This window comes from Rhinolophus sinicus, linkage group LG01, assembly GCF_036562045.2.
Source record: "Rhinolophus sinicus isolate RSC01 linkage group LG01, ASM3656204v1, whole genome shotgun sequence".
Lineage (NCBI taxonomy): Eukaryota > Metazoa > Chordata > Mammalia > Chiroptera > Rhinolophidae > Rhinolophus > Rhinolophus sinicus.
The window spans coordinates 109074082-109188767 of NC_133751.1; the positions used below are offsets into that span (position 1 = coordinate 109074082).

The 114686-nt window shown below is 48.9% G+C and overlaps 1 protein-coding gene across 30 annotated transcripts; it reads right to left on the reverse strand.

Moving 5' to 3' along the window:
* Positions 1 to 18349: 18349 nt before the first annotated feature.
* Positions 18350 to 70195, reverse strand: BIN1 (bridging integrator 1). 30 transcript variants are annotated; one of them, XM_019717960.2, is made up of 20 exons: positions 69816 to 70097; positions 44404 to 44484; positions 40024 to 40078; positions 39694 to 39788; positions 39385 to 39480; positions 38204 to 38311; positions 37295 to 37387; positions 33377 to 33462; positions 33151 to 33226; positions 31720 to 31802; positions 30222 to 30275; positions 28558 to 28705; positions 27099 to 27227; positions 23980 to 24087; positions 23436 to 23459; positions 22440 to 22547; positions 21572 to 21661; positions 21221 to 21331; positions 20797 to 20898; positions 18350 to 18999 (listed from the first exon to the last, which is right to left on the reverse strand). In XM_019717960.2, exons 1-20 carry the CDS (start codon positions 69897 to 69899, stop codon positions 18892 to 18894), a joined length of 1839 nt encoding a protein of 612 aa, XP_019573519.2. In that variant the 5' UTR covers positions 69900 to 70097; the 3' UTR covers positions 18350 to 18891. The 30 variants fall into 30 exon arrangements, with proteins under 30 accessions (XP_019573519.2, XP_019573520.2, XP_074190439.1 ...); XM_019717961.2 differs by having other exon boundaries at positions 30231 to 30275; positions 69816 to 70041; XM_074334338.1 differs by having other exon boundaries at positions 24016 to 24087; positions 69816 to 70041.
* Between the last annotated feature and the right edge of the window lie 44491 nt (positions 70196 to 114686).

Consider the following 114686-nt stretch of genomic DNA (forward strand, 5'->3'; position numbering starts at 1 on the left):
TAACCCTAACCCTAACCCTAAACCTAACCCTAACCCTAACCCTAACCCTAACCCTAACCCTAACCAACCCCTTACCCAAACCCTAACTCTAACCCTAACCCTAAAACTAACCCTAACCTAACCCTAACAGTGACCATGCCCTAGAAACTGACCCTGATCCTTACTCTAACGCTAACCCTAAAACCTAACCCTAACACTAACCCTAACCCTAACCCTAACGCTAACCCTAACCCTAACCCTAAACCTAACGTAACCCTAACCCAAAACCTAACCCTAATCGTAACCCTAACCCTAAAACTAACCCTAACCTAAACCTAACCCAAACCCTAACCCTAACCCTAAACCTAACCCTAACTCTGACCATAATATTAACACTAAACCTAAACTTAATCCTAACCCTAACCCTAAACCTAAACTAAACACTAACCACAAACGTAACGCTAATCCGAACCCTAATTAACACTAAACCTTACCCTAAACCTAACCCTAAGTCTAACACTAACTAAACCCTAACACTAATTCTAACCCTAACACTAAACCTAACCCTGAAACCTAACCATAATCCTAACCCTATTCTTAATTCTAACCCTAAAACCTAACCCTAATCCTAACCCTAAACTTAACCCTAACCCTAAACCTAAACCTATCGCTAACACTAACCCTAAATACTAACCCTAAACCTACCCCTAAACCTAACCCTAACAGTAAACCCTAAACCTAACCCTAACCCTAACCCTAACTAACCTTGACACTAACACTAAACCTAACCCTAAACCTATTCTACCACTAACACTAACCCTACCCCTAACCCTATCCCTCACCCTAACCATAAACCTAACCATAACACTAACTCTAAACCCTAAACCCTAAACCTATCCCTAACCTAACCCTAACCCTAAACCCTAACCGTAACCCTAACCTAAAGCTAACCCTAACCCTAACATTAACCGTAAATCCTGCCCTAACCCTAAACCTAACCTTAACATTAACCCTAACCCCTAACACTAACCCAAATCCTAACCCTAAACCTAACCCTAAACCTAACACTAACCCTAATACCTAAACCTCACCCTAACACTAAACCCTAAACCTAACCCTAACCCTAACATAACCATAACCCTAATCCTAACCCTAAGTAACCCTAACCCTAAACCTAACCTTAACCTTAACCCTAAACTTAAACCTAACCCTAACCCTAACCCCAACATTAACCCAACCCTAACCCTAAACCTAACCCTAACCCTAACCCTAAAACCTAACCCTAAACATAACCCTAACACTTAACCCTAAACCTAACCGTAACACTAGCCCTAACTTAACGTAAACTAACCTAATCCTAATCCTAACCCTAACACTAACGCTGAACCTAACCCTAACCCTAATCATAACCCTAACCCTAACATAACCCTAACCCTAAACCTAACACTAAACCTAACCCTAAACCTAAACCTAAACCGTAACTCTAAACTCTAACCCTAAATCTAACCATAACCCTAACCCTAACCTGAACCTAACCCTAACCGTAACCGCAACCTTAACCCTATCCTGATTCCAACCCTAAACCTATCCCTGAAACTAACCTGGTAACAACCGTAACCCTTACCATAACTCTAAAACTATCCTGGTTCTAACTCTTTCCCTAACCCTAACCCTATACTGATTCCATACCTAATCCAAACCCTAATCTTATCATGGTTCCAACCCTAACACTAACCTTAACCCTAACCCTATACTGGTTCCAAACTTAACCCCAAACCTAACCATAATTTTAACACTTTCCTGGTTCCAAACCTAACCTTCAACCTAACCCTAAATTTCTCCTACTTAACCCTAACCCTAACCCTAACCCTGTCTTGGTTCCAACCCTAAACCTAACAACAACCCTATCCTGGTTCCAACCCTATCCCTAACCCTATACTGGTTCCAACCCTAAACCTAACCGAAATCCTATATTGTTTCAAACCTTAACCATAAGCATAACCCTCCCTTTGTTCCAACCCTCACACTGACCGGCTGCTTTTTCCTACCCTAAATCTAAACATAACGCTATCCTGGTTCCAACCGTAACCCTGAACCTGAACCTATCCTTGTTCGAACCGTACCCATAACACTAACCCTAACCGTTAACACTAACCCTACCTAATGCTAATCCTAACTAACGCAAACACTAACCGTAACCCTAACACTAACACTACCCCTACACCTACCCCTACCACTAACCCTAACACTAACCCTAACGTTAACCCTAACTCTAAACCCTAAACCCTAACCCTAACCTTAACCCTAACCTTAAACCCTCACCCAAACCCTAACCCGAACCTAAAGCTAATTCTAACCCTAACGCTAACCATAAATCCTCACCCTAACCCTAACCCTAACCCTAACATTAACCATAACCCCTAACATTAAACCTAACCCTAACCCTAAACCTAACCCTAAACCCTAACCCTAACCCTAAATTTAACCCATCCTAACCCTAACCCTAACCATAACTCTGACCCCTAACCCTAACCCTAAATCCTAACCCTAACTCTAAAATTAACACTAACCCTAATCCTGAAACCTAACATTAACCTCACCATAACCCTTAAACCTAACCATAACCCTAACACTAAAACCTAACTCTAACCCTAAACCTAAGCCTAAAACTAAACCCTAACCCTAACACAAACCTTAACCCTATCCTGGTACAAACACTAACCCTAACCCTAACCATAACCCTAAATTTAAACCTAACCCTAACCCTAACCCTAACCAAACCCTACATCCTAAACCTAACCCAAAAATTAACCCTAACCCTAACCCTAAAACCTAACCCAAAACCTAACCCTAACCCTTCACCCTAACACTAAACCTACCCTGGTTCCAACACAAACCTAACCCTATCATGCTTCCAATCCTAAACAATCCAGAAACCTATCTTTGGGTTCCAACCCTAACCCAAAACCGTAAACCTATCCTTCCAACATTAACCCAAACCATATCTAATTCTAACACTAAACCTATCTGGTTGCAACCCTAACCTTATTCCTAACCCTGACCCTAACCTATAACCCTAACCCTAATGCTAACCCTAATCCCTAACCCTAACATTAACACTAAACGTAACCTAACCTGAACACTAAACCCTAAACCTAAACACTAACCATAACACTAAACCTAAACCTAACCTAAACCTAACCCTAAACCCTAAACCTAACCCTAACCCTAACCTAAATCTAACCCAAACCATAACGCTAACCGTAAATCCTAACCGTAACCCTAACCCTAACACTAACTAACCCTAAAGCAAACTCTAAACCTAACCCTAAAGCTAACCCTACCCTAATACTAACACTAACCCTAACATTAACCCTAAGCCCTAACACTAACCCTAACCCTAAACCTAAACCCTAAACCTAACCCTAACCTTAACCCAATCCTAAACCTAACCCTAACCCTAAACCCTACCCTAAACTTAACCCCTAACCCTAACCCTAACCCTAACCCTAACCTAAACCTAACCCTAACGCTAACCCTAACCCTAAACCTAACCTTAATCCTAACCTAACCGAACCCTAACCCTAACCCAAACCCTAACCCTAAACCTATACCCTAACCGTAACCCTAAGCCTAACAGTAACCCTAAACCTAAGCCTACCCTTAAACGCTAACCCTAAACCTAAACCTAACCCCTATCCCTAAACCTAACCCTAACCCAAAATCCTAAAACTAAACCTAAACCTAACCCTAACCCTAACCCTAAAACCTAACCCTAAACATAACCCTAACCTTTAACCCTAACCCTAACCATAACACTAATCTTAACCTAACCTAAGCCTAACCAAAACCTAACCCTAACCCAAAACCTAACCCAACTCTAACCCTAACCAAAACCCTAACCCTAAACCTGAGGCTAAACCTAACCCTAAAACCTACCCTACACATAAAACTAACCGTAACCGTAAACCCTAACTATTACCTTAACCTAAACCATAACCATAACCCTACCCTGGTACCAGCACTAACCCTAACCCTAACCCTAACCCTAACCTAAGGCTAAATCTAACCCAAACACTAAACCTAACCGTAACGCTAACCCTAAACCTAACCCTACCCGAACCCTAAACCTAACCTAACCCTAACCCTCACCCTAAACGTAACCAAATCCATAATTTCACCCTAACCCTAAGACTAACCCTAACCATAACCCTAACCGAAACCCTAACCCTATCCCTAATCCTAACCTAACCCTAACCTAACACTAACCCTAAACCAAAATTATATCTAAACCTAACCCAAACCCTAAACCTACCCCTAACCCTAACCCAACAGTAAACCCTAACCTGAACCTTAACCCTAACCGTAACCATAACCATAACCCTAACCCTAACCCTAAATAACCCTAACCCTAACCAAAGGCTAAATCTAACCTGAACCCTAAATTTAACCGTAACCCTAACCCTAAACCTAACTCTACCCGAACCCTAAACCTCACCTAACTCTAACACTCTGCCTAAACGTAACCCTAACCGAAACCCTAACCCTAAATAACCCTAACCCCAACCGTAAACCTACCCTAACCCTAACCCTAACCCTACCCCCAACCATATCCCTAACCCGAACCCTAACCCTAATCCTAACCTAACCCTAACAATAACCCTAATAAAACACTGATCCTAACCCAATCCCTAACCTAACCCTATCCTTAAACTCTAAACCTAACCCTAAACTAACGCTAAACCTAAACCCTACCCGAACCCGAACCCGAACCCTAACCCAAAGCCTAACACTAACCTGACCCTAACCCTAACACTAAACCTCACCCTAACTTAATTCTAAACCTAACCCAAACCATAACACTAAATCCTAACCCTTATCCTAAACCCAACACTATCTTGGTTCCAAAACTAACCATAATAAAACCCCAAACTCTATGCTGGTTCCAGCCGTAATCATAACCCTAAACCTAACCCTATCCCTAACCCTAACCCTACTTCTAACCCTATCCCTAATCCTAAAGCTAACCCTAATCCTAACCTAACCCTAAACCTAACCCTAACACTAACACTAAACCCTAACCCTAACTCTAACCTAACCCTAATGTTAAAACCTAACGCTCACCTAAACCTAACCCTAAACCCTAAACCTAACCCTCACCGTAACCCTAAACCTAAACCTAAACCTAACCCTAACCCTAACCCTAACCCTAACCCTAACGCAAACCCTAACCCAAACCCTAACACTAACTTCACCATAACCCTAACCCTAAACCTAACCCTAACCTAATACTAAACATATCCCTAACTCTAACCCTAACACTAAATCCTAACACTAACTCTAACCCCAAACCTATCTTGATTTCAACACTAAACATAATTCCAACACAAACTCTATGCTGGTTCCAACTCTAACCATAACCCTAAACCTAACCCTATCCTGGTTCCAGCCCGAAGCCTAAAACTAATCCTATCCAGGTTTGAAACCTAAAACTAACCTTAACCCTAACCCTATACTTGTTCCATCCCTAAACCAAACCCGACCCCTAACCGCTAACCCTAACCCCATCCCCTAACCCTAACCCTATCTTGGTGCGAACACTAAACATAATTCCAACACAAACTCTATGCTGGTTCCAACCCTAACAATAACCCAAAATCCTAACACGAATCCTAACCCTAAACCTAATCCTAAAGCCTAACCCTAAACCTAACCCTAACACTTAACCCTAACCCTAAACCTAACCCTAAACCTAACCCTAAACCTAACCTTACCTAACCCTAACCCTAACCCTATCCCTAAACCGAACACTAACCCTAACCCTAAACCTAAACGTAATCCATAACTCTAAATTCTAACCGTAACCATTACCCTAACCATAACCCTAAACTGACCCTAACCCTAAACCTAATCCTAAATCCTAACCCTATACCTAACCCTAACACTAACACTAACCTAACCCTAAAACTAACCCTATCCCTAACCCTAACTAACCCTAATCCTAAACCTAACCCTAACCCTAACCCAAAACTTAACCAAACAACTAACCTTAACCCTAACCAAACCCTAACCCTAACCGTAACCTGAAGCCTATCCTGGTTCCAACCCTAAACCTAACCCTAAAACTAACCTGGTAACAACCGTAACCCTTACCCTAACCCTAAACCTATCCTGGTTCTAACCCTTACCCTAACCCTATACTGCTTCCAACCCTAATCCAAACCCTAATCTTATCATGGTTCCAAACCTAAAACTAACCCTATCTTGGTTCCATCACTAACCCTAATTCTATCCCTATCCTTGTTCCAACCCTAACCCTAAACATAACCCTAACCCTATTCTGGTTCCAAACCTAACCCTAAACCTAACCATAATTTTAACACTATCCTGGTTCCAATCCTAACCTTCACCCTAACCCTAAACTTATCCTATTTGCAACCCTAACCCTAACCCTAATCCTATCTTGGTTCCAACCCTAAACCTAACAACAACCCTATCCTGGTTCCAACCCTAACACTAACCCTAACCCTATCCTGTTTCATACCTTAACCGTAACCATAACCCTACCCTGGTTCCAACCCTAACCCTAACCCTAAACTTATCCTTGTTCGAACCCTACCCCTAATACTAACCCTATCCGTTAAACCTAACCATAACCCTAACGCTAACCATAACTAACGCTAACACTAACCCTAACCCTAACCCTACAATAACCCAAACCCTAACCCTACCCCTAACCCTCTCCCTAACCCTAACTCTAACCCTAAACCTAACCCTAAACCATAACCCTACTTTTAACCCTAAACCTAACCTAACCCTAACCTTAAACCCTCACCCTAACCCTAACCATAACCTAACCGTAAAACTAACGTTAACCCTAACTGTAAACCATAAACCTAACCCTAACCCTGACCCTAATCCTAGCTAACCTTACCCGAAAACTAACACTAAACCCTAACTCTAACCCTAAACTAACGTTAACTCTACAACTAACCATAAACCAAACCCTAACCCTAAACCTAACCCTACCCTAACTAACCCTAACCCTAACCATACCCTAACCCTCTCCCTAACCCTAACTCTAACCCTAAACCTAACCCTAAACCATAACCCTATTTTTAACCCTAACCCTAACCTAACCCTAACCTTAAACCCTAACCCTAACCCTAACCGTAACCTAACCCTAAACCTAACGTTAACTCTAACTGTAAACCATAAACCTAACCCTAACCCTAACCATAATCCTAAACCTAACCCTAATCCTAACTCTAAATCCTAACCCTAACCCTAACCATAACCCTAAACTCTAACCCTAACCCTAACCCAAACTCTAACCCAAAATCTAGCACTTATCTGACCCTAACCCTAAACCAAAATCTAACCCTACCTAATCCTAAACCTAACCTTAACCCTAACACTAAATCCTAACCCTAACCCTAACCACAACCCTATCTTGGTTCCAACCCTAACCATAACCCTAAACCTAACCCTCTCCTGGTTCCAGACCAAAGCCTAAAACTAATGCTACCCAGGTTCGAAACCTAAAACTAACCCTAACCCTAACCCTATATTTGTACCATCCCTAAACCTAACTCTACTCCTAACCCCTAACCCTAACCCTAAAGCTAACCCTATCTTGTTTCAACACTAAACATAATTCCAACCCAAACTCTATGCTGGTTCCAATCCTAACCCTAACACTAAGTCCTAACCCTAACCCTATCCTGTTTCAAACCCTAACCCTAACCATAACCCTCCCCTGGTTCCAACCCTAACACTGACCGGATCCTGGTTCCTACCCTAACATTAAACATAACACTATCCTGGTTCTAACCCTATCCCTAACCCTAACCATAACCCTAAAACCTAACCCTACCCTAACCCTAAAACCCCTAACCCTAACCCTAACCCTAAACCTAACCCTACCCCAAACCTAACCCTAACACTGAACACTAACACTAACCCTAACCCTAACCCAAACCCTAACCCTAACCCTAACCTAACCCTAACACTAACCCTAACTCTAACCCTAAACCTAACCCTAACCCTAACCCTAACCCTAAAACTAACCCTACACCTAACCCTAACCCTAACCCTAACACTAACCCTAACACTAACCCTAACCCTAAACCTAAACCCTAACACTAAACCCTAACCCTAACCCTAACCCTAACCCTAACCATAACCATAACCCTAACCCTAACCCTAACCATAACCTAACAATAAACCAATCCAAAACTCTAGCCCTAACCCTAACCCTAACCCTAACCTAAACCTAAACCTAACCCTAACCCTAACCCTAACCATAACCCTAAACCTAACCCTAACCCTAACTTAACCCTAACACTAACCCTAACCCTAATCCTAACCCTATCCCTAACCCTAACCCTAAACCCTAACCCTAACCCTAACCATAACCCTAACTCTAACCCTAACCCTAACCCAAACTCTAACCCAAAATCTAGCACTTATCTGACCCTAACCCTAAACCAAAATCTAACCCTACCTAATCCTAAACCTAACCTTAACCCTAACACTAAATCCTAACCCTAACCCTAACCACAACCCTATCTTGGTTCCAACCCTAACCATAACCCTAAACCTAACCCTCTCCTGGTTCCAGACCAAAGCCTAAAACTAATGCTACCCAGGTTCGAAACCTAAAACTAACCCTAACCCTAACCCTATATTTGTACCATCCCTAAACCTAACTCTACTCCTAACCCCTAACCCTAACCCTAAAGCTAACCCTATCTTGTTTTAACACTAAACATAATTCCAACCCAAACTCTATGCTGGTTCCAATCCTAACCCTAACACTAAGTCCTAACCCTAACCCTATCCTGTTTCAAACCCTAACCCTAACCATAACCCTCCCCTGGTTCCAACCCTAACACTGACCGGATCCTGGTTCCTACCCTAACATTAAACATAACACTATCCTGGTTCTAACCCTATCCCTAACCCTAACCATAACCCTAAAACCTAACCCTACCCTAACCCTAAAACTAACACTAACCCCTAACCCTAACCCTAACCCTAAACCTAACCCTACCCTAAAACAAACACTAACACTGAACACTAACACTAACCCTAACCCTAACCCTAAACCTAAACCAACCCTAACCCTAACCTTAACCCAACACTAACCCTAACTCTAACCCTAAACCTAACCCTAACCCTACACCCTAACCCTAAAACTAACCCTACACTAACCCTAACACTAACCCCCAACACTAACCTTAACACTAACCCTAACCCTAAACCTAAACCCTAACACTAACCCTAACCTTAACCCAACACTAACCCTAACTCTAACCCTAACCATAACCATAACTATAACCCTAACCCTAACCTAACCCTAACCCTAACCCTAAACCATAACCCTATCCCTACCCTAACCCTAACCTAACCATAAAACTAACCTTAACCCTAACCCTAAAACTATCCTTGTTCGAACCCTAACCCTAACCCTTATCCTTATTCCAACCATAACCTAACCTTAACACTATCCTAGTTCCAACACTACCTAGTTCCAAAACTACCCATAACCCTGACCCTATCCTGGTTCCAACACTAACCGTAATCCTAAAACTTTCCTGGTTCCAACACTAACCCTAAACCTATCCTGGTTCCAACCATAACAATAAAACTACTCAGTTCCAAAACTAACCTTAACCTTAACTCTATCCTGGTTCCAAGCCTAACCCTATCTCTAACCCTATCCTCGTTCCAACCATAAACTTAACCATAACCCTGTCCTGGTCCAAATCCTAACCGTGACCCTAACCCAAACCCTATGCTAGTTCCAACTGTAACCCTAACCATAACCCTATCCTAGATCCAACCCTAACCTTAACCATAACCCTAACCCTATCCTGGTTCCATCCCGAACCTAACCCTAAAACTATCCTGGTAACAACCGTAAACCTTACCCTAACCCTTACCCTATCCTGGTTCTAACCCTTACCCTAACCCTAACCCTATACTGCTTCCAACCTTAACCCAAACCCTAATCCTATCATGGATCAAACCCTAACACTAACCCTAACTTGGTTCCAACCGAACCCTAATTCTATCCCTATCCTTGTTCCAACCCTAACCCTAATATTAACCCTAACTTTAACAATTTACTGGTTCCAAACCTAACCTTCACCCTAACCCTAAACTTATCCTGGTCCCAACCCTAAAACTAACTCTAATCCTATCCTGGTTCCAACCCTAAACCTAACAACAACCTTATCTTGGTTCCAACCCTATCCCTAACACTATCCTGGTTCCAACCCTAACCCTAACCATAACCCTATCCTGGTTCCAACACTTACCCTAACCCTATCCTTGTTCCAACGTTAACCGTAAACCTATCCTGGTTCCAACCCTAACCCTAACCCTAACCTGGATCCAAACCTAACCCTAACCGAAACCCCATCCTGGTTCCAACCATAACCCTAACCATAAACTGGTTCGACACTAACTCTAACCCTATTGGTTTGAACCCTAAACTTAACCCAAACCCTATCCATGTTCACACCCTAAACCTAACCCTAACCCTATCCTGTTTCAAACCCTAACACTAACCCTAAAACTATCCTTGTAACAAACCTAACCCTTACCCAAACCCTAACCCTAACCCTAATTCTGACCCTATCCTGGTACCAAACCTAACCCTAACCCTAATCCAAACCCTAACCTAAACCTAACCTAACCCTAACCCTAACCCTAAACCTAACCCTAACCCTAACCCTAACCTAAACCTAACCCTAACCCTAACCCTAACACTAACCCTAACCCTAACCCTAAACCCTAACCCTAAACCTAACCCTAACCCTAACCCTAACCTAACCCTAACCCTAACCCTAACCCTAACCCTAACCCTAACCCTAACCCTAACCTAACCCTAACCCTAACCCTAACCCTAACCCTAACCCTAACCCTAACCCTAACCCTACCCTAAACCTAACCCTAACCCTAACCCTAACCCTAACCCTAACCCTAACCCTAACCCTAACCCTAACCCTAACCCTAACCTAACCCTAACCCTAACCCTAACCCTAACCCTAACCCTAACCTAACCCTAACCCTAACCCTAACCCTAACCCTAACCCTAACCCTAACCCTAACCCTAACCCTAACCCTAACCCTAACCTAACCCTAACCCTAACCCTAACCCTAACCCTAACCCTAACCCTAACCTAACCTAACCCTAACCCTAACCCTAACCTAACCCTAACCTAACCTAACCCTAACCCTAACCCTAACCCTAACCCTAACACTAACCCTAACCCTAACCCTAACCCTAACAATAACCCTAACGCAAACCTAACCCTAACCCTAACCATAACCCTAACCCTAACCCTAAACCTAACCCTAACCCTAACCTTAACCTAACCCTAACCCTAACCCTATCCATTACCCTAATCCTAACACTGTCATGGTTCCAACCCTAACCCTATCCTTGTTCCAACCCTAACCCTAACCTTAACCAACTATCCTAGTTCCAAAATTAAACCTAACCTTAACCCTATCATGGTTCCAACCCTAATCCTCAGCCTAACCCTATACTGGTTCGAACTATAAAAATAACCCTATTCAGGTTCCAACATGAACCTTAACCCTAAACCTATCCTGTTTCCAACACTAACCCTAACTCTAACCCTATCCTGGTTCCAACTATAACTTTAACCCTATACTCATTCAAACCATAAACTTAACCATAACCCTATACTGCTTACAACCCTAACCCTAACCCAAACCCTATGCTCGTTCCAACCGTAAACCTAACCATAACGCTTTCCTGGTTCCAACTCTAACCCAAACAATAACCTTTACCCTATCCTGATTGCAATCCTACACATAATCCTAACCCTATCCTGGTACCAACACTGACCCTAAACCTAACCCTAACACTAACACTAAACCCTAACCCTAACCCTAACAATAACCATAACCCTAACTCTAAACCTAACCCAAACACTAACCATAACATAACCATAACCTAACCCTAACCCTAACCCTAAACCCTTACCCTAACCCTAACCCTAAACCCTAACCCTAACCCTAACCCTATCCTGTTTCAAAGCCTAACCCTAACCATAACCCTCCCCTGGTTCCAACCCTAACACTGACCGGATCCTGGTTCCTACCCTAACATTAAACATAACACTATCCTGGTTCCAACCCTAACTAAACCGTAACCCTATCCTTTGGGTTCCAAACCTAACCCAGCCGTAACTCTATCCTTCCAACCTTAACCCGAACCTTAACTAACCCTAACCCTAAACCTATCTGGTTGCAACCCTAACCCTAGCCCTGACCCTATCCTGGTTCCAACCTTAAACCTAAAAATAACCATATCCTGGTTCCAACCCTAACCTTAACCCTAACCATAACTTGGTTCCAACCCTAACCCTAAAGCTAACCCTATCGTGGTTCCAATCCTAACCCTAATCTTAACCCTCTCATGTACCAACAATAACCTTAACCATATCCTGGTTTCAACACTAAACATAATCCTATCCTGGTTCCAAACTTAACCCTAATCCTAACCCTATCTTGGTTCCAAACCTAACCCAAAAAGAACCCTAACCTGGTTCCAACCCTAACCCTAACCCTTACCCTATCCTGGTACCAACAATAACTCTAACCCTATCCTCGTTCCAACCATAAACTTAACCATAAACAGAAACTCATAGACACAGATAATAGTTTAGTGGTTGCCAGAGGGTAAGGGGGGTGGGGGGTGGGGGGTGGGAGATGAGGGTAAGGGAGATCGAATATATGGTGATGGAAGGAGAACTGACTCTGGGTGATGAACACACAATGGGATTTATAGATGATGTAATACAGAATTGTACACCTGAAATCTATGTAATTTTACTAACAATTTTCACCCCAATAAATTTAATAAAATAACATTAAAAAAAAAAAGAGAAACAGAAACTCATAGACACAGACAATAGTTTAGTGGTTACCAGAGGGTAAGGGGGGTGGGGGTGGAGGGTGGGGGGTGGGAGATGAGGGTAAGGGGGATCAAATATATGGTGATGGAAGGAGAACTGACTTTGGGTGATGAACACACAATGGGATTTATAGATGATGTAATACAGAAGTGTACACCTGAAATCTATGTAATTTTACTAACAATTGTCACCCCCAATAAATTTAATAAAATAAAATTTTTAAAAAAAATCGTTTTCTTCCTATTACATAAAAACCAAATTCCCTGACCAAAGATGATAATCTGTCAGCATGGAATGCACCCAAACCACATTGCCGCCAGCCTGAAGACATTTCCCAGAGAGGAAATTCTGGAATATACTGAGCAACTACAGTCTTTGTGAGAATAAGGACACATACATACAACACACTATTTTGAAAGATAAACGTTCACTTGAATGAATTGTTAGCTCAAAAAATTAGGGACTCACGTCTTAAAATGCAATCCCTGCCTTAGGATCATGGTCTCTCAAAAAGTTCTTGTAAACAAAATACAGAACGATTACTAGATCGCAGGACAATGAAGGGAGGTCAGACTGGGGAAACCACCATTTCCAATGGGAATATCTGAGGAAGTGTGAGTCTGTGGTGGTGAGACTCAGGGTTCTGCAGGTAGCTGACTCTGGAATGTAGCCATTTTGTTATAACCTCCTTACTTAAACATTATGGAGAAGCTGGGTTCGAGGACTCTAAGTGGATTGTTGGAGATCCCACAAGGGGCTCTGAGTAGCGTCAGGACCTGTTCTCCTGTTCTTTTGTCTGTCCACCATCCTGGGTGCCAGGCTTTGCCCCCATCAAGACACGGGCTGAAACAGAAGTCTGCCATGGCAGACTCAGAGCCTACAGAGGACTGACAAGTCTTAGCCGTTGGGTCAAATCTAACCAGGTAAAATAGAGCCAGGAGAAACACCAGTCTGCCTTTGAGTTTTTAAAAACTACAGTACAAAACAGGCAAAATAATGAAACAGGTAACTGGGTTGGAATGATGGAATCATGACTCATTTCTCCCTCATTCTGCCTCTGCAGTAAGGGACTCAGCAGAGTGTAATGGAGCACAGCACTCAGCACCTGGCCTGGACCCTGACCTGGTCGCACAGGCGGAGTCAGAAGAACAGGCAGCTCAGTCCCTCATGTGTAGCTCGACAAGTGCCACGACAGACAGATGAACAGATAAGGGTGAGCTCAGAGCAGGTGGCCAACCACTGGGACCAGGCACTCGGGTCCTAAACAGAGTGAGCACCAGCAGATGTGGGAAAGGTGCATCTCTGAGGGGAACTTGGCCACAGCGAGGCAGAGGGAAGTCAGACAGAGGGAAGAGGGGGTGTGGCTCAGCGATGCGGCTGGGACAGTAAACTCGAGCCACAGAGTGGAGGAAAATTGAGTAAAAACGATGGTCAGGGGCCAAATCCTGAAGGGTCTGGGTAAGGGATTTGGACTTGTGTGGGAAATGGGAACTACTAGGGAGTTTAAACACTAGAGTAATGTGATTAGAAATGAGATTCTGAAGAACAACCCTGGCAGCCATGGTACATGCCAGGGATGGACTAGAGAGAGATGCCACAGAGGAAACAAGACCCACCAGGACATTATCACATTTGTGCAGGAGGAACTTGTGCAGGAGGAACTTGTGCAAGACCTGAACTAGGAAGGAGAGGGAGGGAGGGAGGGAGAGAGAGAGACCATTCAGAATTCTTTAAGAGGCCAATGAAAGGACTTGTGACAAACACGGGAGCATAGAGCAATTAGGAACAGAAACCCCCACAAATATGATGGACTTAGGTTTTTCACACATACACACAAAAATATCAGAAGACGGCAGTCAGGTTGGAATGAATATGACTCTGCAATGATGTCCCTCTACCTTACTACTCTGCCATCCTCAGTGAGTGGCTTTATCCTCATAGTATGTAGCTTCAGGGTCACAAGATGGTGGCTGCACCTCCAGCTCTCATTCCAGGCAGGGAAGGAGGCAGTGGACTTGCTCTTAAGAAGGCTTTGGCTTTTTATTTAGGAAGTGATTCCCTCCCTCATCTCATTGGCTAATACTGTGTCATAAAGCCACCCAAAGCTGAAAGAAAGGCTGAATAACTTTAGTGGAATTCATTGGTACCTTGAACAAAATCAGAGTTCAGTTAGGGAGGAGGAACAGATGAATATTAGGTGGGAACCTAGTAGCATCGAGTGCATGCCCCAGGTTTGACAAGCCCAGCTTAGAGGCACATGAAGTTTGAGGTGCCATGGGCATCTGGGGAAGTTGGGTAGTTACATACACCCACCTGAAGCTTGGGTGAGAACACCAACCTGAACCCATAGATTTCAGGTCACCAGCTCATCATGAGGGATGACCTTCCAGCACTTCCCCAGCCCATTCCATGACTCCACTGTATAGGAACTATGTGTCCTCTAGACCTACCAAAATAAAAATGGGGTGTTGTAGCATGCGTCCAGAAGAAAGAGAATCCTATTGTATTAGCTCTGGGGTGGTTTCTGTGTATAACTTTGGCCTACCATGAGCTTATCACCTCGTTGGGGGAAGAGCTGCCTCTTTCCTGGTCACCCCCGGCAGTTCACACAGGGCAGGGTGCTTCTGGGATGTGAGCTAAATACTTGAGGTTGACAGGTTGGGGTACATGGCCCCTGCCCATTCTGGGATTCTAAGCCTTTCTTTTAGCAAGCCGGGACATCCTCTTTGCTCCTGGGTGTTGACTTTGGTTGCCTGGGAGAAGAGAAATGTCTTCTCCCTTTCTCCCACCAGCCTTTGGGGTCCTCACCTGTAATCAGGGACTGTCAGGAAGGCAGCTTCCATGCTCAGTTTTTAATTATCCTTCTACGTTATACTGAGAAGGACCTTCCTTGGTGATTTGCTCTTCCATATAAGGAGAGCCAGGCCTGGACGTTTTTGTCAGCTTCCATGTCCTCAGGGATGCCCACAGCAACCTCTCCCAGAGAGCCCTGGGGACCCAACAGCAGGCCAACCACGGCTGTCTGGCCCGTCCTTCCCACTAAGTGGTTCTGAAGAAGTTAACTCTCTCTGAAGAAGGTATTTCACAGCCCCTTGGCAGTCAGTGCTGCGAAACCTCTCCTTCCTCCCTCCTCTTGATGTTGGCGGTCAGGACACCCTCTGGACCCTCATTCTCTCTTCACTACAAGCTCTCCTCAGGTGGCTTCAACACTTCCCTGGCCTGTCTCCACCTCGATGCCCCTCAGCCTCAACCCGTCTGCTGTGCTCTAGGCTCCCCAGCAGGAGCTGGAACCCCACAGTCCTCTCCAACCCCGCCGACTTCTTGGCCAGACTTGCCTTCTCTACCTGAGATGGGACTTCCCCTCCTGGGAAACCCCATTCACTCTAATAGCTCAGCAGACACCTCCTCCCATGTGAAGCCAGGGTAGTGGCTCTTTTTGTCTCTAGAACATTGAACACAGCACCATGACAGTCCCTGCTGAGGTCTTAACTGTTCTTGTCTGCCTTCCCCCAAACTGTGAGCACGTTAGTGGTACTAAACACATTTTAATCTCTTTCATCTCAGTGCCTATCTGGGAAATGGTGGGTGAGTGGATGTTCAGGAGACTGAATTTATACAGACATGGTGGTGTCCCCTGCCTGGCCACACGTCTCCAAATGGCTGAGGAAAGCTACACTACCTATCCTGTTACCAGTGGTGGGACAGCTTCTGGGACATGCAGGTGGTGAGGGGCAGGGAGGTCAGATGGATATTTCTCCTTGAACATGGATTACGTTCCCTGGTCACACACAGATCTTCTTGAAGTCAGCCCTAGATGGACTGGATGGAGTACGTACACTCACAGACCTACTTGTAGTCTCTACCTGGTCCTGATTGGAGCTATTAGAATCCATCCCCTCTTCTCCTTGGAAGCCATACCCCAATTTTTGTTCAGGTTTCTACCCTCCCCGACCCAGCCCAGCCCCACCTCCAGCTCTAGATCTTGTGTTGAGCCAGTTCAGAGGTCCCACCCCTGGCCACAGCAACTGCTTCAGCACTGGGGACCTTATTCAGTTCAGGCCAGTGAGGCCAAGATTTGCCGGGGTCTTTGGGGAAGGAAATTCCCTGCCCCTCTGTGGAAGTCTGCTCTGCACCATGCAGTGTGCAGACGTCAAACCCGGGACCATTAGGGACCCAACTCAAAGACAAAGCCAACACCCATAGGGCAGTGGGCGTAAGAGCATGGTGCAGGGGCTGGGCTGCAGCCTGAGTGGCCACCCACCTGGACAGCAAGGATGCCCAATCAAGGTTTGCAAATGAAACCAATATTCGGTCACATGCCTGCACAGAACCTGGTGCTTGGGGGTAGGTGGAGCTAGGGTGTGAACACCTAACTTCCCAGAGGCAGAGCTGAGGGTCCCCAGGCCTGTGGGACCAAGAGAAGCAATGCTTCTGTTACCAAATCCAATGAAGGACGAGGAGCAAGAGGCCAGCCACAGGCTGGACAGCGTCCGAGGTGCTGTGGAGGGTCTTGGGAGCTGGCAGGAGGAGAACAGAGCGTTCCCTGACAGGGGATGGGGACTACTGAGACATGCTGGCCACTGTGCAGACTATGGCCTTGGGCACAGAAATGGAGAGGCCGTAAGTACTGACAAGGTGCTGCCAGACTGAATGAATTCTCTTGGATGGACAACTTGGTCGCGTCTCAACTCCCAGGCCCTCAGCACAACTCAGGCTTTAGGCTGGCTGCTTACTCACTTTGAGCAGGGTTACTGTGCCCAGCCACCCTGCCTCTGGGTGCTGTCCCAGCAGGGCCGGTTCCCACCTCCTGCAGGGAGTTCCCTACAAGCCCCAGCCTGTGACACTTGATGTTGGGAAGGGAGGCAAGTGGCACAAAGAGGGAGAAGCTGGGCAGCTTCCTGGCACACTCTCAGGTCTTCCTCATGTGTCTGGGCCAATTGCTCAAGTTCAGACCCATCCCACCACTCACCTGCAAGCCACCAAATCTCCTTGGGCCTCAGTTTCCTCAGTGACATGGAGTCCTGGCACCTGACCCCCAAGTTCTCACACATATTAAATCATGTCACTTAGAGCAGCACCTAACGGACTTCTTGGCATAGAGCTGGCTCTTCAAGCCCCTTGTCTTACCTTGCTATCCCCATCATCTGCAACCCAACCAACCACCGGTAAAAAATGTCAGAGGATGAGCTGAAGCCCTGTTGGCTCTGGGCCCAGCTTATCTCAAAAGTAAGTGGTGGTCATGCAGCTGATGAGGGCACTGCCAAGCATCGAGCCTCTTGCCCTCTTGCCCAGCAGCACTTGCTGGGGCAGAGGTCCTGCAGGGGTGGACTGTCCTGGTAGAAAAGCCACAGATAATCAGTTACAATGCACAGCAGACAGGAATGGAGGGAGAAAAATAAATGAACACACAATTTCTGAGAGCTTTTGTCAGCTTTTTTGTTTCATTTTGTTTTAAACACTAAGATTTATTTTCAAACAGCACACAGACGGTCTGCGGGGCAGGGCCAGGCCAGATGGTTATCTGGGTCCAAGATGTATGGAGAGATTGGACCCCACCCACAGCAGCTGCCAGGAAAGGATGACCCTTGCCCACATGGCACAACCGAAGCTTCAGGCAAGCACGGTGGCTCTGCAGCCCCCAGGTCCCGCCCTGCAGCCAGGCACACAAGCGGCAGCAGACACCCAGAGGGTGTGGGCAGGGATGGGGGCAGCTAGGAACTCAACTAGGGGACACAGCAGCTTCAGGAACATAGGTGATTCCACCAGACTTGCCCAAACCAGGCTCTTTGGAAAACAACCGAATCTGTGGGAGAACACCTCTTGGCTTAGGTCTCTCCTCTCAATTTCCCTTTGCTTTCCAAAAGTTTAAAAACGAAAACAGAAAAAAAAAAACACACATTTTTCAGGAAAAGGTGTTCTTCACATGCCCGGAAAGCTGCACCAGCCTCTGCTCTCACTGAACCCTCTCAGTGAAGTTCTCGGGGAAGACACCCCGGCATTTCTCCAGCTCCTTGTGCTGGTTCCAGTCACTCTCCTTCACGCCCATGAGCCAGCCTTCATCCTAGGGGGAGGGGGGGGAGCACCCAGGTAGAATAGAGACGGGGAAGGAGGGCACTTGGACTCTACTAGGTATGCACCTCACTGGGGATCTGCTGAGAGGATGTTCCTTCCTCTGCCTATTCATCTCCTCTAGCCTGTCACACTCCCTCAAAGAACACCCTCCAGGTAGCATTCCCTGCTAATCTCCCCAGACCCAAACCCAACTGCCCCAGGAGCTACCTGCCCTTCAGCAGGTGGTGGATTTAACTCTTTGTCATTTGGCCAGTCCTCTTCACTCTGGAAAAGCAGTTTGACTGCTGCACCTGGTCTGTATGTGCCTGAACAACTCTCTCAATCCCAGCCTAAGAGTGCCCACAGAGGACACATCACTGAAGAGGATATCACCTGTCCTTCCAGACTTCGACAAACTATTCCAGAAAGTTCTGCTGAGCGTTGACCAGTCAAAAGCTTGTAGAGTGACTTGAGGCTGCCCCACCAAGCCCTCCAACTCAAGCTGCATCTTTGCCCTAATCCTGACCCCTCCCAGGAATCATGACAACCTCCCCGGCCCCAGATTGTGACCTCGAGCCTGCAGGAGCCATACACCTGGCCTAGAGCTGAGGCCTTCGCTGCCCTTGCAGCTGAGCTAAGCCTGGGACCCACCTAGGTTTTTGTTGTTTCATTCTGCATCCTTACCTGCCTTGTCACAGACCCTTCATATGTCCTATACTAAGCCACTTCAACCCACCCCAGATGACTCCCGCTATGGGCTGGGGGCCAGGATTCTGCTTCTGAAAACCCCACCCAGCCCAGGGCTGGCCCCTAGGGAAATCAGTGGAGCTATGAAGGTCTAAGAGAATCAGCTGACTCGGCACCAGGCCCAGGAAATCCTTGTTATTCCAACCTGCCAGCTCAGTGTGACCTCAGGAAGTAACTGGTGCCCTCACTCCCAGCCCAGGACCCCCACCCATGTTGGCCTCACCCTAAACCCAGCCCTCCTCCTACCCTCAGCCACCCTGACAAACCCCATGATGTGTTAAGTAAATGGGTCAGAGTCGGACCAGGACTCCTATGTACTGTGGCATCACTCGGACACCAGCATGGGCACCCCCACCTCACAAAGGCTCACTCGATCTCCACAGTGAAATTCCTGCTGAGGGGTCACAGCTACCTGCATAGAGCGGCCTGTCCCAACCTAGAAGATGCATCCTGCACCAGCCCCAGGCCCGAGGGGGCCACTCTGAGGAGATTAATGAACAAGGAGAAGCCATAGCAGGAGAAGATTCTGGGAGCATCTGGGGTGAGAAACAGCCGGAGCTCAGGGGTCCTGCGGAAGACCACACACTGTCCCTGTGGGTCCTGTGTGGACAGGTGCAGGGACAGCCTGGAAGGGGCACCTTAGTGGCAGTGAGCAGAGCAGGAGGGTTCATGGAGGGGTGGTCAGGGACCCCCTCCTGGGAGGAGGGATACTTCGGGGCAGGGAAGGGAGAAATGGAGAAACATACACAAATGAGAGAAAGGCAGACAGAGCTGAGGAAAGGAGGAAGCTGAAAGAAGGAAGCACATGGAGTTCAAGGAAGAAAGAGAGGGAAGAGAGAGGAGACAGAGACAGGGAGACAGCAACAGAGGAGGGGAGGATGTGACAACAGGGGAAAATGGCTGAAGAAAAGAGAGAGGGAAAGGACAGAACTAAGGGAGGAAGGGAGGAGAGCAATGGATGAGGAGAGAAAAGGACAGAAAGGAGGAACAGGGGAGAAGCCAGGCTGGTTCCCAGTGGGTAGGCTCCACACAGCTGCCGTGGTGCAAACCTGGGCCTCACCTGCTCCTCAGGGTTCTGGAAGGGGATCACCAGCACCACGTCCCCAGCCTTGAGCTGCAGCTCGTCTGTGTCGGTGGCCGTGTAGTCATGCTGGGCCTGCACCTGCAGAGGGTGGGGAGAGCTCGACACCCCTTCCCTCAAAGTCCCTTTGTCCCACCTGCAACCCTGTAAAGTGTGCCTGGCCTCAGGGTGGTTTTGGTGTGATGTGGCAACATGATGACCAGGAGCGCATGGAAGCAGCAGGAAAAGGCCTAGACACTGCCTTGCCCGACAAGTAGCAGGGAATGTAGGGGCAGGCCGACTCTGGACCAACCACGCAGCCACTGGGGCTCAGCGTGCACACCTGTAAAGGGGGTGATCCCACACCCAGGGCACCATTGGGCGGTGGCAGTTAGAGGTGGTGGGATCAGTAGCCTGGGCTCACCTTGAACATGAACCCTGGGGGCAGGTCCAAGCGTGCAGCCCCACTGCTGCCCTCCACAGTGCCGTTCACAGCTGCTGAGAAGGTCTCCACCACAACGGCAGGCAGAGAGCTCTGGGAGGGAGCACAGGTCAGTATAAGAAGGAGGTGGGCCCAGGAGGGCAGAGGGTACAAGCAGGGGAAGTGGGTGTATGAGCCTGATGCCAGCCCAGCCCGCCTCCATCTCCTCAATAGGAACTGCGACCTGGACAGAGCAAGGACAACAGGCAAGACATGGGGCTGGGAGCCGCAGGCAGACAGATGGACAGACAGACAGCAGGGAGGGAAGAGAGGGGCCTGGTCCCTGGGTCTTACAGAGGCTGCTTCACTTGCTGCCGTCTCCCCAGGCTCCAGGGCTCCAGCCGCAGGTTGGGTCCCACCTGCCACCTCCGAGGCGTCAGTTGGCTGCAACATAAATGCCGGCATGGGGTCAGACACAGGGTGGGGGCGATGCCACCAGGACAAGCAAAGGGGCCACACAGGGCAGCACCGAGTGGATCCCTAGAGGAGGGGTGAGGTCCTGGGTATGGGGAGTGGCTCGAAAAGGTACTGGCAGCTACAAGGATGCCGAGTGGCATGCAGTGAAAAACCCAGCACAGGCCCCTGGGCGCCACTGCTGACCCTCTCACAGGTTCACTCCTCAGTTTCCCTGAACCCACCCGGCCAGCCTGCCCCTCACAGGTTGCTCCCGGAAGAGGACAAAGCACAGGCTGGGCACCGAGATGGGACCCTGAGCAAGATACAGTGGATGCTACCTGGCTATAGTCAGGCTGCCCTAGGGCCACACTGACACTCAGCCAGTTCCGAGCTCTGGGAACAGTCCCTCAACCTTCCTAGCTCCCCTTTCCTCTGTAAGAGGAGGAAATGTCTAGTGTAAGGTAAAGATTAAACGAGAAAATTCTGGAAAGTTCCCACCATAAACCCATTTCTCCCTCTCACTGTGGAAGGCCTAAGCTAAGAGGATGGGGCAGGGATGGTGAGGGGGAGATGGGCTGCTCTGACCCCAGCCACCCCTAGCACAACTGGTAAGCCCCATCCTGGGGCTTCCTGGCTCATGGCCGCAGCCTCAGCCTCAGGCATACAGTGGCCTTGTCCATCCTGTCCATACCCTCCTCTGGGCTCTTCCTCCATGCCATGTACCCATATATGGGGGACAATGGGGAGCTGGCAGGTGGGCACTTACTTGGGCAGGCCCCAGCTCAGCCATCTGGCTGGGCCAGGCCACAGCAAAGGTGCCCTCAGCAGCACTGGGCTCCCTGGAAAGTAAGCTGCCCGCTGGACTCTCTGTGGACTGGTGACAGCCACCAGGGAGGACAGGGTGGGAGGGCAGGAGGCGAGGGGGAGAAGGTGTTGAGCAGGGCACGAGACAGAAGAAGACAGGCATGAGCCGCCAGTGTTGGCAGAGGGGAGACTGGTGCCTGCGGCAAGCAGCCTGGCCAGAGCCCAGTGGAGAACACACACAGACCCCGAATGGACACCTATTCCCACCTCGTCGCTCCTGTCACCACCAAGCTGTGTGTGCCACACACAGCTCAGCACCCATTGAAATCCACTTGTCAAAACGGTTCTGCCCACTCTCAGGCCTCCCCCAGAGTGAAACACTGTGGAGCTTTCCGGGCTCCCAGGACTTTCACACATGTCCCTGCTCCTACAGGAACTGTCACCAGTTATTGGGCAAGTCCCATGCCCTCCCTGAAGCTCCATACCCCAGCTACTAAGTTATGATGACAACTTCTCGGCCTCAGCAGGCCCTGCTCATATAACGGTACTTGGCCTCAGCTTGCCTTTCCTTACCCTCCTCCTGTCCCCACAGTCCCCTGATGCCACTGTGCAGCCCCTGCAAACAGGAAGCTCCTCAAAGGCAAGGACCCTCGACTCCTGCCCGTAGGCCAGAGCCTAGCATGAGGACACTATGTCCATCCTGGGGGACCAGCTGGTCACTGTCTAGGGCCACTCACAGACCCTGACAACTAGGCCATACTGAGGAGGACTCCCTTCTCAGGCTAAACCAAGGAGCTCTTTCCCACAGGGCCTGGCCAGGGGCACGGTGCCCCCACAGAAGGGAAGCAGCTGTGGTCAGCCACTGAGCATGTGAGCATGGCCGGGTGCATACCTAAGTGCAGAACCAGGGGGGCGGGCCCAGGACCCCAGGGACAGGCACAGAGCAAACATGGCTTACCTCCCAGAAGTCCCATGGGACTGGCTGAGCGCAGCAGAGGGAGAAGGACAGAGTTAGCACAGAAGTTAGAGACGGGGCAGGCAAGCAGTCCCCAGTGAACCCCACCCCATGCCCACCTAGGGTCCTTGAGCCCAGAAGGCACAGGGCAGCCCAGGTCCAGACTCTAATGTCCCTGAGGGGTGAGTCATAGACACCTCTCAGGGGCTGCAACCCCAGGCTAGGAAGTACCCAAATACAGGGCTGCTGCCAGGTGAGGGGCAGGGGCCTGGGATAGACTGTACATGGCTAGGTGAGTATCCAGCTGACCCTCCTCCTGAGGATCCTCTCACCAGCCTCTGTTTGCTCTCTTCCTTTCCCCCATGGTCAGGACCAGAGGAGGTTACAAGAGCTGGGGGCCAGAGTGTGAATGGGAGGAGAGCCTGGTGACCCCAGGACCCCCAAAGGCCCTGGCCTACATGGGCTCATACGGCTAGTGGGCAGACAAGAACCCAAGGCCCAGTGGCCTGGAGGCCAGTGGGCCCATGGGTGGTAGACTCTGACCAACCTGACCAGTGGGCGTGGGCACCTTCACGGGGCTCACCGCAGGCGGGAGGGGGTCAAAATCCAGGTCCAGCAGACTGGCCTGCTCCGAGAAAGGCCCTGGGGCCTCAAACTTGGCAGCAGAGGCAAAGGAGGAAGGCAGTTAGTGACAGGCAGGGGGCACTTGACACAGGCACACATAGCAGGTGCTCACACTCAGGGACACGTGCACCTCACACACAAAGCAGTGCCACCCACGCCAGACACCTGAGCACGTACTCCCACCCACACAGGGCTAGCACCTGCCTCAGTCATCGGCAACAGGCCAACTACCAGCCAGAGCAACGCAAAGCCCCAGAATCTCTTGTCTGTCTCCATCCTACAGGCTGGCACAGGCCTCCAGGTGACCGTACTTCTTTCAGCTCCCTGCACCACAAACTCCAAGACCCTGCCACAACCCCTAGAAGCAGCACAGGCCACAGACTGAGCTGGACAAGACCACACTGGTCCACATGACCCAGAGGGCTCCTAGGACAGGCACTGGCTTCCCCTCACTACCCGATACAGACAGGTCATCCTGTGGTGACACCCATCCACCAGCCAGCTCCAGGGAGCGAGAACAGGGCTAAGCCAGCCACATTGCCTAGGAGCCCAATCGAAAAGGTGAGGTCCCCAATACCTGTGGCACCTGTGTTCAAACTAAGATCTTACCCCAGCCACCTCCGAGATTCCCATTCAGTGGGTCTGGGTGCAGCTCAGGAACGTGCACGTGACAGGCACAGCCCGAAGCAACTGGGACATGGTGGCCCCACTCACATTGGGAGAGTCAACCCCACAGCAAGCTGGCCTCACAATCGTGGGAGAAAGGGTATTTCCCAGAGCCACCTACAGAGAGCCAGCTCAGCACCAGCGGGTACCGAGAGGACATGCTGCCCTCCTGGGAGGAGGGGCTTGCTCAACTGTGGCCTCCATCTGGTATGTGGAGTCTCCCTTTGGGGACCAAGGAGGACTTTGCCCAGGTCCAAGAGAAGAGGGAGCTGGCTCAGCCCAGGTCCTCCTCCCCCACTGTCACCCAGTACTGAGAGGGCCATAATGTCCCGAAGCCCAGGCCAGCCCAGCTCCACTTGCTCTTGATGGGCACTCAGCAATTACAACAAGTGCCCTCCAGCCTTCATCCCCCCAAGGCCCTCCATCAAGGACCCGAGACCTCGGAGAGTGGGGAGGGGCTCCCCAGAGGGGGCTTGCATAGCTGAGGTGAGACCTACCAGGAGAGACCCAAGACTCTCAGTCCTGAGAACACTTGATGCCAGCTGTCCTACAGCTTAGGAGACAAAGCATCTATGTGGGGCCAAGCTACAGAGCTCAAAGAGCCCAGGCCACATGGACTCACTCCCTGGACAGGAGCCCTGGTCCCCAAGCCCCTACCCCAGACTCACCCTATCCACTAACTTTTCTTGAGGTCAAGCCCTGTCCAATGAGCCTGGGGGAGAAGTCAGTGTTCTGTCAGTGACAATTCTGCTGTCTCTAGGGGAACACATGCCTAGGCACCCTAGGTGCACAGCCTCTAGGAGCCCTCCCACCCGCTGGCTGGTAGCCTCTCTCCCCCAAGTAGCTCCATCACCCTCCCTTTCTCAGAAGTCAGCCAGGCCCAGACAGCTGCCCCTTTATGCTCCAAGGGGACACAGTCATCAGGCCAAAAGGCTGACCATGTAGTCCGTAGCCCCTCTTCCAGCAGGTAGCCTCCCCACCACGCAGGCTTGGGGCTGTCCTGGGCACAGCGATGAAGGCTACTCACCACAGCCCTGCAGAGCAGCCCTGTCAGCACAGCTTCGGGAAGACGACCGGCCCACCCTAGCCCCAGGTCCCAGCACCCAAAGTGAACACTCTCCACTCCTGTCAGGCAGAGACCTGGTTTCCTTCAGTGGGCAGGGAAGAGGGCAGCAAAGGAAGCATGCGGTGAGCATGTAGACGGACAGCTCAAGGAGGGCGGTCTCGCTGCAGGGCAGGCCCACAGGCTCCTGCCCTGCTCCACGGGCATAGCCCCTTCGCAGAAGGTGACAGAAAACTGAAGGGCGTGCAGGTAAGTGCGGGCACCAGCCCCTGGTCAGGGCTCACTAGCACTCGGGTCCCTCAGACTACAAGCATCCCAGGGCCACGCTGTCCTGGAGGTCTCACCACCCATCTCCCCAGTGCTCCAGGAGTGCCCCGGGCCAGCCTCAGCCACCTCTGCACACAGGCTCCCATGCTTCCTGGGCCCCCGAGGCAGGGCATCACCCCTCACACACCTAGTACTCTGTGCTGACCCAAAGTCCTCCCGTGGGTCCTTCTTAGCAGGGACCACTGTCCTCACCTCCCAACCATCTCTCCCTCTACACTCACACCTTCTGGCCCTGCCCCTTCCATCCAGGCCCCAGCTTGTGCTAAGGAGTCAGAGCCCAGAACACCCCTGGTGGGGCAACCCTATATCTGCACCCCAACACCGGCTCACCCCGGCCTGGGATTAGCCACCCCAACAAGAGGCCAAACCCTCTGTGTAAAGGGCCTGGCCAGGAGGCTTAGAAACCAGGCTTGGAGCACTCAGCACACTGTGGCCTCTGCGAGTTGATCTAACAGTGTCGGCCCATTTCAGTGCCACTAGTGACCTTCCTTGCTTGGCCATCCTTTGTCCCTCTGTGAATGGGCATTCCATGTCTTCTTAGGGCATTTATGAACACACTGAACTCCAGAAGTTCCTAAGCCCGTCTCTTGGCCCTCCTGGCATACACACAAGCCACTATCTCTGCTTGTAGCCACCTGGAAAATGTCACCTGCTCCAGGAAGCCTTCCCTGACTGGCCCAGGTCCTCCATGCTCCCTGCCCCTTTTGGCCATACCATCCATGCAAACGTGAGGCTGTTGCTAAGCTGACTATCTCCACTAGAACCATTAGCCTATGTCCCTGTGTCTGGCCACATTACATGATCAGAGACGGATGAGGGATGACGGATGAAGGGATGAACCGATGAGTGAGAGGAAGGCTCAGGGCCAATCTCTCCAGTCAGATTCCCGACTCTTGAGGCAGAGGCACAGGGCGTGGGATGGAGGGAAAGGCATGCCCCAAGAGAGCAAGAGGAGGAGAGAGTTGGGCCGCGTGGCCGCGGCTGACCTGGGAGGGGGTGGTCACGCTGATCTCAGGGACAAACGTGTCATCAAACAGGCTGAGGATCTGTTCCTGCTTGATCTCCTTGGATGGGGTGTGTTTGGGAGGCGGAGGGACTGGTGGGCCTTTCCGGAGCTGTGGGTCGGCAGCGGGTGAGGGGCCACACAGGGAGGCACAGTGGAGCGTGGGGGTTGGGGGAGACAGAGACAAAGCCACGTTAGTCACACCGCAGGCCATCGCCCCACCCAGGCAACTGAGGAAGATGAAGCAAAAAGAGTCACTGCTCCCCAAGACACAGACAGCAGAACCATGGCCACCCCTGGAAGGGGACCAAGGCAGGAGCTCCAGAAATGCTGTGCAGAGAGAAGGAAAAAAAGAGAGGGGAGAGAGGGGGAGGGAAAGAGGTGAGAGAACAGAACAGAAGAGGAAAGAAGGGGACGGCCATAAGAGGGCTCACCGCGTGGTGAGAGGCTGAGGACAGCCAGCACCCAGCCTCCTCTCCGGCCCCCACTCCCCTGCACACCCAGGCCTCGTCACATCCCCCTGGAGGGACAGTCACCTGTGGAGGCCAGCACAGAGCCAGAGCCCAGGAGGCCGAGGGAAGATGGCCGCACACCTGCACACTTGGGTGGACCTCAGGCAAGTCACACAACCACTCCGAAGCCTGCATTTCCTCATTTGTCAAGCTGGGGTGATAAAAGCATCTGCCTCATGGGGTTGTTGTGAGGAGTCAATGAATAAACATATGGGAAGTGCTGACACAGTATCCGGCCCAGAGTAAGTGTGGGCTCTTGTCACTGTTCTTAACATCTTTGTCCTAATCAGCTGACAAACAGGGTGATGGCCTAAAACCAACAGAGTTGCTGCCAGGAGCAGGAAGGCCAGGGCAGCCTAACAAGGCTCGCTCAGGGCTGACGAGGACCGCGCCTCTTCCCCGCTCCCAGCTCCTGGGGATGCTGCAGAAACCCAGAGAAACCTGGTAGGGCTGAGGCCATGCTTCTCTAGGAGGGGCCAGCCTGGAAACCCTGAGCCCATCCCCTTTCCTGCCTCACACTCCCCTCACTGAGCCCTGGCTCTGGCTGTCCCTCTAAGAGTCCTGCATGAGAGGGAAGGTGAAGACAGGGGCTGAGGGCCCAAGCCTGTGTCTCAGTTGCAAAGGAAGATGGACGAAGTCAAGCCACCCAAAAGCCAGGGGGGAAAGAAAGGGAGGGCGCTGCAACAGGAAAGGGAGACACTTCAGGAGGAAAAGACAGTTACAGATGCCCCTGAAAGGGGCCAGGGCCACTGAGGAGAGACTGGGCCGTGCAGGATATGAGGGAGACTGACATCCAGGCTCGGTCCCCACTGGGCAAAGCCTCTGGCTCCAGGCTTGTCTAGGTCTGGGCAGGAGACATGGGGAGTGACAGCAAAGCAGAAAGAAGAGCAAGAAGGGGTGGGGGACAGGCCACCGAGATACAGTGCCTACCTGAGATGGGGACTTGGGGAGGGCAGCCCCAGGGGTGGCAGCGCTGGCCAGCTCGGGTTCATGGTTGACTCTGATCTCAGGCGTGGCAGCAGGGGAGCCGTCTGGTGGAGGTGAAGGGCTCTTGTTCCCTTTTGCAGGGGTGTTGTCACTGTGGAGGCAATACAGGAGGGAGCAGTGGAGGGAGGTCCAGGCATCTGGGAAAATGTGTACTCACAGGTGTGCGTGTGACAGGTGTGTGCATGTGTACACACCTAGGAGTCCATGTGTGACATGTGTGCACACGCACATGAGCATGTAGATCAGTGTATGAAACTAAGAAGTACCGCGTGTTCACATATTAGGTTGGTGCAAAAGTAACTGCGGTTTAAAAGGTTAAAAAAAACTGCAAAAACTGCAATTACTTTTGCACAAACCTAATACATTCACTGTGAAAATGGGATGCGTGCCCATGTGCATGAGAACGGGTGGAAACGAGACCACACATGCTGGCAGCAGGGGCCTGTCTTGGAGACAGTGACAGCACAGGGGGCATCTCTGAGCTAGAGGCCTGCGGTCCCCAGGGGAAGGGGAAGGCCCCCAAGAGCCACAGGCCTGCGTCGGTCTGGCCCTGGCAAAAGGCCCAGAGCTCCCCAGCAGGAGAAAGCCAGACGCCACGTGGCAGCCCCGCCTCAGCCTGAACACCAAAGGCCTCTTGGCTGCCGCTACCTGTACACCCACTCACATGCAAACGCCAAGCCCAGCCCCCGCCACACACACATACCACCCCCATCTGTAAGGTGCCATCACTGTCTCCAAGCCTTAGCTCCCACAGGCCCTTCCACAAACACATGGGAGTAGCTGGGGATGAAGGGTGAGGTCTCTAAGCCAGACAGTTCAGTACCGAACACCAGCAAAGGTATGCGTAAATCTCCACTGGGGTGCAAAGGGGTCAGAAAACAAACGCCTATATTTGTACTCACATAAAGAAACTGTAGGACAGCTAACCAAGATTGCCCACCAGCCATAGGTGGCTGTTTACATTTATACTTAAATAAAATTAAAAATTCAACTCCTCAGTCACACTGGCCAAATTCAAAGTGCTGGCGGCCACATGAGGCCAGTGGCCACTGTGTTGGGCAGGGTAGGTCTAGGATACAAAAGAAACTGGTAGCCACATCCCCTAGGGGAGGTAAGTCTAAATGGTGGACCAGACATGTGAGAGGCATTACTGGTACCTTCTTATCTTTATTGAAATTGTGTTTCATGGGATGTATTTGCCTCCTTAAAGAATATATATAAACGTAGTATACACACACGCATCATTTTAAAACCAACACCATGCTGCAGCAGCCCTCCCCAAGCCTCCCCAGGTCTCCTTTCTGGCGACATTCTCCACCTGTTACTGCTCCTAACCCAGCCACAGCCAGTGGGCACTCAGTGGTACAGAGAAGAAGGTGCCAACTGATCTCAGGCTGTCTGCCCACCACTCCCATCCAACAACCTACCTGCCCTGTCCTGCAGCACGCACACGACACAGTGCAGCCCTGCTCTGCCCTACCAGGCAGCACTACACACAGGAAGGTGAGTTAGGGGTTAGTGGCACCCTCAGAGCAGGGCACTAGACACATGCACAGGGGCCACCAGCCAGGGTGCTGGCCTTGACAACCCCACAATGCAGCACTCACTGCTGGTACCTGTTCTTCTTTCTGCGCAGCCGGGAGAACAGTTTAGTTTTCTTTCTGTAGGGATGGATGGGACGTGGAGGCCTTCATTTGGGGGAAATGCTGGATGTGGGGCTGGCCTGTCCACTTCCCTCATCAGCAACCCCTAACAAAATGGTGGGCCAAGGGGATAAAGCCTCCCCTAACACCGAGGGGCCTTGAAGAGGGCCTGACCCTGCCCTCGGGCCCCATCTAGGCCCCCGCTGCTCTTGCCATGCTACCAGGTGCCTTGGGGTGGTGCTGACAAAACTAGCAAAAGAGGCGACTGCCCCAAACAGGGCCTGGCGAGCTGCAGGGGAGACCGCTGGCATCACCCTGCCTGTGGTCCTCAGGAGCTCCAGGGGCCCAGAGTGCCAGGAAGGAGCGGGGTCATCTGGCCAGTATGGGTTCCTGGGAGGAGGCAGCCAGGATGCCGAATGGGCCACTTTGGTCTAAAGGAGGCTCACAAGCCTCCATGTCCCTCCCTATCCCATCAGACCAGCCCCTTTCCCACTGAATGTCCTTCTGAGCAACCTGCACTGCCCAGGACAGCCACCACTTGCCCTCTGCACATCCATCTTGGACGCTCCCACCATTACCTCCAGGCCAGGCAGAGCAGCACAAGGGGAGGCCGGGCCTCCCTGCAGTGACCTGGAAAATCATCTTTTGGCCTTTATTCTACCCCTGCTGCTCCTCAGCCCAGGGCACCCTGTTGGCCCCTCAGGGTCACACATATTTTATTTTCAGGGGAGAAGAGGGGCAATAATATTCATTGAATACCTTCTTAGTCCTAGGTAATAGCCCAATCACCCCAAGAAGCAGGTACAATCACCCCATTTTATAGACAAGGAAAGTGAGGATCCAGTGGTCTCCACATTGTGCTGCGATGGCCAGAAAGGAAGGGAAACCCCAGAATCACCATTGTTTCCCATGAACCACAGCCAGAGGGCAAGACCTTTCCCCTCCTCCCTCCTGCTTTCCCCTAAGGAAACAGGAATCTCCTGGGAGTGAGGCAGGAGGGGCCAGTGCTGGGCTGAGGGCAGGAACAAGGACACCCTTGGGTGTGTAGAATGCCGCCACCCTGAGACTTGGGCTTCCTGGGAGCAGGAGAGGAAAAAGGTGGTGCCACCCCCTGCTCTAAAAGGACTGCTCACTTTCCAGAAGGCTCCATGCCTGTGAATCACTTAGCTCCCCTCGCCCCGCAAAGCTGGGCAGGCACCCTGGCCACTCCTGCCCCACAGATGAAGAAGTGAGGCCCAGGTTCAGGGGCTGTGCAGACCGTGAGGGGTACCCGCTGACCTGGCAGCAAACAGGGGAGTAGGGGTGCCTTCACCGGCTCCTCTGAGCACAGGAAGGCCAAACCCATGAGACCATGAGAACGAGCTCGTCCCAGCCTTGCATGAGTCAGCAGGCAGCAGCAGCCCACCTCAGACCACACTTCCCACACCCACCCGCAGCCTAGAGAGCGGTGGGCATCACACACCTGGGCTGGGCCTTGACCGTGAATGTGTTGCTCCCGTGCTGCTTCTCCAGACTGACTAGCACGTCGTTCAGATTCTGGTTGAGCTGCAGACAGGACAGCAAGCAGATAGGGGCGCCTCTGGGGCCACCAAACAGCCATTCTCCCCATAACATCCCTGCTTCTCCCCTACTCTAACCCCTTCCCTGCACCTTTGCCCCCTACTAGAGACTAGCTCTTCTGTCACCGTGAGTAGTAGCTGGGAACCAGCTCACCAAACCCAGAAAAACCGAGGGGAATATGGAAGAAATGAGCTGTACTGATAACAACAGTTACTGTTTCTGAAAACCATCTTCTCTTTTCTTTCTATTTGTAGGGATTTCCTAAAATGCCACGTAGAACATGCACTGTTTTTAAACTTTTTTTTAACTGTTTCTGCACTAACTGTTGATTCTAATTGTTAAGATCATTTGGCCAAGATTCTTTCAGCCACACTACAACTCCAGAGAACTCACCAAAAGCACAGGCAAGAGAAGAGGGTTTGTCCCATTCTCATTACTGAGAATATTTCCCTCTTTGTTCTGGCTACCAGGAAACTCAGAGATGAATTTTCCTCCTACTTTACATGTTTTCTTCCCCAAATCATCTTTCTGTCTGTTTTTAATTTTTTCCTAAGTTGTCTCAAGTCTTTGAAGGAAAGAAGGAAAAGAAGGAAGGAAAGGGATGGCCTAAAAAGGCAGGAAATCATACTCAGGGCGGTGACTCAGGAGAGGCTCCAAGCTTGCTTTTTTTCCTCCTGCCCTGGGCCTGGAACCCACTACCATCACTTCACTCCTCTGGGCCAAAGAGACAGAGTCAGACCCACCCACTTCACAGAGAGAAGAAGCTGCCAATACTAGGTTTCTCCAACTCAGCTTTGCAGTTTAACTGTCAGTTACATTAAAATGAAAATGATATAACATAGGAACTTAAGCTAATCAAACGCTTTCTTACACCAGATTCTGGCAGATAAAGCAGATCTGTTTCAACGTCTTATAACATATGAAAGAACATTAAAAATTGAGAAAATTCTAGCAATTTACTTATTATTTGCCTAAAAATTGGGAAGCCATCACCATTTTCTGACACTGAGCTCCCTGGACCAAAGTTGCCTGAGAATATGTTCATAGTTTGAGGGGGGCTGTCTCTGTCCAGGCAAGAGGAGTAGACTTGGAGCAGGAAGGTGGCCAGGGCTGAACAGCCTCCCCAGCACACGCGACAGTTCCCACTGGGCAGAACACTCTGGATGGGGAGCTCCTGGAGAGCACGGGCTAGAGAGGGGAAACACTGCGGTTGTCAATGTGTGCAAAACCTCAGCAGGCAAGAGGGAGCTCGGCCCACTGGTTCCATGCCTCTACCCTGGCCCTGGGCAGGGTGGAGCGTGCCCCAAGGCCCACAGGAGTCTGCAGGGCCTACCTTGCTCATCTCCTTGTGGAAGTTCTCCTCCAGACCTGCAATGCTCTGAAATGTATTGACGTAGAAACCTACACGGCTGCAGGAGGGAGGGAAGATGGGCAAAATGAACGCACAGGTCAAGGGGGAACACACACTGACACACATCTGCCTCAGCAGAGACACAGCCCTGCAAGGGCACACATGGCAGCCGTGCAGCCTGGGGAGGAGGCCAAGGCCCGGCCCTCACCTGTTCCATAGGGATGGCAGCTCCTCCTGCAGGTCCACGTTCATCTCCTCAAACACCTTCTGGGCTTTGATGAGCTCCTCCTCGGCCTGAGGGGACGGCTAGTCACTCCATCTGCTGGACTTCTGTCCCAGCCAGCCCAGGCCAGGTCAGGCCCACCCTCCACGACCTGCACCCCAACCTCCCACCAACACGGAGGTAGAACTGGATGTGAATGCTGGGCAGACTCCCCTGAAGTCCCTTGGGCCCTGACTAGGAGGCCACCTACAATTCAGGCTCAGGCCCCCAGGGGCTGCTCCAGGAAAGGGATGACTGCGCTTCTAAGGCAAAGGGAGAACCCCTCTCTCTGGCCCAGGTGGGCCAGGAGGGAGGTAAGGGATGTGTAGGGCGCAAAGGGGCAGACGTGGGGCCAGAGCTGAGGAGGCACAGAAAGGGCAGAGGCAGACCCGGACCCAGCCAAGTGGGGACGTGTCCACTTACACGTGAACCCCTCTCAGGCTAGGTGTCAGCCTACTGCTCAGCTCTCTGGACCTTGCTGTCCCCCTGAGTATTCCTTCCCCCTCTCAAGGCCACCTTCTATTCAGGTTCAGCCAGCAGCCTGCATTTCACCTCAGCAGAGTCTTTCCTACCCCACTCTCCTCTATCACCTGTTCACACCAGATACAGGGCCAGGCCAGGAGAGGAGGGGGCTGGGCAGCTGGCCAGGGTGCCTAAGCCACTCCAAGGCCTGCCTCCCCAGGGCAAGGTCCTCACCCTCCATCTGCTTCCATCCACCAGGTGGTGGCGCTAAGACCCCATCGCAGGGCCAGGAACTTAAGGAAATACAGTGCAGGTGCCCCAGTCTGAAGGCAGAGGGCCAGTAGAGGGTAGGGGTGAGTCACAAGACCCCAGGCCAAGAAGGGGCTCTGCTAGCTCATTCTGGAGGGTGCTGCTGGAAACAGTGACTCAGGAGGGTGACTTAGATTCAGGGTCTGAGTCACAGTCCAGGAATGTGGCAGGCCCCACCTAGGAGAAAAATTCCTGCCAGCACCCTCAAATTCCCAGGCCTCTGGCAAAGGCGGCCAGTGGGGCTAAATGCCAAATTGCCACAAAGCACAAGATTTCTGCAAGCCCACCAGGTTGTCCCATCCAGCGTCAGGCACCAGGATCTGCCCTGTCTCCATTGTGCCCAGAACTGAGCCTGGTGACATGGGAGTGGGGCTGGAAGGAGGGGCCACTATCACTCCTGACTATAGTTACCTTCAGGTTCTTGGAACCTAAGTGAACATGAGCTCCTTGCCTAACTTTTAAAAACCTAATTTAAAAATTAAAGATACTTGGTTGGCCGGATGGCTCAGTTGGTTAGAGCGTGAGCTCTCAACAACAGGGTTGTCAGTTTGATTCCCGCATGGGATGGTGGGCTGCGCCCCCTACAAGTAAAGACTGAAAACGGCGACTGGACTTGGAGCTGAACTGCACCCTCCACAACTAGACTGAAGGACAACAACTGATGGGTCCTGGAAAAACACACTGGTCCCCAACAAAAACTTTTTTTAAAAAATTAAAGATACAATAGGGGAATCTAAACACACATGGCTCGGCTGCTCCTGGGTGGATCAGGTCTGCTGTGCCCTCCAGGCCATGGCCCAGACCAGGCCTGCCTTACTCTTCTGGGCACCCCTGTGCCTCCCTGAGAGCTACTGACGACGGTCTGTAAAATCCACGAGTGATGCCCACACGTCTAGCCACGAGTGCCTCGCACTGTGATGCATGCCTCCCACCCCACTACCAAGAGTTGGACTCAAGTTACATGTCCCCCAGGAACCATCTTGCCACCCCAGCTCCTGTACCTGCACAGACTGACTCTCCATAGGGTTCAGCCTCCACCCCACAATGCTGGTCCTAACTGCCTGATAAACAATTGTGACAATGACAGTAATGATGGCAGCATCTCGTCATTGTACGCCAAGCCCTGTCCCCAAGTCCTAGGAATACTGCAAAGAACAGGGTGCCTCCGTTTTAGAGTTCCTGAAGGTTGGGCCTGAGTCTGTTATTCCCTCTGGGTCACATTCTCATATCCTGGACCTTTCAGAAGCACTGGGGTGGCAGCAAGTGTGGGAGAGCGGCACACGTGGTGGAGGCCTTTAGCCCCAGGACTCTGCTAACATTGACAGACGGGCATGCACAGCATACCCAAAATCAGCCCACTCACCATGCAGCAGGGCACCAGGGTCCCGCAGACAAGTTTTGGGAGACTACAGCAAGTGTGAAGAACAGCTCAAAACTAGTGCTGGGGCACCTTGAGCCGGTCAGCTCAAGAGAGCACAGCCCACAAGGTTGTATCGTCTCCCCAAAGTCAAGTCAGCTAGCAGGGCAGCTCCAAGCCCCAAGTGCCCAGTTCACAGTCAGCCAGCTGCTCATGGGAACCCTGAGGCTCCCCCATTTCCAGCCAGGCATAAGGCAGGGTGGGGGCAGGAGGAGGATACGCACAAGTAAAAACTGGATCCAAATGGAAAAGCCAATTTGGCCAAAAGTTGAAACATCTGCAGTCCAACATCCAAAGATGAGATTACTTGCTTTAGCCTCCTGTTGCTCCCCAAGGATCCCCAACCACACCCATCCCACGAGCCCCAAAGTAGCTACAACATCACCCTAGGCCCCACAGTCTCCCAACAAAAAGTCACCTGGCCTCCTACACATATACTTTTTGACCAAATCCATTTCAGAAAAATTATGCAGAACGCTGGCTTTGGGTCAGTGGCCTCCTTTTCCCTCCAGCAGGAAAGGCCCATCGCAGCCCCTCGCTCCTCCTGTACCTCCTGTGGCAGAGGAGAACAGGCCGATCAAAGACCCCCAGGCCACAGCCCCCAGACCCTGGGGAACCAGGGTCACTTTGCCCTCTGAATCCAGCCCACAGCTTTGGCCTAAAAGAAATCAGGCAGCGAATCAGGTAAGAAAGTGGCCCTGAGCCCATGCTGAGCCTGGAGCGCTCCACATCACAGGCACTCACACATGTGGGTGGAGGTGATGAAATCAGAAGGTGGCCCAGAGAGAAACCCCACCTCCTGGGTGGGCCTGTCATCTGCCCCCAGCCCAGAACCATGAAGGACGCTGGAATCGTGCCAGTTTCATTGGTTAGAAAACCACAGGCCACCTCTCCCAATGCATTGCATCCCATGGCCCCAGCCACACTGGGTCCATTCCGAGAGCAGAGGACTGAGAAGAGTGAAGTTCTGTCAGGGGAGTCGTATTCTTCAGGAGTTTTGAACCAAGAAGCCCTCTGGGACCACTGTGGTGCAGAGTGCCCCAATAAAACTCCCAAACAGCCAACCCCAAGTCTCAGTGTCCCAGCCAGACTGAAGAGCTCTCCCAGGGTCTCCCCAGGGGCATCATGGGGCCCATAGGTCGCTAGGGTTCAATGAGCCTGGTCAGCTGTGGCCTGACCACCCACAGAGAGCCCCAGACCAGGGCCTTGAGTCAGGTGAGTCCCAACGTAGCCACTAAGCAGCTCTGGGACGCACGGCAGGAGATTTGCCCCTCTGCAAATTTGTCTCCTCAGTAAATTCAGGATCACCACATAGTTCTTATGAGGCTTGAAGGACAACACATGACAGTTCTAGGGCTCCTTAGTGACATCACATCCCTCCTTGCAGGAGCTCTCCCAGAAGACAAATGGCTCCAAGGCTTTCCTGGGCTCCTGGAGGCTAGGATTTCAGGGACTCTCAGGACACCAGAGACCCTGGTGCTGAGCAACAGACCCAGGTGCATCCCAGTCAACCAAAGCCCCCAGCTTCTATCCCTTCCTATGTTTGACCTGGCACAGACATTTGAAACCAGCACTGCCTCCCCACCCAGGGCAGCTGGGCTGACAGGTGCCCAGTGCCAGAACAGGACAGCAGACGAGAAGGCATCAGCACGTGCAGGGTTAGAAGCCAGTGTCACCTGATTTCGCAGCAGGTTAGTTTGAGCTACCAGATGAGCCTGCAGTTTGCCTTGACACCACTGGGGGGCGGCTTTCTCAAGCAGCGAGACAGGCTGGGTGTAGGGAAGTCAAAGGGAAGGAGAGTGGAGAAACAGGAGGGAGACGGGGAGAGAAACAGAGACATAGATATTAAACACCAAGTCCAAACGTCCCGAACGCGGTGACAGACAAGCTGGCCGCCCCTCCAGGGGGCCAGACCCCCATAGCAGGCTGCGAGCATTAAGGAAGCCCCAAGCGAACGGGGCACAGAAAGGGTGAACTCCAACTGTAAAGCAAAATGTGAGAATTGTTAGCAGGGGCAGAGGGGCTCAGCAAGCAGGGTCCTGCCCTGAGGTGGGGTGGGTGGATTCATCCTTGGGGCTATATGGAGAGTGTGGCCAGCCCAAGTCCTGTGCTCCCCCACTCCTCACCCCTCAACCCCCATGCCCACCCCAACCCTACCCGGCTAATCCCAGTGGAGACAGGGGCACATTGGATTCGGTGATGGAATCCCACTTAGCACAGCAGGCCGGCAGGGCCTTGCCAGTGAGACCCAAGTCTGCCCTTATTCTGGAAGGTGGCCTCAGAGTGAGTGGGGAGGCCAGGGGCCAGGGCAGGCACCATGAAACGGACCGGAGCTGGGCCCTCACCCACAGGATCAAAAGGACCTTCCACTCATTCGTCCTGGGCCCAGCCCCGTCCCCAGTCTAGCTCTGGGACCTGGTAGTAGTCACAGGTAGGAACCCATCCCTAAGGGGGGGTCAAGGTTTCCCAACCCCAGAGGAGCGTTGAGAGCCAGGGTGCAAGGGGCAGGTGAGTCCCAGGGTCCTGGGCACCCCCTCCCTGCTTTATCTTCCTGAACACTGCGCTGGCCACTCTCCAGCCCTTACCTTGGCAATTTTGGCGTCATCCTTCTTTTTGGCCGTTTGGAGTGACTCATAATGGTGCCGGGCACTGTCGTAGTCCACCAGCTTCCGGCCTCGCTTGGCGATGCGTGACTAGGGAACAGATGGAAGAGGAGGGAGCTGAATGGGCCTGGCACAGGGCCTGCTGCGATGCTGACCCAGCTGGGCCCAGAGAAACTGGGCCGTGGACACAGGACCCAGATGAAGCCAGAGGGCCCACACAGTAGGCCAGCTCAAAAAGTGTGTCTAACACATGCTTGAGACACTGTTGCTCAAAAATTTCTGGTGGCAGACCTCTCTCCTTCAGAGCAGTCTATGCCCTCTGTGGTCCTTTCTTATATATACAGAGGTCAAACCACTTCCTTGCAATATTAACCTATTTGTCAGTACCCAGCAGCCACTACTTTGTTAGATGAGCCTCTTCCATGACCAGGCCCTCAGATCATTGAAGATGCCTCCTGGGCCCCAGGTTTCTCTTCTCCAGGGCCATCACCATCAACCTCCCTTCCTCACTCCCCACAAGACACTTTTGGGAGCCTGAGACATCTGCATTGGATGGCCCAGGGGGCCAGCATGGAGTGTAACCCTCAGTGGACCAGGTCCAGCATGATGGTCACTACCTGGGCCCCTCTTCATCCATGGCCGAAGCACCTAGGTCCCACTGGCCTTGGTGGAGACCCTGGCACACTGACAACTTACAGCACATACCCAGGCCCAGCAGAGGCAGATGGCGTTTTGAACATGCGCAATCACACAAAGACATCCAGATAAGGGGTGACACACAACGCTACACATTCCCTTCCAAGTACACACAGGGCACTTTTAGGCACATGCCCAGGCTGGACATCCCCTTGTACAGTCCTACAGACTCCACAGTGGCATGGCCACATACACGTACATGCACCATAGGGTCCCTTCCCATAGCCTGGAGACCTAGAGGTACAGGGCCCGCAGGTCCCGGCTCAGAAAGGCCCAGGTCTGGGGGCGGGCACGCCAGCTCAGCAGGAGCAGCCCTGGAAGGATGAAGTACCCAGCAAAGGGGATGCCTGTTTTCAGGACAGAGTCACCTGAGTGCCTGAGCCAGCCCTAGACTGCCCTCACCCCAGTCCTTCTCTACCTCTCCAGCTCCTCTGAATAGGCTGCCAGCTCGACAGAGAGCCTCTCACCTTGATGTCAGGGAACTGGCCCAGGTATGTGTCCATGGTCAGCAGCGCCTGGTCCACTAGCTTCTGGTGGTAATCCATCCAGAGGAGGTCATTGTTCTGAAGGAGGCAAGGGCACGTGAGGGCACCACCAGGGCCTCCAGCCACCCCAGCCCTAGCTCTCGCCTCTCCGGAACCTGGGGGCCAGCTCTTGCCCCATCACTTCATGTCTTGGTGGCTTCTCAGAACCTCAGTTTCTTCATCTGTACAATGGGCTGGGGGCTGAGGCCAGTAGAGCCCTGTGGGAGGGCTGGGCCTCCTGGCATGGCTCACCTCAGCAATCTTGTTTGCTTCATCCCTGCCAGGCCAGTCAGGTTCATACACCTCCTGCAGACACTCATTCAGCTTCTTAGAGGCCTCATGCATAGCTGTAGGGCAGAAGGGCCATGCTGCAAGCAGGGCCATGGGGGCCTAGGACAGGGGGTTCCCAAAAGCCCAAGACGTATATGGTCCTCCACAACAGCCCTTGCCCGTCCCCCATACACCCTGCTGCCCTTCCCAGTTCTTTACCCGTTGGCTCCACACGGGGAAGGCCTCTCCCGGGGAAGGCCCTTTCCTGTGTCCCATGAAGTCCGGCCCACCCAGGCCAGGTCTGCCTCTTACCTTTGACAGAGGCCAGGTAGGTCCGGAGATCCTTCTGCAGACGGGTGCCCTCATTCTGCAAAGAGAAAGACAAGGACAAGGTGAGGGCCTGGGGGCACACCCCATCCCTGAGCCTCTCCTTCCTGCACTCCCTCACTGACAAACGGAGGCCTTCCTGATAGCCACCATGGGTCAGCTGTCCTCATCAGAGCACTGGGAGAGCTAGAGCCCTGTGCCCAAATGGACATTCATAGAGTTTATCAGCACCTGTCTCTTCCAGGCACTATTCTCAGCCCTGTAAGGAAGACAGGAAGACAGAATCCCCTCTGCCCTGCACAAGACACTGCGGGCATGCCTGAATGACACACACACAGCACAGCATATGTGTATGATGGGACCGGCCTGCCCTCAGACAACCAAGGACCAGGTGACTAAGGAGCACAGAAACATGGGCTGGGGTGGGGGTAGGGGATTCAGTAACCACCTGGTACCTTGCTCCAAAAGCTTAGGTGGTGCCCGAGACCAGCGGGCTCCCACTGTACCATGCCAGGGGCAGGGGCGGCCCTGTGGGGAAAAGGTAGGGGAAGGGCCTAGACAGGGTACAGAGAAGTGTGGAGATCATGTCCAGGTCTCTCAGGACACAGGCCCAGCTGAGGGGGGATGGAGGATATAAGAGGAAAAGGTTGATGAGGGAGAGTGGGCCAGGTAGTGAAGCCCCATCATGCTGGCCCTGACCCGCTGGGAATCACGCTTCCAAACCCAGCTTCTATTCCTGCCAAGCCTCCAGTGCCTGTCTACACTGCACCCCAAGGAAGGGGTTGCCCACAGGGTGGGGTGCTGCACTTGCCCAAGCATCAGGCCGTACCAGGGCCCCTTGTGCCTCCCAAACAAGGCCACAGTATGAACAGGCATGCGGGGCACAGATGTACAAGGGGCCACCAAGAGTCTGCCACCCTCAAGCCAACCACAGCTAGGCCCCTAAGCCAGCTTCACAGTCAGTCCCCAGAGCCAGACACAGCCCTCCCCCATCGAGCTGCCTCCTGCAGGGCAGCACCCAGACCGGCCAGCACAGAATGGGTGTGTTCACTTCCAAGCTAGCTCCCTTGGCCCCCCAAACGGGGTGTCTGAGAAACAACTCTCTGAGCTTCCCGGGGCTCCAACACTCTTGCAGAGCAACTAAGGGGAGGATAAAGTTCTGGACCCACTGCCCCCTTGGCCTGCTCTCTGGGATCTGGACTAGGGAGTCTGGAAGGGCACCACAGCCTTCCCAGGACCAACACCTAGAGCTGCTTGATGGAGAGGCGGCTTGGTCAGGTGCTCCCCACCACCCCTGACATCAGCTCCCATTGGTGGCCTGAAGACCGAGCCCCCATCTTCCCAGTGGGTCTAAGGGGCAGGAGCGTCCCCTCCTGCATGGATCCCCTCTGGCTCCAGCTGACTCTTGCCCCTCTGTAGTCAATGTCAAAGGATCTTCACTCAGTAGCCCTGGAGCAGAGCTCTGGGTGGGCCCTGGGGACAAGAAGGAATCAGACCTGACGTACCTCAGTAACAGATAAACCGCAACCATGAGTCCTGGGGTACAGGCTATAGGTGGCCCCTCGGAGGAAGAGTTCGGCCTACCTGGAGGACCCTGGATGGCTTCAGGAGGGCCCGAGCTGGGTTTGCAGTACTCAGGGGGAGAGGGCATACAAGAGGGTCCCCCCAGGATTTCTCAGTGCAGGGACAGGAAGGCAAGGGTGCTGTGACTAGTGCTGAGTGGGCCCCCCAGGGGCTGTGAGAGGAGGTGACAACAAGGTGACCCATACCTTTTCCTCCATAAGAAAGGGTAGGAATTTGCTTCCTTGAAGACCATATTCCCTGCTTAGTTTATCAGCACCTGCCTGACTAGTGCTGGGCCCACTGTGCTTGGTGCTCACAGGGAGATCATCAGCTTCCAGGATTCTCGTACTCAACCTTCACCACACCTTTTCCAGGTCCCAAAATCCCTGCAGGTGGCAAGGCCAAGCCCACTTCAGCTCCCAGAACTCACTCCCTCCAAAACAGTGACCCTCACACCTTTCTAAATCCTAATACCCACCCCCCAGGGTCCAGTTACCCCCACACACCAATCAAATCCAGAATGCCTGGCTACCTTAACCCTCAAGGGAGGGTTACCCCAAGCTTTGAATGAGACCTCAAATTCACCTCCTCCTGCTACCACCTTTGGCCCCTGAATAGCTGGCTATCTCACCCAACCTGAAGGTTAAGTTACTACTCCATGTGCATAACCAGGGAGCCCCCAGATAGCAACCAACACAGCACTGGCCTCACCGCCTGGCCCCTCTGCCCAAGCATCAGTGAGGGACTCCTTACCAAGAGCCAGGGGCCCAGAGGGGATGACTCTGAGGGACAAATGAGGAGAGAAACACTCTGGTCACACCTGTAGGGCCAGACCACAGGAAACCTGAGCTCCCAGATCTGCACTTTCCTCACCTTCTACCAAACAGATCAGCCTGCTCTGGGGTGGCCCCATCACCCCCACTCCAGGCTGTAACTCAGGAGCTGCTGTAATATTTCCCTGCAGCCCAGCCAGTTGCCCTCAGGACTGGGGCTCAACTCCAGAGTGGGAACCCAAGAGTAGACAGCTCTGAATTTAAACCCTCAAACACCCACACCAGCTGTGTGGCCTTGGAAGAGTTGCTTAATCTCTCTGAGCCTCAAGTGCTTCACCTGGAAAATAAAGAGAATATTAGCATCCACCTCAGGGATGCCAGGCTTGTGTCTGTGAAACACACAGCAGTACCTGGTCCACAGCAGGGACTCTAGTACCCACGGCCCCTGAAAGACTTCCAGAGCAGCACCCCACAACTAAGGAAACCAGTTCAGTAAGAGACGTGCCCCAGGGGCTTACAGGAGAAGAATCAGAAGAAAGGTTTCAGGTTTCTTGTTCAAGCCTCCATTTCACAGGTGAGAAAACTGAGGCCCAAGGAGCAGAGACTCACCCAGGGCGACAGAGGCAGTAGATGCGTCTGTCATGGTGCCTACCTGGGCCTTGAAACACCTCCCACTATTGGTCTGGGGGACAAGACAGGATCCATAGGGGTGTCTATCCCTGCCATGGGAGGCTCTGGACTAAGCTCCTGAAGGTGGATGTGGCCCTGGAGGCTTTCCCAGCAGGCTCCCCGGCCCTCTCCCCGCAGGCTCCCCGGCCCTCCCCCAGCAGGCTCCGTAGCCCTTGGCAGTAGGCTGTCAGAGTTCTCCATAAAAGGCCCCTTCCCTGGGTTCCATTCCAGCGTGGAGATGGTGGTGCTGCCTTCAGTGCTTTCAGAGGCCACAGACATGGACAAGGAGTAGAGAGAGACCTGGTCCCTCCCAGCCTCCAGTCTGAGCCCATCTGCCCCTTTCCTAGCGGAGCTTAGACTCTGCCCTCACTTGCGATGCCCATTCCCATTCCTGTGGCCTCTTCTGGCGCCCTTCTCCATCTGTCACTCACTGGGGCAGGACTGCAGAAGCCCTAGAGCCACCGCCCAGCTCTCCTTCCCTTCCTACTACCTTGGCCCTCCCCAGGGAGGGTGGAATCACCAGGGTCCTCTCACCCCCCTCCTTCTGTTGTCCTCAGACACAGCCATAGCATCTGGCTTATTCTAGATTTAGCAGATCTCTTTGGGGGAATGGTTTCAGGGACAACCCAGTCAGGTTATTAGAGCCCTTCAATCAAGAAGTCCTCCCTTGTATCTGACCACTGCCCCCAGGCTGCCAACATGATTAAGCCCCTCTTGTCAGTGGCCACTAGCCTATAAAGGGACTTGGTAAGAATGCCCTTAAAGTTCCTTGCAATCCTTGGAACCAGATAAGTATGGGTCTGAATCTACTCTAAACACTTGGATGGTCTTGGACGAAATACCCAACTTTTATGAGCCTCGGTTGCTCCATCTATAGAAAGGGAACAATGATACAGGGAAATATCTACAAGCCATGTACAAATGGCTTGGCCTAAGCCACGCATACAAATGGCCACACAGCCAGGCGTAGCCGATGCTCAGCAGGTACCCGAATCAAGTCTGCTCTGCTCCCACATCAAATTCAGCAGTTGCCGCTCTCCTCACAAGAAGCTTCTATAGCTCCCACTTGCTTTGACATTCAAGGTTTTCCAGACTCTGACCACAATGTATTGCCTGCTCCCCCACCAACCTTTCTATGTCTCATCAAAGACCTAAAGTATCCCCCTGCCCCTCGTCTCCCATGCTCCCTGCTCAGTGCCAGTGCCCCTTCCTCTAGGAAGTCTTCTGTGACCTTGCCAGCCCACACTGATCCCCTTCTCCAAGCTCCCCTACTCCACAAATTCAGTTTTTGACATTTTCACCTGGCAGCCACTGTTCCATTTTCACAAGCTCCCTAAGGCCAAGGGCCACCCACACTCACCAGCTGCTTGTTGAAATTCTGGACACACTGTTCAAACTGCTCATCCTTTGTTTCATCTGCCTTCCCCAGTTTCTGGAGGACCTGCAGAGGCAGATGGAGAAAGGAAGAGTGTTACCTTGAGAAAGAGACTGGCCAAACCAAGAATACCCAGTCACCAGTACTACAGATCCCTCCCCCACCTCAGGCAGAGTCTTGGAGGCCCACCAATATCAACAGTCCAGGGTGCTTGGACCATCAGGTCTCACAGCTGCTATGATCCCCAAGGGCAGGACTGCGTTCATCAGGTCTTGAGGCCTCCCCACGCTCTGTTCTCCCCAATAACTCCTGGGCCCTAAGGCTCATGAATCCCAGAGGGAGGAGTAGAGCAGGCCCTGAGCTGGGAGGGCACTGAGCGGTGGCCAAGGATCAGGCTCTTTGTGTCACTAGGAGTCAGCTCCCAATCTGACTCCATTTTCAGATGTGACCCACTCTAGCCACCGTTCCCTTCTCCACAGCCCAACAAGCCATGCTGGGCCCACCCCTGGTGTGCACAGGAGCACACACAGGACACAGAGGCTCACAGGCATACCCACATGACCTGCTCCCAACAGGAAATCTCAGAAACTGACTCTGCCCTCTCTGCTGAGTCCCAGCTGCCCCTTTTGAGCTGTGTTGGGGAGAGGAGGTGGAGGGCAGAGGTGGAGATGGGTGAGTAAAGGGACGGAGGGAGGGCAGGAGGGAAGGAGAGAGGAAGGGAGGGAGGGGAAAAGAGGGAGAGAGAGAGACAGACAGACAGACACCCCCAAGGACAGTAGAAGAGACTAAGAGGAAGCCCTGACCAGAAGGGCTGGCCCACCAGGTTTTCCCAGAGTTCCCTATGATGGGGGGTGGGGGGTGATGGGGATTGAGAGAGGGGAACCAAATAAAGAGGTGAGGGATGAGGGCAATGGGAGAGAGCACAGAAAGGGAAAGACGAGATGGGGGTGCAGAAAGGGGATGCTGAGGCAGAGATGGGGTAGGGTGTGCAGGGAGAGAGGGAGGCAGAGACAAAGATGGAGAAGAGATTGCCATCTACAGCCCTGGGCAGACACCTCTATTAAGCAGCAGAAAGGACAACACTGAGATTGTTCAGCAGCGACAGTGGCCACAACCCAACAAGCACGAGAAGGATACAGGTGGCAGGCAGTGGGTGTGGCAGGTGGAGGAGAAAAGGCTGGTACAGGGCGAGGCTGAGTACCCTATGGGGCTGGGCCACACAGGATTGGGGGGCCAGTCCAGCAGCTGTCAGAGACCAGCAGCTCATCATCCCACTCCCTCAACTATGTCTTCCCTTCAAAGACCTTGAAGTGGGCCACACTGCCTGGAATGCCAGCTCCACCCATCCAGGACCCAGGCTCAGGTCCCAGACTGAGGGCTGCCCAGTTCTAGAATACAGTCCAGACCCTTCCTGCTGCTGACTGTCCTGGGAGAGCCTGTGCTGCCCTGCTGCTCCTTCTCCTGCTGGCCCAGGGGCCACAGCAGGCCAGTCAGTTCTCAGGTCCCTCTCTTATCATATAGTACATCTGGCCATCTCAACAAGCGCCTGTTCTATACCTCGTCCCAGACAGCTCCGCTGGACCAGCAGAGATCAACCAGATACATGTCCAGCCCCAAGAGAGAGGGAGCCACTTGGGCCTATGGGAGCCCAGGGGAGATTCCATCTAACCTGGGCAATCGAGGATTTCCTGGGTGAAGCAGCAGCTCAGATGGAGCAAGAACTTGTAGCAAAGGCAAGGAGACCAGAAAGGTGAGGTTCATTACTAGGGGATTTTGAATCACTCAGGGCAACTAGAGGCCGCAGAGGATGGTGAGGAAGGATAAGAGTGGCAGGAGGAGCAGGGGTTGGCACTGGGGACTGGTCTACCAACGAGTCTATGCTACATGGTCAGGACAGTCTACTGGGCAAGTGCAGTTGGCTACCAAATGCTGACACTAGGTAAGAGGAGGAAAGCAAAACAAACAGCCACACCCATGGACTCCCTATTTCCTGTGGCAGCTACCTGCAGCTGGTCTCAGGGACCCAGGGTGGCTGTGGAGGTACCTGAGCTTGCATAGGAGACTCACCCCTATCAGACACCCACCACACAGCCCCACCACCTCCAAAAAGAGAAATGGATCCCTGTGTAGGAAAGAATGTCCAGAAGTTAGCAGGGCCACCGAATAGGCCAGAGGCCCTCAGGGAGCAGCATCAGAGCCGGGCCATTCTTCAAGCCTGGAAAACCAGGGAAGGGGCTCTGTCCACCCGCCGCCTCGCCTTCTCCCCAAGGAGATACTCCATCGACAAAGATCAGGACCTGCTTCAGGGCTACGACTGTGTACACAGACATGCACACCCAGCCCCAATTCCCAGATACAGCCGTGTGTGCGCCACCCAGACAGCCAAGGCCACGGGGGGAAAGGCCAGATACAGCCGTGTGTGCGCCACCCAGACAGCCAAGGCCACGGGGGGAAAGGCCAGATACAGCCGTGTGTGTGCCACCCAGACAGCCAAGGCCACCGGGGGGAAAGGCCAGATACAGCCGTGTGTGTGCCACCCAGACAGCCAAGCCACCGGGGGGAAAGGCCAGATACAGCTGTGTGTGTGCCACCCAGACAGCCAAGGCCACGGGGGGAAAGGCCAGATACAGCCGTGTGTGTGCCACCCAGACAGCCAAGGCCACTGGGGGGAAAGGCCAGATACAGCTGTGTGTGTGCCACCCAGACAGCCAAGGCCACAGGGGGGAAAGGCCAGATACAGTGAGATCTGCCAGGCAGTGAGAAGCCCGCTGAGGAAAGGGACTCTTACTGTCTCTATCAGCCTCAAGTGTCTCACCTAGAAAATAAAGAGAATGTTAGCACCCACCTGAAGGCTCATGTCTGTAAAGATGTCTCTGTACCAGGCCCACAGCACATACTCAAGTAACAGGACGCCCCCAGAAGGGGGCCTTCACAGCAGAGCAGCCTTCACACAAGTGTGGGCCCGGCCTGACACCAACCAACCCTCACGCCTGGTCCAGACAGGTGGCATTTCCAGATGCTAGGCAAGTCACGTGCATACTCACTGTTCATATGTGCATGGGCATACATGTGCACACAGCAAACTCCTATTCATCCTTCAAAACCTTCCTCAGCCAATGCCTCCTTTGTGAAGCTTCCCCTGCCCTCTCCCTCTCACACACCACCCTGTACCACTTAGGGCCTGGGAACTATTCTCCTCATTGCTCTGTGATGGTGCCTGAGAGTCTGCCTTTGGCCCTGCCCCAGCCACGTGAGCAGCCTGAGGTCAGGGACAGTGTCCAGCCCTATGTCACCAGCTCTTACACAGGGCTGGACACAGGGTGGACATACAATATGTTCTTGGTGGCTGCTGGCTAATCTGAGCCATGGGCTTTGAGGGCAGTCATGACTTTGAACAAAACATCCCATCTCTCAGCCTCAGTCTTCTCTCTTATGCAAAATGGAAGTGTGACACAGACACTCCTGTGTCACACTTGTCATGTACTTATCAAATATGTCTCCCTTTGCAATAAACAAAGGGAGGCTTTTTGATGATGGGACAGAGGACAGGCACACAGGTCCCCCACACATGGTACTAACCCAGAAGGCAGCAGTGGGGATGAGTTCAGCAGCCAAGTGCCAGCAGTCCAGGAAGACTTACCAGTGTCACTGTGGTTCCTCTCACCACATTCTCAGCTCAGCCAGATACGAGTGGAGCTGAAGCGCCTCAGAAGTGATAACCCGGGCCAGGCCAGTTCAGAGAGAGGAGCTGGTGGCAGGAGGAAACCTCCTTCTGACAATTCCCACAGTCCAGGCTCTCTGACCCTGGGCTGTGAATCAACCAGGCCAGCGGCCCCACCCTGGGGGCAGGAGGGAGGCTCACCAGACCCGAATGAGTGACTCTTGATGTCTGCGCTCAGTAGGGGCTTCCTGTGGCCAGGGTGCTATGGAGGAGAGGTGCTGCTTCCCCAGCCTTGCAGCTGTGACCTTTCTCACACCCCAGAGCCTGCAGTTGGCCCACTCCCCACTGGTACAGGCATCCTGCTCTCTCCTCTGCTCCTCCCGGTTAGCACACAACCTGAGGACAGGCAGGCCCTCAACACACAGGTGCTTCTGCACAGCTGTGCTGCCCAGTGACCAAACCCGCAGAGGCAGAAGGGCCCTTGAGGCCAGTCTTGTTTGAACTAAGAGCAGTTTATCACTCACTGTGCAGCCAACATGGCACTTTACAGACACCAAGCACTCCCTCCTTACAGGTAAGTGTCTTCACCTTCATGTAGCCAATGGCAGGTGAGCATAGATAAACCAGGACACAGAGCCTAAGGACTTATAGTCAGGAGTCAGCGCTGAACCACTCTGCTGCACCCAAACTCCCAAACTGGAAGCCAGGCACCTGGTAGACCTCACTGGCCCACAGCACTCACAACACGGTGTCATGGGCCTGTCTGCAGGCTTACCCGCTGCACTGACGCCCGGTGGTCCTGCTTGGACTCAAAGCTGAGCCCCGAACCCCAGGGCCCTCCCGTCCTGGGGCCTTTGACTTCCACAGAGTGGCTACACCCCCTGCACTGGTGGAGACACACCCACATCTGAATGGCATGGCACAGGGTAGGGATAAGTACTTTCTAGAACCTAAGGCTGCGGAGGGCAGAGCCCAGGGGCCCAAGAGGGCAGCTTGAGGCAGGAAGGGCTCACATTCTCAGTCAGCCCCACTTCCAGGCTCTGGGCCAGGCAGGAAAGCTGGGCACCCCCAGAGGCCATGGCACCTGTCACAGCTGCTACAGGAGGAGCCATCTCACACAGCCATCCACCCCTCACCCAGAGTGTCCCCAGAATCCCAACCTACACCTACACACACACTCATATACATGGGGGCGGGTCTCATCCAGCTCCCACCAAGGGACCCACCGCCCAGCTGCTGAAACCCCATCAGGCCCTCACCTTCCTCATCTCCTCTTGGCACCGGCCTGGCTGCCTGGCTGCCGCCTCAGTCAGCCTTTGTCGCAGAGTGAGCCATACCCAGGTAGTGGGCGGTGCCACCTCACTTCTTCCTCCCAGCAGAGCTTGTGGTCAGGGGACCACAGCAACAGGATGCACGTCTCCGAACCCTCAGACAGAGGCTCCCAGAGGCAGTGCAGACAGACACACAGATGGGCAGGCAGGTGGAAGGCCAGGGTTTCCCAAAGATCACTCAGCACCCACAGCTGGGTCCTGTTCTGAGGGTGACACCCCAAGGGGGAAAAGTGAGGTGGGGCCACTGGAATTGGGCCAAAGGTGGTCAGCACTGTCCTCCCCGAGGCAGACATGGCAGGATGGAACCTTCTGCCCACTGACCCCTGGGTTTCTGGCTCCCCCCACCCCCTGGACATGCCCCCTGTGAGTGTCTCTGGTCATGTCGTCCGCCCTCCCTCCCACACACACTGGGATGGCCATGCTGGAGAGGATGCTGAGAGCTGGCCTAGGGCTCCTCCACACTGAGGCTGCAGGGGCCACTCCGGCCTGTCAGGGACTCAACACTGGAGTGGCAAAAGTGAGCGTGGGAGATCGCACAGAGATGATGGGCTCCTCCCACAGGCACCCAGCACAATGCATACCTTCCTTGGTCCCTTCCTGTAAGTGGGTATGTGGCGTTCTCATTTAATGAGAGGAGGCCAAGGCACAGAGGCTTGAGGTGACCTGTGGGCTCGCCAGGACTGGATCCAGGTCTCCTGTCTCTTGGGTCCTTTCACTGGGTGCCTCTCCTGGGCTGTGTCTCTTGACCCTGGGCTGGTGACTGCATGAAAGGGGCAGCTTCATCTTCTCATCCAGCCCAGGAAACTCTGCTTCTCCCTCCTCCAGAGAGCCCAGTGAACTCACTAAGGAGGAATCAGGCAACTCTGCCTTCAGAGCGGCCATGCTTACCCCCACGTATCTCCTAGTGATGAGTTTGGCCTAGTCAGCCCCAAAGCTGCTGTTGCACCCCTGGTTTGGGAGGGGACCATGGAGAGAGGGGTTAGAAAGATGGGCCTCCCTGGGAGGGTGTCAGGACCATGGGCCCCTTGGTCTGGCTCTTGCCCAGCTGAAGGCAGAAGCAGCCCAGGCTCCTACTCGGTAGCAGAGCCTAGGGTCTAGGAAAGCAAGTCCAGAACTCATGGCCAACAGGCCCTGGCCAAGAAAACTCCTCAGCCTCCTATAGCACCACGAGGCTTTGCCGTACAACTTTCCAAAGGCTACATGACTTTTTAAGAAAAAGAAATACTGAAACACTGGCTTTGGGCAAGAGCCTAGAACAGCATTCCATGCCTAGGAGGCTAGAATGCTCTCAGCAGTCAGGCCTCCCCAGCAGCGCCCGTATGCACACGCACAGGTCCCACACCCATGTAGCGCGGCACCCAGCACTTGTGTGTTCACATGCTGGTGCTCACCACCTATCTATGCACACACTCACACACATGGCCTGACAGGGCTGCCCACGGCACTTCAGCACCTCCGGGCATGACAGAAAGGTGGCAGAAACCATGAGGAGGCCACAGATCCAGACAAGAAGCAGAGCAGAGGTCAGGAGAAACTGTGGGAGGAGAACCAGGATGAGGCAGGGGAGCTGGAAAGAACATTGGAGAAAGGGAAACCAACAGTGGCCCAGGCAGGAGGGCCCCCCCCCCCGGGTGATCACTCTGGGGCACGTGCGTGTGTGTGCATACATGCAGGGCTGCCCAGAGACACAGGCTGGGCCTAGGCCCCAGGCCCCTCCCCTGTCCCTCTGCCCCCAGCCCTTTCCCTAGGCTGGCTCTGGGATGGGCTGTCTGCCATCTGCTTTCCTCCCAGGGCAAATACTGCGAGCTCAGCTCACACTCAGGAGGGAACCCCTAACTGTCAGATTCCAGCTCTTAGCCACATACCTGCCCAGCCCGGCCCAGTGAGTAACCGAAGGACACCAGCAGTGGGCACTGAACCCACCGCTCCTGCTGAGCTCCACTGAGATCACACAGCAAAGGACCCCAGATAGCCTGGTCCAGGGACCAACCTTGAGGGAGGCCCACCACCCTCGATATCCTTACAAGTGGGCTCATATCACCAGGGCAACCTGAGGTGGTGACTGTTGGTCCCATTTTACAGATGAAGAAACAGAGGCTTAGAGAAGTCAGTTGGCTGATGAATGGCAGAGTCAGGACGCCAAACCTGATGGATTCCAAAGCCCAAACTTAACTTGTGATTCTCAAACGGGGGGGTTCACAGACACCTGAAAGTAACAGGCAGTATTACTAGGGTTTACTGAAAAAGATTCATATTCCACTGCATCCCAAAGATTTAACAGGTAAGAAACAACACTTTTGTGACATAACCAACACAAATAGTGTAGCAGAATGCAAAGTCAGCAAAGATTTTTGCGATGAAATGTGAAAGTAGAAAAATATTTCCAGGTTCCTACTGGCCAACTGAAGCTGGGCTACGCCCACCCCAAACTCCAGGGCCTTCCCCCGACACAGCAATATAAGGACTTTTTCTAAGTCCTTGTGTCCTAGAAGTCGCTGTCCCCAGACACCAGTCCAAAAAGACTCATCATACTTTTCTGTGGGCCCCTGGTCAGAACGGCTGACTGAATGAGGAAGCCAACTGGCCTTTCTTGGGAGACTGTACCTCTAAAATTATCTCCTTCCTCTTTTAGGTTTAGAAAGTGACTTTCTCTTTCCTTTATGAAATACTGGCGAGAATAAAAGGTAATGTTTGGTTTTCCTTTTTACATCCTTAACTGAACACATAAAAACTTGGCTAGCCCCACAACAATGCCTTGGAATGCGACTGGTTGGTCAAACACCAAAATGCAACAATGCCCTCCTAGCTCAGGCCCTTTCCACGGTGACCCCCTCCCAGGGCTGGCAGCCTAACCCCACCCCTGAGAAAGATGGAGGGATGGGGGGTCTCCTCCTCATCATCATCTGTCTGTCTGTCTCTGCAGGTGGGAGCGGAGGCTCCCACCCAGGCAGGCAGTTCCGAGGCAACTCTAAGCTGGAAGTCTCCCTCCCCCTTCCCAGTGTGCCGCAAATTCTATCCTGTTCTGCAGATAAGCCTGTGTCCAGCAACCAGGTAGGGCCACCCAGACCACAGAAGAAGCTAGGGTGGGCTGGGGAGACTGGACCAGCCCAGAACAGAGCACAGGAAAGCACAGCAGCAAGCAGCATAGGGAAGATGTTGGGGTGCTTGGAGGGGCCAGGCTGGGTTGGCGGGGTGAGGTGGAGGCCGTGAAACAGCAGCAGCCTCTCATGCGAAGGCATCGAAAAGCCTTGGAAGTGTCCTCCAAAATCCTGTGAGGGCATGGAGGTGCTCCACAAAGGAGGAAACAGGCTCCAAGTGCCTGATCTCAGGGCTAAATACGTGAGGAGTTGGAATGCGAACACTGCCATTGGCTCCCAAGCCTGACAGTTCTAACAGCCATGGCGCCACCTTCCACAGGGGCGCAGGGGGTCCGCCAAGAGGAGGCACAAGCTAAAGTAGCACAGGAGCCCCATGGGAGGGCTAGAGGGCCCAGGCTGGGTGCCCCTCCCCTCACAGACCCCCCCCCCCCCACACACACACACACACACACCAGGCTGAGCCCTTTCCTAGTCTCACTAGTCTCACAGAACCAGGTTGTGGGGGGAGGGGCGGGAGGAGGGCTTCTGGATGGGCCAAGACTAACCAGACCAAGACTGGCCCCCCTTCCATAACCAAGCACCATGTAACTATACAGAACCCCTGCCCCCACAACTAGCCCTCCGCCCCACCCAGTCACACTCCAGTGGAAGAAAGGACTGTTCACCAAGGCTGCTTCCTCCTTGGTGGTCCCTACTTGACTTTCACCTCACAGCTCAGACCCGATGGCCCTTCCACAGTGAGGGGCCACTCTAAACATGGGGCATTGGCCCCCTGGACTGTGAGGGCTGGGCTCGGCTTGGATGCCCTCCCTGAGCCTGTCTAGATCTACTCTGCAGAAATCAAAGCAAGGTCCCTACCTTGGAGGGAGAGGCACGTGGTGCTCTAAGCCTATGAACAAAAACCCTGCAGGGCACCGAGCAGGTGGGGCAGGGGGAGCTGCTCTTAGGGAGGACTCCGGAAGTGCCATCTAAGAACTGATGAAGGAGGGCATGACAGGTAGAGGGCACGGCAAGTGCAAAGGCCTGGGACGGCAAGAGCAAGGCCAGTGTGTCTGAAGAGAGGGTCGTGGGTGAAAAACAGGGGCTCTATGAAAGTGCCCTCATAGGGTGATTTTATCATAAATTCCTAACTGGGCAGGTCATGGTAGGAAGTCATACCCCAGGCCTATGACTTCTTTAGTGAAAGGTTTTAAGCAAGCCCTGTCCATTGTTCTTGTGTATCTATGTTAACACAACTTTGAAGTGCCAGAAGTAATGCCCCTCGAAGGGGGCATTAACCCTCAAGAGAGCACATAATCTCATTAACTATCCTGTAATCCAACCCCCGCCTTGCTCTCTCCTATCTTTACATAACCTTCCTTACTGTCCCTCTTTAATATCAAGTGCATAAAAGAAGCTGCAAAACTGTTATTCTCGGGAGTATTTGAGATCTAGCTCCTGGGTGTATGGAATCAGTTTGGCTCAAATAAACTCTTACAAAAATTCTCTACAGGTTTGGACATTTCTCAGGTCAACACTTTGAAACTCCAGCATGGAATGTGAAACCATAGAGAGTTGTTTGGACTGGCAGTTTTAATAGATCTTGGGCTGCTGTGTGGGGACAGACTGCAGAGCAGGGTGGCACAGAACTGGTTTAGAAGGTGACTGCAATAGCCCAGGTGAGAGGCAACGGTGGCTGGGGCAAGGACAGGAAATGGTGAGAACTGGTCAAATAAGGGGTGACAAAGAGAAGTGAAGGGGACTCCAGGGTCAGAGCCATGAGAAGGAAGGAGCTGTCATCATATGAGATAGGGACACCTGGGCATCATGGTGAACTTGAGGTACCCAGAGATGTCAGGGAAAGAGGAAGGGACACACTGGCCAGGGACACTAGGGTAGCCAAGAGAGAGCCCACCATGGGACTCTGGTGAGCCTACCATTCCCCATTCCCCACCCACCTGCCCCTCAGTCACACCCACTCCAGTGACCAGCTCAGGGCGGTGAGCAGAGTGTCTGGTCTGGACAGCTGCGAAGAGAAGGGGAGGAGGAGTGGAAGGGGAGCACTTCCTGCTCTGGACCCCTGTTGGTGGCAGAGGCTCTGGGCAGAGGTGCAGGGGGCAGGCCCAGGTTGTACAACCTTGTTAGGGAACTCTACCTTTCTGAGCCCTGAGCCTCATCAGTAAAACAGAGCCAATACCTCCTTCATCAAAGGTGATGAGCGGTTGTCTAGGTAAGAGGGCCCAGAACAGAGAAGTGGCTGGTTTCCTTTCTGCCTCATTACCCTATCTTGACCTGAGACTCCTCCCACCCAAGCCAGAAAGCTCTGCAACCTTTCCCACCTAGTCCCCACCCTGCTCCACACCCCTACCCTGGTCCCACCCCCAACCCACATGTCTCTCCTGGTGCCTGGTGCCCACTCCCCAGCACACCTGTTCCCCATGACTCATTCAGGCTTACACAGGACATTTCTCTTGGATAGCAAACACCAGCCCACCCACCTCCCTCTCCTGGCCTAACCTCCCCTCATCAGCCTCCTCAACCCTCAGCTCTGCAGGGACCATGCAAGCCCCACCCACACCCTGGCCCCTTTGATAAAAGGGTAAAATGCTAAGGGTCCCATGGAAACCAGACAGCAGCAGAAAGTACTGGCCTCTTCTGACCAGCAGCATCCACATGGGCAGCCAGATGGGCCTTAGTATTCGGCATTCCAGAGCCCAGCCTAGATGCAGCCCTCTCTCTGGAAAGGTTTAGAGGGGCCTGCAGCCAGGGCCACCCAATGGCCTTTGTGTCGTGCTGGGTGTGGCTTGAGGAGAACAGGCTATGTCCTCACCCTCAGCCTAGCCCTCCACACCACCTGTTCAGAGATGTCAGCACAACCACCCCCAGAGCCAGCATCCACCCACCTATCCCCTCCATGCAAGTGTGAGTGCTATTCTCAGCCCAGGCTCCTGGACGCTGGCCATCAACAGAGGGGTGGAATCTGCCCCCAGCCTACCCACCTCCTCTCATCACCTGCTTCCCGAGTTCAGTGGGTGAACAGCCTGTGTGGAGGAGCAGCAGAGCCTGGGCCCAAACCACAGCAGAGCATCGGGCAGGGGGAGAGGAGGCTGGAGGTCTTGCCTGCACCCACCTGCCTCGCTGGGGCCAAGTAAAGGTCTCACTGGAGGAGGACCACGGAAACCCCCAGTCTGCAGTATGCTGGCCTTTCATGTCACCTCCCCCAGGCAGCCTTCCCTGACCCCACCCCAGGCACAGGGACTCACTTGTCCCTCCAGATGCCCTCAGCCCTTTGCATATGTTTGTTCTTGTCTGAGAAGCTAGACCTAAATGTGCAACCAGGTTGTTCATTCATTTTACCAATTGGAATCCTCCATTTCCATGTCTATACAATTGGAACTATTAAATAGTACCCCAAGCACATAAGATACACGGTATTTTTTCAAACACATGATTGCTATTATTGTGGTTATTGTTATTTTTGTTATTCAACGAAGTCAATGCCCAGAGTCAGCTTTAAACAGCTCCTACCCACCCAAGCACGCACCACACACGACAAGGGCTGTTCCTCACACCAGTCCCAGGCCCTCCTCTGTCCAGCATCTGAGCTAATGTCTTCTGGCCTCAGCCCTGTACTGTCCACAAGTTCCTGGTACCTATCAGAGCACCAAAGGAATTCCCCCACATTTTGTGGGGGACAATCAAGAGGGGGGGACTCGCTGGTTGTGGGGTGGCTCTTCTCCCAGCCCAGGGCCAGCTCCACTGCATTTCACTAGAGTCCAAGCTGGAAGAGAGCAGAAGGGACTGGAAGCAGAGAGGGTGTTTGATTAACCTACAGGTCAAGGGTAAAGGCTGGTGGGGAGTGAAGCAAGAGGGGACCAAGAACAGACTAGGGGAGTCATGTGGCTGCCCCAGCCCAAAAGACAGAATGAACGCTCAGCAGGCAGGAGGGACATTTCCGGGCTTCCTCCTGCTAACCCTGCACCCCACTATTCTTGTTCTGGGGATGGGGAGTAAGAGTAATAGGGGGCACAAGGCGGCTGCTGAAGCGGAGGACAGCGCTCCCCCACCCCAGCAGACGCAGGAGCTCAGCTCAGTGGGTCAGAGCAGGGCTTCCTAGAATGGGCCTGCAGACCTCCCTAGCTCAGGAGTCAACGCAGAGGCTGCCAGAAATCTTACAAACACCTGCTGGGGAGGGGCTCATGCCTACTGCCCCTTCCTCCCCCGGGGCCCTCTTTACCGGGAGAAACAGTTCAACGGTGAGAGGACGTTGAACAGCCACACAGAGTTACCAATCCCTTTTTTAAAAAAAGACAAAATCAGGGGAATGAGCCAAAGGAGGAGTGCAGGAAAGAGCAGAGTGGGGCCGGGACTGGGGGTGAGCCCCAGGTCCTAGAGGTCAGCTCCTAGCCATCACACGCAGCTCTGGACACTTCTGCATCATCTAAAAGCTAGAAGGAATTCCTGCTGCCTACAGGGAGAGAGGGTTAGGATGGGAGTGCTGAAATGGTGAGAAATGCAGGGAGACCATGTTGTCACCTGGCCCTTGGCCTCCACAAGGCCTTGTCTGGGTAAATCCCCTCCCCTGAGACCTCAGGCCTGGACCTTGACTCCTCCACTGCTGGTGGGCGAAAGCAGCCGAGGCTTGGGCAGGATGACCCAACAGGACACACACACAGAGCATGGGTACAGCTGAACACCCCACATGTCCCTAAGGTATCTCAGTCACCCCCCACCCCACAGTACAGCTGGGCTAATGAGCTGCCACCCCAAACTTACGTCCTCAGGTGTGAAATGCAGATACTGTCCTCCCACTTGAACCTCAAAAACACGAAAACGGAGGCTCAGAGGAAATATGTAAGTTGCCCAAGTTCAAGGATTGAGAGGAGCATGGCTGGGATTTGAGCCTGGGTCTTCCACCTTGCCACACTTCATAAGGTGCTTTGCAAAACCTTTCCCATCCCTTATGCACAATTTCATTCACTTGGCATTAAGTGCCTACTATGTGCAGTGCCAAGGTCACAGCCTCTACCCTCAAATGCTCAGGGTGCTGGAGAGAGATGGTCACTGCACTTTATGGAGGAGCAAAGCACAGTGAGAGGTTAAGCACTGGTCCAAGGCCCAAGGCCCGGGTGGAGGGAGGAGGAAGGGGTTTTGGCTTTGGGCCTCCTGGTATGCTGAGAGCTCCATTGCCCAGGCCTCTCCCTCCACCCGCTGCTCAGAAGCGGCACTGCACTTGCTGCACAATGTAGGGGGCAGCCTCCCTGGTCTCCTGGGGCACACAGCAGACAGGGTGACCTGCGATTGCAGTGCCACAAAGTTGCAATGCAGGCATCAGATTCTGTTCTGCTGTGGGCCATGGGTTTCCCATAGTGCTGATGCAGCCCCCCACCACCACCACCACGAGGTCCTGAAGCCCCACATCCCCGTCAGGTCCGCTCTCGAGTGCCCAGGCCAGCAGGGGAGGGTGGACCACAGGATGGGCCCCCACCCAGCCCACCAGATTCAGAGCATCACTGCCCACAACATCCTGATGGACGTAGGGCCCCGGCTGAGGCCTCCTCTAGGGCCACAGTTCATCCGGCCCGGAGGGTGGGACTTGGGGAAGGTAGTGACATTCCATCTCCGCCAGGCCTGTTTCCAGAACAGACTGCTCCACTGAGTGCTCAGTGACAAGGGCAGGGAAGACACCAATGAACTTCTGGCTTAGTTTAAATTTCAGGAAAACAACAATATTTGGGTCCTGTCCCAGGTTCAGCAAATGCATCCAATTAATTGTAGATTCTTTTTCTTGATTTAGATCAAGGTTCAGCTTGTACTCCTGGCCATTAACTGGTATTGCGTCTCCCTGGCCGCAACACTCTCCCCCCAATTCTTTCTTTGTGGGAGGTAGGAGCTGTGATATCTGTGCCTAGCTCTCCCTCTAACTGGAGGCTCCCTCGGGAGTGTGGAGTAAGGCCAGGTCTGTCCAAATCTGACCCTGACCCTGTCGGGTCCCTTGATTCCTAAGGGTACCTAGGTTCTAGGCTCTCTCTGACTCCCTCATGGAGTCATTTGGGGATTGTGGGTGAAACAGGGGCCACATACTAAACCTGAGCAACTCAGGGGAGGTCCGCACGGCAGGCCCTACAAACTCAGAGACCAAAATTAACCACACAGGACGGTCTGAACATACAAATTCCTAACTGAAAGCCATCCTGGTGGTAGTCACATCCTTGGCCTGTAGCTTCCTTGATAAGGTCAATCTTTACATTAAATGAGCCTGCCTATTGTCTTTTGGGATCTAAGATAACAGGCCCTTGGAATGTCAGAGTACTCCCTTTTCCAAAACCCACAAGGCACAACCCAGCATACTAGAGCAGGAAACTGCAGAATCCCTTGTTGTTGTTCTGGTCCCTTGATTACTATCTCTGTGCTGTAAAATGCTATTAACTATCCTGTACCCACCCATATAAAAGAAGTACCTGTCTCTCCAATTTACTTTTTATCCAATCTCAGAGATTTCCCCGCTTTGCTTTCTCCTATCCCCTTAAGCTACCACCAATGGATTTCATGTAACCCTCCTGCTTTGACTCTAATGTATAAGTTGCAAAATCACCATTTTGTAGAGCATTTTCTAAATCCATTGAGATTTTGCTTCTCGGCAACTGTCATCAATTTGGCTCTAATAAACTCTTAAAAACTTTCCCTTAGGCTGGCTGTTTGTATCATCAACAGGAACTCCCACACACCGAAGGGACAGCTCTTCAGGTTTACCGTCTCTGGTTTGCCAGCTCCCTGCAGTAACCAAGGGCCCCAAGGAGTGCGTGCCTGGGCGCGCGCACACACACATATCTGCCCCACAAGGCAGCCCCCAACTACTGATTTTCATTTGAAAACTCTTAGGCACTCACATTTACACATGAATTGTCATTATCACCCTCTCACTATCTGGATTCAGCAATGGGGTGGCAGCACCCAGGAAAGGCCAACGTGGGGCCAAGTCTGATGACTGGGAGGGTGGGAATCCCGGGGATTCCCCGAGCCTCAGTGTTCTCATCTGCCAAAGGGAACCGTAATCCAGTCCTGCCTACCTCCCAGGTCACAGAGAAACAAATGAAAAATGGTGGGTGTGAGGGTTCTTAGTAAATTATAGAATGCCGTAGAGATACTAAGATTGTCCTCCCCTCCTGAACCTTCTAGACCTGACTGGACTCAGCAGGAACTCAGCTTTGCCATTGCCATATACAAGAGGCCTGGAGTTCACCATGTCTCACCGTGTAGCTCTTTTGCTACACATCAGGCTTCTTGAATGAATGAATGATGGGAGACCCCTCACCTCTGTACCCAGCTCCCTGTCCCTCATCTGGCCCCTCAAACCACAATCCCCCCTGGAACCACTTGCCCTCCCCTACCCTCAGTCAGGCTCTGGCTCAGGGGGCTCTGACTTCCCACCTCAGGGAAGTGACACCACCACCTCCCAGTTTAGCTTTCTCAGCCTATACAGGAAAAAAGGGAAAATGCATTGCAGTTCAATTTCAAGAATCCTGTCATAAGCAAAGACAAAGGGCTCAAACACAAAAGCCGGAATGGTACATGCAGGAGGGCTCTCAGGGGCTTCCCCAAGATGCCCCCCACCCTGAGATCAGGAACTGACAACATTCACTTCTTCCTGGACCCTCTCCACAAGCCCATGGGGCAGGAACTCCTGTTCCCATCTACAGAGGAGGAAATGAGGCCCTAAACAGGACAATCATCAGTGGGACCACACTCCTTTCTCCCTCTGTTTGGGTCTGTCTTCCTCCCACACCATCTCTTAATTGTCTTCTCCCCTTTCCTTCATTCAACCTCTCCTTCCCCAACTGCAGTGCTCCAGGGTCCAGGGTTAGTACCTCATCCACCGGCACCCGTCAGCGTATCTGGTCCCAAGATGGTTATCAATGGGCTGGAGGACATGTTCTGAGAGAATTCATGCCATCTCAGAGCAGAAAAATCAGGGAGGCACAGTAGGCGGGTTGGGGGGAGCTAGAGTGCCCTAGAGGGGTCTCTCCCAGCCCAGGTCTCCCTGCACCAAGTCTGTCCCTAGTGCCTAATGGCCAGCCAAGGCTTGCCCAGGGCTCAGGCATGTTGGCCATAGTCCTGGGGAGAGGCTGAGCTGAGTAAAGGATCCAAAGAAAGTAGCAGCAGCTGTTGGAAAAGGGGCCAGGCAGACAAAGGTTCTGTCACAATCCGCCTTCCAGCTCCACAGCCTCTGTGAAGCTCCTCAAGCCACAGGTCTGAGTGGAAACCCCAACACCCTCAGCAGCCAGCCACTGCTCCTGGAGCCTCCATCCACACATTACCACTATCGAGCCCACTCCCCACCCGGCAGTCTGTGCTTAGAGTCAGGGATCTCCACCAGCTGGCACGACCAGGACTTTCCTCGTCTGAGAAGTGCCCCCAGCTCTGACCCAGGAGCCAAGGGACCCCCACCGGCCACCTGGTCAATGGCCTGGCCTGAAAGGGCAGAGCACACAGGGGTGTCTTGAAGAGAGGTGAACCGATCCACTGATGGCCCCTGTCGGCTGTGAAGCTCTCCAAGCCTAGTACTGTCACCCCCTGCCCCATGTCACCTTAGGGCCCCCAAACAGACAGGGGAGCAGGTATGCACATAATGGGGTGGAGGGAGGTACAGGATGTTGTATACCAGCCTTTCCAGCAAGGTTAGGGCACAGGTGTCATCCAGCTCCTGTGACCCCAGCCCCGAAGGGGTGGACTCTAGGATGGCAGCCCTGCCCCAGACCCCCTTGGGCCTTCCTGGACACATTGCACTCTAACCTGTCTGAGGTCGAGGTCATTCCCTCAGGGGACTCAGGACTCACCCCTCACTCCGTCTCCTGTTCCTCAGAAAGCTAGGGGCTCCCGAGGCCCAGAACAGTGAGACAGTGGGTCCTCACTGAGCCCAGACTGGGAGACAAATGGCTCAGGCCACACCTGAGGAAGAAAGGCTGGGGCAAATGGGGGCCTGGGGGCAGAGCCTGCTCATCCCTCTCGGCCCTCCAGGGCCTGATCGCCCTCAGCTGTCTTTTCAGATTCAGTCTCATCCTACCTCACCCCTCTCACACACACATTCTAGCCACCCTAAACAGGCTTCCAGAAATACCCCTCCCCACCCCACAACCTGACTCCTTTGCCCTTCAAACACAGCTCAGGGTCCACCTTCTTTGAGGAGCATTCCCTGTCTGCCCAAGATGGGTGGGAAGCTCCTCAGTGTCCCAGTGTCCTTACCTGAATCCCCACCCCCCTCCTCGGTTCAGTGCCATGCTGGGCACTGTATATAGGGCTGGGAGCTCCTTGAAGGCAGAGGCAAGTTCTTCTCTTCTTAGCCCTCTCAGGACATCAATGTGGGCAGGCCATAAACGAGAGAAGGACGACAGTGATAAACAAGGTCATCACAGCTACTGGGAGATAATTCGGTGTAAGAAGATGAGGCATCTAAAACAATGAGCCAGTGGAGATGTCCCTACAAAGGTGCCCTGGGGGCTCCAGGATAGAGGCCTGCAGGGACCCAGAAGGCCTGGGAGTCTAGCCCCGTCCCACAGTGACTGTTCCTCCCTCCAGTCCTGTGGTGTAGCTGCTGCTTGCAGCCACCCACTCACTCGCAGCCACCAGTGGGGTTCAGCCCCAGATACTGCTGCAGCGGCCTCGCACTGCAGAGGTGGAGATGTCTGCAGCTCGCTGGACTTCCCTGGGGCGAGAACAGCAGCAGGGACCCAGCGCATTGCCCGGGCGTGGGCACAGCATGGAGGCACCAATGAGACCACTGCCCCACCACCAGCTCCAAACCTCACCCTCAACCCATGCTTTGGCCCTGCTCCCACTCCATGTACGGTGGCCCTGGGATCTGGGTCAGGAACTGAGGTGTAAGGTGAAGTCCTGGAAGCAGAGGGAAGAGGCCCAGCAAAGAGCAGAAATAGGAGTGAGAGCAGCAGCTCACCAACCCTAACAGTGAAGCCTCAGGTCCAGCCAATCACATGGACCAGGGGTCAGGGATCCCCAGCACCTCTGTCACCTACAAACTTTCTCAGGTTGGAAGAGGACCCCTGCAGAGGGTCCAGGCCAAGCCCTCTTTGGCATCTAGCCTAAAGCCAGGAAGGGCTTCCCAGTAGGGCCCCGGCCCATTCCTGGGAACCCCCGTTTTGGGCCCAAGCGCTACAGCCCCTGGCTCAGGCATACAGCACCACAGCCCTGAGCTGGTCTGCGGTGGGAAACGGTGCTATGAACTGATGCTTGGGTCCCTCAGGATGGCCACTGGTGGGGTGGGATGTGCTCCCTCTGTCTGACTCCAAGACCTGAGGTCTCACCGCTGTCCCCTGCTTTTTGAAGGCCTGAAATCTTGCAGCTGCAGCTCCCAATGCCTCCCACCATGCACCGTGAAACCAGTGAGCCTCCCAGGCCTCTGCCAGTCATCCGCCTGTCTGCCTGCTGCCTGGAGAATCCACGCACCTGTACAAGTATGCACCAAGCACTTGTGTACCCAGCTGGGGACACCACAGTGACTACAGGAGGCAGGACCCACCCTCATGGGGCAAATATTCTAGGGGGCTTGCCCCAGGCCACCATGGGCGGGCCTCCAACCTGGACCCAGGAGGGCTGCCTCCCCATCCACGTGGTCAGTCCACAGGGCTGGGCACCAAGCTCCCAGAGTAGTGAGTCCCAGACTTTTAGATTCCATATCTAGAAAAATCTTCCCAGGGGGTGGGTGGGTGTGTGTGTGTGTGTGTGTGTGTGTGTGTGTGTGTATTCAGCAGCAGGACTATTTCCTCCTCAAGAACATTAAAAAACAACTAGTATTACCATCATTTCATGAAAGAAACGTTGCAACAACATAAACCAAAGTAGACAGAAAATAACCTCAGAATAAAGGGTATTCCTTTATATTAAATAAACCGGATGCAGCTTTTATATTTGGGAAAACACTCATACATATACCACATGGCCTCATTTGCATGCAGAAACACGTGTCCTAGACTTGCATGAAGAAACCCCAGGCCATCCCCTGGCCCCAGAGCCCACTATACATCCCAAAAGGAGAGAGGCCACATCCCAAAGTGTAAGCCTAGAAGCCTGCTAGGGTTCTTGGGGAGACCAGAGCCCCAGATCTCATTTAACGGGGGAGGGAGAGGTCTGGGGACCAAAACCTGTCAAATGAGCTCCTTGATGCATAGCCCTTCCTCAGGAAGGCTATGCTGGAGATCCACATCTTCTTTGCATGTCCCTCAGCACCATAATGGTGGCAACACAGACAGGTTAACCCGTAGGCAAGTCACACCACTGCTCTGAGCCTCAGTTTCTTCATCTGCTGACTGAATCCTAACAACCTCACCGTTGCAGTGACAATGAGAATTTTTACCAAGCACCTGGCACTCAGCAGCTATGCAATAAACCACAGTTATTATTACAAAGTTAATATTTGACAGGGGGAAGCCCTAGGGCAGGATGAACCTGCCTTTCTCTTCCAAGTCTCTAGTCTGACCCCTTTCAGCCTTGGCACGGAGCCAGCGTTCCTGCCCAGTCCAGAAAACCATATGGACTCTGAGGGGGTAACAGGCACCCCAGATACCAGCCAGTTCCCGTGAGGCGTGACCCTTCCACAGACAAGAACAGCTACTTTAGGGAACCACGAACCCTGCCCTTTGCTCGTGTCCATTTCACCTGTACAACATCCTCTGTGGCACACACCTACTTCAGGTGAGGAAACTGAGACTCACAGAGGTTAAAGTGACTTTCCTGGGTGATGATTCACAGGAAGGATCCAAAGCCAGGGCGCCAGAGCCTGCGTGGTTTGCCCACACTGCAGTGTTGCTTGGTGTGAACATCTCAGAAGCGCCCCTCACTCCCACCCCCACCCTGCCCCTGCGGGGCTGGGCCATCTTTGCTGCCTTCCTCCTCTTCAGCAGCCCTCCCCCTTCTCCATCCTATATCCTGAGCAAGAGCCCCTGCCCTCCCAAGTTGCCCAAACCTGCCCTCTCTCAGCACCCTGATGAGTGGTTTTAACATTGGTATCCTTTTCTTTGCACTTTTAATCCCAAAAAGAGACTTGCCAAAGAGGCAGCTTTAGAAAAACACAATATAGCAGGGTGACATCCCACAGGAAGCCTTCCTCTCTGGGTGCTCTGTGACCTACAGGTCAGAAGCCTGTGCCCACCCAATCCCCTGCACGCACATTTATACCCACACCGGGGTCCCTGGCATCTGCACTGGGGTGTTCAGGAATGGCTAAGTCCATTATCAGATTCCACCGAGGAGAAGCTAAAGGCCACCCCCCACCTCACTGCCCTTGTAACTACCTGCTAACACACCTGTTTGTTTCTTTTGTCTCTCCAGCTAGAATGTCAGCTCCATGAGGGTGGGGCTCGGTTTTATTCAGCCTGTACCCATCCCTGGAACAGTGCTCACCACCTAGGGGGTGCTCAATATTTGTTTCATGAATAAATGAATGAATAAGCATCATCATCATTTTGCTGATAGCCAAAGTGGAACCCAGAGAGGGGAAACAAACCCACAGAGTTTATGTGCAGGCAGGTCAAGATCATCCAGGAACTGTCTGATTCCCTCGCCCACTGCGGGCTGCCCCCCACACACACACATGCACTCACACACGTACGTACACATATACATACACCACCTGGGACTGGGGCAACATCATAAGCCCTGATCAGCCAAGGGCTCAGGAGGGATTAGCTGTCTATAAAGACCCGTAATGACCACTCTGGGGAGAGGGGCTGCACAGGGAGCACAGGCTGCACTGTGGCTCACTCTCACTGCTCTGCCCACAGAGCTGGCATTTAATGGGCACTTGCTATGTACTGGGCACTTGTCCAAGGCTTGACTCCACAATAAACATGTGAAGAGGAACCATTATTTTGCCCATTTTATACATAAAGAAACTGGGCTCAGGAAGGTCCTGTAACTTGCCCAGGGTCCTGACTAGCAGGCAACACAGAACCACCCACCTGCCAAGCCCGTGCACACACTCTGTCTTCTCCTTGGTTGACACAGAGACCTAACACCAAGTGTAGGACGAGGGATTCTGCAACCTTGTGGAAAAAGAACCGTGTGAGTCCTGGGCTTGGATTAAGGCAGAAGAGAGGGACAGAGGCATTCTCCTCATGTTATCCAACTCACACAGTGTGGAAAGGACAAGCTGGGCTGAGATGGCCTCGTCCATGTGCCAGAGAGTGAAGGTAATAAAGGGTCTCAATGGGGTCATCAGTGAGAAAGGCAGAAGAGTTAAGCCTCGGCTTCTCTGAGAACCCAACGGGGTACACAGACTCCCCTGCATTCAAGATTTGATCAAATCTGGCCCAAATCTACTGCCTGCCCCCCTTCCCCACACACCATTCCCACACACCATGCCACTTGTCTTCAGGTGATCTGGCAACCTTGCTGTCCTCACTCTCGGGCCCCAAGGTGGCCTGTACCTGTCCCTCCTAGAACACCTTTCCACACCCCATGCAGCCCAGTGTACTAACCTCCTCTGTGAGCCCGAGCCACACGGCCTTTGCCTTGCTTTAAGCTCTGCCAGGAGCCAGCAGACTCTGCTCAGTGGCGACGCAGCTCATCCCAGCTCTCAGCCCGCAGGGCTCACTCGGGCTCAGGGAAGGCTGGGCGCCTGGCTTCCAATCTTCCCAGGCCCGCATTCCTCAACCAAATGTCCACTAAGCCCCTATAAACACCCCACCCAGAGATGATGTCCAGCTCAGGATCCTTCTGTCCAGCAGGCGAGGTGGACCATGTACATCAATAACTGGAGCTCAGGGAGCTGATCTGAGTGAGACTGGAGAAGTGCAGAAAAGCCTGTGCAAGCTCAGAGGAAAGAGACACAGACAGAGGTGGGGGAGGGAGGGACGGATGGAAACCCGCCCCCTCCCCCCCCCCCCAGATGAGCAGGAAGAGTCCTCAGACACTCAAGGACCCGGAAATGGACATCTAGGGGAAAGAAATGGAGAATATGGGTAGAGGGGAGTAACTTTGGACTGCGGCCTGGGCAAGGGGAGGTCGGAGGATGCCAGGGCTTTGGAGACCCTCCTGCAGACCTGCTGGGCTCCTGATCCCAGGGCCTGCTGTTGAGGCTGCCTGCCGTGAGGAGAAGGATGGGTTGTAAAGGCGTGACTCCTACTGAGGCCAAAAGGGATGGTGCGTGAGGAGCTCCTGACCACAGATGAGCATGGTGCCACTCTGGCCATGTGTCAGGGTTCTATAAATAACTGCCATTGCACCTTCCTTCTAGTGAGCAACTGCCCTGACAAGCTGGGGCTGTGCTGTCCACTGAGGGGGACAGAGAGTGCATATTCCCACCCCTGCTCGGGCCTTCTTCCTGTGCTCACCATGGGCCCAGGCCCCCAGCACAAGAGCAGCCTCCTTCAGGCAAGCTCTCCGAGGACTTTTAGGTGGTGGACTTCAGAGGGGAGCAGGCAAAATTCCAACCCCCGCCCCAGCTGTCCCTTCTCCCCAACCATCCCCTCCCCCAAGGGGCCCAGCCTGACAACCTCTAATCCTCTGTCATCTGACCCAGCTCCACTCTAAATTAGCTCTGCCCAGCCACCCTACTGAGGCCCAAAAATGGACAGTGTCATTTATACAGGGTCTTAGAAGCCAAATACAATTGTGAGATGACATCATGGTGCCCGGAGCCTGAGCTCCAGACATGCCCTCTGCACCCCAGGCACTCTGTGTGCTGGGAGATGAGCAGAGATGGTATCATGGTAGCAGACCCTGGTGACCCTTCCCATATTTTTTCAAGTCCTCCCCATACCAGGCCCAGAGGCCATAGGACCCTACAACCATAACACGCCAGCCAGAGCCATGTGCACCCTGCTCCCCACTACCCATGGGCTCAGCCCAGGATCGAGCACAGGACACATGTCCAGGCAGGATCTGCTGAAAAAGGGAAGGCAAAGGAGCAACAGCACAAACCAGCTCACCCACAGTCCAGTATAAGGGCTCCCAAGCCAAGCCCTTGTTTGTTCATGAACAGTCACTCGGTAGTTATGGGGACCAGACATATGCTCCCTCCCTCAGGGAGCACCCAGAGCAGTGATGGAGGCAGGCAGGTCAATGAGTTTGCCAACCAGGGCCCATGGAGAGACACACTGAGCTGGGAACAGGACGACTGGCTCCACAGGCACCAGAGGGCAAGCTTTCCTTGACCACACTATTGCCCTCTGAGTCCTGGCAGACTGAACTACTGCTTAGCTCAGGAACTGCCGTCCTGTGGTAACTGGACAGCATTGGAAGTGCCACATTACTCACTGATTTGACCTGGGGCAGGAGCGAGGGTGCCTATGAGACCACTGACAGTGGTCCTGACACCACCAGAAGGTGCTGTGATGCAGCCAGGTCAAGGCACCCAAGCTGTGACACAGACTCTGAGCTGCAGGAGGAAAAGAGGAGAGGTTCCTGTGGGTTGAGGCATCAGACTTCCTGGGAGGGAGTACTCAGCTGGGCCAACAAGGGAAGGGAAAGAAGGAAGGCTCCTAAGCAATGCTGCACCAGTAACACTAAGCTGCTCCAGGCCCATGAAGCCCAGGCTCAGGTAGGGTGAGCCCTGGTGCCGGGCCAACATCCACAGCTGACCAGCTGTCAGCCAACTGCCTATGGCCACAGAACAGGGGCTGAAGAAGGAGGGGTGGCAGCTCAGTGAGGTCAGTGATGACATACTGCCAATTACATGGAGGGGACACAGCCCAGGTCTATTGCCCCCAGACTTACTGAAAGATGCTGCTGTAATGACAAGGCAACCAGGGCAAAGAGAACTCAGCAAGAGCAAAGGGGAGTCAGGGAGAAGGAGGACCTCATTGGAGTGGGGGCAAGGAACTGGTCTCAGCTAATCCTTGGCTTCCCATTCATCTTCCTGGCCCCTTAGGAACAGGAAGCAGGCTTAGGCCCCAAACTGCTGGCTCCAGGCACCTAGATGGATTACCCAGTCACAGGAGGTGGGGGTAGGGCAGCAGCATCTCCCCGCCCCCACCAACCTGGAAGACTGAAGCCTTCCCAGCACCCGCTGGCTATCTATGGGGCTCTAATCCGTCCTCCAGCCCTGGAGGAAAGTGAGGACAGCTGAAGCAGGCCAGAGCTGCAGCTTGGCTGAAGGCCGTTACCTTCATGCACAGCCACCCACTTCCTCAACCCAGGACAACAAGGATGAGCAGCAGGACTGAGGGAGGTACAGGGAAGCTCTAGACGATGCACCCCTTCCGTCACATGACTGCATCCCTAGGGATCCTGCAGGTCCCAGCTGCAAAAGTCATTGTTTATAAACAGCCACAAGCCTAGCAGGGGAGGTCCAGGCCGGTGGTCCCCAGGGTCTCACTGGGCATGGACAGGGTGCAGAACCCGCGGTGGGGAATTAGGGACTGGGGACCACTCCAGCAGCACAAATTCTGTAATCTCAGATTTCAGAATCCGAGCGGGCAGAGGAAGTGGCGTCAGCAGCTGGTGTGATCCAATGCAATAAACCAGAGGTGGCTTGGGATAGAAGGCCGAGCGCGCGGACCCCCACCCTCAGTCCTGCATTTCCTGAACAGTCTGGACGCCACGGGAAACCGGGCTCCATCCCCCGCCCGCGGCCAGCTGCTCCCGGAGCTAGGGCTCAGGTTTCCCGCAGTGCCTTCCACGCTCCTGCGGCCCTCCGCCCCTCCACCCGGTCGACTGCCCACCGCGGCGTTGGTCACCACCCCTCCCGCGCCGCCGGAAACACGAAGCCCCCGAGGGGTACGCAGCCCTCCGCTCCCCGGAGCTTTCAGGCCGGGGGCGCCCCTCGGGAAAGGAAACCCAATCCTCCGGCTGCCCGCGGGGACAGTAGGGGTGAGGCGAGAGGAAGGAGGGCACGGCGGGCGCTGGCGGCTCCCAGAGGCCTGCAGCGGGCGCGCCGGTTCCCGGGCAGAGAGGCAGCCTCGGGATTCCCTAAGCACGGTGGCCTCCGGGAAAAGGGGCAGGCCCGTCCTCATGCGCCGCCCGCATGCAGGGCCCGCGGAGGCCTGGACGGCCCACTTCGTCCCAATTCTCCCGGCCCTTGGCCTCCAGGGTGGGGTTAGCTGTAGTCGTACGGCGAAGATAAAAACTGGCCCCGGGGGAGGGGGGTGCAGCTGCGCCCTCTCCGGCCCCGCCGCGGGGTTTGGGGGGAACACATGACACGGACTGCAGAGGACGCCCAGAGCTCCGGGGGGCGCGGCGCATGGACCCCCAAAGGCCCTCCACAACAGTAGTCCGAAGGTAACAGCGCCAGGCACCGGGTGAGGTTCAGTTCCGGGGGCGGGATGGGGGCAGGTGTCCGGGACGACACGGCTGCCGGGTCTCCGGCTCGCTCACCTTTTCCTGGGCGCGGGTGAGCTTCTTCTGCACGTTGCTGGCGATCTTCCCCGCCGTCACCCCCTTGCTACCCATCTCTGCCATCGTGCCTTGGGCCTCTCCGGTGGCTGGCGCCCAGCTCCCTGCCCCAGCCCCGGCCGCCCCCGGGTCCGGCTCCACGCCGCGCACTAGATACGCTAGCCGACTGGCGGAGGCGGAGCGTGCGCGGGGCGAGCAAGCGAGAGAGCAACGCCAGCACCGAGGGAGGGACGGACGCAGGGAGAAGGAGGGGGAGGGGAGGGGCCGGGCCTGCGGGTCAGGCTAGACACTGCGCTTTAAAGACCGTCTCTGGCTTAGGAACCTCTCGGTGCGCCGGGAGGAAGCGGCGCTCACACGTGCAACGGGCTTGGGTGAGCCGGCCTCCGGAGACGCTTTAGTGATCCCGCCCCGGGGCGGGGACTAATTCAACAGTCTTGGGTCCCGCACCGCCGCGGGCCCGGTTCTCCTCCGGAGTAGTCACCTCCTGCAGCCCAAGGTCGGAGGCCAGATGGAGAAGAAGGGTGCTTTCGAAAAGCAGAGATAACGTGCGGCGATTGGCGCGCCGACGTGGAATCCGAGAGCCCCTGTCCTTCCAAAGCTGCTCTGGCCCTGCGCTCGAAGCTCTGCCACCTCCCGGCTTGCAAACTCACGGGTCTTCACCTGGGTTCTCCTGGCGCCTCCGGGACATGTTCACATCTCTGTCCCTGGAGCCTAGTCCCATGCCAACCAGGCGCTGATAATTATTCAGTCTTCCAGTTTGCTGATAATTATTATAACAACCTAATATAACTGAGCGCTCACTGTGTACTTGCACCCTGCTAGGTGCCTCCTGGATAGGCATTATCGCATTCGGTCTCCATGACAGCCCTATGAGGTAGGTGCTATTACTAAAATGTATTTTAATAGAATTATTGTATTAATTATTCCATTAATAATAATATAATTATTATTTTCATCTCACAAATGAGGCTCAGAGAGGCCTGGAACCAGATCTCTGACTACATCTCAGGCTCTCAACCACTATACCCTGGGTGTCTCCTCTTGCTTGCTGGGAAAAAAAATGATTAATGATCATTATTCAAAGAGAAGAGAAGGTTACTGCTAACCAGCTTTGCCAACAGACCAATAACACTTATTCAACATGAATAAATATATATTGAGTTTACTAATTCCACCTACACCCCTCCTGCAAATCATGTCAGAGCTGTGAAGGATGCCAGAGCTCTTTGCTGCCCTGGAAGGTTTCTCAGGGACTATGGGCTGCGTTGAATGGAGAGAAGAGTCTTGGAGTCTCTGCTGGGAGTGAGACCTAGACATGTCCAGTGCATGGACAGGAGCCAGGGCAGAGGTCCCTGGGAGCAGGAAGGGATATGGCAGACCATAAGCTAAGCCTCCTATACAAATAGAGAAACAGACCTAGGAATAAGAGGTTCAGCCTGGGTTCCACAGCCAGTTCTCTCTTCCATTTGCCTGGTAGGCCCCCTGCGCTCTCTCTAGCTACTCCTGCTTCTTCCCATTACTACTCAACACCAATAGGTGAGGATCTTAAACAGCCCTCCCTCCTGGCCTGTTATTCCTATTTTGCTGAAAGACTGAGACTTTGCTGAAGGTCACAACGGATAAGCTGAGATCCGGACCCAGACCCTCCTGCACTAAAGCCCTCAAGTGATACACTGAAGTGCTTCCCAGAAAAAGCACCAAGCACTGCATGAATGGGAAGCATTTTGTCAAAATTATGATTATAAACTCATGCCTAATTCGTGAGTTACAAAAACAAAACCTAAATAGTGCAACCTGAGTTTTAAGGCAGGTTTCTCCCAAAAGCTCAACACACTTTTACCACGTAGTCTCTCTCCTCCTCATTTTATATTTGTCATTTTTCTAACCATTCTCTAAGAGCAATTTCTTCCATCACTCCTCTGAGGAAAGGAGGAAATGAACAGAAGTCAAATCCTATTACAGTCAGTCCCTGGAAACAGTGGGAAAGTCTGCTGCGCTGGACTTTGATATTTCTAAATATCACTTGACAAAAAAATTGGAAACAACTTAAGTGGTTATCAGCAGGAGAGGGTCAGCTAGATGGCACAGCAACCAGAGGGGCTATTAGGGGATCATTTTAAACAACATTACAGAGCTTGTGTAGCAATGAGAAAATATTGCTTATAGTATAATTATAAATGAAAAGGAAAAGATAGGAAATTGTGCATGCACTATTCTTGCAACCACATAAAAATAAATATAAATGCTCATGACCAAACACTTGAATGAACCAGACACAAAAGAAATAGATATGCTAAGGTCAAGGCACTGTGGCTGATTTTTTCCCCTTAATTTCCTCAATATTCTGTAATATTCTATATTGCCTTCATAAAAAAGCACAAACAGCTCTACCTTTAAATAAAGTAATTCTTTATTTGATCTCTAGATTGGAAAGACTTCTAAGCACAAAAGCATTGGGGAGATATGAAATAAAAAATTCTAGTTTGGTGATACATAAAAATTAAAAATTTTTAAACCTCAAAAAATTACCATGAACACATAGGATAAAAGTTTGGAAGGAAATGCTCCCAAATGTCAATACAAGTCCAAGGGATAGGAATGTAGGAGATTTTTACTTTCTTCTTCTTTTTCTTTTTGTTAATTTTATTAGTTTCAGGTGCACAAGACAAAGCAATACTTAGACATTTATCATTTATATCTCTTACACTGTGTGAACCCCCCTCCCCCCATCCACTATCCCTCTGACATCGCACAGAGCCATTACATTTCCACTGTCTCTATTCCTAATTTACTTTCTTCTTGATGATTTTCTATAGTGTCTGATTTTTTTTTTAACCATGGTAGCCCTTTGTTTTTACTACCAGAGGGGGAAAAAGCTACTTCTATTCTGAAAAAAATTTTTGACATAAAAAAATTGAAGTGTAAGAAACTAGGAAAATATTTTTTGAAAATAAAATAGAACTCTTACAATTCATAAGAAAAACATTAAGATCCCACTGTATAAATGGGTAGATAACACAAATGGACGATTCACAAAATTGGAGATTCAACAGGCTTTAAAAGTTCCGTTTTACCAGAAAAAAAAAGTTCATTAAATCAATGAGATACCATTCCTGACCCCAGTTTCATCAAATCAGCAAATCATTTTTTAAATTATGTTACTTAAAACCAGAGAAACAGACATTCTCACATACTACTTCTGAGAGTGTAACTGATACAAAATTTCTGGAAAAGAATCTTGCAGTATGTATCAAGAATCATCAAAATATCCATATTGTTCAACCCTAGAATCTCAAGTCTAAGAAATAATTCAAAATTTTAGCAAAGCTTTAATCACACAGTTTGTGCATCACATTCATTATAATTTTTACAAAACTGAAAATGTGTGAGCTATTTACTATTGCTGTTATTATTCTTGTTTGCTCACTCCCTGTCTGCAAACATTTCTGAGCACCTACTGCATACCAGCCCTGTGCTCACTCTGCAGAAACAGCGGTGGGTGCAATGAAGCCCTTTCCAAAGGGGTACCTTCCCATATGGGGAGGGGATGGGAGGCCTGGGAGGGGTTGGAGCCTCTTTGAAGAAGCAATGTTGAAGATGGGAAGTCAGCATTGACAGGAGAACAAGGAGGGAGCCTGGTACCTAGGAAAGCCCTCAAATGTTGAGGCAGGAAGAAACTGGCCTGCCTTTCCTTGTGCCCCTTCAGCACCCTAGCCTCCCAGCATTGCACCGCTCCTGTTCTTGGCAGTAAGACCCCCACCCCCAGATGTCTACAAAAAGCCAACTACCACCCGGTGGTTAACTGAACCACATTAGAGCCACACAGATGTTTAATAATGCTTGTGAAGTTTTCTTGTTATGGGAAGTGCCTATAATGCATTGTTAACAACACAGGACATTAAATTGCTTAATAGTATAGGGCCAACTGCAGTCAAAATGTGGTTGGTGTCTCTGGGTGGAAGAATTCAGCATGAGGTGTTTTTTTCTTTTTTTTCTTTTCCAAATTTGTTCGTTTTGTAATCAGAAATGAATGCTATTAAAAATACAAATATTTTTACTGAAACAAGGAAACTGTCCCCTGAGATTGCTTGGGCTGCCACAATGTGGCAGAGTGGAAGGAGGAAGCACAGAGGCCAGGCGTGTACTGTGCCTCCCGCCCACTTGTGCCTCCGGACTGTGAGATCGGAAGGGAGTTTTCAAACCGTGCAGAACACAGACAAGCGAAGGGCAGTCCTCCTTTCCCTTGAAGAGTAAAGAGCACCTATGTTTTCATTCTGTCATTCAAGAATTGAATAAGAGGTTCTAAGCCAGCACGATGACTATCATCGTCACCATCATCGTCATCGTCGTCATCATTCTGTCTTACAGAGCAAGGTTTTTTCGTTTATACTCTTTTGACTGACAGAACAATCCTGTGTTTGACCGCAGTAGGACTTTTTGCCATTCTATCATAGGTGGAGACTTGGAGAACCAACCAGAAGGCACACGCTGAGATCGCTTAGCACCTAGCGTAACACTTCTCACCTGCGTCCTGGGCTCGGGGGCGTCATCTCTGAGAGAGACAGGGAGGATCCAGGAGAATCCACAGGCAGAACCAGAAGCATTATTTCAGGGCAACATATGTGTGATATGGTGCCCAGGAAGGGCCCTCTGACTCAAATTATTCTCATTCCCGCTGGCATGTAAAATGCCACTATGATATTGTGAGAGGGGTAGAGAGGCCAGGAGTCAGAAGTCAGCTCCTCCATTTACCACTTTTCCATCCTTGGCTACATTAGTTAAATTGTTCAAGCCTCATCTGTAATATGGGGGGTGGGAGTGTAAAATATACTCTAGATTATTGCAGACACAAAAATATATACCATATTTCCCCAAAAATAAGACTGCATCTTATATTAATTTTCAGAAAACATTTCTTTATTTCACACGAGTGCATTAAGTATGTCCATTATAATACACGACGTATTGAATTATGAAGATTCACATTAGACACAGCCACGTCCCTTTGTAATCAAGTGCACATGTTATTTGTGTGTTGTGTCTGGACTCCGATTGGTCATTCGCCAATAAGTCTCGAGTTCATCTGTTTACATAGGTATTTACCTCTCATGCAAAGTTCCCGCTTGGGTATTTACAAATACTTAATTATAATTTATATTATTATTTATTTTAGTATTAATGTCAATAGTATTATTTATTTATATTTAATTATATATTAATATTATTATTTTATAATTCAATACGTCCGTTGTGTGTTGCAACGGACGTACTAAATGCACCCGTCTAGCTAACAGAGTTAACTGGGTCTTATTTTGGGGGTAGGGCTTATATGACAAGCATCCTGAAAAATCATGCTAGGGCTTATTTTCTGGTTAGTTCTTATTTTTGAGGAAATATGGTATAAAGCCCTGGAATATTTGAAGTGACTCTAAATCGGGACTGTATAGTGGATGACAGATACTATAAGTTTGATCTGCTCAGCTAATTGCCCTGCTTTCTTTAGGAATTTCTTCCCTGTTTGGTGTGGTTTGAATCAACGTTGTCCCTTGCGCATGATGTGCACATATCACAGGGGAGCCATTCACTGCAGCCATAACAATTGGCTCAAAGATGAGCACATGACCCAAGCGAAGCCTTAATAAGGGCCGTCCTTGGGCTTGCAGGGATGTGTGCTTGTAGGATACAGGAGTTCCTCTTCCCACTAGAGTTGCTAATATGGAAAGATGTGAGTCTAGGGTCTCCAGAGGCCAGCTTGCCCACCATGTGAAAGATCCTGCCAAGAAGATGAAGTCACCAAGAGTTGAGAGTTGAAGAGATAGGGACAGAAAGAGAAATAGAGACAGAGAGACAGACATAATAATATTGTTTGGGAACTTGTTCCAGTCATGCCTAAATCTTTCCCAGTCCCTACTTCCAACTATCCAGCTACGTGAACCAATACATTTTCTCTTCTTTTTTTTTTTGGCTAAAACCAATTTGAGGTTACTTGCAATCAAAAGGCTCATGACTAATATAGTTATCATAAAATGTCCTTCTCAGAGACAACCCTGATGGAGCCCTAATGCTACCCCTAATGGGATCTTCATGTTAGGATTTGTCTCAAGCATCTCTACCTAGTCCATCTAAATTAATATAGACTGTACAAACTTGGACAGTTTTGAGTGCAAAGGGGTAAAAATAGTTACAACCGGAGAATAGGCGTAAACCATGACTGTCCTCGGCAAATCGGATCATTTGAGCACCTAGGTTGAGGTTAAGAGTAAAGGTGAGAAAGGAGACTAAGGTCACACAGTTCACAGTCTGTGTTCAAGCTGGTGCTGACCTCTGCACCTGTTTATTCTCCTGGGCCTGTCCAGCTGTCCTTACTGGATCCTTGCAGAGATGGCAGGGTGATGTTCCAGAGGACCTTCTGCAAGGAGACACGTCCCCAGACTTCACCTCCTGGTTTCCGAACATGCTGACCCAGATGTTTACCTCTAGTCTAAACATCCAGTTTAGATCCAGTTTAATCATGCCCTGTGGGAGTGGACTAAGGAATAGGCCATTACAGGGTCACCAACTAGCTCCAGGATGTTTCTAAGGCTTCCAACAAAAACCAGTTATCTCCTTTTGCCACCAGCAAACAAAGTCTCTCCAAGAGAAAAAAAAAAAAATTAAGATGATTGACTTTCTTTGGTAACCTGTGTGTAGTCTCCGGTGTGGCTGAAATGTAGGGGACTGAGAAGATGACAACATAGGCCTCAAACCAGAAGGCTGTTGTTATGAATCATGTGATCATGGGTCCATCACTGCCTTCTCCTTTTATTTCTTTTGGAAATTAATAACCACAATTATACCTTTTTATTTCTCAGTAGATTTACAGTAAAGTGAAAGATTGAACAATATAGTGTTAGTAAGAGAGAAGATTCAGGTAATATGGTCATATTTTATTCAAACTTAATTGTGTACGTGCTTTATTCCAATTTTATTTCACTTCAGAAAACCTATCTGAAAGTCATAGATGTAATAGAACTACAAGAATATTTATTTCTGCATGTCTAGCATTTGTGTACACGTGCGCGCGCGCGCACACACACACACACACACACACAAAACCTTTGAATGAATTAAAGTGCATCTGTATGACAGACACCATGTAGGTAATAAAATGAATGTGCCTGCTCCTTTTAAATGGAGCAGTACCACCAGGCAAGGCTGTTGTTGGAAATTATAGGTAGCTCAGGTAGTCCCTGGACCAGGTCTAGTGGCCTGGGGAGATGGTAGTTATTATTATGTTTCTGAAGTTCAGGAACTGGTTTGTGGCCTCTTTGCTGGTGTGACACAGTAGGCTGACCTTTGTCAGCATCACAGAGATGCAGAAAAGCAAACTGCCCAGCACTCCGTCAATACATCACTGCTGAGTTCCTTTAAAAGTGAGATTCTAGCTACTGGATATGCTCGCTGGAGACTTATTATAATCATCTTGATGAAAAAAGTGATTTACTAAACAAAGTGGAATGACAAGATTACACATGCATGTTTTTAAGTCTTTCTAAAGTTTCATTTGTTTATAAACAAATTAACAAGCTATGGGAATACTAAGAGGACTGGTGTGTTCCTTTGAAATTGGCCTTCACTGACACGTTACCAGGTGCCCTTTGGGGAAGCCATTCCAAGGGTGTGGAGCAAAAGCCTTACCAAAAGCCTGAGACATATCTGATACTATCCTTAGAGCACAGTTTTATGTACAATGATGTTTCTCACAGCAAATAAAATAGTGAAAAGCTAGAAACAGCCCAAATGTCCAAGCATGGGTTGGTTAAATACGTTAATTTCTAAATTTTGGTGTATCTACCTTTGAATATTAAGCTACCCTTAAAAGTTGATAAATGGGACTTCTTCAAAATTTAAAAAGTCTGCCCTTCAAAAGATACCATTATGAAAATAAAGACTAATTCATTCAGATAAGAACTACTCATAATACTTATATCTAACAAAGGACTTATATCCAGAATATATAAAAATTTGTTGTAACTTAATAACAAGAAGACAACCTATTTGAAAAAAAATGATTTGAATAGATGAATCTTCACCAAAGAAGATGGCAATAGTGCATGAGAAGATGCTAAACTTCATTAGCCTTTAGCTAAATGCAAATTAAAACCACAATGAGCTAACACTATACACTTCCCCAAAATGGCTAAAATAAAAAAGACTGACGTCAAATGTTAGTGAGGATGTGGAGCAACTGGAACTCTTATCCTTATACCAGATTCCTCTTCCTTTCCTCATGACGATTTTTTTTTTCTCTTTATCTTTTCCTCCTACATCTTCTACTCAAGTTCATCATATATACCTGAAGTCTAATTGTGGGCCCCGCTGAGGGTTTCACCCCCTGAGCGTCCTTGTGGCTGCAGGCAAACACCAGGACTGAGAAGAGCTGCCCAACTCAGATAGTCCCCAAAGACATACTGGCATTTTGAGTGTGTCCTTCCTGAAGACAGGCCTACACATGCCCAGTTCTCCTCCTCTCTTTTCTTCACCTAGCTACCTGACCACCTCTCCTCAGTCTTCAGATCCACTCACGTCACCTCCTCAGAGAAACTTCTTCCACCCACCTCACTCGGACAGGGCCAAGTAGCCCTCCTGTGTACTCCTGGAATCCTGTGCTTGCCTTTCTCATATACCCAACACCAGCAGCCCCCCAAAGTTACTATGTAATGGGAGTAGAAGGCACTCTGGGACCTAATTTCTAAGTGACAGTGAGGGTGCATCTACTGGCCTGGTCATGACTGGATTTGGCAGAGGAGGTTATGCTCCTTTGGGGAGAAAGAATACTTTCTTGCTCAGACTCCAACTTAAGAAATGATAACCCCTACACAGAACTGTGGTTGCCGTTGTGTGGACATGATGCTCAGTTTGAGAACCACAACCTCCAGCTGAAGCTCCTGGGTGGCAGGCAGTGGGTCTGGGTGACTCCCATACCCTCCATGAGGCCAAGCACAGATCAGGCACTCAGCAAATTATGCTGGATGTTGCCACTGAACTTGACTCTGGGTGTGTCCACCCAAGATCAGGGAAGGTGCTCAGGACCCAAGAGTGGGAAACCTGCCTGGAGCTGGTGTCTCATAAGTGGGCAAACTGCATTCAACTTCACCTGCCTTTTTGTCTTTTCACACATATTCCACCCTTGTCACCTCTCTCTCTTACATTTGCTGCAATAAGCATGGGTATGATGGTATGATTTTGTAAGTCATTGGTCATGCTTAATGCACTAATTTCCAGACGACCTGTATTACTTCTAAAGCCAGCTGCTACCCCTCGCGCTCCCCAACCTAGTTCCTGGACCACAGGAGCTAGTGAGAGCACAGGAACAGCTGAGCATGGCTGGTGGACCTTTGAGTGTCGGGTGCAACAGGGCAGACAGAGATCCACATTCACAGAGTGCAGGTGGCCAGCGTCACTCTTGCAATGAAATCATGCTTCTCGCATTTTGTAATTTACAGGGTAGGACACAGAACATAATAATAGTTTTTGTTCCTTCTAAGTAAACATCTGACAATGTCCAATTCAATGGGTTCTGCCCCCAAAACACAACAATTCTTCCTTAACTGAAAAAATGAATGCAAATCTGTGCACTTGTAGGCAGTGGCTCAGACCTCAGTCCACAGTCCCGGAGGTGCAAGAAGTAACTGTACTCTTTTCTCTCAAACCCTCACTTCACTGGCAGGTCACAGCGGCCTTTGGCTCCCACTCCTTCACAGGCTCTGGTCCTCACATCTGTCTTCTGGCCACTTTCGTCCACCACAGCACACTCTTCTCTCTTTCTCTCCACTCGGGGTCCATGCATCACCCACACAATGTGTCACAGGTCTGTTCCAGGGCAGAGGAGACACATCCCACATCCTTCACGACTGGGTTTTGAGACATCCAACTTTGGTGGCCTCTCGGGCCGGTGGACAGACATAAGGAATCATTTTGCTTCTCCATGTTGGGGCCATGGGCGTAACCTTCTGAGGCTTCCTTAGGCCCTCCACCCACACAGGACACAGGATGGCAGTTTCTCCTGCCTTCTGTACGATGACTGTACTCTGCTGTCAGATTCTCCCAAACTGGCTGAGGTTTCTCTCCCTCTCTCTAGCCCTGGGGATTGGTCCCAGTGGCAGGGCCACAGCCTCTCTCAAGAACCTAGAAATGTCTACATTTTCCACGTCTCTAATGCTCCACAGTCCCACCAATTCTGATCTGATAAGAGGAAGCCTTGCTCTAGATTAACCCCAGGTTAGTCTACTGGCTTAGTAAACACATCCACGCTTTCAAAGTCAAAAGTCAAGAATTTGATCCACTCCTTGAGGCAATGAAAGTAGAGAGTTCATCTGTTTGAATCAGGAAGGGTAGGGGTAACAGAAAATGCCAAGGGGAGAAGCCATGGTTAAAATTCCAAATATCATCCTGTGTATATCACATACAGAGTTTACATACCTTATGCAAACTCCACTGTAAACATGAAGCAAGGAGGTATTTTGTACTGTCTAACAAGGCCCCAGCACAGCCAGACTGTTAGAGCAGAAACAGAGGCTGCTGAAAGGATTCTGCCGGCCAGGCAATGAAAGCCAGCATCAGTGTGCACTGGGCCCTAAGCTGGCCAGCCTTGGACACTGGGGACATCCAGGGGAGAATGCAGCAGGTCCCTGGCCACAGGAGCCCTCATTCTAGAAAGAGACAGACAATACTGAATGAACTACCCATAGTAGATGATCACCTGTACCATAATAAAGTGTTTCCTGTTGCCAAAACTTCTACAAATGGGAGAGAAACCTGAACAATGATAGGCATTTTGAATTGACTTTGAATGACAGACATGCAAATGTAGACACCTTTGGAGGAAAGCAACTGCCTCATACATATAGCTGTGGGACCTATGCCTAAGACCTTTCTTTTTTTTAACATTTTTTTATTAGTTTCAGGTGTACAAAACAATGTAATAGTTAGACATTTATCATTTATATCCCTCACACAGTGGTAACTCCCCTCCCCCACCTACTACCCCTCTGACATCACATACAGCCATTAAATTTCCACTGTCTCTATTCCTTATGCTGTACTCTGCTTCTTGTAACTACATATATATATGTAATGGCAGTTGACAATCATTATTGTTCAGCTTCAGCTTCAGGTGTACAGTGCAGTGATCAGGCATCTACATCATCTCTGAGGTGGTCTCCCTAATGAGACAAGTATCCATCGGATACCTACAAAATCTTTACAACATTATTGATTACATTCCGCAAATTGACTTTCGTATCCCCGTGGCCATCTTGTGGTTACTGACTGTTTTCTAATCCCCTCACCTTCCCCCTTATCCCCTCCCCCCATCTAGCAACCCTCAGTTTTTCCTCTATGTCTCTGAGACTATTTGTGATTAGTTCATTCATTTATTCTTTTCTTTAGATTCCACATGTAAGTGAGATCATATGGTATTTGTCTTTCTCTGTCTGACTTATTTCACTTAGGTCCATTCATATTGTTGCAAATGGTAAGATTTCATTCTTCTTTATGGCTGTGTAATACTCCATTGTATAAATGTACCATAGTTTCTTAATCCAGTCGTCTACCGATGGGCATATCGATTGTTTCCATGTCTTGGCTATTGTGTATAGTGCTGCAATAAACATAGGGGTGCATAAATTTTTTCGAATTGGAGTTTTGGATTTCTCTGGATAGATACCTAGGAGTGGAATTGCTGGCTCATAAAGTAGTTCCATTTTCAGACTTTTGAGATACCTCCATACTGTTTTCCCTAATGGCAGCACCAATCTGCAATCCCACCAACAGTGCACAGGGATTCCCTTTTGTCCACATCCTCCCCAGTACTTGTTGTTTGTTGATTTATTGATGATAGCCACTGTGAATGGGGTGAGGTGGTATCTCATTGTGGTTTTTATTTGCATTTCTCTGATGGTTAGTGAGGTTGAGCGTTCTTCTAAGACCTTTCTCAACTGCAGCTGCAGCTCCCTAGTGGGTGGGAAGGTCCCTGCAGGAATCTCCTGACATACCCATTTGAAAAGCCTGACCCTCATGCAAGTCATCTGCAGAAATAAGACATTCCCCAGCAGTGGGACAGCTCTTGGTCCACCAGCTTAGAGAATGCTGTGCTGTAGCCCAGGGCTGGGCCCACCCTGCCCAGGGGTCCCGTTTGGCAGCCAGAAGGATGTATGTTCCAGGAATTCCTGGAGGGGCCTGGCTTGGTCCCTGAAACCATTATAGCTGTGTTGTTTCTACACAGCCCTGGTTAACTCTGCTCCCCAAGACTGCTTCCCGCTGAACCTTCTTCCCTGTGCCCATAGTCTGCCCTCCTTCAGGCTTCCTGCCCTTCCCCTCCAACCTGCCCTCCCCACTGTTATTTTGACCACGCCACACTCCTGCCTTTCACTGCCTCCCAGATTTTAGAACAAATCCCAAATACCTTAGATTAATACACAGTACCCTGGTGGTCCAGCTCCCACCTTCCTCTGTAATTTCCTCTCCCTGCACTCCCAGGCTCAACCCAGGCCCAACCCTTCCTGCAAGCCTTCCACTCTGGGCCTGGGCACAAGCCATTCCTTCTGCCTGACTAGTATTCCCTTCTTCGCCTAACTGCTTCTAGCTCATCTTTCTAGACCCCGTCCGAATCCCTGCCCTCCAGGAAGCCTCCCCAGGTCTTCCAGCTGAAACCCCACAGCACTTGCTCTACATTATTATCTGTCCCTCCAAGGAGAGGGCCCCACTGTATTCATTACTGCATCCTCCATGCCCAACAACATCTGATGCACACTGTCTCAAATGCTTGGGAGAAAGAGAGCAAGGAATGTTATATTACTTGTCCTTTTTTTACTAGATGGAGCCCTCATCTGCAGCAAGCACTACTGACTTCATCAGTCCCTCAAACACACAGTGTCTACACAAAACCGGACATAATCCCAGCCCTCACCACCACCTGCCTCCGTGATTTTCATATTGGGGTTGTGGGCCCCAGAGGTGCACAAGATGTATGGGGTATGCAAGGAGGTCCATACACTTTATTGTAATTTTCTTTTTGCTGAAGGAGTCTTTATTTTGCCACCATCATTCTTTATTTTTAATTTTGAAATAATGGCAAATTCACAGGAAGTTGCAAGGTAATGTGGAGAGATCCTGTACCCTCCACTCAGTTTTTCCCCATGGTAACATCTTGCATAACTACAATACAATACCAAATCAGGAATTTTATATTGGTACAATATATATATATATCACTCCTTGTCATTTTATCACACATGTAGATTCGTATTAACTACCACCATGGTCAAGATATAGAACTACTGCAGTCTCACAAAGACCTCCCTGCTACTACTACTTCATAGTGACATCATCCCACCCCTCACCATCCTTCGATCCTGGCAACAATGAACCTGTTCATTTATATAATTCTGTCATTTCAAGAATGTCATATACATGGAATCGTAGAGTATGTGATGTTTTGAGATTGGTTTTTTCCCTCAGTATAATGCCCTTGAAATCCACCCCAGCTGGTGCATCAATCAATAGTTCATTCCTTGGTATTACTGAGCAGTAGTCCATGGCAAGATGGATGTCCCACACTTCACTTAACCATTCACCTATTCAGGAGTATTTTGGTTGACTCTAGTTTTTGACTATTACAAATAAAGCTGCTATGAGCAATAGTATACACTTTTTTTGTGAACATAAGTTTTGATTTCTCTGGAATAAATACCTTGAAGTATAAATGCCAGGTAATGTGATAAGTACATGTTTTGTTTTTTAAGAACCTGTAAAACTGTTCTCCAGAGTGTCTGTACCATTTTACATTCCCACCAGCAAAGAATGAGAGACCCAGGCTTTCTGCATCCTTGCCAGCATTTGATGTTGTCATTATTTTTCATTTCAGCCTTTCTGATAGGTGTATAGTTGTATCTCATTATGGTCTTCATTTGCACTTCCGTAATGGCTACTGATGTTGAACATCTTTCCTGTGCTTATCTGCCATCTGTATATCCTCTTCAGTGAGATATCTCTTCATATCTTCTACCTATTTTGTAATTGGATTGCTTTGTTTTCATTGTTGAATTTCGAGAGCTCTTTATATATTGCAGATAATACTCCTTTGTTGGAAATGTGGTTTGCAAATATTTCCTCACAGTCTGTAGCTTGTCTTTTCACCCATTTAATAGGGTCTTTTGCAGTGCAAAGTCTTTTCAATTTGAAGTCCAGTTTATTCATTTTTTTCTTTTAGGGATTTCACTTTTGGGGCATATCTTTTCATCAAACCCTATGTCCCGAAGATTTTTCCCTATTTGCCTGTTATTTTTCTAAAAGTTTCAAAAAAGATCAGCTGGCCATAGTTGTGTGGGTTTATTTTGGGGTTCTCTATTTTGTTCCTGTGATATGCATGTTTATTCCTTTGCCAATACCACATAATCTTAATAACACTAGCTTTATAATAAGTCTTAAAAACAAAGTGGTTCCTCCCACTCTATTCTTTTTCAAAATTGTTTTAGCTATTATTATATAATAAATAATTTGACTGATGTTTGTCCCTGGTTCCTGGAAGAGAGATGAAATCCTTGAAATTTCCTGAGTAATAGGAGTATCTGCTATTCATGAGCTCCCGGATTTCACCTGAGTTTATGGTAAGTGATGAAATGACTCAGGATGAGGGCTGGTCACCAGAAAGACCAACCATGTGATTAGAAATTTGGGACTTTGAGCCACATGTTATCGGCCCGTCATCTGACCTCAGAGGAATCTGGGGGTGAGGGTGGGGAGGACTAAAGATTGAGTTCAATCACATGGCCAATGAAACTCCCATAAAAATTGTGGACACTGATGCCCAGTGGAGCTTCCTGGTTGGGGAGCACATCGATGTGCCGAAGGGTGGTATGCCGAGTGGTATGCCCGAGTCCACGGGAAGAGGGCACAGAAGCTCCCAATTCCTTCCCAGTCCTTGTCCTATACGTCTCTTCACTTGGCTCTTTTCATGCTTTATACTAAAACTGTAATCGTTAGTATAGAATTTTCCTAAATTCTGTGAGTTATTCTAGTGAATCACCAAACATGAGGAGGTCATGGGAACCCCCAGATTTGTAGCCAGTTGGTCAGAAGTGCAAGTGTCCTGGGATCCCACTTGCAGCTGGTATCTGAAGTAAAAGTAGTCTTATAGGGGACCGTGACCTTTAATTTGTGGGGTCTGTGCTAACTCCAGGTGGTTAGTGTCAGAATTGTACTGCCAGAATAGTTGGGGTAGAAATGAAATAGCTACCTTAGTTCCTTTGCCTTTCATATAAATTTTAGGGTAATCTTGTTTATGTCTATAAAATGTTTTGCTAGAATTTTGATAGGATTATATTGTATATAAATTTGGAAAGAACCGATACCTTTTCCTTGCTGAGCCTTCTAACCCATGAACACTATGTGTCTTTCCATTTATTTGGATCTTCCTTTGCTTTCTTTCATCAGGATTTTCTACGTAGAAAATGACTTCACTTGCAAATAGGGTTAGTTGTTTTATTTCTACCTTCCTCATCTTCACTTTCCTTTTCTTGACTTACTGCTCTGGCTAGATCTTCCAGTACTATGTTGAACAGCAGTGATAAGAGTGGACGTTGTAGCCTTGTTTCCAGTGTTAGAGGGAAAGCATTCAATCTTTCACCATTAAGCATGATGTTAGCTGTAGGTTATTTTAGATGTTCTTTACCAAACTGAGGAGGTTTCCTCTATTCCTAGTGTTCTGAGACTTTTTATCATGAAGGTCTCAGAATTTTGCCAAATGGTTTTTTCTGCATCGATTGATGTGATCATATATTTTTTCTTATTTAGACTGTTAATATGGATTACCTTGATTGATTTTTGAATATTGAATCAGCCCTGTTTCCCTGGAATAAATCCCACTTGGTCATGGTGTATAATTATTTTTATACATTGCTGAATTGTATTTGCTGATATTTTTGTTAAGAATTTTTGCATCTCCATTCATGCCACATATGATAATCTAAACATCTAACATGAGTATATTCTGAATCAATCATTCAGGGATGTATTTTCTTGCAAGTTAAATCAATGAACACTGGTTTAAACACATGAGTTTATTTTTCTTATGTAATAAGAAGCCTGGAGAAATGCAGTCTATGGCAGCTGTAGCTTTTCAAGGAGGTCATTAAGGACAGTTTCCTTCCATTTCCTACTCTGTTACTTTAGTAATAATTTATGGGATGTTTATCTTCACAGCTGCAAGATGGCTGTTGCACCTCCAGTTTTAGTCAGGGAGAAAGGGAGGGACAAAGAGTAAAGGACTGAAGCTACATGCTTTCCAAGTATATCCTTTGTACCAAATTTATCCAGAAGCCTCATCCACTGAATGACTTACGCCTTCATCTCATTGGCCAGTCCTGGGTCACATGACATGCTTAGCAACAAGGGAATTTGGGAAAGTGAGTATTACAGCATGCACAGTGCTCTGATCAGGGTGCTGGTAGAACAGAACCATCAGTATCATCACCTTGATAGAAGGCAACTACCAATGTCGTCACTCTGGATTATCTACATGACCACTTTATGACAGTGCTATCAGCCACATCAGGGTGGAATTTATGTTCCCATTTAGGATTATACAGGCACCAAGTAAATTACTCTGTCCCATGGTAAATATAAAAGAACAGGCAGATTTTATATGTCAATATTGGCATCAAGCCAAGAGATGGCCACATAACTTCATTATGCCATATAAAAAATTTATACCATCTTTTTAGCAGGAAATATAGACAGAATGTTAGCATTAGAAAATAGTTTGACAATAGTTTGGATAGAGAAAGTGGTTGGAAAATTGAGTCTCCTCATGACATTGAGTTCTATGGACATGCTGCACCTGAAAATTAAAGCAGCTGCAAGAGCTGGCATCCAGCTGGTCACCCTGCAAAGTATGATTTATTTTTAGTAAAACAGTATCCTTCATCACATTAAATTTGTGTTGTTATTTTGATTTTATTGTTGTTGTTTTTTTCTAACTTTTCCTATTGGAAAATTTCAAACATAAAGAAAAATGGAAAGAATAAGACAACAAACACTCAAGCAACCATCACCTCAGTGTAACACTTGAGAATACTTTGCCACATATTATATATGTGGCAAAAATTCTAAATAAATATAATATGTATTATATTTTGTATTACATATAATGCATTATATAAGTCCGTTGCAGATATCATGACACTTCACTCCTAGAGACTTCATTCCTCTGAGAATAAGGAATTCTCATAAATTTCACTATCTAAGACACTTAACAATAATGTCTAATATCATTTAATATCCAATCCATATTAAACTAGATTTAATTTTACCAGTTGTTACAAAGCCATATTTGTAGTGTGGGGTTTTTGGGGAACAGGATTCAATTAAGGTTGACACACTGCATTCATTGCTGGGATATTTTCATCCATTTTGAACAGTCCCCCCCATCCCCCACATTTTTAGGGGGTGTGATATTGCTTGTTTGAATAAACAAGGTCAGTTGTCTTATAGAATGTCCCATATTCTAAATTGTGTTTCCTTGGGGTTTGGTTTGACTTGTTCCTCTGGGCTTACTATAAACTGGAAGCTAAGCCTCACTGCACTCTGGCAAGCTCACTTGACTGTGATGGATGCTGTGTACTTCATACTCCATCACTACAGGCAGTACCCAATATTAGCTGCCATTATTAGTGATATTCAGTTTGGTCATGTGGCTAAGGTGGTGACACTCTGTTCTTTCCAACATTTTTATCTTGGAAGGTATGTTTTTATTTTGCAATTAGCAGATGAGCTGCAGTAAGGTTGTTTGGCACCATGCAAGTATTATGAACATTAGCATATTATACTATCAACTAATGGGTTTAGCATCCACTGATGATCCATTCCCAAATCAATTACTTCATTGGGGATTGCAAAATGGCTGTTTTCTAATTCTAACTATATTTCATATATATTTCCTGCTTATTCATCTATATTTCCTGCTAAAAAGATAGTATAAATTCTTTCCCTTTATTTCCAGAATAAGGAATTGGTGTAGTAGTCATTGATGGTGGTAAACAAGGTGGGTTTTTCCTCTTTCTCTTTAAACATTGTTATGGACTCACAGGTTTTTATTTAGTCAATGCCTTCAATCAATTCAGTTCTTATTCTTTTTAATACTCAAGTTGTCCCAAAATTGGCCAGTGGAAGCCACTTCCATCTGGTTCCTTGTCCTTTTGATATGACCTTATTAGTCTTTCAAGGTGTATTACACGGTTCTCCAAAGAAACAGAACCAATAAGATATATATATTATATATATATAATTTATTTTAAGAATTTGGTTTACACAATTGTTGGGGATGAGCAAGTTTGAAATCTATAGGGGAGCCCACAGGATTTTTATGTTTCTGTCAGGCAGAATGCCTTCTGCTTCAGGAAACCTCAGTTTTTGCTCGTAAAGCCTTCAGCTGATAGATGAGGGTCACCCAAATTATCAAGGGTAAACTCTTTAGTTAAAATCAACTGATTAGATATATTAACCACATCTATAAGATACATTCATAGCAACACCTAGATTAGTGTTTGACCAAACAACTAGGCACCATAGCCTCTCCAAGTTGACACATAAAATTTACCATCACAAAAGACTTTCTTTTTTTATTACTTTCAGGTGTACAAAACAATATAATAGATATTTACAAAAGGCTTTCTTGATTGGCATAAGATATTCCTAACTTACCTTGTATTTTCTCTTGCCATCCCTGGAATTAGACATTTTTCCTTGAGTTTTAATTTCTTTCAGTGGAAAATGGAATTAGAAAACAAAATCTGGGTGCTAGGTGTGCTCATTGCTTCTGAAATAGGATTGCTCCTGGGCTCTTTCATTGGACAGAGCTAGAAAATTCACATTTAAAAACAGTATGCATTCTTATTGATAGTTTCAATTAAAATTTAATATTATAGAGCTTCCCCCCTTTAGTTTCTTTGATTTTATATTTTATCTGTTTTCTCTTAAACTGAAAATCTTGGTTTCAATTAGTATGTATACTTACTTACTTTCTCCTGCAGCATGCATCAAATAATATTTAAATTGCACTACTAAGATTACTCGAAGGACTAAAACTACTGAATGAAGTCTAAGATTTATTTTCAATTCTTTTTTATTAGAAGTATAGGTGTGCTTAACAAAGAAAAGAACAAAATCAAACAAACAAACAAAAAAGTAAAGATGTATCTTCCAGTCAAGATGGCAGAATAGGTAGATGCTATGCTTGCCTCTTCCCATGACCACATCAAAATTACAACTAAATTATAGAACACCATCATTGACAATCACCTGAAGACTAGCTGAACAGAAGTCCTATAACTAAGAATATAAAGAGGAAGCCCCAATAAGACTCATAGGAGGGACGGAGACATGCACAGGCAGGTCCCACACCCACAGTGTGGCAATTATGAAGAGGGAAGGATATCTCCACTGCGGAGGTCCCCACTGAAGAGCAAGGGGTCCCAGTCCAACCCTGGACTTCCCAGCCTGGGCACCAGTCCTCAAAGAGGAGTCCCCATAACATTTGACTATGAAAAGCATCAGGGATTGCATCCAAGTGAGACAAAGTGCTGCTGGAGTCCTAGGTGTTCCTCTTAAGGGGCCGCAAATGGACTTGCTCACTCACAGACTCACTTGCTCTGGGCTCTACCATAGGGGTGATCACTTAAAGAGTGCCAGGGACAGCTGGAGAGGAATTGAACTGACTTCATGGTAAGGGCTGAATGGGGAGAGATTGGGACAGCTCTCTCCAGGGACAGTACTGACAGGCATCATTACTCCTTTGTTAACCCTCCCCCAATCCAGTTGGGAGGTGCAGGCATCCACCAAATCTGAGTCTCCATTAACCTAGCTAACACCATTCATTCCACCCTGGTGATTCTCTGAGACCCCGCTCACCCAACTTATGTCCCTGCCCGACCTGCTTCCAGCAGCTTTTTTGCACAAGTGGCCTGCTTCGGCTTGCACTGCAGACTTTCCTAAAAATCTCTCAAAGGTCCTCAAACCCCAAACAAGCAGCAACTGACCCCAGCATGCCCTGTACCACTTGCTAAGCAGCCCCAAGTCCAGCACAAGTGACAACCTGTCTCAACTTGTCTTATAACTCCTGTCAGGTGCACCCAAGCCTGATATAAACTGAGGCGAATGTAGGCCTGGAACATAGCTTCAACCTAAGAGGCCATCAACCAGCACAAGAGGCAGCTAGCCTCAGCCCACAATGTGGTGCCCACAAAAGGGTCCCAACCTGACACTAGTGCCAGCCAGCCTTGGTTTGCAAGATTACCTTTCTCACATGCCTCCAAGCCCAGCATAAGCAACAACCAACTACAGATTGCTTTGTATTATAGTTCCCACCAGACATCTCCAAGCTGGGCACAAGTAGCCGATGATCTGGGCCTGCACCAGAGCCTCTCCCAAGAGCCTCCAGCACCAACACACCTGGTGGCCAGTTTCAGATGATACCAGAGCACCACCCAACCAGCTCCACAAATGACATACCCAAAGGGAAAACTCAAAGGTCACCAGAGCCCTACTAAAGCAATTCCCATTCATTAGGGTCAGCATCTGCACAACAGCTTGTCTGCTGTAGTCACAGCCAGTCCTCACAGCCAGTCAGCCTGAGGGTCAATCCCACCCACTGATGTGCCAACAGCAATCAAGGCTCACCTATAACAGAAGGGCACATACAACCTACACAAGGGACATCCCTGGAGCAACTGGCTCAGGTGACCAGGGAGCCTGCACCACTGGGCCCCACAGGAGATCTACTACATGAGGCCATTCTGCCAAGACTGGGAGATGTAGCAGATCTGCCTAATATATAGAAACAAACACAGGGATTCAGTCAAAATGAAGACACAAAGAAATAGGTCCCAAATTAAAGAACAGGACAAAACTCCAAAGAAAGGATTAAGTGAGGGGTCCGGAAAAATGGCGGCGTGAGGTGAGCCTCTATAAAGCTCCCCTGGAATTTAAAAAGAATCGAACAACAAAAACTCCACAAAGGACTCCCTGCACAGCAGACAGGCAAGACGAAGAGGCCCACTACCAACTGAAATCACGTACAGGTGGGAGATTCGCGCGACTTGGGGGAGGAGGAAAGGGAGAAGTGCGCGGAGATGGAGACACGCGGGCTCAGGATGCAGACCTAGCTCAGTGCGCCGAGCTCGCTGCTTCCCGGAACTACCGCAGCTGCGGGAGAGGGAAGAACTCGGACTGCTAGGGCTCCGCCTGGGCTCCACAGGGCTGAGGGGACAGCATATACCACGGCTGAACCCAACGCTCACGGCAGAGACCTCGGAGAAAAGACTGAGGGAAAAAGGCTGAAAACGGTGGTTTAAGCCCTCACTGCCGAGCAGAGAACGGAGCCTTAGGCACTGAGACTAGCCGCCCCCTCCCTCCCCTCCCAGAGCTCGCCCCGCCCCCACCTGCCCGGTGCTAGAAGCGAAACAGTAGCAGTGTCAGATCAAAACAACAGAAAATTTGCTGTTTTGAGAACTGTGGGCCGCAGACACAAATTCACAGCCCAACTAGTTCCCGCAAAGGGGAAGGAGCCGTGGAAACAGGACCGGCTGTGGTGGTCGCCGCCATTGCTCTGGGCCACCTCTCACCACTTACCTCGACCCTGACCCCACCTATCTGGGCGGATCCCTGCAGGAGTAAACAGAACTGCTGAAACATACGGGCTCTGAATCAGGAGCTAGAAGAGCTTTGGAACATCAAAAGCTCTCCCCATACCCACCGGGACACTGCGCCCTGTGACCTAGACGAACTATTAACAGAGGAGAAGCCCGTCTCCCAGGGAATCCCCCCATTGTGTGAGAAGCAGGAATAGTGCAGAGAAAACAGCACTACCGTGTGGGACAAGAAAAATAAATTGCAGTTGGAGAAATAATAAGACATTCTACCAACAAGTACTGGAAAACAAAAGAAAGACCTCTTCCTATCAACCTGTTGCAGAAGTCACTCCTGTAGATGTCTAGGAAGAGAAATAGTAAACCAGTAATCGCCATGAATAACCAAGGCAACAAGATAGCTCAGAAAGAAAGTGAAAAATCTCCAGAGAAGGCACTTAAAGATACAGAAATATGTGACTTAAATGACAGAGAATTCAAGATTGCAGTTCTGAAAATACTCAACGAGATGCAAGAAAACACAGATAGGCAGTTAAATGAACTCAGAAACTCAATCAAAGAACAGCATGAGCATTTTATGAAAGAGATTGAAATTTTAAAAAAGAACCAAATAGAATTTCTGGAGATTAAGAACTCAATAGAAGAAATTAAGAATGAAATAACCAGCTTAGGTAGTAGAGTTGACCAGATGGAGGAAAGAATCAGTGACATCGAAGATAGAAACCTGGAAATGACACAGATAGAAGAAGAAAGAGACTTGAGACTTAAAAGAAATGAAAGAACTCTACAAGAACTTTCTGACTCCATCAGAAAGAGCAATATAAGAATAATGGGCATACCAGAAGGAGAAGAAAGAGAGAAGGAACAGAGAATATATTCAAACAAATTGTCGATGAGAACTTCCCAAATTTGTGGACAGAACTGGACCCTCGAATCCAAGAAGCAAATAGAACACCTAGTTACCTCAATCCCAACAGGCCTTCTCCAAGGCACATTGTATTGAAGCTGTCTAAAATCAACGACAAAGAAAGAATCCTCAAGGCAGCCAGGGAAAAGAAGACGGTAACTTACAAAGGAAAGCCCATTAGATTATCATCAGATTTTTCAGCAGAAACTCTACAAGCCAGGAGGAGTGGAACCAAATATTCAAACTATTGAAAGAGAGAAATCATGAGCCAAGAATAATATATCCAGCAAAGATATCCTTTAGATATGAAGGAGGAATAAAGACCTTTCCAGACATACAGAAGCTGAGGGAATTTTCTAATACACGACCTGCACTACAAGAAATACTAAAGGAGGCTATTCGACCACCATCAACAGGGACAATTTGTGGCAACCAAAACTCAAAAAGGGGAGAGTAAAGGCCTGAACCGGAATATGGGAATGGAGAAAGTAAGCGTGCTGAAGAAAATGGAATACTCTAAATATCAAACTTTCTTTTACATAAATTTAAGGGTAGCCACTCAAAATAAATCCAGAATTGAAATATATACTGAAATAAAAGAAGAAACAGAGGGAAACATCATAGGATACCACCACACAGAAATAATGGACAACAACAAAAAGGCAAAGAAACAATGGAGACACAGCCTTACCAGAAAACTAAAGATAGAATGACAGGAAATCCTCACATATCAATAATCACCCTAAATGTAAATGGACTGAACTCACCAATAAAAAGGCACAGAGTAGCAGATTGGATCAAAAACTAAACCCAACCATATGCTGTCTCCAAGAGACACATCCCAGCTACAAGGACAAGCATAGACTCAAAGTGAAAGGGTGGAAATTGACACTCCAAGCAAATGGTACCCAGAGAAAATCAGGTGTAGCCATAATGATATCAGATGAAACAGACTTCAAGGTGAAAAAGATAACAAGAGACAAAGATGGACATTTCATAATGGTGAAGGGACTGTACAACAAGAAGACATAACAGTCATCAATATTTATGCCCCCAATCAGGGAGCACCGAAATACACCAAGCAACTACTAACAGAACTAAAGGGAGAAATTGACCAAAACACAATTATACTAGGGGACTTAAATACATCATTGACAGCTATGGATAGATCATCCAAACAGAAAATAAATAACGAAATAGTAGCCCTAAATGACACATTAGATGAAATGGACATAATTGACATTTATAGAGCACTTCATCCTAAAACATCAGACTATACATTCTTTTCTAGTGTACATGGAACATTCTCAAGGATAGACCATATATTGGGACATAAAATCAGTCTCAACAAATTTAAGAAGATTGAAATCATACCATGCATATTCTCTGATCACAAGGCTTTGAAATTGGATATCAACTGTAAAAAGAAAGCGGGGAAAAAACACAAATACATGGAGATTAAACAACATACTTTTAAAGAAGGACTGGGTCAAAGAAGAAATTAGGGGAGAGATCAAAAGATACATAGAAACAAATGACAATGAAAATACATACTACCAAAATTTTTGGGATGCAGCGAAAGCAGTTTTAAGAGGGAAATTTATCTCATTACAGGCCTATCTCAAGAAACAAGGAAACTCCCAAATAAATAACCTCATGTTACACCTTAAAGAACTAGAAAAAGAAGAACAAGTAAAACCCAAGGTCAGCAGAAGAAAGGAAATAACAAAAATTAGAGCAGAACTAAATGAAATAGAGAAGAAAAAGACAATAGAAAAAATTAATGTGACAAAGAGCTGGTTCTTTGAGAAGATTAACAAAATTGACAAACCCTTGGCTAGACTTACTAAGATAAAAAGAGAGAAGACACTGATTAACAAAATCAGAAACGTAAAAGGGGAAGTTATCACGGACACCACAGAAATACAAAGGATCATCCAAGAATACTATGAAGGACTATATGCCACCAAATTCAACAACCTAGAAGAAATGGACAAGTTCTTAGAAACATATAGCCTTCCAAGGCTGAACCATGAAGAACTGGAAAATCTAAACAGACCGATCACCAGTAACGAAATTGAATCAGTCATCCAAAACCTTCCCAAAAGCAAAAGTCCGGGACCAGATGGCTTCACTAGTGAATTCTACCAAACCTTCAAAGAGGATCTAATACCAATTCTGCACAAACTCTTCCAAAAATTGAAGAAGAGACAGTACTCCCTAACTCATTTTATGAGGCCAACATTACCCTGATACCAAAACCTGGTAAGGACAGCACAAAAAAGAAAACTACAGACCAATATCTCTGATGAATACCGATGCAAAAATCCTAAATAAAATTCTAGCAAATCGAATACAACAATGCATTAAAAAGATTATTCATCACGACCAAGTGGGGTTCATCCCAGGGCACAAGGATGGTTCAACATACAAATCCATCAATGTGATACATCACATAAACAAAATAAAGGACAAAAATCATATGATTATATCAATTGATGCAGAAAAGCATTTGACAAGATACAACATCCATTTATGATTAAAACACTTAATAAAATGGGTATAGAAGGAAAATACCTTAACATAATAAAGGCCATATATGACAAGCCCTCTGCTAATCTCATAATTAATGGAGAAAACTGAAGCCCTTTGCTCTACATTCAGGAACACGACAGGGATGTCCCCTATCACCTCTGCTTTTCAACATAGTGTTGGAAGTCCTTGCCAGAGCAATCAGGCAAGAGAAAGAAATAAAAGGCATCCAAATTGGGAATGAAGAAGTTAAATTATCACTCTGCAGATGACATGATGCTATATATAGAAAACCCTAAAGACTCCACCAAAAAGCTATTAGAAACAATCAACGAATACAGTAAAGTTGCTGGCTACAAAATCAACGCACAAAAGCCCATTGCCTTCCTATATACTAACAATGAAATCTCTGAAATAGAAATACAAAAAACAATTCCTTTTGCAATTGCAGCAAAAAGAATAAAATACCTAGGAATAAACTTAACCAAGGATGTGAAAGACCTATATGCTGAAAACTATAAGACATTTTTGAAAGAAATTGAAGAAGACACAAAGAAATGGAAAGACATTCCGTGCTCATGGATTGGAAGAATCAACATAGTTAAAATGGCCATATTACCCAAAGCAATATACAGATTCAATGCAATCCCCATCAAAATCCCAATGGCATATTTTAAAGAAATAGAACAAAAATCATCAGATTTGTTTGGAACCACAAAAGACCCCAATAGCCAAAGCAATCTTAAGAAAAAGAACAATAATGGAGGTATCACACTTCCTGACTTTGGCTTGTACTACAGGGCTACAATAATCAAAACAGCATGGTATTGGCAGAAAAACAGACACATAGACCAATGGAATAGAATTGAGAACCCAGAAATAAAACCACATAAATATGGACAGATAATTTTTGACAAAGAAGCTAAAACATACAATGGAGCAAAGACAGCCTCTTCAATAAATGGTGCTGGGAGAATTGGATAGCCACGTGCAAAAGAATGAAACTGGACTGCTATTTGTCACCATGTACCAAAGTTAATTCAAAATGGATCAAAGACTTAAGCATAAGACCTGACACAATAAACTGCATAGAAGAAAACATAGGTACTAAACTTATGGACCTTGGGTTCAAAGAGCATTTTATGAACTTGACTCCAAAGGCAATGGAAGTAAAAGCTAAAATAAACGAATGGGACTATATGAAACTTAAAAGCTTCTGCACAGCAAAAGAAACCATTGACAAAATAAAGAGGCCACCAACTGAATGGGAGAAGATTTTTGCAAACAGTGCCTCCGATAAGGGGCTAGTATCCAGAATATACAAGGAACTCATGCAACTCAACAACAAAAAAACAAACAACCCAATTGAAAAATGGGCAGAGGACTTGAAGAGACATTTCTCCAAAGAGGACATACAAATGGCAAATAGACATATGAAAAAATGCTCAACATCACTAATCATCAGAGAAATGCAAATCAAAACCACAATGAGATATCACCTCACCCCAGTCAGAATGGCTATCATCAACAAGACAAATAGTAACAAATGTTGGAGAGGCTGTGGAGAAAAAGGAACCCTCATACACTGTTGGTGGGAATGCAGACTGGTGCAGCCGTATGGAAGGCAGTGTGGAGGTTCCTCAAAGAATTACGAATAGAATTGCCATATGACCCAGCAATCCCTCTCCTGGGTATCTACCCAAAAATCTGAAAACATTTAGAGATAAAGACACGTGCTCCAATGTTCATTGCAGCTTTGTTTACGGTGGCCAAGACATGGAAACAACCAAAATGTCCTTCGATAGATGAATGGATAAAGAAGTTGTGGTATATATACACAATGGAATACTATTTGGCAGTGAGAAAAGATGATATAGGAACATTTGTGACAACATGGATGGATCTTGAGAGAGTAATGCTGAGCGAAACAAGTCAGACAGAAAAAGCAGAGAACCATGTGATTTCACTGATATGTGGTATATAAACCAAAAGCAACAAAAGAACAAGACAAACAAATGAGAAACAGAAACTCATAGACACGGACAATAGTTTAGTGGTTGCCAGAGGGTAAGGGGGTTGGGGGGTGGGGGGTGGGAGATGAGGGTAAGGGGGATCAAATATATGGTGATGGAAGGAGAACTGACTCTGGATGAACACACAATGGGATTTATAGATGATGTAATACAGAATTGTACACCTGAAATCTATGTAATTTTACTAACAATTGTCACCCCAATAAATTTAATTTAAAAAAAAGATAAATTAAGATCTGTTAGTAAATATATTTTGTATTTTATTAGAAAAGCATATGCTTCTGAAGGTTGCAAAATATGTTCCTGAATTTTCCAATGGAAATGCTAGTCACTTGCTTTTAGTTATCCGTAAAAATTAAGATTCTAAAGGTTATGGATTCAATTAATATAAAAGAAAACAACGTATATTTTCAAGAAAAGTATAAGGTCTGGAAATATACATTTTTAAAGGAACTGAAAGAAAGTAGTTGGCCCTAAGGATGATTATTTCTGAATGAATGGGACCAGACAAACTAAGAGGAACTGGGAAAGTTGTAGAAGGTTTGTGAAAAATCTTGAGAGAATTTTATGTGTAGTTAAGCTAAATATGATTAACTAAATAAATTTGAATATCAAAAGTAAGCTAGTAGAACTAAGTTTTCTGTCTCTACTTAGTAGGACAAATTTCTTGAACTATTAGTCTGCTGCTAATATATTTTTTAAAGTTTTCTGCCTAAAAAACAAAAATTATGTGTCATCAGAAATATTCTGTTTTATATTGTGTTAATCAGGTCCTTAGTTACTGAAGAAAACTAAATCTCCACAACAGTAAGAACTAGGTTTTACTAATAATTATGTAAACTTCTGTATTTTGGGACCACTGGGGTTCATGTGCCCTCCTTGGTGTCAGATATGGGCCAGGAGGGTTGGCCTGCTGTTTTCCCTGACCTAACAGGATGTTACAGTAATTCTGACACATTGTTGTATATTGATGAAAAGACTCAGATCTCAGAGAAGGCCAGGAAATTTGTTTAAATGTCTTTAACCACTGAGACAGGGAAAATGAGGAACGAAAGGAACAGTAAGACCAGAGATGAGGCTAGACTTTTGGCTGCAGTTTCAGACAGACTAGGGCTGAAACCTCCTCAGGCCCATCCTGGCAACCCCAGAAGAAAAACACCAGGTAAAGAAGACTACTTTGGATGTGGAAACCCAGACCACTGGAGTCAGGAGTGTCCTAGTTCTCCAAAGCAACTGTACCCCCTGTGCAAACTGAAAAGGCGCTGGAGGAAGGATTGTCCCATTCTAAATGGAGCAGGGCCAACTCTTTCCCCACAAATTGCTGTAATTGACTGATGGGCCTGATGTTCCCAGTGGCTCCCAAGAAGAAAGAGGCTGTTATCACAGGGGTGGGACTGCAGGTGACTCTTGACATGGTAGGTAAGTCTGTTAATTGCCTGATTGATATGGGAGCCATTTGTTCTGTCTTGACCATTCACTCTGGACCTATTTCCTCTGAAAGCTTCTCAGTTATGGGAATAAATAGAGCCCCTAGATTTGGGCTCATACTCAGCCTTCCTTACCTTTGTTCTATATCTTAGAGGAAATGTAAACCGAGCAAATCAGACTTAAAAAGAACTCTGGAAAAGTTTTGTCCGGAGACCTGTAAGTCCTGGCTCTAATGCTTCCCATTGCTTTGGATTCTGACCTCAATTCTGTTATTTCCGATGTTGTTAACTTGGGAGAGGTGCAGCAGCACTTAGGAAATAAGGGGGACCAGCACCTCCCCCAGGCCAACCCCTCTACACATTGTAGCCCTGGAAAGCCAGAGGACCAAGTACTGTCAGAAGCCTGGAGGGGGAGGGTTCCCTGACAGACAAGTTAGCTTCTAAATGGAAGGGACCCTTTGCAGTTTTCCCGAGCCCCCCAACTGTTGTCGACCTTCAGAGAGTAAGTGGCTGGTTCCACTTCCCTTGAATCAAACCTGTTTCACTGAAGTCTCCACAGGATGCCTCCAGAAGGAAGACTGTCACTCCTTTTCCTATGAGCCAATTGAAGACCTGAAGCTCCTCTTCAAACAGACCTTCCAAGGCTGATGATAAGTACTGATGACTACTGGAGCTGCTCATTATTGCCTTTATGTTGGACCTTATTTTGGGTCTAGTTTTTCTCTCTTCTTGTGCCCCACCTGGGATGCCCATTATATGCTGTTTCTTTCATCACCATAATTTTAGTCCTTTTCACTCTCCTCTTCCCCAGGCTCCTCTAGGGAGAACAAGCTGATGTAATTGGTAGGGCCACTAGCCTCTCTGAGTATTAAATATGCCATAAACAGCCCCCTCCCTGCTCTAACAGATGCCCATAGGCAGGGACGATGCCCGCTTTCAGCAGGGAGCAGTCAAGAAGAGTTACCAACCCCAACCCTTGCAACCACACTCATTTTATAGAAATGAAGTGAGTAAAAGACAGGGGGGTATTGAAGCAGGGACCAGTTGGGAACCCATAGTACAAGCCTCGCAATGTCCCCAGCCTCACCTTTCCTTTACCTACCTATAGCTTAACAATAATAGATCATCCCCCTGTAGCTTAAGCTCAGAATGTCCCCTGTCCCAGTTTCCTGTTTTAGAAAATTACCCTGAAATTTATGATTAACACCCTTAGGCTTACTGATCACGATCTCCATGTCTAGCATTCTTTCCAGGCTACTCGCATCAATTTTCTTGATCTGCTGATGCCACCAACCAGAGGAAAGGCAACCAGATGTTGCCAGTGGAAAGGCTCCCTGTAGACCCCCAGAACCATCACCTAGCCTCTGGATGAATGCCCAGATTTTCCTTTAAATGCCCTAAGCTGGTTTGAGAATGTTAAGGCAGTTTTTGAAGGTGTTACCCTGCTGCCTTCTCAGATCACTGGTGCTCTGACAATAAAGACTGGTATTCTATAGCCCAACTCCTGCATCTGTCTATTGGCTGAGCAGTGCAGGCAGCATGTGCCCCGAACTCAGTTGCCCTCCAATTTCATCACCTCCAAAACACACTCACATCTATGGCAGTATCTGAGGTTGGCACTTCTCTTTCCTTCACAACTATTCCTCAGGTACTCCACCTCTCCAAATATATCCACCAGGACATCTGTCTCCATCCCATCCAGGTGCCATGACCCCCGTACCTTGTAACTGTACTTTTATAAAGGTGACACTATATCTTCTATTTCCAGATTTAAACTTCTAGTGTAATTCGATTTAACAGTGTAGCTTAGCTTGGGACTTTTTGGAAAACGTTTTTTTTTTCTTTGCTCTCTTCTTCTTCCACCAAACCTTAATAACTCTGTTTACTGTACATTTGCTATGCATACTATCAGTCTCAATGGTTCTGTTTACTTCAGTCTGTATGCATACCTGGCTCAATGACTTGAAAGAAGTTTTCACATCTGCATAAGATCCACTCCTAACCCTGAAACAAACCAGCCTCTGGGAATTGCCTGACTAACTTCTGCTTTCCTTTGTTCTGCCTCTCTTACAAGTCTATGAAATATTTTGGCAGTATCAAGGGTGGGAAGGCAGTCTTTGTGACAAGGAATGACAAGGAGTCCACTGTCTTCCCTTAATGCTGGCATTTTGGAATCAACCTGCTTTTCTTTCAAAAAAAAAAATGAGAAATACCCAAAACTCATAGACACGGACAACAGTTTAGTGGTTATAAGAGGGTAAGGGGTGAGGAGGGTGATAGATGAGGGTAAAAGGGGTCAAATATATCGTGATGGAAGGAGAACGGACTCTGGGTGGTGAACACACAATGGGATTTATAGATGATGTAATACAGAATTGTACACCTGAAATCTATGTAACCTTACTAACAATTGTCACCCCAATAAATTTTAATTTAAAAAAAAAATAGGGCGGCCGGATGGTTCAGTTGATTAGAGCACAAGCTCTTAACAACAAGGTTGTTGGTTCAATTCCCACATGGGATGGTGGGCTGCGCCCCCTGCAATTAAAGATTGAAAACGGCGACTGGACTTGGAGCTGAGCTGTACCCTCTGCAACTAGGTTGAAGGACAATGACTTGGAGCTGATGGGCCCTGGAGAAGCACATTGTTCCCCAATATTCCCCAATAAAATACACACACACACACACACACACACACACACACACACACATATGCCCACATTTGGAATAGGGAAATTTTTTCCTTAGAGGTGATAAACACTGCTATAGGCTCAGACTCAACTTTTAGAAAAAGCACCAAACACATACCCACTCAATGAAGAGTAGATATTCCTGTTGCTGTTAGAACTAATGATGATAAATAGGTGACTCCCTTGAACTGGAGAAAGGCTGGAGAAATAGGCTGGAGAAAGGCGTCCAAGGAGCCCTGACTCATTCTTTTGTAACAGAAAATGAAGAGCTTGTCCATGCTGCCCTCTCTCTCCCACACTCCGGCTCAGCCAGCGTAGGCTGGAGCCACCCTGAGGCCTGGTTACAGCCCACCCGAGGGCGCTGACACACACTAACCCACAGCTTTCTCACTTCTGCCTGGTGCTTTTCAGTGCCTGCTGTCTATAAATGTGTCTGTATCAGCGCGTGCATAGACACCACTCTAGCCTCCACCCTGTTCCTCCATCTTCTCTGGCCTCCACATAGCAATTTCATGAAGCTAGACCATAAGAGGCAGAAGGATGCACACACCATCTTGTCCAGCCACTTCATTAAGGATCCTAGATGCCAAAGTCCAGAGAGGGGAACAAACTAGCAGATGGGCATACATCTAGTAATACGAGCTTCCTGCCCCCGGTTCTGAATTCTGTACTTTTCTCTTCCAGGTACTCTAGGTACAATCCTGACAAGTTCACAAAATGCCTCTCTCCCACAATTCCATCAGAAAAAGGAGGGCAGAAAGACCATGAACTGGGAGATTGCAGTTGACTAAACCAATAGGATTTCTGCCCCCATCCCTTGCCGCCTCCCTTAAAGAGCCTGGGAAAGTTAAATACTAACTGTACTAGCCGCCCATGAAACAGAGTGGACATTTGACATAACTCTGGGAAATGGGACTTAAGTGAAAATTTTCTGGAATTAGGTAAGGTTTCTGCTTGTCTTGATTAAAGCAAAATGTGCAGCTAGCAACTTCTCTTCCTGCTTCATTCTACCTTGAACACACATAAAATGACTGGAGTTGCAGCAGCTATTTTGTGATCACAAGGCAACAAGAAAAATCCTGGCAGATAAATGTGCACTGACATCATGAGTTTCAAAACCAATGCAAGCAGTTACCTGATTTGGAAATCTTGTTATATGACTAGGCCTCTATAAATAGGATTTTCTGTTTCTTATATCAAAAAGCATTCTTAACAGATACATACATAAACCACTTACAAACGACTTATTTCAGCAGTTATTTACTCAGCACTTATCAAGAGCCTGAAACTAAGGATTCAGACATGAATAAGACATCGTCTCTCACCTCAAGGAATTCACAGCACCAGGATTATATTTTTGTTTTTCACACAATTCTGTAAGATAAATATTATTGTCCTCATTTAGCAGACATGATAAAGGGAGGCTCAGAGAGGTGGAGGAATTTACTCAAGTTCACCCAGTACTCATATAGGGGGATCAATCCTTGAGAAGACCAGCAACAAAAGACGTGATTACAGTGATGATAAGCCCAACCAACCAGAAACTTTCTCAGAATCCCTCTCTCCAGGTTTCTTTTTTCTTTGAATTGGGAAACCCAGAGAAAATCAGTGGCAGCAAGGGATGCTGAACTGGAAAGTCATGAGGTGGAAACACCCCAGGAGTGAGGGAACACAGGAGGGAACTGAGGAGGGGAGAGGGGAAAGGGGGAAGTAAGAGTCCACATGCAAGAACAAGGTGAGGAGCCCCCAGCACTGCCCACTGGCCAGGGAGGGGTGGCTGCAGCTGGACCTACAGCAGTCACAGGAGAGGCAGGAGCTGTAGTGACACCACAGGAAGCAAGAAGAGAGCTGGGTGGCCAGACCCAGAGCAGAGCCACCGGGAACCTGCGGTGAATCCGTCCTCAGCCTGTAAGAATGAGGACCAGTCACTGCTCCCGACATCGAAACAACTCCATCAGGGGTTCGAATAACAGCTGAATAAGGTCAACTCAAGCAAGCATGGGAATGTATGACACAGATACAGGTGAGAATCACGGGGCCCTCCTGTCCCTGTAGTCACCTCCAGCACCCCGATTCCTCAGTCAGCCCTTCTTCCGGCAGCACGCTCACTGAAGAGAGATGCTGGATGGAGGAAAGTCTCCTGAGTAGGGATCCTCGGCCCTGGCCCCACGAAGACCACTTCTTTTCCTCCCTGAACACACCCATGACCTACACTGATCTTTCTGGAAATTGGGACTTTAAATAGGTTTTAAAAGCAAGCAAACAAAAAATAAAGCCCAAACCTCAGTTCTGCATTTTAAAAATTCCTTTTTCCTCTTTTCACTTTCCACAGAAGTCAGGGGCAAAGACGAGGGAAGGATGCAAAGGGAAAGTGGAAGAAGAGAGGAAGGGGGAGTCCTGGTTCTGACTGGAAGCCCCACCCACTCCCTTTCCTAGTCTTTGGGTACTGCTGCGGGCCACCCTCACTGGAGCTGGCACCACCATGCCTGTAGGGGCTTCTCTAGAAGGGTCCTCACTTCTCATTGCCTGCCGCTGTGCCACGCCCAATGCACAAACTCACACTGGTGATAAGAACAGTAACAAACATGCCTACATTGAGCCTGCATTCCAATTTGGTGCTGTGAATGGTGCTTTTCATGCAGTATCTACTTTAACCCTCATACAACCCTATGAGGCAGGTAGATCTTACGCCATGTTACAGAGGAGGAAGCTGAGGCTCCAAGCAGCTGAGCGACTTTGCCCCAAATCTCTCAGAGAGCCAGGAGTAGAGCAGGCTCTAGATCTGACCACAAAGCCTGTGTTATGGGTCCTCCACAGGTTGCAAACCGGGGGCCCCAGGGCTGATTGCAGGTTACATACATGCCTTGCTTGACTCACACAATTGGGGCCTGCTCAGTGTTAGAAACTGGATTTGTTTTCCACATTTGACAATCAGGAGAGTTTACACAAAAGCTCACAATTCTGAATTCTCCAGAAAAATCATATTATCAGGCCCCACTGAGCCCACTTTTCCTCTTGGCAATAATTGGCTGAGCTGATCTCTTTATATCAGACGCTGCTCCCTGGTTTCTCCCAGTCCTCACCACTCCCTATTGCCCCTCCAGCACAAAGGCAAGTGTCAGAGGCCACTGACCATCCTCCTGGCCTGCTCCACTCACTCCTGGTACCCACATGGTCCTGTGAACAACTGAGTTTGGAAACCTGCCCAAAGCAGCACTGCTTCTTGATGGGTGGATGATGGATGGATGGATTGATGATGGATGGATGGATGAATGGATGGATGGATGATGGATGGATGGATGGCTAGATGGATGGCTCAGTGGATCGATGGATGGGTGGATGGATGGATAATTGATGGATAGATGGATGGATGGATGAGTGGATGGATGAATGGATGGATGAGTAGATAGGTGGATGGATGATGGGAAGGGCTCAGTGGGTCTCAGTGACCTGCCCAAGAAATATCTATGGACAATGACCCAGCATCCTGTCACTGAGTCCAGGATGTCTGTCCTAACAAGTCAGCCTGGCTGCTCATCCCCTTGACCCTGGAACCCAGGCACTAAGAGTACCAGTGCTGTGGAATGACTCACCCCTCATTTATCTGTCCCGTCAGAGCATCATTCTGTCAGAGCCTGAGGCAGAGAAGCCTTGGAGAAGCCCTCATCTACAAGAAGGCTCTTTTGCTCATCCCAAGCTGTGCAGGTACACAGTGCCTAATCATGGGTTTGTTGTGAAGATGAGATGGATGAGGGCCCTGTCCAATGCCCAGTACAAATTTGTCATAAGAGAAGGTGAAAAGTTGGAATCGTGAAGTGGGAGTTATACAGGCTAAGTGAGCAGATGTCCCAAGGGCCCTTGATACTGGCACAAGTTGAAATGGGAGGAGCTGAGGCCTCAGTGAACAGAGAAGGGCTTGAGGTTGGGGAATGAGGGAAGATGGAGAGAGGATGGGATCTTGGGTTAGGATGAGCAGTGAAAGATGCAAGGTATGGGGAATAAATGTAGAAAGAAGAGCAAAGGCCTGAAAGTGGCCATGAGGGAATCTGGGAGTCTGTTGATCCCATCTCCACCCCAAAGATGGAACAGGACAGGGGGTAGAGTGACCAAAGGGCTCAAGGGAAGCCATGATCTGCTGTCCACTGCCATCCATTATGGGAATGACCGGATGGAAGTTTACACAAAGATTAATGATGTAGGCATATCTCAGCAATAGAACAGGAGCTCCAGAGGCCCAGGGAGGGGCACTAGCACCCATGGGGAGGGAGGAGGACGGGTGGGGCGATGGGAAGAGAGGTGTCCTACCAGGTTTGAGCACTGTGCAGTCAGTATGGATAGAGTATGGGAGGCACAGTGTTGGGCAGGATGGTGGGCATAACTAACTTCCAGACAAGCCGGGAAGCACAACAGGTCTGAAAACCACGACAGTTACGGCCGTGTTGGAGAACCCAGGCCTGCATCTCCCCAAATGTTCCACAGGTCCCACAAAAGGCCTGATTGACATGGAAGTTGGTCATGAAGCTCACAGCAACTTTCCTTTCAGTCTTTGAAGTCCCTGCCTCACTGATAATCTCTTCCCACAGAACCAGGCTGAAGCTCCTCTCCTTTCAGAAAGACCAGAGGCAGCTTGAGGAGGTATTTATGGACCCTCCTCTTGCAGAGCTAAGGCTCAAGGCCACAGTGATGCTGCCCAGGAAAGCTGGAAGAGATAGAGGGTCTCCTGGGAGCTGGTAGACACACCAGGAACAGGTGGTCTCAGCCAGGCAAGCTCATATAACATCTGATATCACCCAGGCCCAGGGGACAGGTCCAGTGGGCTCATCACAGATGCATGCATCAACCAAACACTAACACATGAGTTGACAGTAAAATATTTAGCTGCCAAGGGCCTGGGCTTGCCTCTGTGGCTAGCATGTCCTTTCCCTGTGGGGCATTGTCATGGGAGGCCCAAGGACTTCTAGGCATTTCTGGGTGAGACTGGCTTATTGCAAAGGGAAACGGCTGGTCGAACTCAATGGCCCTCGTCCTCAAGCTATATCACCCTGATGCCCCCTCTTAGTGTGGCCTTGCCAAGAGGACCACGAAGGTGGGTTTATGGACCAAGACCCCACCTGAGGCCAGAGCTTGAGTTTCACTGGCTGACCCCCTTTTCTAAGTGCCCCTCTGGCAACACATGGCTTCTTCAGCTGGGTCCCACAGTGATGCCACCTGTGGACGTGTCTGAAAACAACCGTGTCGGAGGCACAGGGCCTGCATCAAGGCACTCACGGCATGTCTGTGGGGTACTTTTACACCAGCTTTCTCAGCAGCGTCCTTCACAGGCCCTCTCCCAGAAGTCACTACCCAGCCACAAGGGCTGGGTGTGGATGCGTAGCGGCCCTGCAGGGTCACAGGTACAGATGGATGACCTCACCCCTTCCAGGCAGGCTTCATCTGTCTGACTCCAAGTCTTAAATGGTGATGGATATCACTGCTTACTGCTGGGTCACTGGCAGGCTGATTAAGCCCAATTAGGTGGCAGCACCAACAAATGAGGAGGAAAATCTTCTAAAACATTTGGTATTAAACCTTGACCCAAAGAGCCTTAAACTTTAAGGGCATTTATATTAATCATAAGAGAACACCTGCAGGTAAGGTGGGCCCAGGGCACCGGTGCGGCTGCCCCACCTTGTCATCTGTCAGCAGGTGTGCCCCATTCTCCACTCTGCCTTTCTCAGCATTGGCTTCTTTCTCCAGCTGCTGGTTTCACCCTGGCAAAAAGAGGTGCCTCAACTCCGGGCATCTTTCTTAGAGGATGGATATACTTTTTTATGCATGTGATAAAATACACATAACAAAATTTACCATCAGTGACATTTAGTACATTCACAGTATTATGCAGCCATCACCACCATCTACTTCCAGAACATGTCCAGCCCAAAAGACCTCATAACCATTAAGCAGTCACTCCCCATTCCTCCTCCTCACCCCAGCCTTAGATAACCATTCATCTGCTTTCTGTTTCTATTGATTTGCCAACTAGACACTTTACATGAATGGAATTATACAATATGTGTTCTTTTTGACTGGCTTTTAAAAATTAGCCTCACGTTTTTGAGGTACTGTGTTTCCCCAAAAATAAGACCTAGCCAGACAATCAGCTCTAATGCATCTTTTGGAGCAAAAGTTAATATAAGACCCAGTATTATATATTATATTATATTATATTATATTATATTATATTATATTATATTATATTATATTATATTATATTATATTAGACTCGGTCTTATATTATAGTAAAATAAGACCAGGTCTTAAATTAATTTTTGCTCCAAAAGACGCATTAGAGCTGATTGTCCGACTAGGTCTTATTTTCAGGAAAACGCGGTATATCCATGTTGTAGTATGTACCAATATCTCATCCCTTTTTATGATTGAATAATTTTCCAGAACTGATAGATTTTCAGAAGCCTCTTCCTCCAGGACTTCTCCTCATGTCTTGTTGGGCAGAACTGGATCACATGTCCATTCCAGAACCAATCACTGGCAAGGCCAGTGGGGTCACCCTTAAGTAATGGTTGTCTTGGCTTCACATTGGATCACCTGGGGAACTTAAAAAATACCTGAGCCCTGAGCCCTAACTTAGAGATTTTTATTTAATCAGTCTGGAGTGCTGGCATGGGCATTGGGATTTTTTAAATATTGGTTGTTGCCATCATTAATGGTGGAGATGATGATAAGATAATGAAAAAAGGAATAAGTCAGGAACCAGGCCTAGGGGTTCCAGGAGTGAGGAGATGATGTCAAGAGAGGACAAACTACACATTTTCTAGTCTCTGACTCAAGCAGCTTGACCCCATCTATGGTCACGGCAGCTGCCAACCTTTTCCTGAAGGCAGGTGTGGCAAGAAGGACCCCAAACCCTGCTTGTGCCTGAGTTTCAGGGCAGGATTTACCAGTTTTGCTGCACACTGGGCCCTTCTGAAGCTCCTTGAGGGGCTTTGGAGAGTGGAGGGCCCTGGCACCTGCATTTTGGTACATCTCCTTCCCAGGGGTTCTGGGGTTCCCCAAGGTTGAGAAGCACTGGCTTAGCCATTAGCCTTCTGTTTGAATGCATCCTCCATTCCTTGGATTTGCCCTGCTCTTAACCTTGCTCCTGGAGAGTCCCAGACCCAGAAGGCCGAGACCTCAAGGAGAGCATTTTCCCACTTCCAGCAAGTTGGTTTAGTGAGGCCTGTAACCACAGCTATGCCTGACGGCCATTATTTAACCTTCTCTCTTCCCGCTGCAGCCTCCCAGCCTCTCATTGCTGGCCAAGTGCCCCATGTGTTGCCACAGTCCTGCCTAAAACAGCAGCTCTTCAGGGTGAGGATGATTGGAGGTCAGTCCTTGGCTGCCTACACCTTCTCTGCACCCTTCTTCCCCATCCATCCTCCCTGTGATCACCCTAGGCAAAACTCTCCCCCCTCTCCTCCCTCCACTCTGGAAAAGAGACATTTAACCTGAGATGTTAGGTGAATAAAGGTGACTTTTCTGGAGAGGTTAATTTGAAAAGGGCAGTCTGGTGAAGGAAATAAATCACTAATGGCGACTTATTGTGACATTTTCGACTCGATTCTTGCTGGGCCATAGGAAAGGCCCATGTTAGCTAGACAACATTATAACCTGAGCAGCATGCTGAATTCTCTTATTAATTTTAATAATTTGCCAAATAACTCTTTTGGGTTATCTAGGTAGAAGATTGTACTACTTGCCAACAAAAACAGTTTTGTCTCTTCCTTTCCAGTACTTATGCATTGTATTTCCTTTTTGGTCACAGAAAATGTCTATTTTAAGAGTTACCAAAGTGGAAGGGCAGTCTCTCTCCTTCTTACCACTTAATCACCCAGGTCCCTTCCCTGGGAGTCATCACTGGGACCAGTTTCTTGTGAGTCCATTTAGAGACATCCATGCGCGTACAAATACCTCTATGTATTCTCCCCTCCTCCCACAAAAGTAGTCTTCTGTGTATCTACTGTTGGATAACAAAACACTCTAAATCTAGCAGCATAAACTAACAACAATTGTAGTGAGCCACAGATTCTAAGTGAGGAATTTTTTCAGGGTTCTGGGGTGATGTTTTTCCTCTGTTCCATCCATGCCTGGGATTTCAACTGGAAAGATCAAATGGCTGGGGTTGGCATTTCCTGAAATGTCTTCATTCACACATTTGGCCCCGTGCTCAGTTGGGACTGTTGACCAGTTGCCCTATATTGATCTCTCCAGGTGGCTTGGGCTTCCTCACAGCACGGAGGCCTCAGGTCTCCACAGCAAATGTTACAGTGGGTAAGGCAGAAACAGCACGGCTTTTTATGACCTAACTTCAGGAGTCAAATAGAATCACTATGGTCAAGAGAGTCTCAAAGCTCTGCCTAGTTTCAAGGGGTAGGTCACAGACTTCACCTTTCAATAAATGGAGTATCAAAGAATTTGTGACTAAGTGTTTAAACCTTCAGAGATATAGTACCAGCACATTATTATGCACATTGTTTTTGTTTTTTATTTAATATATCTTGGCAAGTTTTATATATACATTTATATGAAGTTCATGTAAGTCTTCCTTATTCATTTTTGCAGCTGCACAGTAGTCCATTATAAGAACGTACCAAACTGTGATGAACCAGTCTGTATAGCTGGACTTGGATTGTTTGTATTGTTTCCAGTCTTTGCTATCACAACAGGGCTGCAATTTATATCCTTGAACACATGTCCTTTCCATGCCTGCAAGGAGATGTGGAGGATAATTCAGTTTGATAGATGCTGCCAAACTGCTCGAGAGGCTGCCCCAGTATATATTCCTACCGTATTTCCCTGAAAATTAGAACAGGTCTTATATTAATTTTGCTCCAAAGGACACATTAGGGCTTACTATCAGGGTATGTCTTATTTTTTCATGTACAACAATCTACATTTATTCATTTGTTCGTGTACAAAAATCTACATTTATTCAAATACAGTCATGTCATCTTCTTCTGGAACATTGTCATAACTCTCCAAACCCCGAATTCTGGCTTGAATTTCTTGTGACTCCATTTCCTGTAGAACCATTGGCCCCAATCTCTCTCTCATGTCCAGCAACAGGGCTCTCCATAAATGAGCATGTCTTGTCTACGTAGCCTGCTCGTAGTGCATTGGCAACACAGCTGTCAGTGATTTTATCCAATGAATTCTTCACCCAAGTCACGACCTCTTGCAGGCTAGGTTTCACAAAGTTTCCATGCTGATTTCTCTCCATTCTATTTCCAGTGTAGTCATTGATTTCCATGTGCAAATGGTCCTTGAATGGCTTGTTTATTGCAATATCAAGAGTCTGGAGATAGAGAGTCATTCCTGTGGGAATCATTATTTGATCTATTCTTCTCTATGCAAGGAAGTTCTTCATGTCTTTAGCACGGTGAGTGCTGGCTGAATCCCAGGCTAGCAGACCTCTTTGGTTACCTCGCAAAACAAGTGGCAGCAATCGACCCACTTCCTTATAACTGCTTGTGTGCACCAGGCTCTTTCGGTTTCAAGAACATAAATGCCTGAAACACGTTCAACCTTATCTTTCTTGCCCTTGGTGATGATTAAAGGTGGGGCTTTCTTTCCATCCAGAGGAATTGCCAAAATACAGGTAACATGTGCACTTTCGTAACCAGTGGAGGGAATGTAGATTGACGAGGCACCCCTCTGATCAACTGTTGTTTGAGATCCTTGGCCCATAAACACTGCAGTTTCATCCACAGCAATCATCTTGGAGAGTTGGTATTTAGCAAAGTTGATGCCATCAAAAAAGGACTGAATGCAAGTGCACGTTTAATAACTTCAGTATCTTCCAGCTTGTACAGTGTTGTCAATCTTAGAGACAGTTCATATCGCTGAAGGAAGCCCTCCAGCCAGTGTTGTGATGCTTTGAATTCTCCTGGGGATATTTCTAACTGTGGTGCCGTTGCAAGGGTAAATGCTTGAATATCAGCCCTGTGCACAACCAAAGCCTTTGCACTCCTGTCAGCAATCCATTCACAGGTTATGTCTTCCAGCTCAGGAAATAACGGTTGCCGCCCTGATCCACACTTGCGCTTCTTAACATTTCCCTCGTCCACCTGTTGACTGAGGTTATCGTACTCTGCTCACCATTTTCAAACCATTCGGTGATCCAACTTCTTCTCTTTGCAGAAAGCCATAAGATTCTTGCCCCAGGAGTCCTCCACGATTCCTTTCTTGTACTCAACCGAATAGCTCTTTCTTTTTGCATTCATCTTGTTTGAGGGTCAAAATATTATTCCCTTTAAATCTACCATTAAATCAAGTGTTAATTGAAGACTTACAAGACAGGAGTGGCAACAAAAATGATGACAGTTAAGAATGATGGTCCACACAAAAGTGACGAAAAATTGATGGCGCCAAAATTCAGAAAACGTTTCTTTGTTTCACATGAGTGCATTAAGTACATTTGTTACAGCACACAATGTATTGAATTATGAAGATTCATATTAGACACAACCACATCCATTCGTTATCAAGTGTGCACGTTTTTCATGTTGTGTCTGTACTCCGATTGGTCATTTGCCAATAAGTCTCAAGTTCACCTGTTTACATAGGTGTTTACCTCTTGTCTAAAAGTGCCCACTTGGGTATTTACAAATACTTAATTATAATTTATATTATCATTTATTTTAAGTATTAATGTCAATAATATTATTTATTTATATTTAATTATATATTATTATTTTATAATTCAATACATCCATTGTGTATTGCAACAGACATACTAAATGCATCTGTCTGGCTGACGATCTTAACTGGGGCTTATTTTGGGGGCAGGGCTTATATTACGAACATCCTGAAAAGTCATGCTAGGGTTTATTTCTGGTTAGGTCTTATTTATAGGGAAATAGGGTACCAGCAATATGAGCGACCGTTTCCCCACATTCTCTCCAGTCTAGCACATTGTTGAACTTTTTGGTTTTTATCAATGCGGTGAGTAAAAAAAAATTCGTTATAGACTTTTTTTTTTTCAGTTGTGCTAAAATACACATGACATAAAATTTACCATCTTTACCATTTTTAAGTGTATAGTTCAGTAAAGTACATTCACATTGCTGTGCAACCAACTCCAGAACTCTTCATTTTGCAAAATTGAAGCTCTGTACCTATTAAACAATTATTTCCCGTTCCTCTAGCTCCCAGCCTCTGGCAACCACCCTACTACTCTGTGTCTCTATGAATTTGACTACTCTAAGTACCTCATATAAGTAGAATCATACAGAATTTGTCTTTTTGTGACTGGCTTATTTCACTTAGCATAATGTCCTCAAGGTTCATCCATGTTGTAGATTATATTAGAAGTTCCATTCTTTTTATTGCTGAACAATATTCTGTTCTGTGCATTATCATATTTGTTCATCCAGATATCTGTGAATAGATACTTGGGTTGCTTCCAACTTTTGGCTGTTGTGAATAATGTTGTCATGAACATAACTGTACAAATATCTCCTTGAGACTCTGCCTTCAAACCTATTGAGTATGTATCCAGAAATGGAATTGCTAGATGAAATGGTGATCTAATTTTAAAAAATTTTTTTAGAAACTGCCATATATTTTCCATAGCAGCTGCACCATTTTACATTCCTACCAACAGTGTAAAAGGGTTCCAATTTCTCTACATCCTCACCACTACTTGTTGGTTTTTTTATAGTAGCCATCTATTAGGTGTTGGATAGTTCATTGTAGTTTTCATTTGCCTTTCATTAATAATTAGTGATGTTGATCATCTTTTCATATGCTTATTGACAATTTTATATGTCCTCTTTGGAGAAACGTGTGTTCAACTCTTTTGCCCATTTTTTAATCATGTTGTTTATTTTGTTGTTGAGTTATAGGAGTTCTTTATATATCTGGATATTAACACTTTATCAGATATATGATTTGCAAATATTTTCTCCTATTCTGTAGGTTGCCTTTCACTCTGTTGATTGTAACCTTTGATGCACAAAATTTTTAAGTTTGATGTAATCCAGATGACCTATTTTCACTTTTGTTGCCTGTGCTTTTGGTGTCATATCCAAGAAATCATTGCCAAATTCAGTATCAAGAGGATTTTCCCCTATGATTTCTTCTAAAAGCTTTATAGTTTTAGCTCTTATATTTAGGTTTTCTATTTATTTTGAGTTGATTTTTGTGTGTAGTGTGAGGTAAGGTTCCAACTTTCCTCTTTTACATGTGGATATTCAGTTTTCCCAACACCATTTGTTAAAGATGGTCTTTTCCCCTATTGAATAGCAGTGACACTTTTGCAAGGGTTTATTTCTAGGTATTCTATTCTATTCTATTCTATTCTATTCTATTCTATTCTATTCTATTCTATTCTATTCTGTTTTATTCTGTTCTATTCTATTCATCTGTATGTCTGTCTTTATGCCAGTATCACATTGCTTTGATTACTGTAGCACTGTAGAAACTTTTCAGACCAGGAAGTCTTCCAACTTTGTTCCTCTTTTCAAGATTGTTTTGGGTATTCAGTGTTTCTTGAGATTTCATATGAATTTTAGTATGGATTTTTCTACTTCTGCAAAAATATAATTACTATTTTGACAGGGGTTGCATTAAATCTCAGATCACTTTGGGTAGTATTGCAATTAACAATATTAAGTCTTCCAACCATGGGCATGGGATGTGTGTCGATTTATTTGTGTCTTTTTAAATTTATTTCTGCAATGTTTTGTGGTTTTCAGTGTACAAGTCTTTTGGCTTCTTGGTTAAGTTTATTCCTTAGTACTTTATTCATTTTGAAACGAAGTTATTCTTTAACTTCTTTTTTGGATTCCTTGTTATGAGTGTATAGAAATGCAATTGAATTTTATGTGTTGGTTTTGCATCCTGCAACTTTGCTGAATGTATTAGATGTAACAGCGTTTCTTTTTCATGGAATCTTCTAGGGTTTTCTACTCTAAAGAAAAAACTCACTTCTCCTGTGTCTCCTCTACTCTCAGCACTCTACTATAACACTGCTTCATTTCTGACACCAGATGTGTGTGTTTTCCCCCACAACCATTCTGCAACACTAGCTGTGTCCTACAATTTAACTCTGACATTCTCTACCTTAGTATTTTATCTTTTATTGCTAATGTAAGTAAAGTCATTTCTTCCATTACATAACTTCTAATTATTATTTGTACATATGCAGTTTGTGTTCTGTATATTAATTGTGTACATACCCAAACCTACTGAATTCTGTCATTTGTTACAGTTTTCCAATAAATTAGCTTGAGTTTTCCCAGTAATGAACCATAATATATACAGACAATGATATTACTTTTCTCCCATTTTTAGAGTTCTTGCTTCATTCTCCAGTTCAATTATGTTGGTTGATACATCCAGAACAATGGTAAACAATATTGGTGATAAGGGACAGCCTCTCTTCTTCCTCATCTTCACAGGAACATTTCTAGTGCTTCCCTTTTTTGGTTTCAGTATGTGCATGTTTTCTCATGTTAAATAAGGGTACATCTACTCTGGTTCATTTAATTATTTTATTAATAAGAGACATTGAACTTTATCAAATATCAATTCAGCATCAGC

Coding starts and splice junctions, on each gene's coding strand:
- BIN1 (XM_019717960.2), bottom strand. CDS start 69,899: ATGGCAGAGATGGGTAGCAAGGGGGTGACGGCGGGGAAGATCGCCAGC. Junction 38,312..39,384: donor GCCAGTTCCCTGACATCAAG/GTGAGAGGCTCT, acceptor TCTGTTCCCTAG/TCACGCATCGCCAAGCGAGG. Junction 21,662..22,439: donor CTGAGCTGGGGCCTGCCCAA/GTAAGTGCCCAC, acceptor TTTATGTTGCAG/CCAACTGACGCCTCGGAGGT.